This window comes from Ylistrum balloti, unplaced genomic scaffold, assembly GCF_031769215.1.
Source record: "Ylistrum balloti isolate Yb309-2 unplaced genomic scaffold, AGI_CSIRO_Ybal_v1 Utg369984, whole genome shotgun sequence".
Taxonomy (NCBI): Eukaryota; Metazoa; Mollusca; class Bivalvia; order Pectinida; family Pectinidae; genus Ylistrum; species Ylistrum balloti.
Window position 1 is genome coordinate 1,277 of NW_026782070.1, and position 144,179 is coordinate 145,455.

At 38.5% G+C, this 144,179-nt stretch overlaps 4 protein-coding genes across 5 annotated transcripts; 3 read left to right on the forward strand and 1 right to left on the reverse strand.

Annotated features, from left to right (window-relative positions):
- Nucleotides 1–3,574: 3,574 nt before the first annotated feature.
- LOC132547840 (protein TonB-like) lies at nt 3,575–4,111 on the reverse strand. The gene has a single exon (XM_060211646.1). The coding sequence runs from the start codon at nt 4,109–4,111 to the stop codon at nt 3,575–3,577; it is 537 nt and encodes a 178-aa protein (XP_060067629.1).
- Nucleotides 4,112–23,500: 19,389 nt separating this feature from the next.
- Nucleotides 23,501–88,467, forward strand: LOC132547839 (solute carrier family 23 member 1-like). Of its 2 annotated transcripts, none has more exons than XM_060211644.1 (15): nt 23,501–23,575; nt 47,211–47,245; nt 50,471–50,614; nt 71,812–71,969; nt 73,333–73,433; nt 76,645–76,721; nt 77,208–77,389; nt 77,648–77,768; nt 77,924–78,080; nt 78,642–78,791; nt 78,979–79,082; nt 79,182–79,311; nt 82,268–82,411; nt 84,222–84,317; nt 84,419–88,467. In XM_060211644.1, exons 2-15 carry the CDS (start codon nt 47,243–47,245, stop codon nt 84,706–84,708), a joined length of 1,857 nt encoding a protein of 618 aa, XP_060067627.1. In that variant the 5' UTR covers nt 23,501–23,575; nt 47,211–47,242; the 3' UTR covers nt 84,709–88,467. The 2 variants fall into 2 exon arrangements, with proteins under 2 accessions (XP_060067627.1, XP_060067626.1); XM_060211643.1 differs by lacking the exon at nt 23,501–23,575 and adding an exon at nt 46,897–46,960.
- Nucleotides 88,468–97,070: 8,603 nt separating this feature from the next.
- Nucleotides 97,071–114,420, forward strand: LOC132547850 (solute carrier family 23 member 1-like). Its single transcript, XM_060211655.1, has 14 exons — nt 97,071–97,107; nt 105,139–105,288; nt 106,245–106,402; nt 107,585–107,685; nt 108,291–108,367; nt 108,847–109,028; nt 109,427–109,547; nt 110,205–110,361; nt 111,514–111,663; nt 112,185–112,288; nt 112,462–112,591; nt 112,823–112,966; nt 113,419–113,514; nt 114,158–114,420. Exons 1-14 carry the CDS (start codon nt 97,078–97,080, stop codon nt 114,418–114,420), a joined length of 1,863 nt encoding a protein of 620 aa, XP_060067638.1. The 5' UTR covers nt 97,071–97,077.
- Nucleotides 114,421–139,960: 25,540 nt separating this feature from the next.
- LOC132547848 (inhibin beta A chain-like) lies at nt 139,961–143,502 on the forward strand. The gene is made up of 2 exons (XM_060211653.1): nt 139,961–140,432; nt 142,400–143,502. The coding sequence occupies exons 1-2, from the start codon at nt 140,108–140,110 to the stop codon at nt 143,260–143,262; spliced, it is 1,188 nt and encodes a 395-aa protein (XP_060067636.1). The 5' UTR covers nt 139,961–140,107; the 3' UTR covers nt 143,263–143,502.
- Nucleotides 143,503–144,179: the final 677 nt, after the last annotated feature.

Genomic DNA, 144,179 nt, shown 5'->3' on the forward strand with positions numbered 1-144,179 from the left:
AAGTTCTATCAAACCCTAAATGAGCACCACCAGCTTGGTAATCATGATAAGACCTAAGTACATCATTTCTAAGACACCTGGGGACTGCAAGCTGACGAAGGGGAACTTTCTGGGTATCTCTTTTTGAGGATGGTATATATAAGTGATAAAGAGTATCATCTAGCAAAACATACTGATTTGACAAAGACACTGTTTTGACTGCGTCAGATTTGATAGCAGGAAGATCACCTGTAGCTAAGTATTTGTATATAGCACTAAAGTCAGGACACTCAGACTGAAGTTTGTCTACTCTTTCAATGTCATTTGAATGTGTAACTTCTGTCACCTGAGCAGTTGGTGTTTCAGCATTACATGTGTATAAAAATGTGACCTGTTGAGGTGAGCATTCATTTTGTTGATCTACAGAAGTTATTGGATGTGTGTCCATGTCATTGTTTAATTGGTCAGTACAGGGTGGGTATGGTCTTCTGGAAAGAGCATCGGCTACCTCATTGTTTTTACCTGACTTGTAAACAACTTCATAATCATAGCCCTGTAGTAGCACAGCCCATCTAGCTAGCCTACCTGTAGACTCTGGTTTGATTTCTTTCATCCATTTGAGAGCACTATGGTCAGTGTATTTTAAATCCTGCCAGGTATACATGATAACTTTTTATGCCATCTACAATAGCAAGGCCTTCTCTCTCTGAAACATTATATTTTCTCTCATGCTTGTTAAGAGAGCGACCACCATATGCAATGACACGCTCACGGTTACAGGAGTTAAGCTGACCTAAGACATACCCTATGGCTTCACCTGAAGCATCTGTTGTCAAAATGAAAGGCTTTGTGTGATCTGGGTAAGCAAGCACTGGTGGGGAGGTAAGAGCTTGCTTTAATTGATCAAATGACTTTTGACAAGCCTGTGACCACTCAAACTTGTCATCTTTCTGTGTGAGCTTGTTCAGTGGTGCTGTTATTTTACTATAGTTTTGAACACATTTTCTATAGTAATTACAAAGTCCTAAAAATGACCTAACCTGTTTCTGGGTTTTTGGGACAGGATAAGAACTTACAGCATCTGTTTTGGAAGTGTCAACCTCAATACCGTCCTTAGAAATCACATGACCAAGATATTTGACCCTGTGCTGAGCAAATGAGCACTTGCTGGGTTTCAGAGTTAGATTTGCCTGCTCTAGTCTATCAAAGATCTCTTGTAAGTTCTTTAGATGTGTCTCGAATGTACGTGAGAACACTAATATATCATCAACATACACGAGACAGGATTTCCAATTCAATCCTTTTAGAACTTTGCACGTCAGAGATTGGAAACTTGCAGGAGCATTAAATAGTCCGAATGGCATTCGTTTCCACTGATAGACACCGACAGGGGTAACAAAAGCTGATTTATGGGCAGTTTCAGGGTCCATGGGAATTTGCCAGAACCCTGAGGCAAGGTCAAGTGTGGAAAAGTACTGAGCTCTAGATTCTCCAATAGAGTCAAATACATCTTCAAGACGAGGTAGAGGGAAAGTGTACTGTTTTGTGACGGCATTAAGTTTCCTGTAATCAACAGCAAAACGTAACTGGCCGTTTTTCTTTTTCACCATGACAACAGGACTTTGCCACATTGATGTAGATTCAGTAATGATGTCATTTTCAAGCATTTCTTGTATTTGTCTTTCTGTTTCAGATTTAACTGCAGGGGCTTGACGATAAAATCTCTGTCTGATCGGAAGCTGATCACCTGTGTCAATGGTGTGTGTATGTTGGTTTGTGTGGCCTAACTCTGATAGGTCATTGGCAAAGACTTTCCTGTTTTGATTGAGAAATGCTTGTAGTGTTTGTTTTTGTTCCTTTGAGAGGTCTGAATCTTTTAGATCAAAGGGAATTTCTGTAAGTGTTTCTGTTTGTTTGTGTTCCTGTTTTCTTATGTAATGGAGTGTCAAGGGACATCACAATGTCAAGATCTTTATCCATGACTGATACTGAACCTATAACCTTACTTGAAAAAAGTACAATCTTCTTTTCAGATGGGTTCATGATTTGAACAAAACATGTGTGATCTGGTTGTATCACTGATACACATTTAGCTCCAACAAGGCCTAAAGAAGGTAACTGTGGTAAAGGTTCAAATAGAATTTGTGAGTTTACTGGTAGTCCTGGTATCTTGACTTGTTGAGTGATAAAGGAGGGAGAACTGATCGAGACCTTGTCCTAGCTAAAGATACCTCGGTATTGATTGATAGCACTTGTTCTGAGGTTGTTTCCTTCAGATATAAAGTTTTGTTTTTAATGTTAAAGACTGCCTCATGTTTATCCAAAAAGTCTAAGCCTAAAATCAATGGAAGATGGAACTTTTCAAAAACATGAAAATCAACACTAAATACACTACCTCCAATGGTGACAGGGATGGTAATTGTACCAAGACTACGGTGTGACTCGCCTCCTGCAACTACAGCAGTTATAGCTGAACACTGTTTAATTTGTGTAGATTTGTTACCTTGGAAACGAGTTAAAAACGATAATGTAACACAGGAGATAGTAGCTCCTGTATCAACCAGAGCTTTAACTGGTGAGTTGTATATCTCTACACTAACAGAATTTCTTTCAACAGGAGTTACAAGATTAACTATTTCTTCAGGTACTGATTTGTTGGGTGGTTGAGTTGGGGCTGGTTGTGGGTTTGTTTGTTCTGAAGAAAACCTGTTAATCTGGACACCTGTGATGGAAAGGTCATAGTTAGTCTGGTTGTGCCTATCCTTGTTGCCAGGGATAGGCACGCATCCCTAATGGATATTTGTATTTTGTGCAGGAGTGAAGGTGGGTGGTTGATTAAATTTCCGGCGCCTACAAACATCTACAAAATGATGCCAAATTTTACAGTAGGAGCATTGTGTATTGTAAGCCGGACATGAAAAACGCCTTTGGCATGACTTACCGCATCCTTGGCATGGCCCTCTGTTGATAAATCTTGGCTGCTGCTGTGGCTGGAATGGCTGGTGTTGGAACTGCTGCTGCTGCTGCTGCTGTGGTTGGAAAGACTGGTATGGCTGTTGGAGGTGGAATGGTTGTTGTTGTGGCTGGTATTGCTGCTGGAGGTGAAAATGTTGCTGCTGAGGCTGGTATGGCTGCTGGAGGTGGAATTGTTGCTGCTGCTGTGGTTGGAAAGGTTGTGACTCGTGCTGCTTTTGAAAAGTTTTGAACTGGTGCTGACTCTTTCCAGGGTGTTTTGCAGCAATAGCGGACACCTCTTGCCGAACACCTTCTAACTTCTCTTTGAAGTCAGTTTGGAGTTTAGTGATGATTTCATCACACAGTTTTGACACTGACACCATGTTGATATTGTCTGAGTCAGAGCAGCACGCCAGCTCTTCTTTTGCTAAATCCACATAGTGTCGCAAATCCATAAACGTGGTGGGTTCTTTTCCAAGCACCTTGCTTTTGATCTTACTGTGCAGGCCATTCATTGCGACCTGCACTTTAGAGCACTCTGGCAAGTTGTGCCCAAGGGCCAGTTTCTCTATTCTCTCTAGATAACATTCTCATCTGGTTGCTGTTTGGCGCCAAAAAACTTGTTATCGGATGCTTTTTGTCAAAATCTGGTGATGAACAGTTCTTTAAACTTGATGAAGTCTGTCTTGTCCTCACCAGACAACCCTTGTAGCCACAATGCTGCGGCCCCTTCCATGTTGAAGGACATGGCAGCCATTGTTCTGGCATCGGACAGGTTATGGAAGTCCTGCCACGACTGTAAGGTTGACAACCATATCAATGGAGATTCAGACCCATTATACTTCTTAAGGTTAATCCCTCCTGAAGACATTTTACTTGAAATTAGCTCTGGTGGCGGTGGAGGTAAAAAGTCCTCCACGAGGTCCACAATTTGCTGTTCAGGTTGTTGTTCAGGGTGTGGTGCGGGATGTTGTTTAAGTTGTGGTTCAGCTTGTTGTACAAGTTGTGGTTCAGGTTGTTGTTCAAGTTGTGGTTCAGGCTGTGGTTCAGGTGGTTGTTCAGGTTGTGGTTCAGGGTGGGGTTCAGGTTGTTGTTCCCTTGAAGCCGGCTGTTCTTTTGACGCTCTGGTCCTACCACTGATGTAATCGACAGGTACTGATTTTCTGTATCCAGGCATCAAGATCTTAGGGATCTCCACCAATCTTTAACGTCGTTTTGTGTGTTGTTGGAAGGTTATTTTTGTTTTTGTTGGAATCTGAAAAGATTATGGGGACAGCCTGTTAAGTTCGTTATTCTTTATTGGCGTCATAGCTTCCAGTCACCAGTGTGACGCGATACTACCAAACTTACTCAGGAGTCTCCATCAATTAGATTGGTCAGATCTTGGGAACTTTCAAGTTGATTGGTCAAGACATAGGCTGGGTTCGGACAAAAAGTGAAAAAACATCTTTCTAGCAGGTTTGTTACATAAGCCTACCTGAGTCCTAATTGACTGTGACACGGCCGATAATTCTTTAACAAAGGACGAACGATTGAATAAAGCCTATACCTGAGTTCTTAATTGGTATGACAGCTGGGATTAACAAGATCACATAGACTGGCCGCAGTGAACAAGTGACTGGACTGTAAGACTGTAACAGAGCCCTACGAGTGTCACGCTTAGTTTTATCGTTTACTGTGTCTGAAGTTAATGGCAGACATCGATCACAGCTGTTTTTCATATGTTATAGTACAGTCAACAAAATAATCATAAAAATTAGACAAGTGAGGTGTAAGAAAAAAGAACGGAAAAATAGCGATGGACTCGAAACAAAGAAATATAATATTTCTCAATGATATCACTATGACGACCGCAAAACATCCCCATACTTTTCATCAACCTGCATGTTTTGAAACTTGTGTTACGAAGTTTGGGACGCAGGGATGTTGCTATCCAGAAATGGAAAATTCATAATAGGTAAATTGAAATCATCACGCTTATCAAACAGCTTGGTGGAAAGCTGTCCATACTGGTTTCGTGGTAGGAAAAGATCGAGGTAAGTGCTTGATGTAGAAGAGTCTGATGAATCTACGATGGACTTCAATTTTCTTGTCATTTAAAGACAATAATTCATCAATATACCTGTAAGTGAAATTGAATTATTTTTATTCTAAAGAAGATGACGTGCATATATTTATTGTACAAGTATTAAAAATATATAACTAAGACTTCAAGAGTAAAGCTACATGTAGCAGTCCTGAAAACTGTCAATCCGGACGATTTTAGCAGGGAACGGAGGTGTTTGGACTATCGACAGTCCATTGTGATAAAGTCTGGCGAATAACAAAAAATGTAAAACTGGTTATATTCACTTAGTCAGTCTGGTGTCAACATTTTCCCGTCTAATCACCTCTCAATAACAAAAAGACTAAAAGTTACCACACCTGGCTGGTAGCTTCCTGGCCTGAATACCAACAACGTTCATGACCCATAATTAAGGTCGGAGGAGCCGAATTTGTAAAAACGCTGAAACCGATAGACCGGAGCAAAGTTTTGGGAAAAGAAGTGTCATTGCCATATATGTATTCAAGGTAAAATGCGTTAAATTCCTTAAAGCAGAAACGATATTTTTCTCAACTAAAATACCTAGAATTAAGATTTTTGACTTGTAGGTTTCTTGGTGGGGTGAATTACAACAAGTTTGCAAAAGGAGATGACCTTGACCCAAATTCAAAGCCACAGATGTCAAATATCTCGAAACGCTAAAACGTCTTATTCTAATTAATTAGAATTACAGGATTTTTGGTTATATGATGCACCCCATCTTCGATACTCCAGAGGTTACGATTACTTTCGATCTCTATATCCCTGGAACATGTCGTGGCGAAATTGAAGGCTACATGTGTGACACTTAGTGGACAAAACGAAAAGACTAGGTTGGCCCTTTAATTTACATCAAACGAATCTCGAGGTCGCATAACGGTATATTGTAATGGCTTAGAAGCTGGGTGTCGCTCCTTTAAAGTATTCCTTAGGAGCGTATCAGCCTGTGATTGGTCAGTCTTTTTTCTCGCCTAGAACCAATCAAATTGGTTCTGGTCAAAACAATCTAAGAATGGAACTAGTGCTGCTTGTCTAACGTTACATACAAAAAAATCATAATACAATTGATTATTGATCTTTTAACGTGATCACATTTTTAAAAAAGTTCTTTCATTCTAGATTTAACTGATTGGAATAATTTAAATGATGATTTGATGACAGCTGCTGAGTACTGTTTTGTACTGTAGAGTGTATTCCGAAATCGTAATCAAAACGCATAAGGCCCACTCAAATTTTAGTACAAAATGTAAACATCCGGTCTTGTATTCCGGCGGGGAACTCGAAAGTCCGCTCTTGAATGTAACGTTATATTGGTTAGAAATGGATGAAATGCGAAAGAAGGTAACATTTATGATATATCTATGTAAAAGATACAGTATGTTTTTACACTTTTTTTTCGAGTGGAATTGTTGTCAGTCTTGGGAAGATAAGATATTAATCATCATAATACAGTCGTTTTCCCGGAAAGCTGACTGCGATTTCATTCGGTAACGTTAAGCCTTCAATACTGTATACACGTTGACTAACTACAAAGTCTAGTGTAACGATCGATAAAGTGTTTTCCTACTACTACGCGGCCTGTACTGATTCAGCTATACTAGAATAAGGGTAGGCCCTATAAATTACTGAATTATGAATCTGACTGGTACGGTTTTACCAGTTGTATTGTCTCCCCTCTACCGCAAATTACTCTGTAGGCATGAAAGGCCATATGCCATAGGCAAACTCTTTCAAAGATGATGAGATTAGTCAGTAGGTGCCGAGGTATGAGATAAGTCTTACCTCAGATTAGATAGATTACAAAACATGTTATTAGATTATTAAAATCTGGAGAATCAAACACAACAGACTGGTTCTGATGAAGTCAAAGTTTTAGGGCGAAATCGGTAGACAATACCAAATAAATAAATATTAATAACCTGTTGTGATTGATTCTCCAGATTTTAGCTATCACATCAATCATCTGCATACCCTCTTGTATCTAGGCGGGAGGTATAGGATCCATCTACCCTTCATTTAACAGTACACGACATTGGCTCTACTACCCACCCTTAGTTTGTTTATTGATCCATAACTATTTATTTCCCAGAGAAACAACTTCAACATGTACGTTTGTATCACCTACATATGTATTTTGTATTTTCAGCATCGCAGATTAAGATTATTGTCTTTGTAAAAGGTGAAAATGGCCATTCTTTGTTTCACTGACTCTGCTAGGATTAATAGGATTAAAACCCAGGACCTCTGACTTTTGTGTCTTAACACTCAACTTATCAATCAAAAGATAAGTTTTCTCTAGCCAATCAGTATATTGCAGCTATTCTTCTACCAGGGTTTTAAAATAGGTTTTTTTTTTTAAAGTTGAATCTCCTTTAAGATAACCAGTAATATCCTTTAATAATCTCTGTAAAATATGGTTGATACTGATTGTGAAAACAATAACATTATGTATATCAAAAAGTTCTATCACACATTTTGATAACATTTAGTTGGAACAATGATATATTTTACAGAAAATAGCACAAAAATTGAGCTTGGAATACCACATGAAGTCAAGATTTCTTTCGAATCTCAAGGAAGGAGTTTGTACTATCAAGAAGGAAATTTATAGAAGCTTAGGACAAGAATGGTAAGGTGTTTTTCTAAAGGTTTTGACTTGTCCATAGATTTGTGATTGTCCTGCTGCCAGCTACATGGTGTATATAATTACAAGATGTTTTTTAAGTGTAAAAGCCTTGGTCACTTGAGTAGTACATACATGAATGTATTACTGCCATCACTTTAACAATAAAGGAACATCACCCCTAATCTTCTATCTAAAATGATCTTCATTCATATTCATTTCAATGATTCTGCCTTTTTGGTCTCAGATTCTATACCTGTGCATTCTTTTTATGTGGAAACAATTCCCTGACCAGGCCAATGTATTTGACCGAAGGTCCAATCTATAGCCTAGCCAGTCTATCTGCACTTTGTAAACAAACATGGTTGATAAAGAAACTGGTTAACTGTTTGATATGGACAATGCATAATTATATATTATACAAATTTAATTATTTGTTTATACACACAAATATGAAAACTTACAAATGTAATGACATGTTTCACATCCCGAAAGGGATATATTTGTTTTCATTTTGTATAAGGCTTATAAAACAAATTAGTTCCAGTTATATGAGAGATAATAGTATATGATGTTTCCTACAGCAGCTGGTGTTTACTGTATATTAGGCCACTACATCGAAAAAATTGTAGATTTGTTTCATAAACATCACATCAATAAAAATTCCTGTAAGATCCTATATATATTGTAATACCTTGTCAAGTAGCTAATATGATTCAAAGAAAAAAATAATTGAATTGAACACATTTAATTTATTACACATTTTGATGGAAAATAGATTACACTTTGTATATTTATAAATGATGTATGAAGTTCAGCAGTCAGTGTTTTATGTATAGTCATGTGTTCCTTCCGATCGTTCAGTAGTCTGGTAGGCAGTGTGAACAGAGTTCCATCCCTTGTGGAAGCTGTTTGCTGGAGAGAGAAGCTGCACCAGGTGGCAGGACAACTTCAGAATGTATACTTGGATGACAGTCCAGAACACAGGTAGGACATATACATAAATTTCCAATCAGTCCTCAGTAACTAAGAGAATTATACCTCAATGCCTCAATGATAAGTATCTTTTAACTGACAAAAGACAATGTCTAGAACAACATCTTTTCTAACTGATTGTTAGTATAAATAAAAGTAGAAAGGATGAGGCACAACACCCATGGATCCGCTGTGCATTGATTGTTAGTATGTTTATTTTTCACCTTCTAGTCGGCTGAAGCAGTTACAGAGACATGTACAGTTGTCTTTGATCAATACTTCCACTCAGGATACAGAGGTGTATGAGTTGGTGACTGTTATTGCTGGTATGTAACTTAATATCACCTATGTATAAGTTCAGGATAGTGTTACCACATCAGAAACATATTTCTCATTTTATACATGTTGGACTATAGACTCTACTGCAAAAAAAGTTGTTGACATGTCAGCATGTGGCATTCTTAGGTCATCTGACCCATAGGGTCATAATGACCTATAGCCATTGTGTTTTGTCCATTGTCATCTGCTGTACAACATGCATAAACTTTTGACATTTCAAACTTCTTATCTGAAGTCCCACCCGTGGGAAAGAGCTCAAACTTGCGAGAAATGATCCTGAGATGATCCTCACCAAGTGTTGTTATTTTTCAAGTATGCTTGAAATTCAAGATGGCCACCATGCCAGCCATCTTGATTAGATATTTTATACTTCATCTCCAGTTCCGCTGGTGCTATTAAGCTAAAAAATTGTGGGAATGTTAAGGAAAGGTAGCTTACAAAGTGTGGTTATTTTTTAACCTTGTCAAAACTTTGAAACAGCAGTCAAGGAAGCCATTTTGTAACATGACTGCACAATCAGGGTTTTCCTGTGCAACACCTATTTCAAACTTCTTCTCAAGTCTCACCAGTTTGATTAAGCTCCAACTTGACTGTCAAAAAATAGGTAACACTTGTTCATGTACCTACTTCTCACCAAAACTACCATCTGCTTTATAAGACTTCATAATCAGATTTCATTCAAAGTAGAAAAATAAACTTTTTTGCTGCTGTAAGTTTTTGTAGTCAGATGACCGTTAAGACCCATAGGCCTCTTGTTCCATAAATAATTTAGACTTGCTTTCATATCAAGATTTTTTTATCAAGACAATTATATTTCAGATCTGAATCAAATACATGAAAGTCTGTGTGGACTTAAAGAGGAAATAGAGAATGAAATTAACACAGGTAACTACTAGACTTAGATAACAGATGGTTATTGGTTTATTACTCCATCAACAGCCAGGGTCGAGGTGGAGTCTCCTTGTTGTAGCTGGTGGCTACCACACAGAAACAACTTATAGAAGGCCCATTACATGCCACCCAGAGCAATAAGAGTAAAGTATCTTGCTTCATCCTCGATCCTCCAGGTGGTACAATTACTTTCACTGCACCCCGCAAACAGTTCATTGCAAAATCGAAGTCACAAATAAAGTAATTTGATTGGTCTAGAGCAGATTTCAAGAGAAAAAACTGATCAATCACAGACTGATACACTTCTGTGAAGATTATAAAGAAGTGAGACCCAATTGCGAAGCCATGACAAAATAGGGTTATGCGACCTCGGGATTTGTTTGATGTACATCACAATATCAAACTAGTCTTTTCTATTGTCCGCAATGTGTTGTACATGGAACCAGAGCGATATTGAGCATAACCCCTGGAGTATAGAGGATGGTCTTACTTGAGGAGACTCTGCAAAGACTGGTCTGTTTTTCAGCTTCCTGAGAAATACAAATCACTATGGGTAATGGGGGAGGAGGGGATTATCTCATTCTTAGTATGATAATCAAAATCAAATTACATACATGGTATATATTTGATTTTGTGTGTGAAAGCGAATATGTATGCTGCCTGGTCTTTATGAAATGTATTAAATGAAAAATTAAAAAAAATGCAAAAAATTAACATCAAATTATTGCAGAAATTCTAAAAGTGTTGAGTACTTCTTTCTAAATACTATAATGATTTATTAATCAAATGTTACTTCAAAAGCAAAGTATGTTATCTTTGTATGTAACAATGTTTATTTTTTTTAGCGTTACAAACTCTGGCTAAAGCCCAAATTCATTTAATGGAGTGTGATATAACCACAAATGGGGAGTCTTCAGACCATATGACTCATTTTGTAAAACAACATATCAACCAACGCAGAAGAAGATTGCCGTTCCAAGATCTGACAAACAGGGATATCTCCACAAATCCACATCACAGTAGAGCCAATGTACAACTATCTGCACCAGTCTGTGATGAGGAGATTGATAAGACCTATCTGGATATTCCCCAAAGTGATGTGAACGACAGTGTACCAACTGATAAAATCAGGAATTTTAATGCCTCAAGAAATATTGTCCACCAGCAAATGTATAAAGAGAATATGTCACTATCAGACACAAGCCATGATCAAGGTAGTCCGAATCTGAGGCTTTTAAATCTAAACAGCATAGAAAATGTAATCACTACAGGTGTGAGAAGAAGCAGCAGCCAGAATGTTTGTCTGGAATTATGTGCACAAAAAGGAGCTGCCTACAGCTTAGAGTTCAGTCCAGTAGATGCTGCGAGGAAAAGCAACAAACAGGGCATTGGTCTTGGATTAAGTGCAAAAACAGGAGCAGCCAAGAGCTTGGAGGATAGTTCTGTGGCCAGACTTAGTCATGCATTTGATTTTGGGATTGCAGTTAGTGCAGGCTTCAATATTGGGGTTGAATGCCAGCGTCACGGTAGCTGTAATGGTAAAATAAAACTGTCACATTTCAGCACCCCACATAAACCTGTGTGTAAAAGTGTGAGAAATCCTGCCATTTATGACCCACAGAAAAGTTCAACCTGTAACATCTCACAGAAGCCAGTATCAGACTTTGTCCCAGATAGACATGTATCAGACCATGTCCCAGATAGACCTGTATCAGACCATGTCCTAGATAGACCTGTCCCAGATAGACCTGTCCAAGATAGACATGTCCCAGATAGACAATCTCTGGAACCAGCTGCAATGATGCCACAGAAAGAGGAGGAAGCCATGGACATCCCCTTCATTGATGATGATCTCCTCTGACTTAGATTGTCCAATAAAGAGATTCTGGGTGGTGTTTTCTATACCTTATTAACATTATAGTGCTCTAGTCCAAGTTGTCAACAGCCATGATACTAGTTAACCAGAATGAAATAAAAGACATAAAATTTGGGAGAGAGTAAAATGTTTTGTAAATCTCCAACATAACCAAGTACCCTCCTCTGTTATACATTTATATAGCATTCAAGCAATTTCCCCTTGTTTTCTGGGTGATCCAGGTTCTTTTCATAAAACAAAATTTGAAGTAAGGTTGGGTAACATTAATTTCCAGCTAGTATATGTACCTATGTGTTTTCCACTACAAAGGGTCAGATGTAGTCTTAGTGTTATCAGGTAATTAGTGCTTTGGTAAAATATGTCATAAAGCATATTGAACATAATATCTCATTGATATTTATTTCAATTCAGTAAAGTTCAAAATACAAGAAATGATTTTGTGGAAATGAAAAACTCCAAAACAAAAAAGAAAGACAGCAACAAATCAGCCATTTTAACTTTGATCAATACTAAGTTGTTTGGTTGGTGTTAATGTTTAATGTTGTTTGGTTGGTGTTAATGTCTAATGTTGTTTGGTTGGTGTTAATGTTGTTTGGTTGGTGTTAATGTTTAATGTTGTTTGGTTGGTGTTAATGTTTAATGTTGTTTGGTAGGGGTTAATGTTGTTTGGTTGGTGTTAATGTTTAATGTTGTTTGGTTGGTGTTAATGTTGTTTGGTTGGTGTTAATGTTTAATGTTGTTTGGTTGGTGTTAATGTTTAATGTTGTTTGGTTGGTGTTAATGTTGTTTGGTTGGTGTTAATGTTTAATGTTGTTTGGTTGGTGTTAATGTTTAATGTTGTTTGGTTGGTATTAATGTTGTTTGGTTGGTGTTAATGTTTAATGTTGTTTGGTTGGTGTTAATGTTGTTTGGTTGGTGTTAATGTTTAATGTTGTTTGGTTGGTGTTAATGTTTAATGTTGTTTGGTTGGTGTTAATGTGTTTTTGTTGGTGTTAATGTTTAATGTTGTTTGGCTGGTGTTAATGTTGTTTGGTTGGTGTTAATGTTTAATGATGTTTGGTTGGTGTTAATGTTTAATGTTTGGTTGGTGTTAATGTTTAATGTTGTTTGGTTGGTGTTAATGTTTAATGTTGTTTGGTTGGTGTTAATGTTGTTTGGTTGGTGTTAATGTTGTTTGGTTGGTGTTAATGTTGTTTGGTTGGTGTTAATGTCTAATGTTGTTTGGTTGTTGTTAATGTCTAATGTTGTTTGGTTGGTGTTAATGTCTATTGTTGTTTGGTTGTTGTTAATGTCTAATGTTGTTTGGTTGGTGTTAATGTTGTTTGGTTGGTGTTAATGTCTAATGTTGTTTGGTTGGTGTTAATGTTGTTTGGTTGGTGTTAATGTGTTTTGGTTGGTGTTAATGTCTAATGTTTGGTTGGTGTTAATGTTGTTTGGTTGGTGTTAATGTTTAATGTTGTTTGGTTGGTGTTAATGTTGTTTGGTTGGTGTTAATGTCTAATGTTGTTTGGTTGGTGTTAATGTTGTTTGGTTGGTGTTAATGTGTTTTGGTTGGTGTTAATGTGTTTTGGTTGGTGTTAATGGCTAATGTTGTTTGGTTGGTGTTAATGTCTAATGTTGTTTGGTTGGTGTTAATGTTTAATGTTGTTTGGTTGGTGTTAATGTCTAATGTTGTTTGGTTGGTGTTAATTTTGTTTGGTTGGTGTTAATGTTTAATGTTGTTTGGTTGGTGTTAATGTTGTTTGGTTGGTGTTAATGTGTTTTGGTTGGTGTTAATGTTGTTTGGTTGGTGTTAATGTCTAATGTTGTTTGGTTGGTGTTAATGTTTAATGTTGTTTGGTAGGGGTTAATGTTGTTTGGTTGGTGTTAATGTTGTTTGGTTGGTGTTAATGTTTAATGTTGTTTGGTTGGTGTTAATGTTGTTTGGTTGGTGTTAATGTTTAATGTTGTTTGGTTGGTGTTAATGTTGTTTGGTTGGTGTTAATGTTTAATGTTGTTTGGTTGGTGTTAATGTTTAATGTTGTTTGGTTGGTGTTAATGTTGTTTGGTTGGTGTTAATGTTTAATGTTGTTTGGTTGGTGTTAATGTTTAATGTTGTTTGGTTGGTGTTAATGTTTAATGTTGTTTGGTTGGTGTTAATGTTGTTTGGTTGGTGTTAATGTTTAATGTTGTTTGGTTGGTGTTAATGTTGTTTGGTTGGTGTTAATGTTTAATGTTGTTTGGCTGGTGTTAATGTTTAATGTTGTTTGGTTGGTGTTAATGTTGTTTGGTTGGTGTTAATGTTTAATGTTGTTTGGTTGTTGTTAATGTCTAATGTTGTTTGGTTGGTGTTAATGTCTATTGTTGTTTGGTTGTTGTTAATGTCTAATGTTGTTTGGTTGGTGTTAATGTTGTTTGGTTGGTGTTAATGTGTTTTGGTTGGTGTTAATGTTGTTTGGTTGGTGTTAATGTCTAATGTTGTTTGGTTGGTGTTAATGTTGTTTGGTTGGTGTTAATGTTTAATGTTGTTTGGTTGGTGTTAATGTTGTTTGGTTGGTGTTAATGTTTAATGTTGTTTGGTTGGTGTTAATGTTGTTTGGTTGGTGTTAATGTTTAATGTTGTTTGGTTGGTGTTAATGTTTAATGTTGTTTGGTTGGTGTTAATGTGTTTTTGTTGGTGTTAATGTTTAATGTTGTTTGGCTGGTGTTAATGTTGTTTGGTTGGTGTTAATGTTTAATGATGTTTGGTTGGTGTTAATGTTTAATGTTTGGTTGGTGTTAATGTTTAATGTTGTTTGGTTGGTGTTAATGTTTAATGTTGTTTGGTTGGTGTTAATGTTGTTTGGTTGGTGTTAATGTTGTTTGGTTGGTGTTAATGTTGTTTGGTTGGTGTTAATGTCTAATGTTGTTTGGTTGTTGTTAATGTCTAATGTTGTTTGGTTGGTGTTAATGTCTGTTGTTGTTTGGTTGTTGTTAATGTCTAATGTTGTTTGGTTGGTGTTAATGTTGTTTGGTTGGTGTTAATGTCTAATGTTGTTTGGTTGGTGTTAATGTTGTTTGGTTGGTGTTAATGTGTTTTGGTTGGTGTTAATGTCTAATGTTTGGTTGGTGTTAATGTTGTTTGGTTGGTGTTAATGTTTAATGTTGTTTGGTTGGTGTTAATGTTGTTTGGTTGGTGTTAATGTCTAATGTTGTTTGGTTGGTGTTAATGTTGTTTGGTTGGTGTTAATGTGTTTTGGTTGGTGTTAATGTGTTTTGGTTGGTGTTAATGTCTAATGTTGTTTGGTTGGTGTTAATGTCTAATGTTGTTTGGTTGGTGTTAATGTTTAATGTTGTTTGGTTGGTGTTAATGTCTAATGTTGTTTGGTTGGTGTTAATTTTGTTTGGTTGGTGTTAATGTTTAATGTTGTTTGGTTGGTGTTAATGTTGTTTGGTTGGTGTTAATGTCTAATGTTGTTTGGTTGGTGTTAATGTCTAATGTTGTTTGGTTGGTGTTAATGTTTAATGTTGTTTGGTTGGTGTTAATGTTGTTTGGTTGGTGTTAATGTTTGATGTTTGGTTGGTGTTAATATCTAATGTTTGGTTGGTGTTAATGTTGTTTGGTTGGTGTTAATGTCTAATGTTGTTTGGTTGGTGTTAATGTTTGATGTTGTTTGGTTGGTGTTAATGTTGTTTGGTTGGTGTTAATGTTGTTTGGTTGGTGTTAATGTTGTTTGGTTGGTGTTTAAGTTCTTTGATTGATACTAGTGATCTTTGATTGATACTAGTGATCTTTAATTGATACTAGTGATCTTGAATTGGTTGTTATTGCTGTTTGTTTAGTGTTAATGGTCTTTGATTGATACTAGTGATCTTTGATACTAGTGATCTTTAATTGGTTGTTATCGCTGTTTGTTTAGTGTACATGATCTTTGATTGATACTAGTGATCGTTGATTGATACTAGTGATCTTTGATACTAGTGATCTTTAATTGGTTGTTATTGCTGTTTGTTTAGTGTAAACGATCTTTGATTGATACTAGTGATCGTTGATTGATACTAGTGATCTTTGATACTAGTGATCTTTGATTGATACTAGTGATCTTTAATTGGTTGTTATTGCTGTTTGTTTAGTGTACATGATCTTTGATTGATACTAGTGATCGTTGATTGATACTAGTGATCTTTGATACTAGTGATCTTTGATTGATACTAGTGATCTTTAATTGGTTGTTATTGCTGTTTGTTTAGTGTAAACGATCTTTGATTGATACTAGTGATCTTTGATTGATACTAGTGATCTTTGATTGATACTAGTGATCGTTGATTGATACTAATGATCTTTGATTGATACTAGTGATCGTTGAATGATACTAGTGATCTTTGATTGATACTAGTGATCTTTGATTGATACTAGTGATCTTTGATTGATACTAGTGATCTTTGATTGATACTAGTGATCGTTGATTGATACTAGTGATCTTTGATTGATACTAGTGATCGTTGATTGATACTAGTGATCGTTGATTGATACTAATGATCTTTGATTGATACTAGTGATCTTTAATTGATACTAGTGATCTTTGATTGATACTAGTGATCGTTGATTGATACTAGTGATCTTTGATTGATACTAGTGATCTTTGATTGATACTAGTGATCGTTGATTGATACTAGTGATCTTTGATTGATACTAGTGATCTTTGATTGGTTGTTATTGCTGTTTGTTTAGTGTAAACGATCTTTGATTGATACTAGTGATCTTTGATTGATACTAGTGATCTTTGATTGATACTAGTGATCGTTGATTGATACTAGTGATATTTGATTGATACTAGTGATCTTTGATTGATACTAGTGTTCTTTGATTGATACTAGTGATCGTTGATTGATACTAGTGATATTTGATTGATACTAGTGATCTTTGATTGATACTAGTGATCTTTAATTGATACTAGTGATCTTTGATTGATACTAGTGATATTTGATTGATACTAGTGATCTTTGATTGATACTAGTGTTCTTTGATTGATACTAGTGATCGTTGATTGATACTAGTGATATTTGATTGATACTAGTGATCTTTGATTGATACTAGTGATCTTTGATTGGTTGTTATTGCTGTTTGTTTAGTGTAAACGATCTTTGATTGATACTAGTGATCTTTGATTGATACTAGTGATCTTTGATTGATACTAGTGATCGTTGATTGATACTAGTGATATTTGATTGATACTAGTGATCTTTGATTGATACTAGTGTTCTTTGATTGATACTAGTGATCGTTGATTGATACTAGTGATATTTGATTGATACTAGTGATCTTTGATTGATACTAGTGATCTTTAATTGATACTAGTGATCTTTGATTGATACTAGTGATATTTGATTGATACTAGTGATCTTTGATTGATACTAGTGTTCTTTGATTGATACTAGTGATCGTTGATTGATACTAGTGATATTTGATTGATACTAGTGATCTTTGATTGATACTAGTGATCTTTAATTGATACTAGTGATATTTGATTGATACTAGTGATCTTTGATTGATACTAGTGATCTTTGATTGATACTAGTGATCGTTGATTGATACTAGTGATATTTGATTGATACTAGTGATCGTTGATTGATACTAGTGATCGTTGATTGATACTAGTGATCGTTGATTGATACTAGTGATCTTTGATTGATACTAGTGATCGTTGATTGATACTAGTGATCTTTGATTGATACTAGTGATCTTTGATTGATACTAGTGATCTTTGATACTAGTGATCTTTGATTGGTTGTTATTGCTGTTTGTTTAGTGTAAACGATCTTTGATTGATACTAGTGATCTTTGATTGATACTAGTGATCTTTGATTGTTGTAAATATTGTTTCCTTGACCAATTATGTTGATTTGTAATAAAGTACCACAGCTGTTATACACCATTAGCCCAATTACGATGATATTTAATAAATGTATAGTTGCAGCTTATATTCCTCCTGTGTTATTTATTTAAAAATTGAAGTAAATAACAACCATTGCTAAAGGGACTATATGGCAGATTTTCATGTCGGAATCATTGGTAAAAAGTGTGATAACATCTAAAAATATTTCATAGTTATGCACCTTTTCTTAATTCTAAATTTTCACGCCACCATCATCACCTGCGTCCGTTGTTTGTCCGAAACAATTTTGTTATCGCTATTTCTTGAGAAGTACTGATTGGATCTTTCTCAAATTGCATATGTAGGTTCTCCTTGGTCCCTAGTTGTGCCTGTTTGATTTTGGGACTGATCAAGTAAACAAAATGGCCGACAGGTGGTCATCTTGGATTTTAACTTTGCAAGTTTGTTATCGCTATCTCTTGAGAACTACAGCATAGATCTTTCTCAAATTTCATGTGTAAGTTTCTCCTGATCCCAAGTTGTGCCTGTCCGATTTTGGGTCTGATCAGAAAAACAAAATGGCCGGCAGACGACCATCTTGGATTTTGTAATTTGCAAGTTTGTTATCTCTGTTTCTTGAGAACTACTGCATAGATTTTTCTCAAATCTCATGAGTATATTTCTTTGATACTTAATTGTGCCTGTTTGGTTTTGGTACTGATCAGAAAAAAATAAAATGACCCACAAACGGCCATCTTGGATTTGACTTCAAAAGTTTGTTAACACTATTTCTTAAAAAGGACTGTATAGATCTTTCTCAAATTTCATGTTTATGTTCCTCTTGGTCCCTAGTTGTGCCTGCTTGGGACTGATCAGAAGAAATGGTTTCCATGCAGCTATTTTGGGTTCAGTTGGTAAAGATTATCGTCGTAATTTCATGTTCAGATGCCTTATCATTAGAAAAGAGAAAATCATTGAAAAGATCCAACTTTCAAGAGCAAATAAAGATCAAACAATGATGGCGGAAAGATCCCTCTGGGATGTTATGTTGAGGGTTTTCACAGCCATTTTCTTTAATAAGATAATTAGAAATTACTTAAAAGATAAGCGTGGAATAGGATTTATTTATTTTCTGAATATATAGGAGTACAGCGAATCATATAGGTTGTGCACATGAAGATCCCTTTTTTGTATCAGCAATAAATCCTACAAAATATCGTACCTTTAGAAAAGAACTTATTTTCGTTGCCTTATGTATTACTCGCATTTTCCCGTCCATTTGTAAACAAAAATATATACCCGGTTAAATTAGAAGTGTCGTGTTTGTTACACGGCATACCTTAGCGGATCTGTCAGTATGTACCCGTTTAAAGATAACATTTGTTGTCCGAGGCACACCACTCGTCGATCTCTGAGATGTGAAACTATATGACAGGAAGATTAATCAATGCGAGTTCCAGTGTAATTTCGAAAGCTATCGAATTAGAAATTACTTTTATAATCACCGATTAAAATTTGACTTAGATTCTTTTTCTATTTCATTACAACTACACGAGTTTTTCATTTAATTTTGAATCCGTAATATTAGTTAGCCATTTTACAAACCCGCGCAAAATTGTATCGCATAGTTGTGCGCCAGCATAGTGAGTGTGAGCGCGCGAAGGTTTTGGCGCGTTGTGCGCTACTGTAACTACATGATATAGGGGAAAGACACTATATCATCAGTGGACGTATTTTTATACACCAAATGCGTGATCTTGTTAACACTACTGCCTAAAACACAGAAGGGAGAAATGTTGAGCTGTAAATCATAAGTGAAGCTAACACAGATAAAATTAGGTTATAGTTGAAGATCTGTTTTGGAGAAATTAATAGATGGACCTATATTTCACTTATCATGTTGACACATCTATCCACTTCTTATAACTAGCTAGAGTTATTTCAATGCTTTGTAAGTTAAAACCTTTAGCTTTACGTACGATATCCTGACAAAGCATGATAGTTTAAAGGATTTGTAACCGCTCTCACGAAAGCTAGAAGTAGAGCACATCCGCAGGTCAACTGGTAATATTTCAGAGGTTTGACGCACTGTTACAGAAACTGTTCTGTACGGGCAGTGACATGTGAATGATTTTACGTAAGGTGCTTGTTATTTGAATACAGAAAGAGAAGATTGTGTTAACTCAAAACTTGTTAGTTCGCTCCAGATAAAAACCTTGTACCACTGGGACATTAAATATTTTGCACATTTCAAAATAAAGCACAATTTTAGTATACAAACTTCTGCATTGATTAAAAACACCTTTTATCATTAAAAATGATTTTTTTTTCGTTTCAAATAGTACATTTAACACAAAAACAAAATACACCTTCACACTTTCCTGCTTTCGTCATCATCATCATCATCATCATCATCATCATCATCATCATCATCATCATAATCATCACCACCACCATTACCACCACCACCACCACCACCACCAACATCATCACCATCATCATCATCACCACCACCACAACCACCACCACCATCATCACCACCACCATCATCACCATCACCATCACCATCATCACCACCACCACAACCACCATCATCATCACCACCATCACCATCACCATCATCACCACCACCACTACCATCATCATCATCATCACCATCTTCACGATCATCACCACCATCATCACCATCACCATCATCACCACCACCACCACCACCATCATCATCACCACCACCACTACCACCACCATCATCACCATCACCATCATCACCACCACCACTACCATCATCATCATCATCACCATCTTCACGATCATCACCACCATCATCACCATCACCATCATCACCACCACCACTACCACCACCACCACCACCATCATCACCACCACCACTACCATGATCATCACCATCATCACGATCACCACCACCATCATCACCACCACCACTACCACCACCATCATCACCACCACCATCACCATCATCACCACCACCACTACCATCATCACCACCACCACTACCACCACCATCATCACCATCACCATCATCACCACCACCACTACCACCATACCATCACCACCATCACATCACCACCACCATCATCACCACCACCACTACCCTCATCACCATCACCATCATCACCACCACCATCACCATCATCACCACCACCACTACCATCATCACCACCACCACTACCACCACCATCATCACCATCACCATCATCACCACCACCACTACCACCACTACCACCACCACCATCACCATCACCATCACCATCATCACCACCACCACTACCCTCATCACCATCACCATCATCACCACCACCACTACCATCATCACCATCACCATCATACGGCTATATACGTGATAGGTCCGGATCCGTACCGGCCAGGTCTCCCGTGTTACAAACACAACAATTTCATTTTATATTTTTAGCCCACCATCTATATACCGCTATTTCTGGAAAAGTACTGGATGGATCTTTCTCAAATTTCATATGCAGTTTCCCCTTGGTCCCTAGTTGTGCATTGTACCTTTTTTGGACTGATTCAAATTCAAGATGGCCGACAGGTGGCCATCTTGGATTTTGGAAGTAAAAGTTTGTTACTGCTATTTCTTGGAAAGTATTGGATGGATCTTTCTCAAATTCCATATGCAGTTTCCCCTTGGTCCCTAGTTGTGCATTGTACCTCTTTTGGACTGATTCAAATTCAAGATGGCCGACAGGTGGCCATCTTGGATTTTGGAAGTAAAAGTTTGTTACCGCTATTTCTGAGAAGGTACTGGATGGATCTTCCTCAAATTTCATATGCAGTTTCCCCTTGGTCCCTAGTTGTGCATTGTACCTTTTTTGGACTGATTCGAATTCAAGATGGCCGACAGGTGGCCATCTTGGATTTTGGAAGTAAAAGTTTGTTACCGCTATTTCTGAGAAGGTACTGGATGGATCTTCCTCAAATTTCATATGCAGTTTCCCCTTGGTCCCTAGTTGTGCATTGTACCTTTTTTGGACTGATTCGAATTCAAGATAGCCGACAGGTGGCCATCTTGGATTTTGGAAGTAAAAGTTTGTTACTGCTATTTCTTGGAAAGTATTGGATGGATCTTTCTCAAATTCCATATGCAGTTTCCCCTTGGTCCCTAGTTGTGCATTGTACCTTTTTTGGACTGATTCAAATTCAAGATGGCCGACAGGTGGCCATCTTGGATTTTGGAAGTAAAAGTTTGTTACCGCTATTTCTGAGAAGGTACTGGATGGATCTTCCTCAAATTTCATATGCAGTTTCCCCTTGGTCCCTAGTTGTGCATTGTACCTTTTTTGGACTGATTCGAATTAAAGATGGCAGACAGGTGGCCATCTTAGATTTTGAATGTAAAAGTTTGTTACTGCTATTTCTTGGAAAGTACTGGATGGATCTTTCTCAAATTTCATATGCAGGTTCCCTTTGGTTCCAAGTTGTGCATTGTACCTTTTTGGGCTGATCTGAAATCAAGATGGCTTGGATTTTGAGAGTAAAATCTTGTTACTGCTATATCTGAGGAAGTACTGGATGGATCCTTCTGATATTTCATAGATATTGGTTTCCTTTGGTCCCTAGTTGTGCATTGTACCTTTTTTGGACTGATTTGAAAGCAAGGTGGCCCACAGGCAGCCATCTTGGATGTCGACAGTAAAACAGCACAAGCATATTGTCCATTATCCAACTGTAACTGACTGCTATCTAATAATACATTGGGATCTTTTTCAAATGATATTTGCTAATAGGTGCTTAATAAAAATATCTTGTGCCATCATTGAGCACATTCAATGAAGACCAGTTCATGAACATTTACAACACCTGTAACACACAAAAAAATTAAACAAATCATCAAGAACTGAAAACAGATCCTCAAATGGTGGGCACCAAGATCCCTCTGGGATCTCTTGTTTGTTTACAAAATGATAGAAAAATCAGAGCGAATCAGAAGCCATGAAAATCTGTTTTTTTCTGACGGTATGAGATTTCAAATGATTCATGTTTGCGTGTTTACAATTATATGCAGTGAGTGTCTGGACTCTAAGTCTGGTTACATCTGACATTTTGTAAACTATGTGTCTAAATATTCAGTCTAATTGATTGATCTACATGTGCCTAATCTATATAGATCTATATAGATATAGATTTAATTATCAAAAGCTGTACTCTCATATACTTAGCACTTATCTATAACTCATTTCTAAATCCGACTCGCACATCTATGCGTTATAACTTGCACAAGTATGAGTTGTGCATGGTGAACTGTACTAGGACAGTGTACTACTGCTCAGACAAAGACGATTTAGCACTCCACACAATTCTATATCGTGAAAAGTTTCAAATTGTTACTATAATGTTACTTACACTAAGATATACACTTATTTTGAAATATTTTGATTACTATTTTTAAAAGACATAATGTGTGTTGTCTATTCTGGTAAAGTTTTGACATGCATTTTTGACTACACGTTTATTTTCCTTATGATAACAGTTAACATTTAGTGTACATAGATATTTAAACGCCATTTTATCTTAAAAAAAGACATAATAGCTGGCTAGTCACAGTGACGTCACTGTACAATATCTTGTGTAGAAATACTTATTATTTGTGTAAAATATCTGTTTTGAAACATACATTTTCCTTTCTTTGTTGTTAATGTTGTTAATTTATGAAGAATTTCCGTGTAGTAGTTAGTTACAATAACGTGATACGTTTAATTCCTTATTCGGCTACTAAGATTTTACATATTTCTAGTGATACATTAACTAAAGTTGTTGCCGTATTTTCCAACTAGGTCGATGGGAGGTAGCGCGTGGTGTAGGCATGCGTGCACCTGGGTCATGAGGAATGGGTTGTGTGTGTAAATCTTTTTTCTCGACCATTATGTGAAGGGGTAACGTAACATGTTTTCCTATTGTCAATGCTGACGGAGTAAAGCCTAGGGACTATTTTCCTATCAGTGTACATGTGGACATTGTCAGGAAGGTTCACCGCTCATTGATTACAGGTAAGGTGCCTAGAGTGTATTTATTAAGGTACCTATGCCAAAGGCTTTCGTGTCCTACTGTCATTGCCTTGGTCCGTCGTCTGGCGTGGTCAGTAGACTTTCCACATTTCTGTCGCTTCTTCTCAAGGGACATTGCTAAAACTGTGGTTGTTTTTTTTCTCTGCTTTTACATATAGATAAAATATGAATGATATGGTTGTAATTTCAATTTTTGTGCGGAGCCAAAATACTGAAACAGCAATAAAATGCCAATTCATTCGAAAACTGACGTTCTTTGTAAGGCATATACATGTGAATGTTTACAAAGTTTAAGGTCAATAGATCAAATGTCATCAACACTGACTATTTCACCCAGAATACCGGTAGATGTGGGATTTTGAACTCTTTGATCCTTGAAGGCAAAATGGATTGCTTATTTTCGTTAAGTGCTTACACGTGCATTTCGTATACGTTCACGTCGGAGGTGTATATAAGGCAATGCTGGGATAGTTCAGTCGGAGGTATATATAGTACAATGTGGGGATAGTTCAGTCAGAGGTGTATATAAGTCAATGCTGGGATAGTTCAGTCGGAGGTATATATAAGACAGCTGGGATAGTTCAGTCGGAGGTGTATATAAGTCAATGCTGGGATAGTTCAGTCGAAGGTGTATATAAGGCACTGCTGGGATAGTTCAGTCGAAGGTGTATATAAGGCAATGTTGGGATAGTTCAGTCGGATGTACATGTATATATAAGGCAATGTGGGGATAGTTCACTGGGAGGTGTATATAAGGCACAGCTGGGATAGTACACTCGGAGGTGTATATAAGGCAATGTTGGGATAGTTCACTCGGAGGTGTATATAAGGCACAGCTGGGAAAGTTCACTCGGAGGTGTATATAAGTCAATGTTGGGATAGTTCACTCGGAGGTGTATATAAGGCACAGCTGGGATAGTTCACTCGGAGGTGTATATAAGGCACAGCTGGGATTGTTCACTCGGAGGTGTATATAAGTCAATGTTGAAATAGTTCAGTCGGAGGTGTATATAAGGCTATGTTGGGATAGTTCAGTCGGAGTGTATATAAGACAATGTTGAAATAGTTCAGTCGGTGGTATATATAGGACAATGTTGAAATAGTTCAGTCGGGAGTGTATATAAGACAGCTGGGATAGTACACTCGGAGGTGTATATAAGGCACAGTTGGGATAGTTCAGTCGGAGGTGTATATAAGGCACAGTTGGGATAGTTCAGTCGGAGGTGTATATAATTCAATGCTGGGATAGTTCAGTCGGAGGTGTATATAAGGCACAGCTGGGATAGTTCAGTCGGAGGTGTATATAAGGCACAGTTGGGATAGTTCAGTCGGAGGTGTATATAAGGCACAGTTGGGATAGTTCAGTCGGAGTGTATATAAGACAGCTGGGATAGTTCAGTCGGAGGTGTATATAAGTCAATGCTAGGATAGTTCAGTCGGAGTGTATATAAGGCACAGCTGGGATAGTTCAGTCGGAGGTGTATATAATGCACAGTTGGGATAGTTCAGTCGGAGGTGTATATAAGGCACGGTTGGGATAGTTCAGTCGGAGGTGTATATAAGTCAATGCTAGGATAGTTCAGTCGGAGTGTATATAAGGCACAGCTGGGATAGTTCAGTCGGAGGTGTATATAATGCACAATTGGGATAGTTCAGTCGGAGGTGTATATAAGGCAAAGTTGGGATAGTTCAGTCGGAGTGTATATAAGACAATGTTGAAATAGTTCAGTCGGTGGTATATTTAGGACAATGTTGAAATAGTTCAGTCGGGGGTGTATATAAGACAGCTGGGATAGTACACTCGGAGGTGTATATAAGGCACAGTTGGGATAGTTCAGTCGGAGGTGTATATAAGACAGCTGGGATAGTTCAGTCGGAGGTGTATTTAAGACAATGTTGAAATAGTTCAGTCGGAGGTGTATATAAGACAGCTGGGATAGTTCAGTCGGAGGTGTATATAAGTCAATGTTGGGATAGTTCACTCGGAGGTGTATATAAGGCACAGCTGGGATAGTTCACTCGGAGGTGTATATAAGACAGCTGGGGTAGTTCAGTCGGAGGTGTATATATAGTTCAAGGTGCTGGGATAGTATCAGTCGGAGGTGTATATAAGCACAGTTGGGATAGTTCAGTCGGAGGTGTATATAATGCACAGTTGGAATAGTTCAGTCGGAGGTGTATATAAGGCACAGTTGGGATAGTTCAGTCGGAGGTGTATATAAGACAGCTGGGATAGTTCAGTCGGAGGTGTATATAATGCACAATTGGGATAGTTCAGTCGGAGGTGTATATAAGGCAAAGTTGGGATAGTTCAGTCGGAGTGTATATAAGACAATGTTGAAATAGTTCAGTCGGTGGTATATATAGGACAATGTTGAAATAGTTCAGTCGGGGGTGTATATAAGACAGTTGGGATAGTACACTCGGAGGTGTATATAAGGCACAGTTGGGATAGTTCAGTCGGAGGTGTATATAAGACAGCTGGGATAGTTCAGTCGGAGGTGTATTTAAGACAATGTTGAAATAGTTCAGTCGGAGGTGTATATAAGACAGCTGGGATAGTTCAGTCGGAGGTGTATATAAGGCACAGTTGGGATAGTTCAGTCGGAGGTGTATATAAGACAATGCTGGGATAGTTCAGTCGGAGGTGTATATAAGACAGCTGGGGTAGTTCAGTCGGAGGTGTATATAAGTCAATGCTGGGATAGTTCAGTCGGAGGTGTATATAAGACAGCTGGGATAGTTCAGTCGGAGGTGTATATAAGACAGCTGGGATAGTTTAACAGGACATTATAAGAATATTTCTTAGGTCATTCATGTGGATTGACCGATAGAAATATAACATTTTTCATAAAGGATATCTGTACAAGACATCAGGAGTTAAAATAACATTTTGTATGATGAATCGAGAGTAATCAAAATATTTAGACTAACATCTCGCTCATTTGAACGCAGAAGAAAAATGATACCGGCTACAAAATTTACATTCAGTATAAGATTTCCTGTGAAAACACTTCATCGGCATTATAGAGCCTATTAAACAACAGTACCTCCACCAAGCACAATGTGTAAATGTGAAAGATAAATAACCTGTTGTACATTTGACAGGTCTTTTTATCAGCATGCATGGTTACATTCAACTGTCCGTTGAGAAAACTCGGGTTTAAATAGTGTAAGCAAACTGTTGGTACCGCAGCTGGTAAAATGCAGACAACAGCGCTTGTTTAAAGAAGTCTTCTTGTTGGTCTGGTCGTGTGTATCCTGGGCTTTCTGCTCCTGAGTTAAAATAATATTTTGCCGCCTTTGTCTACCAGCTTGTCTCCCCTTACTGTCAAAATTAAAACTTGGGAATCTGAGTTACCTAAAACATCACTATAAGACCGATTCTTCGGCCAATTATATATGTATCCATCCTTCGATTTGATTGGTTTAACTCGTTTGGAATGTAAACATTAACCAATCGAAAGTCCCAGTTTTCCTGTAAACCATCTGCCATCACTAGACATGTGTTTGACCTACTGAATACACTTGTTGTGATGCAGTCGAATCGCTGTACATACTTCCAAAACGCTGAACGGAAACAAAATCTGCACACAATACGTCAGCGTCACGTGCCTGGTTTTATAAACACAATTTGACATTTTAGTAGTGTGAGGCAGATCATATCACGTCTTACCTGAACATAGATATAAAATACCGTAACCATAATGAAATAACAGCTTTCAGCGTTGAATAGTGAATTTTGTTCATGGTCATAGTGATATCGTTGATGTCATGACTTATTTGGTGTGGAGTAAACAGTTTTAAAATTAGATTGACTTCATATCCCGTTTCATGCCAAGTCAAGCGTGACTTGATGGATAAGTTTATGGAATCCTTTTTGTTGCATTTATCGCCCCGTGAATGGCCAGGGTCATTTTAAAACATGATATCTATGTCGAAGCTGGTGGCTGCCTAATTGAACAGCATACAACAGGCCCGTCGCATGTCTCTAAAGCAATAAGAGTAAAGTGTCTTGCCAAAGAACACATCTCTATCAGCAAAGACCGATCCTTTTCTCACCTTACCAGGCAACACAAACCGTCACACAAAGGGGGCGAACCAGGCACATCGATTCTTAAGGTTAATGAGTTAGTGCAATTGCATTTACCTCATGTTTTGTTTTTTGTCAAATTCAGCATGGCGCGATACATTTGTGTAATTACAATGACTTCATGTTTCGTTCCATGTCTAGATAAGCATGGAGTGATATGTTTGTGTAATTACACTGACCTCTTGTCTCGTTCCATGTCTAAATAAGCACGGAGTGATATGTTTGTGTAATTAACCTTATGTCTCGTTCCATGTCTAAATAAGCATGGAGTGATATGTTTGTGTAATTACACTGACCTCTTGTCTCGTTCCATGTCTAAATAAGCACGGAGTGATACGTTTGTGTAATTAACCTTATGTCTCGTTCCATGTCTAGATAAGCACGGAGTGATATGTTTGTGTAATTACACTGACCTCTTGTCTCGTTCCATGTCTAAATAAGCACGGAGTGATATGTTTGTGTAATTACACTGACCTCTTGTCTCGTTCCATGTCTAGATAAGCACGGAGTGATATGTTTGTGTAATTACACTGACCTCTTGTCTCGTTCCATGTCTAGATAAGCACGGAGTGATATGCTTGTGTAATTACACTGACCTCTTGTCTCGTTCCATGTCTAGTCATGCACGGAGTGATATGTTTGTGTAATTAACCTCATGTCTCGTTCCATGTCTAGATAAGCACGGAGTGATATGTTTGTATAATTACACTGACCTCTTGTCTCATTTCATGTCTAGCCAAGCATGGAGTGATGTGTTTGTGTAGTATACTGACCTCACGTCTCGTTTCATGTCTAGCCAAACATGGAGTGAAAAAGATGTGTAATTACACTGAAGTCATGTCTCGTTTCATGTCTAGATAAGCAGTAACATCGTCGGCCTTTCTACATCGAAACCCCAGATAACGATCGATCCAAGGTGTGTAATCGACAACCCTTGTCTTTACCAATGACGATTTGTGTTTCTCAGGAAGCTGTGAAACGGAACGGTCTAAACCACCAGGGTCGTGTCCTTAGGGAACACACATTCCTCGTATGGCCTTTGATGACATGCAGTCGTCCCCCATGTTGTTCAACTAGGCACTAACTACTGCAGAGACACCCCGTCAGGGTTTTTGCAGGGCGATCATCCTAGCAACTAATGGCAACCGTCGCTATCTGTAAATCGATTTACTCAGACTGATGTCACTAAGCCAAAAAGTTACTGGTCTGTTATTTATTTACAAACTATACAATATGGCCGGCAAAGTGGATTACGAAAGTCCGCAAAATTATGTAAGAGTGAAAGAAAACTGGACATATAACTGTAGAGCTAATTTCACAAGGGCTATCGAAGAACACAAATATATTGGTACTGTCTCTCAGATAAAGGTGATCACAATCCGACTCAGAAAAATAGGATAGAAATTGAACTCAGGTAGAAAGGAACTATAACCGGCAGGAAGAAATATCTTGCATTCCTCCTGGACAAGAAAGAAGAAACTAGTAACTCTATCCTGCGTGACGAGCAATGAAGACAGGACATAAGAGACCACAGAAAAACTCCAAATGCAGTTAGTACAGGGATGTGATGTGTAAAAAATGGCTATTGTGCAGTTATATTGTAATACGTTGGTTGCCATGCGTGTCAATCTTAAAGTAATCTTGGCCCTGTGTTTGTTAAAGACCATTGATGGGGTCAACATCGCGATATATCAACCAGGTAGAAAAACTCGATATAACACAATATTGACCGAATCAAATGTCCTCAACTTTTAGTTTTACATATGTATCAGCAATTTGATTATTGCCATTAATGTATTTATGAAATACATAGAGAGAAGGATGAATGAGTGCTAAGGAAGGCGACTGGAAATATGGATAGGGTAATCCGTGCAATAATTGATAAAGCCTTTAGTGGTCACCTGAAACTATTACAGAATGTTTCAGCTTGATCTTGTAGTAGAGAGAATTCTCGACATACCTCAACAGTGTTCATTATAGTATAAATGCTGTTTTTTCGTGACTACTAAACTCCGCGTTTTTTTTCATCACAAGTTCGCGGCTATTGATTTAATGAAACAGACTATATTTTGCAACACTCTGATCATTATTTTTAAAAATGATTGAATTTGAGAATATACATAAATTTATCGAAGTAGACTGTTATTTACTGGTCTAATTCACAAGCGCTTATTTAGCCATTATTTTATCTCTGTGCTAAGCTAAACAAACATGCTAAGCTAAACAAACATGCTAAGCTAAACAAGCATGCTAAGCTAAACAAACATGCTAAGCTAAACAAACATGCTAAGCTAAACAAACATGCTAAGCTAAACAAACATGCGAAGCTATACAGACTTATTAAGCTATACAGACATATTAAGCTATACAGACATGCTAAGCTAAACAAACATGCTAAGCTAAACAAACATACGAAGCTATACAGACATATTAAGCTATACAGACATGCTAAGCTAAACAAACATGCTAAGCTATACAGACATGCTAAGCTAAACAAACATGCTAAGCTATACAGACACGCTAAGCTAAACAAACATGCTAAGCTATACAGACATGCTAAGCTATACAAACATGCTGTATAGATGTAAAATACTTCATACTTCAGTGTTGTAGCTTGAACACCGAATTCGCCGTAGTATCACGCAAAACCGAATACTTTTAGTGTATAATTCAGAGAATGTTACGAACACTTTGTAATTTTTCAAGTTACAATATTTTGTTTCCTTCCTGTCAATAAACGAGCATGCAGGCTTCAAAACCTGCAGTGTAGAGACGTTTGACCGCACTGGATACCAAATGTATTTCAACCTCATGTGAAGGTGCGAGAGGTATATGAGCCGTCATACACTTTACTCCGATAAAAGCATGCTGTGAGCCTAGCGCATGTTGTTCAGTGAGGTAACCACAACCTACTCCAAAGAGACGCCATCTCAAAATGACCCTGACTAGTAATTAAAAACACACACCTGTGGAAACGGGTATGGATAGTAGACGGAATTACAATATCACAAGGTGACCGTTTAACTTAATTAACTCTATTCCTTGACTTTTTCTCCTCTGTTATAAAATGTTTTGGAGAAACATTTTGCATATCGCCGAGAACCAACATTATTGCGATAAGGTTTCCCAATCTCGAGACTGCGTTCCGCTCCACTAAACCTGGTCGGACTTTTTGGCAGGAAATAGTCGATTTTATCACCGGACACTGGTGTAACAAATGCAATCGTGAACGTGTATGACAAGATAGAGCCGGAAACACGTACATATACGTGGGTCGGAAACTGGATCGAGCAATGTCAACGGATCAAAACTTCCGGTGTTCTGTAAACAGTAACTTTATAACCGTATTTACGTGACGTTCCTCTCCTTGTGCGGTAAGTTACGAGATTTTGACGATATCTAAAATTGTCTTTTTATTGATAAATGTTGCATGGGCATGATTTACCATATTTAATTTCAATTCATTTTTCAAAATATTTTTTCTCTAAGAGAAATCAAACTTCTCAATCATTTCTACCAAAAAAATGATGTGGAGAATTGTAGCGAGATAGAATATAGAGACGGAGAATTGGTTTAGACCCATCCCAGTATGTCCTATACGAAATAAACTCCAAATTTATATGTATGGTGTGTCCTCATATCGGGATCATAAAGTAAATAGAGTTTGTAAGTTTCACGGTTCACTTGTATACTCTTTCACATATAGGGGAGACCGGGGCACAGTGAATCGGAAAAGTTGTTTTTGAATATTACTCCTTATCAAAAGGCAGAATTGATTGTCTTTTAAGTGCAAACGATAATGACCCATGGTCAGTGTTTAAACATGGCAAATATTACATGCCAACTTTGACAATTTTAAATATACAAGTGTTTGAATTTTTTAAAAAAGCTGATTCACTGTGCCCTGGCACCGGGGAACAGTGGACCATCACCTGGGGCACTGTGAATCAGACAGTGAAATCAGTGGATTTTTTTTCTCTAAAAAGGATCAAAAATTACAAACATAAATGTTTTGCAAACAGAATTATTTATTCAATAATTAAGAAAAACCAAATTCAGTCTAAATGCAGTAATTTAGACCACAAAATTATCTAACCAATGACAACAACATGTGTGACTAGGTGTCTTCTAAAGTCACATGAGTAAAATTGCCATTAAAAAAACATCGTAAGTAAAGGAACTGTCTATTCATGAACAGCAACATGTGTGACTAAGTGTCTTTCAAAGTCGCATAAACAAATTGAAATTGGGAAACAAAAAGTAAGTCATCAAAACTGTCTATCCTTTTGTCCGGTGACAAGATGTTTGACTGGTTGTCTGATTTTTAAATTCATTTACCGAAGAAATGTTGAATAGGCATAAAAATCCACTGGGAATATTAAATGACGGGCAACACGAGCAGTGCCACCATGCTGAAGAGGCTGTGGCAGCTTTCCAATGATATCAGTAAATGCAATATCAGATATGTCATCAACTGTTGGAAAGACAAATTTGTATGATGAGGAATTACGTCTCATAAACTTAATGTTAAAGGTTTTTTCACCAATATCATCAATGTCTCCATTGCAGCCTATTATTTGTCCTATATAAATAACTTTCGTCTTTTTGGTAAGAAATTGTACTATGACAAAATCCTCAGGGACGAGAGAATCAGCATCAGGCGGTACTATTTCCTCTTCCTCAGCAGATTCATCATATTCAAAGGAATCATCGTCATCGTCACAAATGTTTTTTTCGTTAACTTCCTCTTCTGAACTTGAATCACCTTGACTATCTTTCTGTTGAAATTCAAACCGTAATCCCTTTTTACCTTTTTTTGCTTTGTTTTGTCTCTCTTTGGTTTGCTTTCTTTTCTTTTCCTCGGCATCCTTTTTGATCTGATCTTTTACTGGTGTGTCCGTAAGAATTAGAGTTTTTCCTTTCTTTTGACCTCCTCTACCTTTCCTTGGTGGCGCCTTTGGAAAGGGACTTATTTCTTCTGGTAAAACAACTGCCTGTATTTTTTCTCTAGATATCCTATTTTCAGACGACATTGAACCAGAATCAGAACTGATTAAATTTGCTGCTAGAGTGTTGGCATGGGGAGAAGTCACAGGATCAACGTTGGCGGAAGCTGACGGAGCAAAATCAACGCTTGTCGAAATTGATGCAACAAGATCAGTGTTGGTAGATGTTGATGCAACAGGTTCAACATTTGTGGAAGTTGACACATTAGGGTTAACTGATGAGGAAGCTGAAACAACATGATCAACGATGGTTCCTTCAATGTCTTTCACGTTTTCAGTTATTGGCCTATCTGTTACGTATGAGCACATGAAATCTTCATCACTGAAGATGTTGGCGTCAAAAGGATGGATACCAGATACTTTGAATCCGGAATTGATATTCCTTGGAGTAAATGCCAGTGGGTAAGCTTTGCCGATAATCTGACTTACATTATGAATTGTGATTGGCTGGCCAGGGTGACTTATCATAAAATCATTTGCTGCCTTGGTGTAGAGGCTCTTGAAAGGACCATACACAGAACGGTCTAGGGGCTGCATTTTGTGACTACAGTGAGGCGGAAGTGTTAACATAGTAACACCATTATCCTTGGCAAGGACAATTGTTTCAATTGATATATGAGATTCATGATTATCTAATATCAACAGAACAGGACGCTCTTTCGAGCATTTGGTTGCCTTAATAAAGTGTTGCATATATACAGTAAAGTTCTCTGAGGTCATCCATCCTGATGGATTTGCTACACCAACAGTTCCAGGCGGAGCTCCATATAGCATGGATTGTTTGAAATGCACACGAGGAAATACCAAGAATGGCGGTACTGAATTCCCCGCAGCATTTATTGTGCCAAGCATTGTTACTAATGTTCCTCTTTCTCCCGAAGTGATTTTGCCAACTTGTTTTTCACTTGTACAAGCAACTACTTTAGTGTTTCCAACTTTCTGAACGGTTGTGCACCCAGTTTCATCTGAATTGTATATGTCAGTTGGACTGAAATTATGTTCCTTCATTACTTTCTCCAGGTTATCAAAGAAGTCTTTTACATTTTTCTTGTTGAAACTTGTGGCACGCGATAAGCTGGTTGCTTCTGGACGACGTAAGGACAGGTTAGGATACCTTTTCATATACCCAGCAAACCAATCTTCACCAGCACGTCTGTTCTGCCTCCAAGACTCCGGAAATACTTTATCATTGCGATTTGCATATTCAAATGCTAATTCACGCACTTGCTGTCGTGTCAACCCATAGTGCATTTTAGAGGCTTTGATAAGATATTCCTGTAGAAGTATTTCTTCTTCTTCAGTAAAAACCTGACGGCAGCTGTAATTTGGTGAATATGACATAGATTCTCTGTTTCCATGTTCCCGTGCTCTCTGTACATAACGACGCAAGGTTGAAAAATGAATATCATATGACTTGCAGACATTTCTAATACTCCTTTGTTCTCCTATAACTTTCTGAACGGCCTCTTTCATTTTAGTACTGGTAGTCTTTCCAATTTTCCTATCCTCTTTATTTCTATTACGCACCATATTTTATGATGCTGAAAAAGAATATAATATGCAATTATACTAATTAACTTTTATCTGCATAGTAAGTGAAAAGTCAAAGTAATCAATGCCAAGAGTTGAGATAAAGAAAAAAAACATTACTCGGGGCACACTGAATCACTATTCAAAGTGAGCCACTGTGCCCCGATTCACTGTGCCCCACATGGTCATATTTTAATCATGTGACCACCATCCTGACAAGGCTTAGTATCACATGGATAACACAACTTCGTCAACATCTCCAAACATCCATGTAACTAATGAAATATGATTGAGTGTCTATCAACTGACTATCAAGTGAGTATCTGAAAGGGATTGAGAGCACAAAAATTTACTTTTGGGGGTGTAAAACATACTTTACCTTGCAATTTTTTTTTTTGGCTCCAGATAACTGATACTGCAAGACATTTTGGCAGGAACTCTTCAATACACATATACTGATGATGTCATCAGTCTATTAACACAAACCAAATTCTATAAATGATCAATGATTCACTGTGCCCCATGATTCACTGTGCCCCATGATTCACTGTGCCCCATGATTCACTGTGCCCCATGATTCACTGTGCCCCATGATTCACTGTGCCCCGGTCTCCACTACTTCCATGTTATTAGTCATTTTTATAGATGGTTCGACCGACCATACAGTTATCGACACCAACGGCACTCTACAACTTTCTACTCCCCCATTTGCCCATATTCCATCACCATTTCTTGCTGTGTATATAATACTGACCCCGTCATCCTCCTCCTGTCTTTCCCTTACTTTCTCATCACTGTCTGTCCTACTTTTTATCCCACAGCTACAACACCACACGCTATCACATTGTGAGTCCTTAACCTGACTGTTATAATAATATGTGTCTGTGGATATAGAGAAGATAATGCAGACTGCCCACTACTTCCCTAGCTTCCTGATGTGTTCATCTCTCTATGAAGTATCCTAATTCTCCTCCCATACTTGTAAATTTTACTCGTATTGTGTTGCCACCCTATACTTTCTAATTGCTCGTATATTTTAAAAACAGGTCAACGCCCCGTGTAGGTCTAGGATTAGAGCTAATGATATATCTGATGTAACCGTCAAAGTAGTGTGGAGGTGTAAAAGTATGTCAAGGTTTGAGCCATAGTTTCCCCCTCACTTTGTGTATATCTCTCGCATTCATCGGGTGATACACTAAGATTTTTTTTATCTAAACCAGGACATGAAGGGCATATCGAATTCTTAAATCCGCCTGGATATAGTATCTGTCTGTCAAGGTATCCGATAGACTAATTACCAGCCTTTTTTTTTAGAATTGATCTTTTAAATTTTACGCTTGTTTGGAACCTTAGTAATCTTAAATATCCAAGAGACCGGAAATATAAAGCTCAGTTTTATTTATAGTTTTACTATTCTAGAGATAGAGGTCAGTCTTGCAATCCGGAGTAAATACGTGTATGTGGGCGTGTGAAAGGGCAGACGCTTGTCGAATACAATTTATCCTGTACGGAGAGCATTTGAGAACAGGAAACTTTGATAACAAAAATTACATTAACATGTAGAGTCATACCAGTTCATACCGTAAATGTTCTTAAGTTATGATCATCTTAATTCTGATACACCTATTTATTTATTTATTACACGTCCACTATCACGGCCTATCGAGAAAAGATAGGGAAATGAGTAGAGAGAGAGAGAAGAGTATAACGTGATGGGAGAGAGTGGGATACAGAGGTTTGAAAACGACCCCTTGACCTAATTATATCAACAACCAATTATGCACGTGGCAGCAAGAGGACCGATATATGACAGCCAAGATGAGGAAGGGGATCCTACACTAGAGAAATTTGATATGTTGATAGTGTTTTGGAAGCCCGTCAAAAGTAACTGAATAAATCATCCCTTTTGCTAGTCTAACCTCTGGGCTGGCGTTATGGCGCCTGCTCTTTTTCGAAAAATAACAGAGGGATCTTTATGGAGCGACATTCTCCCAATGGTCATCATTTTAAGTCCCATCCAACAGACTGTGGGTTAGCGGTTAATCGTTAGTAAGCTGCAAGTGCTGATGTGTTTTAGATGTCCGCACGTAAATTTTCTTTCCATTTCTGTCCGCGGCTCTGGGAAGTGTTCGCTTTTAATGTCAATACTTTCTGTACATATGTCCACCTTCTATTTATATGTTTGTACTGGTACACCTGTCAGTTCAGTCGTTATAACCCGTACGTGTTTCAGCCAATGAAAACTACGAGATACTTAATGTATCGTGTAACAAAATGGGTAGTAGAAATACAATTTAGAGAATATAATTTAAAACAGAAATTTAAAGTACAACAGGTTCTCTGGAAACAATAACAACAGGTGTCAAAAGTCAGGCACTGGACCAGGGTTAACGTCCTGTGATGGACAGGCAGTATGGTAGCCCTTAGATATCAAGGGTGTGCCTCACGCACCTAGCCACTGTAGCGAGATAGCTGGGGAGGGATCGTCGATCAGAGTAGATAGCATACTGGACGGTTAAGTACATCGGGATCTCTGAGATAAGGTTACAGGAGCTTGCACGTGCCTTGATAATTATATGCCTCGCGGGGTGGGGTATTGTCATCCAATCGGGGCTTAGTTAGAATTGAAGTGTTTTGGTATTATTAATACTAAGACAATAGACAGTAGAAAGAGAGTAGCGGGAGAAGAGCAGGAGAGTGGTTGGAGACTAGAGCTCGGGAGCTAGACAAGGCAGTGCGGGCCTGTAGAGGGGAGTAGGAACTTAAGCGGGAGATGGGGGTGGACTTGAGGGCAAGAAATAAAATTTAACTCAAATACCACGTGTCGGAGTAATTATTGTGTAACACACGTGGATATTTTTGTTGCCGTAACCAGAATTTCGAACCTGGGAGAACACAGGAAAAAGAGGTCATAGGAAACAAAATAATGTGTGTCCATGGATTTATGAACTTTACCAACATCTTGAAAGGGATATATAACAGGACAGATTTTCTATAAAGGTGAGTGATTAATTGGGATATACCTATTCTAACAAATTTAGTAAATTAATTATGGCAGAAAATAGAAAACTTGACAGCCCAATTCACTGGACTCACGTCGGCCATCAATACCCAGGGGATTGCAGGCGCAGTAGACAGCTATGAGGGGGACCCGAAGAAATTTAAAGAGTGGGATAGGATCGATAGAAAAATATGCTACGTTAACCGGGATAGAATAAAATTAGTAGCGTATCAAGCTAGTAAGGGCCCAGTGGGAGATTTTGTGAAACGTTACGTTGAAGAAAACCCCCAGGGAACTTGGGCAGAGCTTAAGGCGGAGCTTGCCTCCCGATTTTCGGAGATAACCGATCCACAGCATGCTTTTGTTCTGCTGCGGAAAGCCAAGCAGAAATCGGACGACAGCGTCCAGATTTTTGCTGAAAAACTGTTGGCTTTGGCCGATGAGGCCTATGCTAACATGCAAAGGGGCAATCCAGCCGTAGAGCAGCAACTGGTCGGATTCTTTGTAGATGGGCAACTTAATGATAGCTTAAAGATGAAGGTAATGCGAGAAAATCCGCCAACATTACGGGAAGCGGTGAACGTAGCTATGGCCGAACAAAATTTGCGACGGCGATTCCAGCTGCGTACTAATACCGTAACCAAAGGTAGGCATGTGGAACCCATTGACACTAGCCCTGCGGCAGTGCCAATAGATGTAGGACATAGCAGAGCTACCCGTAAATGCCACAACTGCGGCAGGACGGGGCACATTGCTAAGGAATGTAGGTCGAAAACACGTCGAACTGGGGCTGGTCCGGGCCAATATCAGCAGCTCTGTTGGGCTTGTGGGAATCGGGGCCATTTTCAACGAGAGTGCCCTTAATATAGACAAAGAAAAAACTAGGTAGCTCTCCCATGAATGAAACCGCTGGGGAGAGTAAAGTTTGCAAGATACATTTGGAAGGGAGTCCGAGTTCATGTGTAATAAAAATTGGGAAACAGCGATATAGGTCTTTAGTTGACTCGGGGGCAGAGGTCTCGCTAGTACATAAGCGCGTTTTGGGGCATTTACAGCCATCCCCTGTTATTAGGAAGCCAAAAATTCAGCTACAATCGGTAAATGGGAACACATTGCCGGCAGACGGTTGTGTTAATATAAAATTTAAATTAGGAGATACTACGGTAACCCAGTTATTCATGTGGTCACAGACATGAATCGAAATTTTATCTTAGGCAGAGACTGGTTGACAGACAATGGCGTGAGGTTGTATTTTGATCTAGGTTCCTTACGATTCCGGAATCAATACATCCCACTAGAGGAAGATATCCATATTGCATCACTTGTGCGCCTAAGGCAAAATGTTGGTCTGAAACCACAAACAGCTACCTTATGTCTTGGTAGGGTAGGACCAGCAAACCGTAGAACTGCAGAGCTACTGCAGGTAAAACCTGTGGATTCAGGTTACATCAGCACCGAACCTGGCCTCATGGTCGGTAATGCCGTGACAAAAGTGTCGAGCCGTGGACACTTGGCCATTATGATTGTTAATAATACCAACAAATATTATAAACTAAAACGCGGTTGTGTAATTGGCAGGACTTAATCCCTAGGTCAAGCTAATCTCGTTGAGACTCATACTCGGTCGACAAAATCTGCAAAGTAGCTATAGCGGAATCCTTGTTAAATGTGTTGAGCAAACTTATAAAAGGTTTCGTGTCAATAAGGTTAATAAGTCATTTAATTGACCATTGTAAATAGATTGTAAATATATATTAATCGTTTTGTAATTGCAGATATTGAATTGGGATCTGTGACCTGCATTGATCGTAAAATTTTCTGTGATCTCCACCCGTTAACAATTAAGCACCATGAAGCTGATACATACACTGACAATTGCCGTAGGTTTGGTAGTTTGTTGGGTTCCACACGTGAGATCATCCCTACTTGTACGCGAAAATGTTATCTTTAATAAGATCAATGAGCTATCATTTACACGCTCCCGATGGCTTGTAACGGCCGTGATTGACTTTCGAACTTTCGAGAACTTCCAAATAAAGCTAAATCTTGATCTAGCCGAAGCGTCGCGCATAAATGCGCGGGTTCAACAACAATTCGCATTACATACAAAGGGCGAGTATCAAGAGACTATAACCGCAGTCAAAAGAGAGTTAGAATATTTAAATGTCAGTTACAGTTCTGTTAAAGATGGATTTCTGAAATATAAGACCATGAATAATCGGTATAAACGCAGTTTACTTTCAATAGAAGGGAAGGCATTGAGCTTCCTATTTGGTACTGTATCAGAAGATGACCTTGACTCTATTCACCAGGGAATTAACACCTTGGCAAGGAATCAAGAACATATCGCACATGTTGTCGAAGACAGCATGTCGATAATAAACATTACAAGAGTTCAGGTATCTGAAAAAAGACAAGCAATCAACAAACTGATCCTGAATGTCCTTGAGCTGGACCATAAAATAGCGAATGCCACAAAAGTGTTGGAAGGGCAGTTTCGGAAATTCGAACACTTTGTACAGATACATGCTCAGCTTAAATCGGTCCTTGCCGAGCTCAAATATTTATGCGATGCAGGAATGTTTTATCTTGAAAATTTGAAGTTACAGCTGAACATGCTCTCACTAGGTCATTTATCACCAAGTGTCATCTCTCCAACGAAACTGAGTTCGTTATTGCTCCAAATTGACGCTCAATTGCCATCACACTTCAAATTACCTTATGATCCTAGGCGAGAATTATGGAATTTCTATAAGTCGCTGACGTGTACAACCGTACTCGATGAAAACAAGATCGTCATAATAATTAGTGTTCCGCTACTAGACTCTGATAGTTTATATGATATGTATGAAGTTCACAATATTCCTTCCCCAATGGTGGGTATAAAGTATCATGAACCTGCGAGGAAAGGGGACATGGTTGCTCATTATGATCTAGAGGCGACCACGTTAGCAGTTAACGCTGACCGTACTCGCTTCTTGTTGTTGAATACGGAAGAGCAAACCAGATGCGGTAACTCTCGCTTTAGCTATTGTGAAGTTAAGAGCCCGATCTACCCCACAAATATGAACCGGCTATGTGTTGTTGCCCTATTTCTGGACCACAAAAGTAGCATAAAAGAACGCTGTTAGACTGTGGTAATATCAGAATCAATATTACCGAAGGCTAGGTATATTGTAGATGGAAGATGGGTGGTGGTGACAAACAGAGAACTGCGGTTTGCTGTAGTTTGTCCAAATACCAAAACGGGTAATCACAAGGTAATAGTTAAGCCCCCGATGGGCGTCATCAAATTACAGATGACATGCTCCGCATCAAGTGACTATTTAATATTACCCCCATACTACTTCCGGGAGAGCAAATATAACATTACCGAGACACAGATACTGGCTTACAATGATACCTTTATTAATCTTCGGTTATGGGAACCATTTAAACGGGCCGTACCACAGTTTAAGGCCATTGAAATACCAACAAGGCTTAGAGAAATCGATCGGATTCCAATGAATCATCTTATCACTGAGATAAGGGGGATGCGCAAAATACCTACGGGAAGTAAATGGTCTGCATGGGTCTTTGTATGTATTGGGCTGTCCTTCATTGTGTTAGCTGGCGGGTTCGCCATACTGTTTTGGAGAATTAAATTGAAAAGCAAAATTCTATTCCTATTACGTAAGAGGTCAGATCCCAAGGTCACAAATTCACCAGACATGGAGATGATGCCGGTTAACCCGAGAAGCGTAGACAACGCTACAGGACACGCGGAAGCCACGTCCTCATCATCAGAAAGGGACAAGCCAGGTCCCTCAGTGAAAGAAACCAGCGCGCTGTGGACATCGATGCAGCGAACTAGGCTGTGATAAGCCAGTGCTAATGGGACATTACGTAATCAAGCCGTTACAACGTCGCAACCTGTATCGTATTAACAATTGTGTTGTACTGTAAATAAGTATTTAAGTCCAAGTATACTCCCCAGGATAATGTGAATTATTATCTGACTCAATGGACATAAAATATACTTCCGTGTGTTTTTATATGGTACTGCAATGAACAGCTGATATTCGTTGCACTGCATATACTGCCTTCAGGAACCATTAAGTACACTCCTGTTATACTACAACTCATGTACCACACATAACGGACATAACATGCAACGTCCATGAATTATAACTTAATTATTAGTCCTTCACATAAATGAGGACTGTGCGAAAAGGATGCTATAAGGACAAATGCAGAGGACACGTCTGCGTATAAGGACGGTGGAATTCACGGACAATAATCATAGCCATTCCGAAAACCTTTATATTCAGTACGTATATGATGCACGGAGTATGTTACTCGTGGGAACAAATGGACACAGGACGAATTACAGCTGTTGAGTGATAGTCAGCTATGATCCTGTGTGATTAACCTGATGGATTCCTAAACAGTGATCATGGACCGTGATTACAAACCATGGATTTTTAAACCGGATGGATTATTAATAGGAACAAGCAGGATTGACAGTGTCTTAGTAAAGGAATTCTATGTGTACTCCTTGATTATTGCCATTAACATGAGTGACATGTACTGTTGGCACTTCGGTGTTGTGGATGATTATGTGGAAATATTAACTTTGGAATTATTACTGACTGGTGAAAGATTTTGCATGCTTGTTATTCGTTAGAATAGGACACTGAGAAGAAAGACGAACTGGGCTAAACTAATTATCACTTAACCTTCCAGGATAAAGTGTGGATCGGGAGTTAACTGGTTTTCACATTTTGTTTAATTAATTTTAGGAATATTGGTTAATATTCTTTGTGGGGAAGGTATGTAACAAAATGGGTAGTAGAAATACAATTTAGAGAATATAATTTAAAACAGAAATTTAAAGTACAACAGGTTCTCTGGAAACAATAACAACAGGTGTCAAAAGTCAGGCACTGGACCAGGGTTAACGTCCTGTGATGGACAGGCAGTTTGGTAGCCCTTAGATATCAAGGGTGTGCCTCACGCACGTAGCCACTGTAGCGAGATAGCTGGGGAGGGATCGTCGATCAGAGTAGATAGCATACTGGACGGTAAAGTACATCGGGATCCCTGAGATAAGGTTGCATGAGCTTGCACGTGCCTTGATAATTATATGCCTCGCGGGGTGGGGCATTGTCATTCAATCGGGGCTTAGTTAGAATTGAAGTGTTTTGGTATTATTAATACTATGACAATATACAGTAGAAAGAGAGTAGCGGGAGAAGAGTAGGAGAGTGGTTGGAGACTAGAGCTCGGAAGCTAGACAAGGCAGTGCGGGCTTTTAGAGGGTAGTAGGAACTTAAGCGGGAGATGGAGGTGGACTTGAACAGGATCTTGTGTAACCACGGCAAGAAATAAAATTTAACTGAAATACCACGTGTCGGAGTAATTATTGTGTAACAATCGACGTGTGGCTACCCCTATCTATGAATTTTCATTCTGCATTAAAGCCCCAATATACGTAAAAATCACTATAAAAAAACCAAACTTTAATCTTATTTTCCCCGTAATATATGTAACAAAACAAATACTTTCCTTTAATTAAAGAAAATAAAACTGACTGTTTTCAATTTAAATAAAAATTGAAAAAATCGGAAAATAAACAATTTGGGACGCACTAATTCATACATTACCGCTCGTAGCGATGACATTGCGCATGCGCATATTCCGCGTGTGTAAACATGGCAGACACAGTACCGACGTCCACCATTCGCTTCCTTTTTTTCCAATCATACATCAGGCAAGTTCTCAATTCTTACGTTATAATTGTGCGTCATATCGTTTCTAAACTAATTATTCCTTCTAATAATTTCCCAAAAACTGAATGTTCATCACAGGAATACATCAAGTCTACGACAAGACTTCGCAAACAATGTTTGTAAACAAAAACTTACCGTAGACATATCTGCATGTGATTCCTCTATAAGTAGAAACCTCAACTCTCGCGAGATCAGGTCATGAACTTTCCGACGTGGTTCGGCAACAACCGTAATTTCGATGGCGCGTGTTTAAAATGGAGGTGTGTTTACAAACAGCGAGTTTCAACTGCTCATATATCAATACTTTATGCACAAAGTCATGGTAACTATTGTTTGAATAACTTAATTTTAACTACATCTTAGAGAATATCTCAATAATTATGTGTGATTCTACACTAATTTTTTGGTGAATGTTACGTATATTGGGGCTTTAATCGTGACATATTTTGTCGCAACATATGGCTCTCGCTGTTTTGCACAGAGTGATAGTGACCGTAACTCCTGGAGTATCGAGGATAACTATTTTTGACCGGGATAAAGATGCGAGCAGGGAAGTGTTGGCTCATTACTTTAATTGACACTCCTACTCCTTTACTCCTCAATTTCCCGCCTCATTTACAAGGGCAAGGTTCGGGGAAACAACATCCTTGATACTCCAGGGGTTACGATCACTTGATCGTAACCTCTGGAGTGTCGAGTGTCTATCTGTGGTAGAGACCAGATATGACCTGTTTTATTATTGACTCGAAGTTTTGTGATTTAGAATTCCTGATATAGTTTTCATGTGGTTTTTTTCTTCTTCTTCTTTTTAAGATTTTGTTTCTGTAATATAAAATGGACAGCTGTTTAAGATTTTGTTGTTGTTTATTCCTCGTCCAAGCTCTGAGTGAGTATACAATTTACATGTCATAAAATATAAACACTATAAATTGATATGTACAATACAACATTACAATTCCACAGTAAAACACATTATAATTGATACTGATATAGGGATATAATTGATATCCTATCAATAAAGAGTTACAATCATATAAAATTGAACTACACAATAATGATTTACTATAATGAACATGTACTGTATTGCAAGACTTAAGATTTGATGGTGTTTGGGGAATATGGGGAATATTAGCTAATGATAAAGTCTTATTCTGCTTGGCTTGTGAAAAGTAAACAATGCCTAGAAATATAACTGAACCTACAGGGTACCTATAGTTTATAAATGATACACATGAATAAAATCTGAGAAGTAAACAATGAACACATTAATTCACATAAAAAATGAAGGCAGTAAAAGACTGTATTTAGCTGGGCACAATACTAAGGTAAAATAATCTGTTATTTACATTCGAAACTCCTACTTTCACTTTACTATTGCTATTTCCGGTTTGTGATGGTCACTTCCGGTCAGGCTAACTATTCTGGACATGACATCAAATGTAAACAATGACTTTAACCCTATCATGTTCTAACCATGCAGTCTTATCACTCAAGCGAGACTGATACGAAAACATTTAATACTAATTCTAGATATTTACAAGAAATCACAATGATTTTCATATAAATGCAAATCAAGTACACAAGGAAACAAAGCTTTGTCTGCTTACAATAACAGTGTGAAGAATATGACCTAGGTACATATCACTTTTACAACAATAAAATGATAAATCAGTAACATACAACATTACCTGAAGTTGGTGGAATGATGGATCTCAAATCCAACCAATACAACATAACTTATGAAATGATATGTATGCATTTTAAACTGTCTGCAGTCGCTCCATGTTTTCTAACTTTTGAGTGGTAATCTCACATGGGAGATAACTCTAGCCAAATTTGATTCAATAAGGTTACGCAACACTAAGCTGTGTGCGCTCTAGACAATAATAGTGAAATCCAAGGTAAATTTTACCTTGATGGGAAATAATCACTCTTGCCTCTATAAATACAAATGTTGGATTAACTGCCATACAACTATGTATAAATAGAGAAAGTTGTAATTACGAAGACGAAGAGAAACTTTGCCTATTTTAGAATCAACAATTTCTTTCGTATGGAGGACTGTGACATAAATACATACACAATAAAATATATACAACATTTAACAAATCATACACAAACTTACAATTAAAGTCAAAGAAACAACTTTGAAATAAAAAGCATTAAACAATATTTGTAAATAAATTCAAACTTGAATTGACAATGGATACAAAGCAAATATGAAAAGTAAAATACAAAGTTGCTTACCTGTAATAAAAAATGGACAGCTGTTTAAGATTTTGTTGTTGTTTATTCCTCGTCCAAGCTCTGAGTGAAGAGTTGGGCAGTAATACCAAAATCTAAACAGGCTGACCGAATGATCTTTGCCTTCTGATTGGTCAGTTCGATGTTCATCTATGAGCTGATTGGATAGATCATAATTATTGCTCAAACAATAAAACTAACTAGTTTACGTTGACATGCCGCGCACGCATCTACCCGTACTGTCGCTAATTGACACTTAATACCTGACACGCCTGTCAAACAATTAACTGACCAGGTAACATCACAGGTATGTTGTAAATGCCATTAAATGACTTTACAGGAACAAAGGCGGGTAAACCTGGACAAACGGTTGTTTTCTTCAAGTGACCATAGAGTAAATAAAATTACATAAACTATGTATATGTTCTTTGTTCGTTAGCTAAACAAAGCTTATATCTTACAGCGTGTGTAAGATCTTATTACACGTATCAAAGAAAATCATGTAAGGCTTAAGTGCCGATAAGTACTTATTGTAAACCTGACATTCTTGATAAACTTGTACTACATACTTTGTGTGTCTGAATATTTCAAACTCCTAAAACCTTATATTTCTCTTCTTCTTCTCTAATTCTAGTAAAATATGGTTTACTAGAGAAAAAATCTATAATGAACTTTTTTTATGAAAAACAACAGATTTCCACTATGAAATATACATGCACAAGGGCACTGAATACCACTCAACTGTTACCTAGTCATGTGTTGTTAGATGTAGACACAGATATAGTATAGCTGAGCCATCTCCCATGTTACACCTACCATTCTATAGCGATTTACCGATTATATGTACAAAGAAGGCAACCACTCGCTACACTGTGTAAAGAAATACTTTTTGAATTGAACATGAAAATGATTTATCATACATTTCATATAGTTTCATACTGCAAATCACACACGTAAGCGCTTAGTTGAGAAAGCATTACGATAAATAATTTCTTTCCGGTAATCTGCCATTCACGTCAATAGAAAACTTACACATGGCAATAGCGACACATTGACAGGTCAGTCAGTGATAACACAGTTTATGGGGATCAGGTGTGGGTTGTAGAATATGCTCGGTAACTTCACAACAGCTCACAACTAGAGTGCTGTGTCATATATAGAGAAAAAGATTACGTCATATTAGACCCCTCGTTTTACCCATAAGTATAAATGAAGACCATTGCTTTCACCGAAAAACGGGCAAAAGAAAAAAATGTAATAAGATTAAAAGAATAGTAAAAGATAATGAAAAAAAATAAAATCAAACAAAAAACAAAATGAAAAAATGCCCTTTTTAAAACTTTCAGTAAAGAAAATGTGATGTTATTTTCCGCACGGCGATGTATTTCTCGTCAGTAATACAGCTATCTGGATGGCGTGATAAGTATCGTATATGTGTACACGCCCTTTTTTTTTTAAAGATTTTCTTCCGATACGTGGACATTAATTTAGAAATAGCTTATTTCTCACTCTACAGCGCCAATTGACCAATGGACTCGGATGTACACAGATACACTGGCCCCTGTGTATACAAATAATGAACATGCTCGCTAACTCATGCGTCGTTATTATATCGGATCCCCAAGGGTTCTGTACAGTACATTTACTAACCTAGCCACTGTCCTTCCACTGCAGGCCGCAGGTTAACATCTACAAGCACATAGTGGGGTTATCGAAAGTTTGGTAAGTGTTTACACACGACCTATACACATCTATAGGTTTCAAAAGTGCAGGCCTCCTATGATAGACATCTTTATACCGTTTGTATACGGAGAATAATATATAGGATATCTCAAAGACGTTACCAAGCTACCGAAACGGGAAATAACTCTTGTATAAATATTATGTATACGTGGATAATTTAGTTGGTATACCAGACCAAGTTCAGTGATAGATATCCGTTACACTACACATGTGTTTTTACATGTTACAGGTGAGGAGGGCAATATACCAGGAAATTAAGCCATGGTGAGTACGTGTATGTTCAGGCATAAATCAACAAAACGTTCAATATATATACATGTATTAACGAGAGTACGTGTCGACCATGAGTACACACTCGCTTGGTTGAGGAACAGTGTAGGCCAGTATACAGCTGTGACAGCCAGGGGTGCTATCCTGGGGATTAGCTCTATATAAGCTGCACCAATCTCACGTATTAAGGTTCTGCAACTGAAGACAAAAACAAGAATTCTTAAGTTAGCTTAATCCCTAGGTTAGCACCCCTGTCACAGTTTGGGGAAAAGGTAATGAACACTGGAGGTCTCGCTGTTAATAGGTCAGAGATTTCTACTTCCGTCTGATACATTTATAATGTCTGTCGAACGACTTTTGGTTCGAATTTGTAGAAACTGACGCCGATAACATATGATACAAATATAGGCATCAGCTTGTCTGCTGAAATTATCAGATTTACGAATGATTTTCATGTCTACAGCGAAAATGAAAAAGATGAGTTGAAAGTTTAGGTAACCAAGTAATGCTGTATGTAAATATACCGAGTTTAAGTTAGTTAACCACAGTGAAGTGTCGGCAGTCCATATAAATAGGTAAATGTCTACCACCAACAGTGAGCTTAGTGCACAACGTATATCCGTCCGTCAATTTTGTATTTTTAAACTACTCCGTCACAAGAACCATAAAGCCAAGGGTCTAGTAATTGGGCCAGCTTGGTATGCTGGAATGACGGACTTTATATTTGATAAAACTAATGACGTCCCATTTTGAAGGTCATATCAGATCAAATGTATGAAAATTATTAAATCAGTTCTTCTGAATGCCCTTACATTGTTTCATAATCTGCTACACGTGTCTTGTCTGTCCTTATATTGTTTCATAATCTGCTATACGTGTCTTGTCTGTCCTTACATTGTTTCATAATCTGCTACACGTGTCTTGTCTGTGTTGACTTTGTTTCATAATCTGCTACACGTGTCTTGTCTGTCCTTACATTGTTTCATAATCTGCTACACGTGTCTTGTCTGCCCTTATATTGTTTCATAATCTGCTACACGTGTCTTGTCTCTCCTTACATTGTTTCATAATCTGCTACACGTGTCTTGTCTGTCCTTACATTGTTTCACAAACTGCTATACGTGTCTTGTCTGTCCTTACATTGTTTCATAATCTGCTACACGTGTCTTGTCTGTCCTGACATTGTTTCATAATCTGCTACACGTGTCTTGTCTGCCCTTATATTGTTTCATAATCTGCTACACGTGTCTTGTCTCTCCTTACATTGTTTCATAATCTGCTACACGTGTCTTGTCTGTCCTTACATTGTTTCACAATCTGCTACACGTGTCTTGTCTGTCCTTATATTGTTTCATAATCTGCTACACGTGTCTTGTCTGTGCTGACATTGTTTCATAATCTGCTACACGTGTCTTGTCTGTCCTTATATTGTTTCATAATCTGCTACACGTGTCTTGTCTGTCCTTACATTGTTTCATAATCTGCTACACGTGTCTTGTCTGTCCTTATATTGTTTCATAATCTGCTACACGTGTCTTGTCTGTCCTTATATTGTTTCATAATCTGCTACACGTGTCTTGTTTGTCCTTACATTGTTTCATAATCTGCTACACGTGTCTTGTCTGTCCTTACATTGTTTCATAATCTGCTACACGTGTCTTGTCTGCCCTTATATTGTTTCATAATCTGCTACACGTGTCTTGTCTCTCCTTACATTGTTTCATAATCTGCTACACGTGTCTTGTCTGTCCTTACATTGTTTCACAATCTGCTACACGTGTCTTGTCTGTCCTTATATTGTTTCATAATCTGCTACACGTGTCTTGTCTGTCCTGACATTGTTTAATAATCTGCTACACGTGTCTTGTCTGTGCTGACATTGTTTTAAAATCTGCTACACGTGTCTTGTCTGTCCTTACATTGTTTCACAATCTGCTACACGTGTCTTGTCTGCCCTTACATTGTTTTACAATCTGCTATATGTGTTTTGTCTGTCCTTACTTTGTTTTACAATCTGCTACACGTGTCTTGTCTGTGCTGACATTGTTTTAAAATCTGCTACACGTGTCTTGTCTGTCCTTACATTGTTTCACAATCTGCTACACGTGTCTTGTCTGTCCTTACATTGTTTTACAATCTGCTACACGTGTCTTGTCTGTCCTGACATTGCTTAATAATCTGCTACACGTGCCTTGTCTGTCCTGAAATTGTTTTAAAATCTGCTACACGTGTCTTGTCTGTCCTGACATTGTTTTACAATCTGCTACACGTGTCTTGTCTGTCCTGACATTGTTTTACAATCTGCTACACGTGTCTTGTCTGTCCTTACATTGTTTTACAATCTGCTACACGTGTCTTGTCTGTCCTTACATTGTTTCATAATCTGCTACACGTGTCTTGTCTGTCCTTACATTGTTTCATAATCTGCTACACGTGTCTTGTCTGTCCTTACATTGTTTCACAATCTGCTAGACGTGTCTTGTCTGTCCTGACATTGTTTTACAATCTGCTACACGTGTCTTGTCTGTCCTGACATTGTTTTACAATCTGCTACACGTGTCTTGTCTGTCCTTACATTGTTTTACAATCTGCTACACGTGTCTTGTCTGTCCTTACATTGTTTCATAATCTGCTATATGTGTCTTGTCTGTCCTTACATTGTTTCATAATCTGCTACACGTGTCTTGTCTGTCCTGACATTGTTTCACAATCTGCTAGACGTGTCTTGTCTGTCCTTACATTGTTTTACAATCTGCTAGACGTGTCTTGTCTGTCCTTACATTGTTTCATAATCTGCTATATGTGTCTTGTCTGTCCTTACATTGTTTCATAATCTGCTACACGTGTCTTGTCTGTCCTTACACTGTTTTACAATCTGCTAGACGTGTCTTGTCTGTCCTTACATTGTTTTACAATCTGCTAGACGTGTCTTGTCTGTCCTTACATTGTTTTACAATCTGCTAGACGTGTCTTGTCTGTCCTTACATTGTTTTACAATCTGCTAGACGTGTCTTGTCTGTCCTTACACTGTTTTACAATCTGCATCGTTTCGTTCTGTGTCGTTCACTTTAAATATATTTTTGTAAAAGATTGAGGGTATGAAGTTTTACTACTTTGATCACTGGTTCTGTTTCACGAGTTTTGTATCATCATATGTAGTCGTTCAGGTATAAGTAATCACCGATTTATTTCTGTTTATTTCATGCTTTATCACTGTAGCGTGACATACAGGATATGGACCACGTCGAGAATGGAGGAGTGACGGACAAAGTTACAGAACAATCCGGTGAAGAACCACGTGACCTTTTATACGCGGTGAATGAAGTGCCGCCGTGGTACCTGTGTATCATCCTCGGATTCCAGGTATGTCTGTCAATCTAAAGCCTGTCCACCCACACTATTCAGGGCAGGCGACTAGGCCTTGGTGGGGTAGGATTATTTCTGAGATATCGGTGTTTCGCGTGGATACTGTCAGACTCGTGGAGAACTTCCAATCAAGCAAACTCAAGTTTCTATAGCTATCGTGTTTCGTCTGTCGTCGTGCACCGTACACCGTGCGCCGTGCGTAAACTTTCCGTTCAAATGATCTCTTTTCAATAGCCAAAAGACCCTGAGTGTTGATATTGGAAATGTAGTATGATCGGATGAAGGGCTTCCAAAGTTTGTTCATATTATTGACCTTGACCTACTTTTCAAGGAATCAGGGGTCAAGTATGTTAAAGTCTTTAAACAAGTTCTTCTCAATAACCGAAAGGCACAGAGTGCTGATATTGAACCGGTAGCATGCTGCGATGAAAGGTTGTTTATTTTGTTCATGTGGTTGGCTTCTTCTCTTGTTGAAGGTCACAGGAGTCAAATGTGTTGAAATCTCCAAACGACTTCTTCTCAATAACAAAAGGTCTAGGCCGTTTATATTGGTTCTTTAACATAAGTGGTTAAGAGCTACCGATTCATTCAACTAATTGACCTTGATCAAGGTCTTTAAGGTCAAATGAGTTGAGTTCTTAACATTTCTTTTTCAACAAGCAATAATTCCGGAGTAGTAGGATGTATAAAGAGTATGATTTCAAGTTTGCAAAAAATGTTTGTACGAGCGATTTATCTTGGGTCAATTTGGCCTTTTTCATGTAGAAATCTTTACAGTCAGAAGACCGTTAAGAACCATGGGCCTTTTGTTTTTAAATTCACGGAACTTTGCGTTAAGTAGTCTTTTTATCGTATAAATCAGTTTTACATAACAGAGAGTGGCGAATAGTGTACCTCGGAAAACAAATGTTACATGTAGACAAATTCAAATTCTTTATTCCTTTGGCCTTTCGACCTATTAAATTTGTTTACAATATATCCTATAGCACTCAATCATATAACATTGTGGAGAGTGATACACCCTTAAGTATCTAACTGTACAAACGATACAAACTCCAAACAATCATACTTATATGTGTATACTGTATATATTTATTAATAATTGAATTAACATCCCGTCGTTTATTAGCCAGAAGTAGAGATTTCCCCAAACTGTTTCATTCTGTAGTAATTTGTATACACTTGGCGGTCTTCTGTAATTGGTTTAATTAATTTTTGTCGGATATCTAATAATGGGACAGGAAATTATAAAATGGTGTTCATCTTCGGTCTCGTCGACATTACACTTACTACATTTTCTTTAATTTCGCACAGTCTTTCTGAGTCGACCACTTTCTATATCAAGGTGATGTAGTTTTACATAGACTCATCAAGTTCATGCCAAAATTATTAACGTGCTTGTCCATATTACTACGTAGTTGGGTGTAGAGGTGGGGGTAGAGGTTGGTAAATGTCGGGTAGGCAGTGAATAACATTGGGGTGTAGGGGTGGCGGTAGAGGTTGGTAAATGTCGGGTAGGCAGTCAATAACATTGGGATGTAGAGGTGGGGGTAGAGGTTGGTAAATGTCGGGTAGGCAGTCAATAACATTGGGTTGTAGGGGTGGGGATCGGGGTGGAGGTTGGTAAATGTCGGGTAGGCAGTCAATAACATTGGGGTGTAGAGGTGGGGGTGGAGGTTGGTAAATGTCGGGTAGGCAGTCAATAACATTGGGGTGTAGAGGTGGGGGTAGAGGTTGGTAAATGTCGGGTAGGCAGTCAATAACATTGGAGTGTAGGAGTGGGGATCGAGGTGGAGGTTGGTAAATGTCGGGTAGACAGTCAATAACATTGGATTGTAGGGGTGGGGATCGGGGTGGAGGTTGGTAAATGTCGGGAAGGCAGTCAATAACATTGGACAATAACTGAATCCTCATGCAGTTCATCATTTTGAATAAAATCATCAGAAGTACTACTTAGTTTCTTCCAAAACGTTAAATAGGTCACTGTCATTGTTATCCTAGTAAGTACTATTAATATGAGGTGAGTAATTCGCTATCAGGTATCTAGTATCTTCTTCGGTTCGATTTACACTTAGTTTCAGTACTATATCGGTCACGATTCTTATGGATATATGACAATTTCTCATTCACTCCCTCCCTCGGGACCCTTCAATACCTCATTCCCTCCCTCGGGACCCTTCAATACCTCATTCCCTCCCTCGGGGGCCTCAATACCTCATTCCCTCCCTCGGGACCCTTTAATACCTCATTCCCTCCCTCGGGGGCCTCAATACCTCATTCCCTCTCTCGGGGCCCTTCAATACCTCATTCCCTCTCTCGGGGCCCTTCAATACCTCATTTCCTCCCTCGGGACCCTTTAATACCTCATTCCCTCCCTCGGGGCCCTTCAATACCTCATTCCCTCCCTCGGGACCCTTCAATACCTCATTCCCTCCCTCGGGGCCCTCATTACCTCATTCCCTCCCTCGGGGCCCTTCAATACCACATTCCCTCCCTCGGGGCCCGAAGGGACAAGTGAGCTTATGCTTTGGTGCGGTATCCTTCGTCTGTCGTTAGGCGTCAACTTTTTAAAAAAATAAACCACTTAATAACTATCAGACAAAATATTTTGATATTACAGGTATGTTGCTAGGATGAATTCCAACAAAGTTTACGAAAGGAAATGACCTTGACCGATATTCAAGGTCACAGGGGCCAGATTTCTTCTAATCTTTAAAAGATTTCTTCTCGTAAATTAAAATACCTCGGGGCACGATATTTGAGTGGTATGTTCATAGGATGAAGCCAGAAAAAGTTTGTGGAAAGATGTGACCTTGACTTATATTCAAGGACACAGGGATAAAATTAGTTAAAACCTTTATTCGACTTTTGCGGATTAACTAAAAGGCTTTGAGGCAATATTTGGCTGGTATATTCCTTTGATGAACCCCGTCAGAGTTTGCGAAAAGAAATTACCTTGACCAATATTCAAGGTCATGGGAGTCAATTTGATGAAATCTCTAAAAGTTCTAGAGGCTTGATATTGTGCTCGTAGATATATACTAAACAAAAAAAGAAAGGTAACACTTCTTTATTTTGTGATTAATTAATTAGCCCCTTCATAAATCCTTACCAATCATGTACGAATAAAGTAATTGATCAATTCTGATAAAACTGCAGTCATGGTTCATTATAAAACATTGCGTTCAGTTGATTTTATTCGACTGTAAAGGACGTTGGGGTCAATTTCAAAGGTAACACCATTAGTAACGGGTATGGCCATCGTTTGCGAAGTAAAAAGTATTGCAGCGTCGTCGCATGGAACTCGTTAACCGGCAGATAATTCGAGGAGAGATGTTGTTTCATTCAGCGATTAAGGCTTGGGCCAGCTCCTGCAAGTTTGACGGCTGATTTTGACGTTCTCTCACGCGTCGCCCAAGAACGTCCCAGACATGCTCAATCGGTGACAAATCAGGTGATTTAGATGGCCAATCCAACACCTGTACGTTATTCTGCTGCAAGAAAGTTCTGCTGACGCGACTGGTGTGCGCTGGTGCGTTATCCTGTTGAAAAATGGCGCCAACGCCATAGCGTCTCAAGAATGGCAGAACCACTGGTCTTAAAATTTCGTCCCGATATCGAATGCCGGTTAAATTGCCATTTAACACAACAAGCCTGGTACGAGTCCCCCCACAAAGACCACCCCAAACCATTACACTTCCGCCGCCAAAGCGGTCCCATTCTGCGACGCAGCAGTTCGCAAAACGCTCCCCTCGTCGCCTCCACACTCTGCGCCTTCCGCCACCGTGTTGCAGACAAAACCTGGACTCATCTGAAACCAGAACATTGTTCCATTGTCGTAAGGCCCAACGACGGTGAACACGGGTCCAGTTACGCCGATTATTACGGTGACGTCGCAACAAATTGGGTCCAGTGTAGGGACGCCGCGCTTTCAATTGGTAGGCCCTCAACCTGTTGCGGACTGTTTGGGGAGACACACGACGCCCAAACAATGTCCTTGTAGTCTCTACTGCGGTTACGAATCGATTGCGCAAGTGTATCAATCGTATACGACGGTCATCCCTGGCGGTCGTTTTACGGGGTCGGCTGCTTCGGGGACGATCGGATGTTGACCCAGTTTGGTTTAAACGACTTACCAACTGACAAATTGCCTTAACACTGCAACCAAAATGCCGTGCAACTCGACGGCGAGACTCCCCAGCCTGGATCATGCCCACAGCCCTTTCTCTCTGTACTTGTGACAGCCGGGGCATAATGATAAAATTGATAGATAGCAAGATTCGGTGATTTCTAAGTCCTTAGGATCTAAGGAACAGTTGTCAGTTTGAATGTTTATGAAATTCAAGCGAAGATACAAGTTAGTCGCAGAAAACCTCGTGCAGCTCTTTCGCTAATACATACTTTCACGCTTGAATGATTTTGGTAACCCCCTTGGATTTTGTAATGTAAAACATTACCATTTTCTAATATTGCACAAACGTCATTTTGTTTTCACTCATTTGCAGGTATTCGCTAAGGAAACATGTTAACCTTTCTTTTTTTTTGTTGACTATATATACACCAGTTGAGCGCTGCAGGCCCATCGTGCCTCTTGTATAAAAATAAAGCTTATTAAATTTCTGGTTGTCTGCTTTTCTATGTACTGTTTCTAGTCACTATGTTTTTAACGCTCTTGAAAGCAGCCCGTTATCATCTGAAAGTGCGATACTAGTGCATCTTACTTTTCACACTCGCTCACTTTGAGACAGACTTTTTCACTTAAGAATATCAGCTAACAGTTATTTCCCTTGGACTGCTCGATTCGAAATAACCATGGCGTCGGTATCATGACAAGACAGCGACATGCAGATAATGTCACGTGATATAACTGTCACTGAATCGTGACATAACGTGGATACAACTGTCACTGAAGCGTGACAAAAAGTAAAAATAGGAATATGACTCAATGTTACACTCCAAACTATCTCCTTTATTGTAAAACATACAGAGGAATATTTCACTTCCGGTACACAACGGTAGTAAAGAGCAGGAGTCACATACTTCCTGTGACAGCTCAGCTTCCGAGTCATACATTACAAAGTTATAAAATAAAAGTATCACATTGAGCAGTGTTCCTTGTCTTTACTTTCCCGTCACTTGTATCTCGCGGATAGTAGCGTTTGCTACGTTTGAATACTCCATAATATTTTGGAAACTTGCCACACTATATGTTGTATAAAATATTCCCTTAAGCTTGACAAATCAGTTGCACAACAGGAAATGCAGTTCGGATATGCTGATATCACTTTCCAGAGTACACATTCCAACCATACTCCAACTCCCTTCGTCAGAACCAGAAAATTGTCGGTGAAATTGGATTCCGTCTTCTTCTGTCCCGAGACCTTCGTGCGCATGCGCCTAAATGTTTCTTGTACAACTAGAATCTCAGTGTTAGTAACTAAGTGTTTGATAATTACCATGGCTGAAGGAGTTCAGGGGGTCCAGGACTGTCCTGAAAACGAGACATTTCTTTAGCTCCTTCATATAATTAAGTTATTATTGATATAAAACCTCCAGTAGTAATGATTGAGTCTAGAATGCCCAAGCTTCTATAAGCAAACTTTAGCCAATTGGTAGCAGAACAAGGTTTTTGACATTAAACATGTTACAGATTTGAGGAGTGTTTGATACTTACATAAGTTTACACAGATGCTCGGACGTCCGGTTTTAATCTACAACAAAATAGAGTAATGCTTTGCTGGGATATTTCCAGGTTCGTTAAATAAATATGTTATAATACTGATGAAACGTGATCAAATCAGTTTGAACTTGAGGTATTTGAAATCGTATTCTACCATACTTTAAAGAACATTACTGCGCAATGTCACTTATATTCACTATGAATAAACCGTTTAAGTTCCTTATCAGCTGGTATTGTATATTCGGTAAATAAGGTATAAAATTGACATTTATATAAACCATACTCTGAGTGACAGATAAACTAGATCACTGACTGTGTATATATACTGACTGACAGATACACTAGATCACTGACATGTGTATATATACTGACTGACAGATACACTAGATCACTGACCTGTGTATATATACTGACGGATACACTAGATCACTGACATGTGTATATATACTGACTGACAGATACACTAGATCACTGACTGTGTATATATACTGACTGACGGATACACTAGATCACTGATATGTGTATATATACTGACTGACAGATACACTAGATCACTGACCTGTGTATATATACTGACGGATACACTAGATCACTGACATGTGTATATATACTGACTGACGGATACACTAGATCACTGACTGTGTATATATACTGACTGACAGATACACTAGATCACTGACCTGTGTATATATACTGACTGACAGATACACTAGATCACTGACCTGTGTATATATACTGACTGACGGATACACTAGATCACTGACTGTGTATATATACTGACTGACAGATACACTAGATCACTGACTTGTGTATATATACTGACTGACGGATACACTAGATCACTGACATGTGTATATATACTGACTGACGGATACACTAGATCACTGACCTGTGTATATATACTGACTGACAGATACACTAGATCACTGACCTGTGTATCACTGACATGTGTATATATACTGACTGACAGATACACTAGATCACTGTGTATATATACTGACTGACGGATACACTAGATCACTGACTGTGTATATATACTGACTGACGGATACACTAGATCACTGACCTGTGTATATATACTGACTGACAGATACACTAGATCACTGACCTGTGTATATATACTGACTGACAGATACACTAGATCACTGACCTGTGTATATATACTGACTGACAAGTACACTAGATCACACTGACCTGTGTATATATACTGACTGACAAGTACACTAGATCACTGACCTGTGTATATATACTGACTGACGGATACACTAGATCACTGACTGTGTATATATACTGACTGACGGATACACTAGATCACTGACCTGTGTATATATACTGACTGACGGATACACTAGATCACTGACATGTGTATATATACTGACTGACGGATACACTAGATCACTGACCTGTGTATATATACTGACTGACAGATACACTAGATCACTGACCTGTGTATCACTGACATGTGTATATATACTGACTGACGGATACACTAGATCACTGACTGTGTATATATACTGACTGACGGATACACTAGATCACTGACTGTATATATATACTGACTGACGGATACACTAGATCACTGACATGTGTATATATTGTTACCGACAGATACACTAGATCATTGACATGTGTATATATACTGACTGACGGATACACTAGATCACTGACTGTGTATATATACTGACTGACGGATACACTAGATCACTGACATGTGTATATATTGTTACCGACAGATACACTAGATCATTGACATGTGTATATATACTGACTGACAAGTACACTAGATCACTGACCTGTGTATATATACTGACTGACAGATACACTAGATCACTGACCTGTGTATATATACTGACTGACGGATACACTAGATCACTGACTGTATATATACTGACTGACAAGTACACTAGGTCACTGACATGTGTATATATACTGACTGACGGATACACTAGATCACTGACCTGTGTATATATACTGACTGACGGATACACTAGATCACTGACCTGTGTATATATACTGACTGACGGATACACTAGATCACTGACATGTGTATATATACTGACTGACGGATACACTAGATCACTGACCTGTGTATATATACTGACTGACAGATACACTAGATCACTGACCTGTGTATATATACTGACTGACAGATACACTAGATCACTGACATGTGTATATATACTGACTGACGGATACACTAGATCACTGACCTGTGTATATATACTGACTGACGGATACACTAGATCACTGACCTGTGTATATATACTGACTGACGGATACACTAGATCACTGACATGTGTATATATACTGACTGACGGATACACTAGATCACTGACCTGTGTATATATACTGACTGACAGATACACTAGATCACTGACCTGTGTATCACTGACATGTGTATATATACTGACTGACAGATACACTAGATCACTGACTGTGTATATATACTGACTGACGGATACACTAGATCACTGACATGTGTATATATACTGACTGACAGATACACTAGATCACTGACCTGTGTATATATACTGACTGACGGATACACTAGATCACTGACTGTGTATATATACTGACTGACAAGTACACTAGATCACTGACCTGTGTATATATACTGACTGACGGATACACTAGATCACTGACTGTGTATATATACTGACTGACAAGTACACTAGATCACTGACCTGTGTATATATACTGAATGACAGATACACTAGATCACTGACCTGTGTATATATACTGACTGACAGATACACTAGATCACTGACAAGTGTATATATGTCAGCCTTTGTAAATTATTGAATGGGCAGTTAGCTTCTGGCTCTGATGACACTCCGTCTTACCAATCACTTGTAGAGTCCCGGACATCTTCTGACCCAGTGGTGCCTTGGATACATCGAGACTGAAACATAATATAACGATATTAGAATGACCTCCTGTACCTGCAGATAATAGTCGTATGTGTAAGTCCTTCAAGTAGTCCAAGTTATCTTTCTAAAGTTACACGATGCTGTCATACAGCAGAAAAAATGACAGTCTTTGTAGAATTCAAGTGACCCTCATGGGCAAGGAGATTTTTTCCGTTACCGCTTTAAAACCGTTGTCAGTAAAACTTAATACACAGATCAGACTAGTCCTCTAGTCGTGCCTTTGCTGTTGGCGATATTTCATTTTCGCTACTTCTCTGTTACCATGGAAATAGATACAAAAATCCGGACTGCATCCTGAAAACTGCCCAACTGATTCCGACGTCTACGTATATCTTGCTAGCTTCAAGTTGTAACTCTCACTGTTGGCGAGATTTCTGATAATTTCCTGCTTCCATGTAAACTATTCAAGATGTAACTACAAAGTTCTTATTTAAGAAACAGGGCATATATATCAAGATATTATTCCTATTATAAACTAGATATATATGTCAGGTTTGGATTTCAATACCAACAGTTGGGCGCGAGGAATAATGCCTCGCTTTTCGTCTCCTTGTGTTTAACTATTGCATCACGGACTTCCGAACATTTCTAGTTAATGAAGGTAGCATATTCTGTCTTACCCTTCCATTTCACGTTCGATGCCCTCGGTCTGTGCGGCGTAGACAGAGGCAATGTTATCAGCTGAATACAGCCCCATCGGGCTGTTGTACTGAGCATGGGTCACATTTGGAATGGCCTTCTTGACACCGCCAGGGGAGAAGGGCTTAGGTCCTCGTGTTGACATTTCTTTGAAAGCAGGGGACGCTAGCTGAGGAAGAAATGAATGTTAGTTACACTTTCAGGGACTGTCTGATAGACATCAATTATTTCCATGATACACATTAATAAAGGTTATACTTACCACTTCTTTGGGACTGAGAACTTCTGTGTCCGGCGGGAGGTTGTCCTTGCTCGTATCAACAGTAAGTGGAGCCACAAGGGCTGCATCCTCAGTCTTGATTTCACTTGGAGCAGGAGCGACTTCTTGTGCTGGCGCTTGCTCTGGTTCCGGAGCAGGTGTTTCTGTAGCAGATGCTGCAGAGGCGTCTGTTTCTGTTGATGGAGCAGGTGCTCCTGGTTCGGGGGCAGGGGCAGGAGCGGTTGCAGCACTTGACTGTGGCGAAGGTTCAGATGTAGGTGCCAAGACAGGACCATATCCTTGCAAGTAGCCATTGCTTTTGGTTTTTGGTACTCCCGTTGGGGGTTGTGCGGGTTTTGACGTGTTGACTGGGGTAGTACCAGGTGGATCTCTTCAAAATAGGAAAAAATATATAAATACAAGTGATTACCGGTTAAGCGTCTTCTACTTGATGGAGATTGTATGTTACGGTTTTACTCTACACTGTATTCCTATATTTAATTTTATCTCGTCACTACAGTAATATAAATACCTGTACACGACCAGGTCCATCTCTAATCTCGTCACTACAGTAATATAAATACCTGTACACGACCAGGTCCATCTCTAATCTCGTCACTACAGTAATATAAATACCTGTACACGACCAGGTCCATCTCTAATCTCGCCACTACAGTAATATAAATACCTGTACACGACCAGGTCCATCTCTAATCTCGCCACTACAGTAATATCTCTAATCTCGCCACTACAGTAATATAAATACCTGTACACGACCAGGTCCATCTCTAATCTCGCCACTACAGTAATATAAATACCTGTACACGACCAGGTCCATCTCTAATCTCGCCACTACAGTAATATCTCTAATCTCGCCACTACAGTAATATAAATACCTGTACACGACCAGGTCCATCTCTAATCTCGCCACTACAATAATATAAATACCTGTACACGACCAGGTCCATCTCTAATCTCGCCACTACAATAATATAAATACCTGTACACGACCAGGTCCATCTCTAATCTCGTCACTACAGTAATATAAATACCTGTACACGACCAGGTCCATCTCTAATCTCGTCACTACAGTAATATAAATACCTGTACACGACCAGGTCCATCTCTAATCTCGCCACTACAGTAATATCTCTAATCTCGTCACTACAGTAATATAAATACCTGTACACGACCAGGTCCATCTCTAATCTCGCCACTACAGTAATATAAATACCTGTACACGACCAGGTCCATCTCTAATCTCGCCACTACAGTAATATCTCTAATCTCGCCACTACAGTAATATAAATACCTGTACACGACCAGGTCCATCTCTAATCTCGCCACTACAGTAATATCTCTAATCTCGCCACTACAGTAATATAAATACCTGTACACGACCAGGTCCATCTCTAATCTCGTCACTACAGTAATATAAATACCTGTACACGACCAGGTCCATCTCTAATCTCGTCACTACAGTAATATAAATACCTGTACACGACCAGGTCCATCTCTAATCTCGCCACAACAGTAATATAAATACCTGTACACGACCAGGTCCATCTCTAATCTCGTCACTACAGTAATATCTCTAATCTCGCCACTACTAAAGTAATATAAATACCTGTACACGACCAGGTCCATCTCTAATCTCGTCACTACAGTAATATCTCTAATCTCGCCACTACAGTAATATAAATACCTGTACACGACCAGGTCCATCTCTAATCTCGTCACTACAGTAATATCTCTAATCTCGCCACTACAGTAATATAAATACCTGTACACGACCAGGTCCATCTCTAATCTCGCCACTACAGTAATATAAATACCTGTACACGACCAGGTCCATCTCTAATCTCGTCACTACAGTAATATCTCTAATCTCGCCACTACAGTAATATAAATACCTGTACACGACCAGGTCCATCTCTAATCTCGCCACTACAGTAATATAAATACCTGTACACGACCAGGTCCATCTCTAATCTCGCCACTACAGTAATATAAATACCTGTACACGACCAGGTCCATCTCTAATCTCGCCACTACAGTAATATAAATACCTGTACACGACCAGGTCCATCTCTAATCTCGTCACTACAGTAATATCTCTAATCTCGCCACTACAGTAATATAAATACCTGTACACGACCAGGTCCATCTCTAATCTCGTCACTACAGTAATATCTCTAATCTCGCCACTACAGTAATATAAATACCTGTACACGACCAGGTCCATCTCTAATCTCGTCACTACAGTAATATCTCTAATCTCGCCACTACAGTAATATAAATACCTGTACACGACCAGGTCCATCTCTAATCTCGCCACTACAGTAATATAAATACCTGTACACGACCAGGTCCATCTCTAATCCCGATCGGATGATCTCCATCTTTGTCATCTCGTGTGTCGCTCCGTCCACATTCATGCTATTTATAGTAACAACCCTATCACGGGGTTTGAGCCCACAGCGGTCACATATACTGTTCCTCACAATCTGAAAATTTAAAAGAACAACAGTTTGCTGTTTTCGTTAATTGATCAAATCATCAGAGGTTTGTTGGTATTATTGTTTTATCATTTTACCATTTCATATTTGTTACGGAATAGTAATGTCACCAGGTGATGTAATCAGTTGCGGAAGGCCTTAGCAATGATGGCATCAAAGAGGTGAAAAGGATGTTTGTGAAATATCTGTTGTCTGTTTGAACTCCTCCTAGGTTTTGAGAACATTATTACGAAAGGTTTGAGAAAGAATAATGAACGTTGTTCAATTAATTTTGATCTATTATTCCAGTTAAAATTTGTCTCGATGCTTCACCTCTCGGGGTAAAGAATTTAGCAAATGACTTTTAAAAGAATATCAAATCCAAGAAAAAATACCTAGGGCAGATCAAAAAAATAACTGGACTATATCGCTGTAAGTTCTTCTAACACCTGTCAGTTACATTAGGATATTATAAAGCCTTACAACGGGGGAAGCGACTGAGAAAAATAAAAACGTATCGAAATAAACGTCACAGAACAGATGGCACCAGTCTCAGGATTCAGTAACTTTCTGAATTTTGTATATGATATGACTTTAAAAATATGTCAAGTCCACGTGTTTATTCTTTAGAACTCATTATATGTATTTATTTCCGAACCGGATGTCATCGAAGAAGCTGACCCAATCCGCTCGCATCATGCCCTGGTCATTTTTCCTTTGTACGATTTCAGTAGTCTCTGTGGTAATGTTTCTTTGTTCATAATCTGCCATGGTTTCATCGAATTTGCGTTTTAATTAAGATGTCGTTAACATGTTGGTATTTTTTGTGTGGTTATGATAAGGTTGTATGACATCTTCACCTGGTCTCATCATAATGACAATTAGTATTAATACTGAACGCAATATATGGAAAACATCTGTTCGGGAGAGTTGTATTGCGTTAGTTAAATGACAAAAGGATGTATTTCTCGCTTACTACGAGAGCAATACATTAAAATTACATACGCGTCAAACACTTTAGAGTGTCTTACTTACAAAACAAGTGATTGTGCAAGGCCACTGGTCAAACGATCTGGTACATGAAGTTCATGTTTGTTGTGATTATCGTATCCTTTGATTGAGACGATGAATATAGTATCAGTGGTATCAAAGATACCTTCACGCCATTCCTGCCCGCGGGATGCACGCGCTAATGGCTTCCATAATCTGATATTAGTTAGAGCTACTCCTCGTCAATAGTACAAACACGAAATTCTACATGGTAAGAAATGCTTTGCTTCTCTGTGCGTTAAACGATGTGAGGGAGGTAGAAAATTGAAAAGTACTAAACGATGTCAGAGAGGATAAAATCAAGGCGGTTTACAGGTAATTACAATGTATTATCTTTAATTCAACCACCACATTGGAGCCTATAAACAATTACTTAGAAAACACAGTGTAAACGATTTTAGTATGATGTAAACGTATACCATTGACTCTGGCGGCGTTCTTATTGATGTTAAGAAAATTGAATAGAGTGGACAGTTACATGTAAACAAGTAACTGGACGGTGAATGGTAAAAGTGTTCAGAGAGTGTAAACATAAGCGTTACTTATTAACCTGTAATATTGGTTTCATGTGTACGTATAACACTTACTCTCGTGCTTATGTTGTTTGTATCATGTACGTGCACAAGGTGTGTAATCAATTATTCCAACTAACGTCGCATTTCTCTCCTCGTACCTTTCGTCTACCCCTCGAGACCCCCTCCCTGCGCCGAAATACAGATACACGTGCCCGGATCGTTCTCTCCCAGATTGAATTGTTGTTGGCACACAAAACATCACAGCATGTAGTGGCATGCATAACAACTCGGTTGTTCTTGTCTGGTATACTTTCTATATGCCAATGCCTTACTGCTGCTGGTCTAGTTGCCTAGTGACTAAGCGGTAATGCTATATATTCTTTCGGATCCTTAGTGGTACATAACAAAATGACTTAAGTCTCGTCCATCTTGAATTTTGGCATTCAACCTTTGGTATTGAAAGTCTGTTATCACAGTCCTTGCAAAATTCGCAATACACTTTTACACAAGTTACACAAGTTTGAGACTGGACAGGAAAACATGTGAGGCTCTATTTATTTCTGTACAAAAGAAAATTACATGAAAAGTCATGCTGGACATAATGTTTCTAAATTCAACAATAAATTGGCCATTTTTCAAGTAGACTCCATTACACCAAATCTTTTTCGGTTTAGACAAATGAGAAAATTCTGATAATTTTGCGCCTTCCTGTGTGTTTTTTGAGACCATGATCTTTTTCTCCTTCAGCCGTGATGTGCGGATGCATCACACCACAAATCTTTAAATGTCAAGGCTTTATTTTTTATATATATTAAAAGCGATGGGTGTTGTCATGGATACTTGTGTGTTTGTGTACTTGTGAAATTGGTTTTTGTTTGAACAATTGTATACCATGTTTTAGTGACATGAGTTTCGGATCTGTGATGATAATTGAAGGGGGTATCTCGGATTAAGACTGATTAATCAATTACTGACGTCACGACATCATATCAGGCTGATCATACAAATCACACGGTAGATATATTAAACAAAGCTACCCCAATAAGTATCACACGGTAGATATATTAAACAAAGCTACCCCAATAAGTACCACACGGTAGATATCTCAACAGATCAACTAAAGTTAGTCCATTCATTTTCATGTCTCAATGAAAACTAGGTCATATTTTTTTTATCTCCATACGTTAGATGTATCAAGTCTTAATTAAAACGATTTATTACAGTAAATCTGTCAACCAAATCTTAATTAATCAGCTAATTTCTGACGCTCCACTGATGTCTATCAAACGCTTATAAGATGTCTCTTACTAGGTTGATGTATCATAGCTAGGTCACCTGTTGATACACGCCTTACGTCACGATCAAAAGTCACTCATTTACAACATACAATGTACCCAACCGAAACGATAAATGAAGTAAAGAGAGTATTAGTAAGTTGCTAATCACTTATAGGCCTGTACAATCTTTGTAGAGAAGGCGGTGATGTCTTTACACGGGTTTATTTTCACCAACCCACCCTGCACCTCTTCCCAGAAATACATTTATATACACTAAACCCAACCATCACTCACCTTTAGATCACACGTACCAGTAAAATATAAACTAATAAATCCTCCTATAAGAATACACACTCAAATTTAAACTTTCCTTGGAAATCTAACATTTATTTAAAATACCTATGTGACGGCGATTCTCTTCATCGCCACATAAATCCTAGCCAATGTCACCTACCGTTAAGATTGTCAGCGGCAGTCCGTATTCCATTCCTCCATGGAGACGAAATCCCCAGGACATTCCGGAGTCTGCCCTGTTCATTCGTATGGTCAGTCGTTGCGCCATGGTCAGTTGGAATCTGTCTCTGTTTCTGTCACTCCAGTCTAGTACATCCTCCTCGCTCACCGCTCGACGTCACATGTGGTAGGTATATACCCCGACAATTAGCACAAGGCCATGGCAATGATGGTTCCAAGGCAACCACGCCTGCTGGCCCATGGTACCGATACTCTCGGAACACCTCTAATTAGACGTTTGCTGAACCATTTATATGTAATGGGGACGCCACTAATTGGCAGCTATTTTCAAGATGTACCCGTATATTTGCTCAAACTTTGTGTTTTTGTGGTAGTTGTCAGCTAATAAATAATACGGCAGAGCCGTATGTATTTCATATGAAGTAAGTCTGTAAGCGATCCAAAAAAAAAAAAACATTCCAATAGGTACCTGAGAAATCAACCCTTGATAATTCATTACTAGTGACTGGTTTGCTCTTTGTAAGCAATGGATTTGCAAGATCAGACGGTGCTACTTATTGTATTTGTTTTACACCAGGGGTCGCCACTCATTGTAAATTGTTGGGATTTTTTCTAAAAGGTGACATAAATTGCTAATAACAGAGGTTTAAACTAGATATCGCCTCCTGCTGGCAGTGTTTTGTATACCAGAGAGTGACAATCATTGCAAGTGACGAAATTTAACACCGAAGGATACAGCTCATTGCGTATGGTTGATAGTTTACACCAGGTGGCGCTACTCATTGCTTGAAGCTGATTATTTTTACAGAAGTGGTGCCATGAACTCATTGCTATCAGAGATCGTTATTCAACGTTATTGGAGAGTATATAACTGTACTGTGTTCTCTGCGTTACTTCTGTGTTTATCATGTACGTTTTACCCAATGCTGTAAAACAACATAGAAATCAATTTGCTTGGCCTTAGAGCGGCTGATGCACATCACCATCTGCAGGCAGACGATAGTTCCATTGACAATCAACCCGACGCCATTTTGTACTGTGGAACTGTTTGATCCGCACTCACCGACTATTACCGAACGGCGGGAGTTATGTTGGACGATGTAACAGCTAGCTTGTCGCACCAGCGGGGTGATACAAGGTTTATACAACAGCTAACTTGTCGCACCAGCGGGGTGATGCACGGTATATACAATAGCTGACTTGTCGCACCAGCGGGGGCGGTAGAGTTAGTCCTTAGCCTTGTGTACAGTGTTGCCGAGGAGTTCGGTTTCGAGTTACAAAGTGTTGCAGCATGACTACGTAGTCTAGGTGCAATATGTAAAGTTGGACGATCTAGACAACATTAGTTTTCAGTAGTCAAGGCCGCTCTCTATTGTGAAAGTTAATTAATTACTAAAGTCCTTGACCTGAATGTGAACTTAAACAGAACTTACAATAGTAAGACAAGGCTCAGAACGTACCCTTCCCAAACCTGTTATTTGACATATACGACCTGAACAATAGTAAAACCAAAGTAAATGTCTGCGGCATATATCTCTAGATGTCAATGTTTGAAAAAATCAAAGTACATTGAAAATAACAATAATCTCAAATCTTTTTTTAAAAATATAAGAAAAAACTACCATCGACTTATATCAGTGTGCCAGGACAGCTGTCGTAAAATAATGTCCAAGCTGGCCTCGGTTATATCTCACAGAATTATATTAAGATGAAAGACGAAAACATCAAAACCCGCTAGTGTGCCAAAGCGAAAATAAGACTATAAATAATATAAATAAAAGACCACAAACCGAAATGAAAAGTCTACAAAAAGGGTTGTCTGTTTCTTCGCTTTCACATCTTATCGTCATGGCACATTTACTTTTTTTGTTTTTGTTTTGTGCTTTGCTCTGAGAGCTTAGAGTTACAATATTGTTTTATTTCATAAAAATATGAAAAAGTAACTTCCAGTGATTTTGCTAATTTCTTATTTTGTTACGGTACTTCCTGATGTGTTACCTGTTATATTACAGCATTACCTGATGTGTTACTTGTTATATTACAACATTACCTGATGTGTTACCTGTTATATTACCTGATGTGTTACCTGTTATATTACCTGATGTGTTACCTGTTATATTACCTGATGTGATACAACATTACCTGTTACCTGTTATTATTACAACATTACCTGATGTGTTACCTGTTATATTACAACATTACCTGATGTGTTACCTGTTATATTACAACATTACTTAATGTGTTACCTGTTATATTACCTGATGTGTTACCTGTTATATTACCTGATGTGTTACCTGTTATATTACAGCATTACCTGATGTGTTACCTGTTATATTACCTTATGTGTTACCTGTTATATTACAGCATTACCTGATGTGTTACCTGTTATATTACAACATTACCTGATGTGTTACCTGTTATATTACCTGATGTGTTACCTGTTATATTACAGCATTACCTGATGTGTTACCTGTTATATTACAACATTACCTGATGTGTTACCTGTTATATTACCTGATGTTATGTGTTACCTGTTATATTACATGTGTTACCATTACCTGATGTGTTACCTGTTATATTACCTGATGTGTTACCTGTTATATTACCTGATGTGTTACCTGTTATATTACAACATTACCTGATGTGTTACCTGTTATATTACAACATTACCTGATGTGTTACCTGTTATATTACCTGATGTGTTACCTGTTATATTACCTGATGTGTTACCTGTTATATTACCTGATGTGATACCTGTTATATTACAACATTACCTGATGTGTTACCTGTTATATTACAACATTACCTGATGTGTTACCTGTTATATTACAACATTACCTGATGTGTTACCTGTTATATTACAACATTACCTGATGTGTTACCTGTTATATTACAACATTACCTGATGTGTTACCTGTTATATTACAGCATTACCTGATGTGTTACCTGTTATATTACCTTATATGTTACCTGTTATATTACAACATTACCTGATGTGTTACCTGTTATATTATCTGATGTGTTACCTGTTATATTACCTGATGTGTTACCTGTTATATTACAACATTACCTGTTATATTGATGTGTTACCTGTTATATTACAACATTACCTGATGTGATGTGTTACCTGTTATATTACAACATTACCTGATGTGTTACCTGTTATATTACAACATTACCTGATGTGTTACCTGTTATATTACCTGATGTGTTACCTGTTATATTACAGCATTACCTGATGTGTTACCTGTTATATTACAGCATTACCTGATGTGTTACCTGTTATATTACAACATTACCTGATGTGTTACCTGTTATATTATTACCTGATGTGTTACCATTACCTGATGTGTTACCTGTTATATTACAGCATTACCGATGTGTTACCTGTTATATTACAGCATTACCTGATGTGTTACCTGTTATATTACAAAATTACCTGATGTGTTACCTGTTATGTTACAGCATTACCTAATGTGTTACATGTTATATTACCTGATGTGTTACCTGATATATTACCTGTTATATTACCTGATGTGTTACCTGTTATATTACAACATTACCTGATGTGTTACCTGTATATATTACATGTGTTACCATTACCTGATGTGTTACCTGTTATATTACAACATTACCTTATGTGTTACCTGTTATATTACAACATTACCTGATGTGTTACCTGTTATATTATCTGATGTGCTACCTGTTATATTACAGCATTACCTGATGTGTTACCTGTTATATTACAACATTACCTGATGTGTTACCTGTTATATTACCTGATGTGTTACCTGTTATATATTACTGATGTGTTACCTGTTATATTATTGCCTGATGTGTTACCATTACCTGATGTGTTACCTGTTATATTACAACATTACCTGATGTGTTACCTGTTATATTACAACATTACCTGATGTGTTACATGTTATATTACCTGATGTGTTACCTGTTATATTACAGCATTACCTGATGTGTTACCTGTTATATTACCTTATGTGTTACCTGTTATATTACAGCATTACCTGATGTGTTACCTGTTATATTACAACATTACCATTACCTGATGTGTTACCTGTTATATTACAGCATTACCTGATGTGTTACCTGTTATATTACAACATTACCTGATGTGTTACCTGTTATATTACAACATTACCTGATGTGATACCTGTTATATTACAACATTGCCTGATGTGTTACCTGTTATATTACAGCATTACCTGATGTGTTACCTGTTGTATTACAACATTACCTGATGTGTTACATGTTATATTACAACATTACCTTATGTGTTACCTGTTATATTACAGCATTACCTGATGTGTTACCTGTTGTATTATAACATTACCTGATGTGTTACCTGTTATATTACAACATTACCTGATGTGTTACCTGTTATATTACAACATTACCTGATGTGTTACCTGTTATATTACATCATTACCTGATGTGTTACCTGTTATATTACCTGATGTGTTACCTGTTATATTACAGCATTACCTGATGTGTTACCTGTTATATTACAACATTACCTTATGTGTTACCTGTTATATTACCTGATGTGTTACCTGTTATATTACAACATTACCTGATGTGTTACCTGTTATATTACAACATTACCTGATGTGTTACCTGTTATATTACAGCATTACCTGATGTGTTACCTGTTATATTACAACATTACCTGATGTGTTACCTGTTATATTACAACATTACCTTATGTGTTACCTGTTATATTACAGCATTACCTGATGTGTTACCTGTTATATTACCTGATGTGTTACCTGTTATATTACCTGATGTGTTACCTGTTATATTACCTGATGTGTTACCTGTTATATTACCTGATGTGTTACCTGTTATATTACCTGATGTGTTACCTGTTATATTACAACATTGCCTGATGTGTTACCTGTTATATTACAACATTACCTGATGTGTTACCTGTTATATTACAGCATTACCTGATGTGTTACCTGTTATATTACAACATTACCTGATGTGTTACCTGTTATATTACAACATTACCTGATGTGTTACCTGTTATATTACAGCATTACCTGATGTGTTACCTGTTATATTACAACATTACCTGATGTGTTACCTGTTATATTACAACATTACCTGATGTGTTACCTGTTATATTACAACATTACCTGATGTGTTACCTGTTATATTACCTGATGTGTTACCTGTTATATTACAACATTACCTGATGTGTTACCTGTTATATTACAACATTACCTGATGTGTTACCTGTTATATTATCTGATGTGTTACCTGTTATATTACCTGATGTGTTACCTGTTATATTATCTGATGTGTTACCTGTTATATTACCTGATGTGTTACCTGTTATATTACAGCATTACCTGATGTGTTACCTGTTATATTACAGCATTACCTGATGTGTTACCTGTTATATTACAACATTACCTGATGTGTTACCTGTTATATTACAACATTACCTTATGTGTTACCTGTTATATTACAACATTACCTTATGTGTTACCTGTTATATTACAGCATTACCTGATGTGTTACCTGTTATATTACAGCATTACCTGATGTGTTACCTGTTATATTACAGCATTACCTGATGTGTTACCTGTTATATTACAGCATTACCTGATGTGTTACCTGTTATATTACAACATTACCTGATGTGTTACCTGTTATATTACCTGATGTGTTACCTGTTATATTACAGCATTACCTTATGTGTTACCTGTTATATTACAGCATTACCTGATGTGTTACCTGTTATATTACAGCATTACCAATGTGTTACCTGTTATATTACAGCATTACCTGATGTGTTACCTGTTATATTACAAAATTACCTGATGTGTTACCTGTTATATTACAGCATTATCTAACAGCCTTTGGTTCCACTATATCGGTGCCGCTGATTCTGTATAAAACATTTTGTGTGGCGGAGGACAAAGTCGGACTTGGGGAGCTCATCAATACAATTTTTTTCGTGTCCGGACTCTGTACTCTCCTACAGACCACATTCGGAGTCAGGTAAAGCTTTAAGTATAACGTCAGTACTTTTTAATCTCATGCAATATATAGCATGATGGAAAACTTCACTTAAGATATTATTGACACTTGAAAAGTAAAAAATGCCGGTAAATGTGTTCATCGTCATCCCAGTGGAAATACTGGCCATAAGAGTGACTTTCGGTTTAATGACCTTTCAACCAAGGAAGACAATAATACATTTTCGATTGCCTTTAAACGATTTTTTAAAAGTCGTCGTACATATTAGGAAATTGTCGACCTTGAACTTTAAATAATTATAAGAGTCTATAGGAGCCATATTTCTTTGCATGTCAAACGTTCGTAAAAACGTCCACTTTAGCTTTGAAGTCATCAAAATGCGTATCTTGATCAAATAAGTTTCATAATGGTTCATTTTTCATAAAATCTGTAACCATTTCACTTCCATAGTCACCAATATAATTCAAATAAAAGTTACTGTGTTGTTCCTGCCACGAACTTATGACAACTGTTTCAGAGTAATGTCATGGTTTTACTGACAAAGGAAATTAGGCAACTGGCATAGCCTATGAAAGCCCACTATCATAAACAAATATACAGATAAGTTAAATATTGAATGGATACAGTGATAAATACTTACAGTTTTAGTCCGAAAGTCAATTTGAATAGAATAGAATGATAGAATAGAATGTGTGTTGAACACATTGAGACATTCCCAATTTGAATAGAATAGAATGATAGAATAGAATGAATGTTGAACACATTGAGACATTTCCAATTTGAATAGAATAGAATGATAGAATAGAATGAATGTTGAACACATTGAGACATTTCCAATTTGAATAGAATAAAATGATAGAATAGAATGAATGTTGAACACATTGAGACATTTCCAATTTGAATAGAATAGAATGATAGAATAGAATGAGTGTTGAACACATTGAGACATTCCCAATTTGAATAGAATAGAATGATAGAATAGAATGAATGTTGAACACATTGAGACATTTCCAATTTGAATAGAATAGAATGATAGAATAGAATGAGTGTTGAACACATTGAGACATTCCTAATTTGAATCGAATAGAATGATAGAAAAAAATGAGTGTTGAACACATTGAGACATTCCTAATTTGAATAGAATAGAATGATAGAATAGAATGAGTGTTGAACACATTGAGACATTCCCAATTTGCAAAACATGTATAAATCATGAAAACTGTTAATAAACAAACCGCCATCTTCGGTACTTGTTGTCTCCCTTTCTGCAATGCTGACCTCAGTGCTCGTCCATTTATAGTGTAATAACATCAAACATATTAAAACACGTGATGATTAAAATTTTCCTATTTCGTGGAAGTTAAGTTGATTGGTTGTGTTTTAGACTGCCGATCATACAGGGCGCAACCTTCGCTTTTCTGGTCCCCACCCAGTCCATCCTGGCACTACCGCAGTGGTCCTGTCCCTACACAGAGGCAGAGAAAGGTAAGTCAGTGGTCCTGTCTCTACTCAGAGGTAGAGAAAGGTAGGTCAGTGGCCCTGTCTCTACTCAGAGGTAGAGAAAGGTAGGTCAGTGGTCCTGTCTATACTCAGAGGTAGAGAAAGGTAGGTCAGTGGTCCTGTCTCTACTCAGAGGTAGAGAAAGGTAGGTCAGTGGTCCTGTCTCTACTCAGAGGTAGAGAAATGTAAGTCAGTGGTCCTGTCTCTACTCAGAGGTAGAGAAAGGTAGGTCAGTGGTCCTGTCCCTACACAGAGGTAGAGAAAGGTAGGTCAGTGGTCCTGTCCTTACACAGAGGTAGAGAAAGGTAGGTCAGTGGTCCTGTCCCTACACAGAGGTAGAGAAAGGTAGGTCAATGGTCCTGTCTCTACCCAAAGAGGTCCCTACACAGAGGTAGAGAAAGGTAGGTCAATGGTCCTGTTTCTACACAGAGGTAGAGAAATGTAGGTCAGTGGTCCTGTCTTTACCCAAAGACAGAGAAAAGTAGGTCAGTGGTCCTGTCCCTACACAGAGGTAGAGAAAGGTAGGTCAGTGGTCCTGTCCCTACACAGAGGTAGAGAAAGGATTAAAGTGGTCCTGTCTCTACACAGAGGTAGAGAAAAGTAGGTCAGTGGTCCTGTCTCTACCCAAAGACAGAGAAAGGTAGGTCAGTGGTCCTGTCCCTACACAGAGGTAGAGAAAGGTAGGTCAGTGGTCCTGTCTCTACCCAAAGACAGAGAAAGGTAGGTCAGTGGTCCTGTCCCTACACAGAGGTAGAGAAAGGTAGGTCAGTGGTCCTGTCCCTACACCGAGGTAGAGAAAGGAATGTCAGTGGTCCTGTCTCTACACAGAGGTAGAGAAAAGTAGGTCAGTGGTCCTGTCCCTACACAGAGGTAGAGAAAGGTAGGTCAGTAGTCCTGTCCCTACACAGAGGTAGAGAAAGGTAGGTCAGTGGTCCTGTCCCTACACAGAGGTAGAGAAAGGTAGGTCAGTGGTCCTGTCTCTACCCAAAGACAGAGAAAGGTAGGTCAGTGGTCCTGTCCCTACACAGAGGTAGAGAAAGGTAGGTCAGTGGTCCTGTCTTTACACAGAGGTAGAGAAATGTAGGTCAGTGGTCCTGTCCCTACACAGAGGTAGAGAAAGGTAGGTCAGTGGTCCTGTCCCTACACAGAGGTAGAGAAAGGTAGGTCAGTGGTCCTGTCTCTACACAGAGGTAGAGAAAGGTAGGTCAGTGGTCCTGTCCCTACACAGAGGTAGAGAAAGGTAGGTCAGTGGTCCTGTCCCTACACAGAGGTAGAGAAAGGTAGGTCAGTGGTCCTGTCCCTACACAGAGGTAGAGAAAGGTAGGTCAGTGGTACACAGAGGTAGAGAAAGGTAGGTCTGGTCCTGTTTCTACACAGAGGTAGAGAAAGGTAGGTCAGTGGTCCTGTCCCTACACAGAGGTAGAGTAGAGGTAGGTCAGTGGTCCTGTCCCTACACAGAGGTAGAGAAAGGTAGGTCAGTGGTCCTGTCCCTACACAGAGGTAGAGAAAGGTAGGTCAGTGGTCCTGTCCCTACACAGAGGTAGAGAAAGGTAGGTCAGTGGTCCTGTCCCTACACAGAGGTAGAGAAAGGTAGGTCAGTAGTCCTGTCCCTACACAGAGGTAGAGAAAAGTAGGTCAGTGGTCCTGTCCCTACACAGAGGTAGAGAAAGGTAGGTCAGTGGTCCTGTCCCTACACAGAGGTAGAGAAAGGTAGGTCAGTGGTCCTGTCCCTACACAGAGGTAGAGGAAGGTAGGTCAGTGGTCCTGTCCCTACACAGAGGTAGAGAAAGGTAGGTCAATGGTCCTGTTTCTACACAGAGGTAGAGAAAGGTAGGTCAGTGGTCCTGTCCCTACACAGAGGTAGAGAAAGGTAGGTCAGTGGTCCTGTCCCTACACAGAGGTAGAGAAAGGTAGGTCAATGGTCCTGTCCTTACACAGAGGTAGAGAAAGGTAGGTCAGTGGTCCTGTCCCTACACAGAGGTAGAGAAAGGTAGGTCAGTGGTCCTGTCCCTACACAGAGGTAGAGAAAGGTAGGTCAATGGTCCTGTTTCTACACAGAGGTAGAGAAAGGTAGGTCAATGGTCCTGTTTCTACACAGAGGTAGAGAAATGTAGGTCAGTGGTCCTGTCCCTACACAGAGGTAGAGAAAGGTAGGTCAGTGGTCCTGTCTTTACACAGAGGTAGAGAAATGTAGGTCAGTGGTCCTGTCCCTACACAGATATAGAGAAAGGAAGGTCAGTGGTCCTGTCCCTACACAGAGGTAGAGAAAGGTAAGTCAGTGGTCCTGTCTCTACACAGAGACAGAGAAAGGTAGATCCGTGGTCCTTTCCCTATACCGAGACACATTTCTGGTGAGTTCCTGACACGAATCGTCCCTGTTTGAGCCCAAGGATTTACGTCTTTTCCAACTTAGCCAAAGATGTTAACTCCGTCACCTGGGAGTCCGTATCTAATACTATGTACAAATCACACCGATCCGCTCCTTTCACGCTTGCAATTAGATTTTCCTTACATACAGTACCAGAATCCGTATTATGTTTTTAATCACCTGAGGCGATGTTTCAAGTGACCTATTGCGATCGCCTTTAGTCCGGCGGTGTCCGTCGTGTGTTGTAAACATTTGATATTTTCGATTTCTTCTTAATAATCAAAAGGCCAGAGTGCTGATATTGGTCCTGTAGCATGCTTGGAAAAGGACTTCCAAGTTTGTCAAAATGAACGACCTTGACCCACTTTCAATGCAACAGGAATCAAATATGTTGAAATCTTTAAACAACTTTTTCTTAATAATCAAAAGGCCCAGAATGCTGATATTGGACATGTAGTATTTAGGGATGAAGGGTAACAAAGTTTGGTAAAATGAATGACCGTGACCGGCTTTTAAGGTCAAAGAGGTTAAATATGTTAAAATTACTTCCCAATAAAGAAAAGGCATGGGATGCTGATCTGCTATCAAACAATAAAAAAATATTAGTATCTGTATATCGGTTCTGTTCTGTCTGCTCTAATGCTCGGACTGACCGTCGGACAGGTTCTAAAACCAAAAAATATTAGTATCTATATATCGGTTCTGTTCTGTCTGCTCCAATGCTCGGACTGACCGTCGGACAGGTTCTAAAGCTGTCAAAGACCTGAACACCTCATGTGACCATTAAGGCCCGTTTGCCTCTTTTTTGTTATTATTATTTTTTTTTAGGTCTGAGAAATTTGACTGATCTCCCAGATTATGGCAGTCCCGGACACAGAGAGATATGGCACTCTCGTCTAAGGGAGGTAACTACCCATACTTGGACAATATATACGATTTGTTTAACAGTGTGAAGCCCTCTGACAGCGTTTATACATGTTACGCATGCACATGTTTCACGATTAGTGAGTATTTTGCTGCTTATAATTTTTTTTAAATTTTAATTTGATCAATTTTCAAATTTCAAAGCCGAAGAGAATCACTTCCCAAGTTGATCATTGATTGTCCCAATGTACCTCCTTTTGATATTGTATATTTGTCATTTGTTCAAATTTTCCGACATCCTCAATGGATTTGTTATCCCAATTATTTCGGCTACCATCCATAGGGATTATACACACTTTTCCGGTTGGAGATTTTCGTTTCTTACCTGAGGATGCTCGCTTTCTTATGTTCTAACGCTTTTGGACACTTCATCGAATGACATTTTGCCATGACGTCATTGAATTGCTGCTATGACGTCATATTTTTATCATTAATGTAAAGAACTCTTCCATTTTTGTTTGTTTCAGATCCAGGGAGCCATTATGATTGCCTCGTTGTTCCAGGTAATTATCGGCTTCAGTGGCGCTGTAGGTGTCGTGCTACGCGTGATTGGTCCCCTAGCGGTCACTCCAACAGTCACGTTGATAGGTCTCGCGCTATTCCCGGATGCTGCAAATCTAGCTTCACAGCAGTGGTACATCGCCATAATGTAAGCGGTAACTCATGCCAACTCCACAGTTGAGGAATATCTTTTGAGAATTTCTCAAGCACACGAATAGAAAGTAGATGAATATGCATTAACAGTAACTTGATTACAACTGACATGGATTGATCTTGTTTTCATATGTAATCGGCATCAGAATATACAATGTATATTTGATTAAAAGGAAATAGTCTATTAATAAATTGGTATGTCATCAAAATGTTTTCTATCAAACTATAGTGCCAACAATATCTCCTCTTTCAGGACTATGTTTTTGATAGCATTGTTTTCTCAGTATCTGCGTAACATCACCATACCTGTTTGTCAATACCGGAAGGGGAAAGGATGTGGTGTTTACAAACTACCGATCTTCAAACTTATCCCGGTATGTAAACAAATTCACATGGATCATATTTCCATCGACCGCTGATAGGTTCAACATTTCAGAATAGCTCTTAGAGCAATCAGTTCATGTTTATTCGGTGTCATACGGTGTCGTTCTTATCGTCGATGTTGACATTTATTCTCATCATTTTGTAGGTATTACTGGCGATGGTGGTAGCTTGGGGAATCTGTGCAATTCTGACGGCGGCCGAAGTCTTCCCGTCTGAGAGTTCTGGCTGGGGCTACAAAAGTCGTACTGATACCAAGATGAGTGTTATCGCAGATGCTAAGTGGTTCCGATTCCCTTACCCAGGTAAGACTCGACTCTAAAACTGCAGTAATAGGAAGAAGTACAAATGATTAAAAACACGCTGCCCTCGCCGGGGTTCGGACTAGACACCTATCGGTCTCTAGTCGAACACGCTTGGCTAAAGGAAAATTTTCACTATCCGATACTAGTAAGGCGACCTGTAATCTCATCATTTCTTCCTCCTTCACAAAAACATTGACCTCGAAGACAACAACCCAGGTTCGATATCTCCATGGAAACATCCTAATACCATGTAGCTTCTACCCTTGGAGTGGTCAACGGCACCAAATCTATAGGAAGGAGTAAGGGAAACGCCCTGCCCTAGCGGGGTCCGGACAGGGCGACCGGTCCCCAGCCGGTACCTTACCGCTCGACTAATGGGAATTTCCCACCAGACGAGGTTCATTATTGTCACAAACGAAGGTGAAACATTTTTGGTGTTCGTTAAGATTTTGTTCAATCAACACAGCCACATTAATATATCTAGGTACAGCTGTAACAGGCACTCGGGGATGAAAGCAGAACAAAGATTTATCATGAAACTTATTCCCTTCGAATCCTCAGGTCAGTGGGGAATCCCTACCGTAAGTTTTGCCGGAGTGTTCGGGATGTTAGCAGGTGTCCTGGCGTCCATGATGGAGTCTGTTGGTGATTACTACGCATGTGCACGATTAGCCGGAGCACCGCCCCCACCAGTGCACGCTGTTAATAGGGGTATGTAGTTTAACACGACAGTATATTGTCTCTGAATTGAAGATTCTGCTTCTTCATAGGACTTGTATTTTGCTTCTACGTTATAAGATATACTTACTGAAGATTTCAACTCATGGTTACTTGCTTCCATGTACTTGGTAAACTCGTATGCGACTGCAGTCACGTAAATAACTCCATGGTGTTTCAGGTATCGGTGTGGAAGGAATTGGTTGTATTCTGGCAGGTGCGTGGGGATCTGGGAATGGGACGACGTCATACAGTGAGAATGTCGGGGCGATCGGTATCACTAAGGTAAAAGGATTTGTCTCCAATGTGATCATGCTTAAACAGTCTTGACTTTAACAAAGATTGAATGCTTTAATTCGTTAATATTATTACCTCCCTTTACAGGTGGGCAGTCTACGTGTAGTGCAGGCAGGGGGGATTATCATGATTTTTCTCAGCTGCTTCGGAAAGTTTGGCGCCTTGTTCGTCACCATACCAGACCCAGTTATAGGTGGTGTGTTCATGATCGTATTTGGTAAGTTCACAAGCGTTACACTGAATTATACACTATCCAATGGGTGACGTGGTTCACACCGTGTTATAGATCATTCAAGTGATCTCTCCGGTGGCGCTAATTTTATGAATAATTAGGTCACACTAAGTCACATTGAGTTATGTTTTGAAATTGATAAGGTCACACTGGGTTGCCATAGCTACACTGAGATATATTTGCATTTATAATAAATAGGTCATATCACAAGGTCACAAAGGGTCACAATGGCATTCTAATACAGGACTATACAATTTAATTAAAACATGTTAGGTAGTTTTTGTGGGTACAGGTATGATTCTGTATATTGTTACAGGTATGATTCCGTGTATTGTTACAGGTATGATTCTGTATATTGTTACAGGTATGATTCCGTGTATTGTTACAGGTATGATTCTGTATATTGTTACAGGTATGATTCTGTATATTGTTACAGGTATGATTCTGTATATTGTTACAGGTATGATTCTGTATATTGTTACAGGTAGGATTACAGGTATGATTCTGTATATTGTTACAGGTATGATTCTGTATATTGTTACAGGTATGATTACAGGTATGATTCTGTATATTGTTACAGGTATGATTCTGTATATTGTTACAGGTAGGATTACAGGTATGATTCTGTATATTGTTACAGGTATGATTCTGTATATTGTTACAGGTATGATTCTGTATATTGTTACAGGTATGATTCTGTATATTGTTACAGGTTTGATTCTGTATATTGTTACAGCCATGATTACAGGTATGATTCTGTATATTGTTACAGGTATGATTCTGTATATTGTTACAGGTATGATTACAGGTATGATTCTGTATATTGTTACAGGTATTATTCTGTGTATTGTTACAGGTATGATTACAGGTGTGATTCTGTATATTGTTACAGGTATGATTACAGGTATGATTCTGTATATTGTTACAGGTATGATTACAGGTATGATTCTGTATATTGTTACAGGTATGATTCTGTATATTGTTACAGGTATGATTACAGGTATGATTCTGTATATTGTTACAGGTATGATTACAGGTATGATTCTGTATATTGTTACAGGTATGATTACAGGTATGATTCTGTATATTGTTACAGGTATGATTCTGTATATTGTTACAGGTATGATTCTGTATATTGTTACAGGTAGGATTACAGGTATGATTCTGTATATTGTTACAGGTATGATTCTGTATATTGTTACAGGTATGATTCTGTGTATTGTTAGGTATGATTCTGTATATTGTTACAGGTATGATTACATGTATGATTCTGTATATTGTTACAGGTATGATTCTGTATATTGTTACAGGTATGATTCTGTATATTGTTACAGGTATGATTCTGTATATTGTTACAGGTATGATTCTGTATATTGTTACAGGTATGATTACAGGTATGATTCTGTATATTGTTACAGGTATGATTCTGTATATTGTTACAGGTATGATTCTGTATATTGTTACAGGTATGATTCTGTATATTGTTACAGGTATGATTCTGTATATTGTTACAGGTATGATTCTGTATATTGTTACAGGTAGGATTACATGTATGATTCTGTATATTGTTACAGGTATGATTCTGTATATTGTTACAGGTATGATTCTGTGTATTGTTACAGGTATGATTCTGTATATTGTTACAGGTATGATTACAGGTATGATTCTGTATATTGTTACAGGTATGATTCTGTATATTGTTACAGCCATGATTACAGGTATAATTCTGTATATTGTTACAGGTATGATTACAGGTATGATTCTGTATATTGTTACAGGTCTGTATATTGTTACATTCTGTATATTGTTACAGGTATGATTACAGGTATGATTCTGTATATTGTTACAGGTATGATTCTGTATATTGTTACGGGTATGATTCTGTATATTGTTACAGGTATGATTCTGTATATTGTTACAGGTATGATTCTGTATATTGTTACAGGTATGATTCTGTATATTGTTACAGGTATGATTACAGGTATGATTCTGTATATTGTTACAGGTATGATTCTGTATATTGTTACAGGTAGGATTACAGGTATGATTCTGTATATTGTTACAGGTATGATTCTGTATATTGTTACAGGTATGATTACAGGTATGATTCTGTATATTGTTACAGGTATGATTCTGTATATTGTTACAGGTATGATTCTGTATATTGTTACAGGTATGATTACAGGTATGATTCTGTATATTGTTACAGGTATGATTCTGTATATTGTTACAGGTATGATTCTGTATATTGTTACAGGTATGATTCTGTATATTGTTACAGGTATGATTCTGTATATTGTTACAGGTATGATTCTGTATATTGTTACAGGTATGATTACAGGTATGATTCTGTATATTGTTACAGGTATGATTCTGTATATTGTTACAGGTAGGATTACAGGTATGATTCTGTATATTGTTACAGGTATGATTCTGTATATTGTTACAGGTATGATTACAGGTATGATTCTGTATATTGTTACAGGTATGATTACAGGTATGATTCTGTATATTGTTACAGGTATGATTCTGTATATTGTTACAGGTAGGATTACAGGTATGATTCTGTATATTGTTACAGGTATGATTACAGGTATGATTCTGTATATTGTTACAGGTATGATTCTGTATATTGTTACAGGTAGGATTACAGGTAGGATTACAGGTATGATTCTGTATATTGTTACAGGTATGATTCTGTATATTGTTACAGGTAGGATTACAGGTATGATTCTGTATATTGTTACAGGTATGATTCTGTATATTGTTACAGGTATGATTCTGTATATTGTTACAGGTATGATTCTGTATATTGTTACAGGTATGATTACAGGTATGATTCTGTATATTGTTACAGGTATGATTCTGTATATTGTTACAGGTAGGATTACAGGTATGATTCTGTATATTGTTACAGGTATGATTCTGTATATTGTTACAGGTATGATAACAGCCGTAGGACTTTCCAACCTCCAGTATGTAGACATGAGTTCCTCACGAAACATTTTCATATTGGGCGTGTCCCTGTTTTTCGGACTGGCCTTCCCGCTGTGGATGAAAGCTAATGGCACGGTCATTAACACAGGTACCTGTACACGTCATTCATCTATGGTTAACATCCTTCAGACAGATACACCTATATCCATAATTAAGGTGAAATTTAAGGACATTAGTCAAGCGCCTGTGGGTTTTGACCACGGCTAGTGTTTGATACTATCACAGCTTGGTTTCATGCCTGACCAAGGATACAACCACAGGGAACTGGTGTTCCTACGTGGCCGCGTGACTACATTATGTACTGGAAATTATCTATATACTAGCGGAAAAAAGAAACGCAAGTTGAGTTTTTGTAATATAATTTTTAGACACGTAGACGAAATTTAATTGATTTTGACACTGACCTACCTCCGTGCACTGTGAAAATGTTCTTCAGTCAAAATTCAGCAGACCGTGAGCCCGCTCGACGCTGCATGATTTCAGCAGATTTTCCAACAAAGCTTGCGTCCGGGGTTCTCTGTACCATATTTGCCAGTAAATCATTTCAAATCGGACGTTGGAACAGTACAGATCAGCTACACAACATTTCTTTTCGAAGTGATTATAGAGCGAAATGCCGCGATTGAGTGAAGTCGATAGGGGTAGGGGCATCGCTCTGATAATGCAGGGCATTCACAACGTCATGTAGCTCGCCAATATGGTATAAACGAGACAACAAATATTCCGTTAAATTTGGCGTCTCGGAGCCACAGAGAGATTTGATGATCGTCCCAGGAGCGGAAGCCCGCCCGTTACGTCGCGACGTCAAGATAGTGACGTATGTCTCTCGCACCTACGTAAACGATATCAGAAGATGACGTAGACGTTACGCCAAGTTGCCGGCACTCATGATCGTCCCTATGTTGGTCCGCACAAGCGACACCAACGTCGAATGCTGTGGCTGCTTGCACATGCAATGAATTCGTTTCGTTTGACCCATTGGAGACGCGTGTTGTTAAGTGACCAGTCACACTTCACGCTATACAGCGAATGATAACGTATCTATCGACATTGTGGTGAGCGATATTCTGACGCTTGCGTAACGGAAAGCGACCGATTCAGGGGAGAGTCTAATATGGTATGGACAGAGATCTATGGTATTCTATGATAACAGTCACATATCGGGATCAGGTCTTGAGACCACACGCCCTTCCTCTTATTCAGCAACGTAATCTTTACGTTATAGTAGGACAGAGCAAGGCCCTATGTAGTCAGGGTTTGTCATGACTTTCCGGCTCAAAACAAACTCCTAGTGCTTGATTGGCCACCATACAGTCCAGATTTGTCCTCGATCGATCGTTTAAGAGACGAGCTGGACAGGAAAGTTAGCAAGCGCGTCAACATCCCATATAACGTCACCCAGCTAACGCAAGCACTTATTCAGGAGTGTAATAATATCCATCAAAGGACAATAAACACCTTGATGGGGTCAATGTTAAGGAAAGCTAGAGAAGCGACTGAAGTCAGGGATGGGCACACACGCTACTGATTGGGACCAGGAAACGACGTAGGGTACCCATGTTTTAACGCTGTTCACACAAAAACCGTCTGTGATAGGACTACAAAAATCACCAGAATGTAGAGAAACCAAAACAATAAACTAATCATTAATGAATCATGTGAAATAATAACTATCGAAAATAAACTTCATTTTTAAGCAAGGATACTTTCCATTGGCCTCTCATAGTCAGTTGGTGACCGTCTCCAAATCCATTACGTCCTCATCTATTTACAGCAGTGTACGCGTTGTTTCCTTTGTGTTCAAGCCGTCCAGAACTAAATTTGCAGCTCTTTGAATGATAAAAAAGGTTTTACAATTATGTCTGATTTATTAGCTATTTATATTTTTACGTCCACAGGAAGTGATATTGTGGATCAGATCATCACAGTCCTTCTCAGCACCAGCATGCTTGTGGGCGGAGTGGTCGGCTTTATTTTAGATAACACCATACCTGGTAAATATAATTCATATACAACATCTGATATCGTATCCAATATCCAGTGTTTGTCCATAAAACATTTATATAATGAGGAATCGTATATTCTAAACTCACAGGTACACCGGAAGAGCGAGGCCTGACCAAGTGGCGAAGTGTGGACTCGTCCACTTCCGGTACCACCACTGATATATCAGTTTACGATATACCGTTGATTCAGCCCTTCCTGGATAAAATGTTTTGGCCGAAATACGTCCCGTTCTGTCCCAGGTTTGAATCGTCAGTTTGTTCCTGTCGTCGCCACAAGAACAATCAAGATCAAACACAGAACCATACTCATCAAACAGAGGACAGCGGACTCAAAATGGAAAGCAACGTCGCTTTTGAAAGCGATGACACTCGGCTGTGATAGTTGTTTACGAAGGACGACGTTAGTTACAAACCTCCCGGAGATGATCTACTCATTTTGAAGAACAGCTGTTAACAAACATGGCGTTACAAGCGTCCACCTGAAACAGTTTGCTGATCACACCGTAGTAATAGTTGTTTTCAAAAGGTGTTGTTACAAAAATGTCCGTCTTAATGTTTGTGTGGTCAAAATATGCCACAGCTGTGACAAGCGTCCAGCTAAACGTTTAAGCGATCACAAAGGTATACCAAGTTGTAAACATCTGTAAATAGGACAGTCATAATTGTGTGTGTTATATCTAATTTTTACAGGCTGCGCTAATTACGATATTATCAAAAGGGCGTACCCGATTAATGACTTTCTGATGTGATATTTTAGGCGTTATTTTAAAGTTTGATAGAGTGAATAAGAGCAGCTTTATTTAAAAACAAAACCAAATAACAAAACAGCACTAGAGCTCCGCGTCATCCACAGCCACATCAGTTGAGTGTGTTTATACCTATGTGTGGTAATGTATATATGGTTTCGGTACGACAGTGCTTACCTTTGATTAATACTCATCTTTCTTCAGAACGTGTGTTATTTTATATGTACTTTGTATAACACTGATGTAAAGGATGCTTGATCTGGTGCAAGATTTGTTTATAACCTGTCAGGTAAATAGCTAAAACATGTAAATAGCTAAAACGTGTAAGGTAAATAGCTAAAACTTGTAAATAGTTAAAACCTGTCAGGTAAATAGCTAAAAAATGTCAGGTAAATAGCTAAAACCTGTAAATAGCTAAAACATGTCAGGTAAATAGCTAAAACATGTCAGGTAAATAGCTAAAACATGTAAATAGCTAAAACCTGTCAGGTAAATAGCTAAAACCCGTCAGGTAAATAGCTAAAACCTGTCAGGAAAATAGCTAAAACATGTCAGGTAAATAGCGAAAACCTGTCAGGTAAATAGCTAAAACATGTAAATAGCTAAAACATGTCAGGTAAATAGCTAAAACCTGTCAGGTAAACAGTTAAAACATGTAAATAGCTAAAACATGTCAGATAAATAGCTAAAACATGTCAGATAAATAGCTAAAACATGTCAGCTAAATAGCTAAAACATGTCAGGTAAACAGCGAAAACCTGTCAGGTAAACAGTTAAAACATGTAAATAGCTAAAACATGTCAGATAAATAGCTAATACCTGTCAGGTAAATAGCTAAAACCTGTCAGGTAAACAGTTAAAACATGTAAATAGCTAAAACATGTCAGGAAAATAGCTAAAACCTGTCAGATAAATAGCTAAAACATGTCAGCTAAATAGCTAAAACATGTCAGGTAAACAGCGAAAACCTGTCAGGTAAATAGCAAATACTGTCAGGTAAATAGCTAAAACCTGTCAGGAAAATAGTTAAAACCTGTCAGGTAAATAGTTAAAACCTGTCAGGTAAATAGCTAAAACATGTAAATAGCTAAAACCTGTCAGGTAAATAGCTAAAACATGTAAATAGCTAAAACATGTCAGGTAAATAGCGATAACCTGTCAGGAAAATAGTTAAAACCTGTCAGGTAAATAGTTAAAACATGTAAATAGCTAAAACATGTCAGGTAAATAGCGATAACCTGTCAGGTAAATAGCTAAAACATGTCAGGTAAATAGTTAAAACATGTCAGGTAAACAGCGAAAACCTGTCAGGTAAATAGCTAAACCTGTAAATAGCGAAAACATGTCAGGTAAATAGCAAATACTGTCAGGTAAATAGCTAAAACCTGTCAGGTAAATAGTTAAAACATGTAAATAGCTAAAACCTGTCAGGAAAATAGCTAAAACCTGTCAGATAAATAGCTAAAACATGTCAGCTAAATAGCGATAACCTGTCAGGTAAATAGCTAAAACATGTCAGGTAAATAGCTAAAACATGTAAATAGCTAAAACATGTCAGGTAAATAGCGATAACCTGTCAGTTAAATAGCTAAAACATGTCAGGTAAATAGCTATAACCTGTCAGGTAAATAGCTAAAACCTGTCAGGTAAATAGCTAAAACATGTAAATAGCTAAAACATGTCAGGTAAATAGCGATAACCTGTCAGTTAAATAGCTAAAACATGTCAGGTAAATAGCTAAAACATGTCAGGAAAATAGTTAAAACCTATCAGGTAAATAGCTAAAACATGTAAATAGCTAAAACCTGTCAGGTAAATAGCGAAAACCTGTCAGGAAAATAGTTAAAACATGTAAATAGCTAAAACCTGTCAGGAAAATAGCTAAAACATGTCAGGTAAATAGCTAAAACCTGTCAGGTAAACAGCGAAAACCTTTCAGGTAAATAGCTAATACCTGTCAGGTAAATAGCTAAAACATGTAAATAGCTAAAACATGTAAATAGCTAAAACATGTCAGGTAAATAGCTAATACCTGTCAGGTAAATAGCTAAAACATGTCAGGTAAATAGCTAAAACCTGTCAGGTAAACAGGTTCTATATGAGTGGGAAAAGTTTTACGACTAAGATTTTACATCTGTGTAGTAACAAATTTCGCTTGGTTTACGTTAAGTTTGACCAGTCATTGAAATAGCGACATTGTAGTCCGACTCATAATAACCTATTGTCTTTATTTAGTTAACTAAAAAGTCTTATATCTTTTTCACAAGACGTTTGCATTTTTAAATTCTTAAAAAATTATTATTATTATCATTTTGTGATTAACACGTAAAAGAGGGGAAAGTGGTATTATTACAAATTTAACTAACATTCGGTGTTCAAGTCAACTACGTATGAATTTATAATATTTCCTAGAATTGACCTCTGACGTGACCTCTTAGGCAGTGTCGTTAAATGTTCAAAAGTAGCTAATATGAACATCAAATTTTAATTACATTGCCTTATTACTAAAGACATGCTATTAGCAATTACCATATAATATATACAGAAGAATGGGTGTTATATGGATCTTCCGGTTTTATCTAAATATCCTTCCTGAGATCTTAAAAGATTCATCCAAATTATGCATATAGCGTGATATTTTTTCTTGAATAAAGTGACGAAAAGAACATTAGTGAATATCTGAAAACTGTGTATTGAAATTGTCGTACTTGTATATCATTACAAAAGACGAGATTCTTCAAGTGATCTTATTTTTTTTTTCCAAGCTATCATTATGAGAAAGATAATGACAGTAGATTATGGTGTAATATTACATTGTAGATATGAAACCTGTCCTTAGGACACCGGCAAAGTGTATTTCTTCAATAAATAGATTACATTTTGATAAGGTGATAAAAAGATATTAAATTCTCCCTCAACAATAACATTGAGACTCGTGTTCAGGGTTTTAGTACTTTTGTGGCTTAAATCTTATAGCCCTTATCATTCTATCAACGGTTTATTGTCAGTATGACGTCACGGTTTGTTTGAACATTGGCTCAATAAAACCTGTGTGAAATAAGCGACCCGGGACTGAATTGACATGCAACTTGACGGATTCAGTTCGTGCGACTTCGATCCAAAGCATCTCTTGGTGAAGTGAACTCTGATTTGTATAAACAGCGGGTCTAGTATCTCTATGGACATAGGACTTGACCCAGTAAGCAATCTCGGAATAATTTGGGTTTAGATGTAATATTTTACTGATTATGTACAAAACTCTCTTACGTCACTTACTTCCATGACAAACAAACTGTCCGTCAGCTATGACGCCTTAATGGTTACCTCGGACAGACGTCGTGGTAAATCTTCACTCAAATACAACGGGAATCTATTAAAAAGGTTTACTTCAACTCATCGCTTTTTATTCTATATAAATTGAAATATAAATAATGCTATTTTGCTGTTATCTTTAAAAACAATTTCTCGAATATACAAGTGATTTACTCATATTGTAAAATATGATGACGTAATCTCGCTGCCTGGTGGCTCCATATTCATTGCCGGGCCATGTGTTAACGACGCTTGGGAGATTCAGATATAAGTACATTAAATACGCATCGTTTAAGAGTGAACGCAATGACATCAATAGTATAAGATACAATGACATCAATAGTATAAGATACAATGACATCAATAGTATAAGATACAATGACATCAATAGTATAAGATACAATGACATCAATAGTATAAGATACAATGACATCAATAGTATAAGATACAATGACATCAATAGTATAAGATACAATGACATCAATAGTGTAAGATACAATGACATCAATAGTATAAGATACAATGACATCAATAGTATAAGATACAATGACATCAATGACATCAATAGTATAAGATAATAGTATAAGATACAATGACATCAATAGTATAAGATACAATGACATCAATAGTATAAGATACAATGACATCAATAGTATAAGATACAATGACATCAATAGTATAAGATACAATGACATCAATAGTATAAGATACAAAGAGATATGACGTGTAACCGCCTCCTTCCATCTCAATATGACCAACAACATAATGCAAAAAATATCCATTTCGATGATTTCGGAAATGCTAATTATCAGAAAAAATGGATATTTGTCATGTGTTATTTTTATAGATCGACAGAGTTGTACCCATAGGCAATATACAGTGGCGTAGCAAATGTTTTGTAGCAGTTTATGCTTTCAAGAGAGGGCCCAGCGGCGAACTCACAGTTAAAAAAGTCAGAAAAAATATCTTAATGGGATTCAAGTGTATGCTTAAGCATACAAACATTCAATATTGCTCCGCCACTGATATACAATAAAACATGAGTGTTTTCCCGGCTTTAAAGGTAATTTTGACACACAGCGAACATATGTACCAACTTTTAGGCAACTGAACCTAATCTAGGGTCAGATGTAACTTGAATCCTGTCAACGAACATTGGAACCGAAAATCTTAAAAATCAAATTGGATATAAAATGTTTATATCAAATATACAATTAAAAGTGTCTAGCGCAGACGGTAAAAACGTTACTCCCTCGTTAGTCGAGTTTTCATAGTGTCGCACGTTCGATCACAGCTAATGACATGATCCTATTATCATTATGTCCCAGGATCGAAAGATTTGTTTGTCTATCTGTTGTCAACTTTAACCTTGCACATCAATAGTGCACCATAAGAGGTAGGGCTTTCACACAATGTGCGCACGATGTCTGCACGATGTGCGCACGATAGGAAAATTGGAGGAAATAAGCTATCGCATATTTGTGCCACGTTGTGCGGTTCTATCGTGGTTGATATAAATTTAGAAATGACTTGTAAATAAGTGTGGGAAAGGGTTTATTGATTTTCTAAATAGATAAAAATACAATTATGTATATTTCCTAATTAAGCCGTTAATATATAGGCGGACACTTGAAGGTTTGTCACACATACACTGATTAGTGAGATACACTCGTAATTTTAAGTGTTTTGTTTACAAAGAGCCACACAAGACCAGCCACATTATCTATACAATATGTATGTAAACATTAAATAAACGTCTCTCCATGTCATAGCAATGAATCATTTGTTACTCTGGCAACCCAGTCGGAACGGATCCGGATCTGCCACGTACATACCTGTATACAGGTAAACTGCCCGAGTCATCACTACTCTACACTGTCTGAGGTGTGAAACTATTTAAAAATGACTTTTATGATCACCGACCAGTTTTGATGTTTATGTGAGCGATATTTAGTAATAACTTCACAATTTTTCCTCTAATTTTTAATCCGTAATATTACCCAACAATTTTGCCAAACCGCACAACATGTGCGATCCTATCGAACAGTTGTACGCACGATACTATCATTTGGTGCGTTTTGGCGTTACCTTAAGTGTACTTGAACTGTTTGTTCCTTTTCGGTTATACAAAAATTTGTGACTTTGTAAAAAATTATCACCCCACTTTAAACATAAGTGTTACACAAAGTGTACATGTAATTATCGCCATCTGACGTGCGCAAACTTGCCATTCAAATGATTTCTACTTAATAACCAAAAGGTCCGGGTCGCAGATATTGGGTCTGTAGAATGATGGGATAAAGGACTGCCTTGTTTGTTAAAATGAACGAACTTAGCATATTTTTAAGGTCACAGGAGTCAAATATGTTAAAATCTTAAAACAGCTTCTTCCCAATAACCAAAAAGCTCAGGGTGCTGATAATGGTTGTAATGTTGGGATGGAGAGCTACCAATTGTACTTAGATAAATGACCTTGACCTCCTTTCAATGTCACAGGTGTTAAATATTTCAAAATCTTTGAACGACTTCTTCTCAATAACCAAAAAGACCCTGAGTGCTTCTACGTCTTTAGCTGTTTTCTCTGGGTTATCAAAAATCAATTCTATTTATTTATATTTTTCTCAAACGAAATTCATGTCCATATTATACCAATAGATAAGTATTTGTCGATTTGTCCCCACAGTGAATGCAGCTCATACTCGGCTTGATATACGCTGTATAGACTCGATTCTAGCCTTAACTGTTCTCCGCTAGGGTGCGCTTTTGATGTTGGAATATTTATAGGTCAGACTACTTTCAAACTAATCGACAGATTTTAAAGTGACATTCCGTTCAGCTGAAATTTCCAGCGACTCATTTATTCATGGCTGGTTAGCTCTGCAGGCAGTTGTGATCTGTTTACATTTCACACATAATGCAATATAAAGTGCTGACTATAGCATGTGTTAAATAACTTTGTCAACTCAGGATCGTACTCAGTAAGCCAATATTACCAAGGAGAAGGGCAAGTGTATGAACCAAGAACACTGGTATGACATAGTAATCATGTCAAATCAACGGACGACACGCACACCTGAAAAGAATGACACAGATTAATAACAACCTCCGGATTCTACACCTGTATGACGTCATTCTCAAAGGCTTCATCTATACATGATTACATTCATTGGGATGCTAGGGTTTCTTTGTGCACCGTGCACTTTGTCCATCTTTTATTTCTGTAGAACTAGGTCACCTTCAACATAACCGTAAATCTGACACGTATGGAATCTGACAAGTATCATACAACAAGCAACACACGTATGGAATATGACAAGTATCATACAACAAGCAACACATGTATGGAATATGACAAATATTATACAACAAGCAACACACGTATGGAATCTGACAAGTATCATACAACAAGCAACACACGTATGGAATATGACAAGTATCATACAACAAGCAACACATGTATGGAATATGACAAATATTATACAACAAGCAACACACGTATGGAATCTGACAAGTATCATACAACAAGCAACACACGTATGGAATATGACAAGTATCATACAACAAGCAACACATGTATGGAATATGACAAATATTATACAACAAGCAACACACGTATGGAATCTGACAAGTATCATACAACAAGCAACACACGTATGGAATCTGACAAGTATCATACAACAAGCAACATATGTACGGAATCTGACAAGTATCATACAACAAGCAACACATGTATGGAATATGACAAATATTATACAACAAGCAACACACGTATGGAATCTGACAAGTATCATACAACAAGCAACACACGTATGGAATCTGACAAATATCATACAACAAGCAACACACGTATGGAATCTGACAAATATTATACAACAAGCAACACATGTATGGAATCTGACAAGTATCATACAACAAGCAACACACGTATGGAATCTGACAAGTATCATACAACAAGCAACACACGTATGGAATATGACAAGTATCATACAACAAGCAACACATGTATGGAATCTGACAAGTATCATACAACAAGCAACACACGTATGGAATCTGACAAGTATCATACAACAAGCAACACACGTATGGAATCTGACAAATATCATATAACAAGCAACACATGTATGGAATCTGACAAGTATCATACAACAAGCAACACACGTATGGAATCTGACAAGTATCATACAACAAGCAACACACGTATGGAATCTGACAAGTATCATACAACAAGCAACACACGTATGTAATCTGACAAGTATCATACAACAAGCAACACACGTATGGAATCTGACAAGTATCATACAACTAGCAACACACGTATGGAATCTGACAAGTATCACACAACAAGCAACACACGTATGGAATATGACAAGTATCATACAACAAGCAACACACGTATGGAATCTGACAAATATTATACAACAAGCAACATATGTATGGAATCTGACAAGAATCATACAACAAGCAACACACGTATGGAATCTGACAAATATTATACAACTAGCAACATATGTATGGAATCTGACAAGTATCATACAACAAGCAACACACGTATGGAATCTGACAAATATTATACAACAAGCAACATATGTACGGAATCTGACAAGTATCATACAACAAGCAAAACACGTATGGGATATGACAAGTATCATACAACAAGCAACACACGTATGGAATCTCACAAGTGTCATACAACTAGCAACACACGTATGGAATCTGACAAGTATCATACAACAAGCAACACACGTATGTAATCTGACAAGTATCATACAACAAGCAACACACGTATGGAATCTGACAAGTATCATACAACAAGCAACACACGTATGGAATATGACAAGTATCATACAACAAGCAACACATGTATGGAATATGACAAATATTATACAACAAGCAACACACGTATGGAATCTGACAAGTATCATACAACAAGCAACACACGTATGGAATCTGACAAGTATCATACAACAAGCAACACACGTATGTAATCTGACAAGTATCATACAACAAACAACACACGTATGGAATCTGACAAGTATCATACAACAAACAACACACGTATGGAATCTGACAAGTATCATACAACAAGCAACACACGTATGGAATCTGACAAATATTATACAACAAGCAACACATGTATGGAATCTGACAAGTATCATACAACAAGCAACACACGTATGGAATCTGACAAGTATCAAACAACAAGCAAAACACGTATGGAATCTGACAAGTATCATACAACAAGCAAAACACGTATGGAATCTGACAAGTATCATACAACAAGCAACACACGTATGGAATCTGACAAGTATCATACAACTAGCAACACACGTATGGAATATGACAAGTATCATACAACAAACAACACACGTATGGAATCTGACAAGTATCATACAACAAGCAACACACGTATGAAATCTGACAAGTATCATACAACAAGCAACACACGTATGGAATCTGACAAGTATCATACAACAAGCAACACACGTATGGAATCTGACAAGTATCATACAACAAACAACACACGTATGGAATATGACAAATATTATACAACAAGCAACACACGTATGAAATCTGACAAGTATCATACAACAAGCAACACACGTATGGAATCTGACAAGTATCATACAACAAGCAACACACGTATGGAATCTGACAAGTATCATACAACAAGCAACACACGTATGGAATCTGACAAGCATCATACAACAACAACACACGTATGGAATCTGACAAATATTATACAACAAGCAACATATGTATGGAATCTGACAAGTATCATACAACTAGCAACACACGTATGGAATCTGACAAATATTATACAACAAGCAACATATGTATGGAATCTGACAAGTATCATACAACAAGCAACACATGTATGGAATCTGACAAGCATCATACAACAAGCAACATATGTATGGAATCTGACAAGTATCATACAACAAGCAACACACGTATGGAATCTGACAAGTATCATACAACAAGCAACACACGTATGGAATCTGACAAATATTATACAACTAGCAACATATGTATGGAATCTGACAAGTATCATACAACAAGCAACACACGTATGGAATCTGACAAATATTATACAACAAGCAACATATGTACGGAATCTGACAAGTATCATACAACAAGCAAAACACGTATGGAATATGACAAGTATCATACAACAAGCAACACACGTATGGAATCTCACAAGTGTCATACAACTAGCAACACACGTATGGAATCTGACAAGTATCATACAACAAGCAACATATGTATGGAATCTGACAAGTATCATACAACAAGCAACACACGTATGGAATCTGACAAGTATCATACAACAAGCAACACACGTATGGAATCTGACAAGCATCATACAACAAGCAACACACGTATGGAATCTGACAAATATTATACAACAAGCAACATATGTATGGAATCTGACAAGTATCATACAACAAGCAACACACGTATGGAATCTGACAAGTATCATACAACAAGCAACACACGTATGGAATCTGACAAGCATCATACAACAAGCAACACACGTATGGAATCTGACAAATATTATACAACAAGCAACATATGTATGGAATCTGACAAGTATCATACAACAAGCAACACACGTATGGAATCTGACAAGTATCATACAACAAGCAACACACGTATGGAATCTGACAAGTATCATACAACAAGCAACACACGTATGGAATCTGAAAAGTATCATACAACAAGCAACATACGTATGGAATCTGACAAGTATCATACAACTAGCAACACACGTATGGAATCTGACAAGTATCATACAACTAGCAACACACGTATGGAATCTGAAAAGTATCATACAACAAGCAACACACGTATGGAATCTGACAAGTATCATACAACTAGCAACACACGTATGGAATCTGACAAGTATCATACAACTAGCAACACACGTATGGAATCTGACAAGTATCATACAACTAGCAACACACGTATGGAATCTGACAAGTATCAAACAACTAGCAACACACGTTGGCTGGTTAATTATTCCTATTTTTTTATAAGTAAAAATGCTTCTATCTTATGCGATATTGCACACTCTAAATCCGAAACTCTGACTGATCGCTATTGTCATTTAAAATGTGCAGCATTATTCATACACAACATTTTCCTAAGTAACGTTTTTGTTCACAAGGCATATATACAAGGTTTTAGTGTTGACAGTTTTAGTTACGGATTTAGAAAGTCAACTCCGTCTATTCGGTAATTTTCAACAACATGTGTTTGTTTGATACTCTAGAACGACACAAGAACACAAATAACACTAGGGCGATTCACCACTGTATCTGACAGTCTGTATGTGTTTATAATATACTGACTTAATTCAAAGTTGTTATAAGTAACTGTTAAATATATAGACTTGTATTTATTTCCGAATTCAATGTGTACATGTAGCATATCACTCTAATAACCGGTCGTGGGGATATAATTAGCTTAAATATATCAGGCTTAGGGGTTACTCAGGGATCATTCCGCAATAACACTATACTTCACACTTTCAGTAACTCCATGATACTAAATTAGGATATTTTCAGTCTATTCAGACTTCAAAACCATTACATGTACCTGTAAGGTAGAGAATATACTTGTGACATATATGTTAACATTTCAATGCTCGTTATTCCATAAAAACATCTCATTAAACCTTTCAATAAACAAATGTTGAAGATTCAACTTAAATCAAATAAAATAGAATCATAAACAGATATCGAGGTCTGTATGGAGAAACGAAAAGGGGAATATTTCTTTTATTACGCAGGTAGACTTGACAACCTTTTGTAGGAAAAATGTAACCAGGTATTTCTGGGAACTTCCTCTTAGTTTTTATGTCGATAGCTTGACAAAACAGCTATAAAAGTAAACAGTTTTAGAACATTACGTTTCTGGATACAAGCTATAATATTAAAGCTTTATGTCATAGCTGACTTTCCATATCCCAAAACAATTCTTACTGGCTATCGTTCTCAGTTACATCTATACATCAACGTATACATGTAGATGTCTTTGTCGTTTTGTGAATTTACCAAAGGTCATGATAGTGTACTTATTAGGTCACAACTATTTCTAGTTCGTCAGAGTTATATCTGGATAACAATATTCACTACTGACCAGTAGAAGCTTCGATAATTAATTGTTTCGGTTTTAAATGTGACCACTTTATAACAGGAACAGATGCCCCTTGTACGTTAAATTGTCTTAGAATCAATCACAGTAAGTCTAGAAATAACAGTTTTATTTGAGTGTTTCTTCATCAGCTTTTATCATGTAGGGATTATGCATCGTGGTTTCAGTAACCTTTATTTAACTTCCATTTGACTAAAACTAGAGCGGAAAGCCCGGGGTACACATGTGGATGTCAGACAGAACTGACGATCATTTGCCAACTTCATTCTCGAAGACGGCACCCCTACAAACTTAAAGCTCCACCTTCCTAGTGTAACGACCTTCGTTGCTTAAATTAAAGAGTTGTGTTCAGTGATGCGTAACTAGCTGACAGGTAACTCGTGTGTAATGATCGACTGTACACTGTATGTGTGTGAATGGGAGAAAGACTTTCAAAGATCTGGACACGACTCGAATGATAGTTCTTTGTGCTCAGATTGACCGTTAAGTGATTTTTCTGAATTATAACTCCGATCAGACAAAAAGACTGGACGATGGCAGACATCCAGAGGAAACACGACGACGTAAGTATCTCGTACAGACACCGTGTTGTATTAACGTTTTTTATACGTTAAGTTAACGTACATGTACATCTATTTATATATCTAGCGTAGCGGTCCTGGAAATAGACGTGTAAAACACAAGTTGTTATCTGATAATATATCAGGCACATTCAATAAATCATACTTGTACTTCTTTCAAAACACAAATGAAAAAGTAAATAGTGAGATATATACTGGGTAGGGAGGGGTATACAGGGTAGGGAAGTGTATACTAGGTAGAAAGGGGTATACAGGTTATGGAGGGGTATACTGGGTAGGGATATACTGGGTAGGGAGGGGTATACTGCGTAGGGAAGGGTATACTAGGTAGGATGGGGTATACAGGTTAGGGAGGGGTATACTGGGTAGGGAAGTGTATACTAGGTAGGATGGGGTATACAGGGTAGGGAGGGGTATACTGGGTAGGGAGGGGTATACTGGGTGGGGAGGGGTATACTGGGTAGGAAGGGGTATACAGGTTAGGGAGGGGTATACTGGGTAGGGAGGGGTATACTGGGTAGGGAAGGGTATACTAGGTAGGGAGGGGTATACTGGGTAGGGAGGGGTATACTGGGTAGGGAAGGGTATACTAGGTAGGGAGGGGTATACTGGGTAGGGAGGGGTATACTGGGTAGGGAAGTGTATACTAGGTAGGATGGGGTATACAGGTTAGGGAGGGGTATACTGGGTAGGGAGGGGTATACTGGGTGGGGAGGGGTATACTGGGTAGGAAGGGGTATACAGGTTAGGGAGGGGTATACTGGGTAGGGAGGGGTATACTGGGTAGGGAAGGGTATACTAGGTAGGATGGGGTATACAGCTTAGGGAGGGGTATACTGGGTAGGGAGGGGTATACTGGGTAGGAAGGGGTATACAGGTTAGGGAGGGGTATACTGGGTAGGGAGGGGTATACTGGGTAGGGAAGGGTATACTGGGTAGGGAGGGGTATACTGGGTAGGGAAGGATATACAGGTTAGTGAGGGGTATACTGGGTAGGGAAGGGTATACTGGGTAGGAAGGGGTATACTGGGTAGGGAAGGGTATACTGGGTAGGGAGGGGTATACTGGGTAGGGAGGGGTATACTGGGTAGGGAGGGGTATAGTGGGTAGGGAGGGGTATACTGGGTAGGGAGGGGTATAGTGGGTAGGAAGGGGTAAACTGGGTAGGGAGGGGTATACAGGTTAGTGAGGGGTATACTGGGTAGGGAAGGGTATACTGGGTAGGGAGGGGTAAACTGGGTAGGGAGGGGTATAGTGGGTAGGGAGGGGTAAACTGGGTAGGAAAGAGTATACTGGGTAGGGAGGGGTATAATGGGTAGGGGTACACTGGGTAGGGAGGGGTAAACTGGGTAGGGAAGAGTATACTGGGTAGGGAGGGGTATACTGCGTAGCGAGAGGTATACTGGTTAGGGAGGGGTATACTGAGTAGGGAGGGATATACTGGTTAGAGGTAAACTTGATAGGAGGGGTTTACTGGGTGGAGAGGGGTAAACTATTTAGGGAGGAGTATACTGGGTAGGGTGGGGCATACTTGGTAGGGTGGGGTATACTGGGTAGGGAGGGGTATACAGAGTAGGGAGGGATATACTGGGTAGGGAGGGGTATACAGAGTAGGGAGGGATATACTGGGTAGGGAGGGGTATACAGAGTAGGGAGGGATATACAGAGTAGGGAGGGATATACTGTTTAGGGAGGGGAATACTGAGTAGGGAGGGATATACTGGGTAGGGAGGGGTATACTGGGTAGGGAGGGGTATACTGGGTTAGGGAGGGGTAAACTATGTAGGGAGGTGTATACTGGGTAGGATGGGGTATACTGGGTAGGGAGAGGTATACTGGGTTGGGAGGGATATACTGGGATGGGAGGGATATACTGGGTAGGAAGGGGTATACTGGGTAGGGAGGGGTTTACAGGGTAGGAAGGGGTATACAGGGTAGGGAGGGATATACTGGGTAGGAAGGGGTATACTGGGTAGGGAGGGGTATACAGGGTAGGAAGGGGTATACAGGATAGGGAGGGGTAGTATGGGTAGGGAGAAATATACTGTGTAGGGAGGGGTATACTGGGTAGAGAGGGGTATACTGGGTAGGGAGGGGTATACTTGGTAGGGAGGGGTATACAGGGTAGGGAGGGATATACTGGGTAGGGAGGAGTATACTTGGTAGGGAGGGGTATACAGGGTAGGGAGGGATATACAGGGTAGGAAGGGGTATACTGGGTAGGGAGGGGTAAACTGGGTAGGGAGGGGTATACTGGGTAGGGATATACTGTGTAGGGAGGGGTATACTGGGTAAGGAGGGGTATACTAGGTAGATAGAAGTATGCTAGGTAGGGAGGAGTTTACTGGGTTTTGATAAGTATACTGATTAGGGAGTGGTATAATAGGCATGGATGAGTATAGAAAGTCTGGATGAATTGACTTTTTAAAAGATTTACCAGTCATTACCTGCTGTCACGTGCCTGACAAGTACTCACCAACCGTACCCAAGGTGAAGGACGAGTTCACTGATGTACTGACGTATAAACTGTATTTTGTGGACTGTAATAATTATATGTAGATATGGAATTCGGGGAGAGTAAGAGAAGGAGAAAAAGCAGTAGCGGGTCATGTAGCAAGGGTACTCCTAGTGAGTCTACCGTAAGTGTTCTCTGATCTGTTGGCTGTCCGCCCCCACCCGGTCATGTAGCAAGGGTACTCCTAGTGAGTCTACCGTAAGTGTTCTCCTCTGATCTGTTGGCTGTCCGCCCCCACCCGGTCATGTAGCAAGGGTACTCATAGTGAGTCTACCGTAAGTGTTCTCCTCTGATCTGTTGGCTGTCCGCCACCACCCGGTCATGTAGCAAGGGTACTCATAGTGAGTCTACCGTAAGTGTTCTCCTCTGATCTGTTGGCTGTCCGCCCCCACCCGGTCATGTAGCAAGGGTACTCATAGTGAGTCTACCGTAAGTGTTCTCCTCTGATCTGTTGGCTGTCCGCCCCCACCCGGTCATGAAACAATGGTACTCATAGTGAGTCTACCATAAGTGTACCCTCTGATCTGCTGGCTGTCCGCCCCCACCCGGTCATGAAACAATGGTACTCATAGTGAGTCTACCATAAGTGTACCCTCTGATCTGCTGGCTGTCCGCCCCCACCTTGTCACCTAATAAGGGTACTCATAGTGAGTCTACGGTAAGTGTTCTCTGATCTGTCCGCCCGGTACGATTTCCTGCTCTAATACCATGTAACGAATATTTTACCCGTTGTCTGTATAATGTGACAGGTTTTGTGTCCGTTAAGAGGCCCATGTAACGACTATTTTGCAAGTTGTTAGTATAATGTGCCCGTTGTGGTGTCCGGCTGTAGCCCTATGTAACGACCAGTTTGCCTGTTGTCAGTATAATGTGACCGGATTAGTGTCCTTTTAGAGGCCCATGTAACGACTATTTTGCAAGTTGTTAGTATAATGTGCTCGGTGTGGTGTCCGGCTGGAGGCCCATGTAACGACTAGTTTGCCCGTTGTCAGTATAATGTGTCCGGTTTTGTGTCCATTAAGAGGCCCATGTAACGACTAGTTTGCCCGTTGTCAGTATAATGTGCCCGTTGTGGTGTCCGGCTGTAGCCCTATGTAACGACCAGTTTGCCTGTTGTCAGTATAATGTGCTCGGTGTGGTGTCCGGCTGTAGCCCTATGTAACGACTAGTTTGCTTGTTGTCAGTATAATGTGCCCGGTGTGGTGTCCGGCTGTAGCCCTATGTAACGACTAGTTTGCCTGTTGTCAGTATAATGTGCCCGGTGTGGTTTCCAGCTGTAACCCTATGTAACGACTAGTTTGCTTGTTGTCAGTATAATGTGACCGGTGTCCGGCTGTAGCCTTATGTAACGACTAGTTTGCCTGTTGTCAGTATAATGTGCCCGGTGAATGTAACGACTAGTTTGCCTGTTGTCAGTATAATGTGCCCGGTGTGGTTTGCAGCTGTAACCCTATGTAACGACTAGTTTGCCTGTTGTCAGTATAATGTGCCCGGTGTGGTGTCCGGCTGTAGCTCTATGTAACGACTAGTTTGCCTGTTGTCAGTATAATGTGCACGGTGTATGTAACGACCAGTTTGCCTGTTGTCAGTATAATGTGCCCGGTGTGGTGTCCGGCTGTAGCCCTATGTAACGACTAGTTTGCCTGTTGTCAGTATCATGTTCCCGGTGTGGTTTCCGGCTGTAGCCCTATGTAACGACTAGTTTGCCTGTTGTCAGTATAATGTGCCCGGTGAATGTAACGACTAGTTTGCCTGTTGTCAGTATAATATGCCCGGTGTGGTGCCCGGCTGTAGCCCTATGTAACGACTAGTTTGCCTGTTGTCAGTATAATGTGCTCGGTGTGGTGTCCGGCTGTAGCCCTATGTAACGATTAGTTTGCCTGTTGTCAGTATAATGTGCCCGGTGAATGTAACGACTAGTTTGCCTGTTGTCAGTATAATGTGCCCGGTGTGGTGTCCGGCTGTAGCCCTATGTAACGACTAGTTTGCTTGTTGTCAGTATAATGTGCCCGGTGTGGTTTCCTGCTGTAGCCCTTTGTAATGACCAGTTTGCTTGTCAGTATAATGTACCCGGTGTGGTTTCCTGCTGTAGACCTATGTAACGACTAGTTTGCTTGTTGTCAGTATAATGTGCCCGGTATGGTGCCCGGCTGTAGTCTATATAACGACTAGTTTGCTTGTTGTCAGTATAATGTGCCCGGTATATGTAACGACTAGTTTGCCTGTTGTCAGTATAATGTGCCCGGTGTGGTGTCCGGCTGTAGCCCTATGTAACGACTAGTTTGTTTTTTGTCAGTATAATGTGCCCGGTGTGGTGTCCGGCTGTAGCCCTATGTAACGACTGGTTTGCCTGTTGTCAGTATAATGTGCCCGGTGTGGTGTCCGGCTGTAGCCCTATGTAACGACTAGTTTGCCTGTTGTCAGTATAATGTGCCCGGTATATGTAACGACTAGTTTCCCTGTTTTCAGTATAATGTGCCCGGTGTCGTGTCCGGCTGTAGCCCTATGTAACGACTAGCTTGCTTTTTGTCAGTATAATGTGCCCGGTGTGGTGTCCGGCTGTAGCCCTATGTAACGACTGGTTTGCCTGTTGTCAGTATAATGTGCCCGGTGTGGTGTCCGGCTGTAGCCCTATGTAACGACTGGTTTGCCTGTTGTCAGTATAATGTGCCCGGTGTGGTGTCCGGCTGTAGCCCTATGTAACGACTAGTTTGCCTGTTGTCAGTATAATGTGCCCGGTATATGTAAGGACTAGTTTGCTTTTTGTCAGTATAATGTGCCCGGTGTGGTGTCCGGCTGTAGCCCTATGTAACGACTGGTTTGCCTGTTGTCAGTATAATGTGCCCGGTGAATGTAACGACTAGTTTGCCTGTTGTCAGTATAATGTGGCCGGTGTGGTGTCCGGCTGTAGCCCTATGTAACGACTAGTTTGCCTGTTGTCAGTATAATGTGCCCGGTGAATGTAACGACTAGTTTGCCTGTTGTCAGTATAATGTGGCCGGTGTGGTGTCCGGCTGTAGCCCTATGTAACGACTAGTTTGCTTATTGTCAGTATAATGTGCCCGGTGTGGTGTCCGGCTGTAGCCCTATGTAACAACTAGTTTGCCTGTTGTCAGTATAATGTGCTCTGTGTGGTGTCCGGCTGTAGCCCTATGTAACGACTAGTTTGCCTGTTGTCAGTATAATGTGCTCGGTGTGGTGTCCGGCTGTAGCCCTATGTAATGACTAGTTTGCCTGTTGTCAGTATAATGTGCTCGTTGTGGTGTCCGGCTGTAGCCCTATGTAACCACTAGTTTGCCTGTCGTCAGTATAATGTGCCCGGTGTGGTGACCAGCTGTAGCTCTATGTAACGACTAGTGTGCCTGTTGTCAGTATAATGTGCCCGGAGTATGTAACGACTAGTTTGCCTGTTGTCAGTATAATGTGCCCGATGTGGTGTCCGGCTGTAGCCCTATGTAACGACTGGTTTGCCTGTTGTCAGTATAATGTGCCCGATGTGGTGTCCGGTTGTAGCTCTATGTAACGACTAGTTTGCCTGTTGTCAGTATAATGTGCCCGGAGTATGTAACGACTAGTTTGCCTGTTGTCAGTATAATGTGCCCGATGTGGTGTCCGGCTGTAGCCCTATGTAACGACTAGTTTGCCTGTTGTCAGTATAATGTGCCCGGTGTGGTGTCCGGCTGTAACCCTATGTAACCACTAGTTTGCCTGTTGTCAATATAATGTGCCCGGTGTGGTGTCCGGCTGTAGTCCTATGTAACGACTAGTTTGCCTGTTGTCAGTATAATGTGCGCGGTGTGGTGTCCAGCTGTAGCCCTATGTAACCACTAGTTTGCCCGTTGTCAGTATAATGTGCCCGATGTATGTAACGAGTAGTTTGCTTGTTGTCAGTATAATGTGCCAGATGTGGTGTCCGGCTGTAGCCCTATGTAACGACTAGTTTGCCTGTTGTCAGTATAATGTGCCCGGTGTGGTGTCCGGCTGTAACCCTATGTAACCACTAGTTTGCCTGTTGTCAATATAATGTGCCCGGTGTGGTGTCCGGCTGTAGCCCTATGTAATGACTAGTTTGCCTGTTGTCAGTATAATGTGCTCGTTGTGGTGTCCGGCTGTAGCCCTATGTAACCACTAGTTTGCCTGTCGTCAGTATAATGTGCCCGGTGTGGTGACCAGCTGTAGCTCTATGTAACGACTAGTGTGCCTGTTGTCAGTATAATGTGCCCGGAGTATGTAACGACTAGTTTGCCTGTTGTCAGTATAATGTGCCAGATGTGGTGTCCGGCTGTAGCCTATGTAACGACTGGTTTGCCTGTTGTCAGTATAATGTGCCCGATGTGGTGTCCGGTTGTAGCTCTATGTAACGACTAGTTTGCCTGTTGTCAGTATAATGTGCCCGGAGTATGTAACGACTAGTTTGCCTGTTGTCAGTATAATGTGCCCGATGTGGTGTCCGGCTGTAGCCCTATGTAACGACTAGTTTGCCTGTTGTCAGTATAATGTGCCCGGTGTGGTGTCCGGCTGTAACCCTATGTAACCACTAGTTTGCCTGTTGTCAGTATAATGTGCGCGGTGTGGTGTCCAGCTGTAGCCCTATGTAACCACTAGTTTGCCCGTTGTCAGTATAATGTGCCCGATGTATGTAACGAGTAGTTTGCTTGTTGTCAGTATAATGTGGCCGGTGTGGTGTCCGGCTGTAGTCCTATGTAACGACTAGTTTGCCCGTTGTCAGTATAATGTGCCCGGTGTGGTGTCCTGCTGTAGCCCTATATAACGACTAGTTTGCCCGTTGTCAGTATAATGTGCCCGGTGTGGTTTTCTGCTGGAGGTTATTCGCATTATACGTCGGTGAAGTAGCACCATAAAGTCGGTTTCAATGCCGCACTGTCATTTATATCATATCGCTGCGTCGTACAAAGTCACTCAACACATGCACTGAACTCGGTCCATAGTGGTTGATAGGACGTTAACTAATGATATAGAAACTAAACCTATCTATCTCGTTTTTGCGCTGGATTATGATAATGTGGGTATTGATGGGTATTGATGATACCGAGTTCAGTTAAACATTGAATTGCTTTTCATTGGCATTCATGGACACATGTATGCCAACCAGCTAAATACAAATGCAGTTAATCGGAAGGCGTTATTATTTATGTTATATTGATACGAATGTAAGATACCATTTATCACATTCTGTTATATTTACATTTCTGATATAATTATGTAGTCAGTGTTAACGTTTATAGTAACATGACTACGTATATGATTGCCGAAATTTGACTTATTTATGACGTCATATTCATGATAAAACACACACGTGGCTTATACAATATTGGTCCGTTAACGTGTACATGGCCTGACGGGAAAGTCATGTGATCAAAGTTATACGAAAGTGAATAGGACTTTAATCAAGCAGAGAATTGTAAGAGGTATTCCACAAAAAGTCCTTCATGCATATTCATCGCTGATCTGGTTAAAACTGTTATCTTATACTGCAGGTGACAGTGACAGTGGACTCAAGCCCTGGTCACAAAGGTGTAGACGGAAAGGACGAGAAACCTGAGGGTACTTCCGGCAAACTATCGGGTCTGTTGTACAGTGTAGAAGAGGTACCCCCATGGGGTCTCTGTATTTTGTTAGGATTTCAGGTAAGGAACGCCGGAAGGGTGTTTCCCTATTTCATGTAGGACGTTTAACTACTGTAATTGCCGTGAAAATCTACGAGAATCACAACGGGAAGACAAGTTGTAATCGCCTCGTCTAAACATGAGACAGTCTGTATACACAAGTTGGAATCGCCTCGTCTAAACACGAGACAGTCTGTATACACAGGTTGTAATCACCTCGTCTAAACATGAGACAGTCTGTATACACAAGTTGTAATCACCTCGTCTAAACATGAGACAGTCTATATACACAAGTTGGAATCGCCTCGTCTAAACATGAGACAGTCTGTATACACAAGTTGGAATCGCCTCGTCTAAACACGAGACAGTCTGTATACACAAGTTGTAATCACCTCGTCTAAACATGAGACAGTCTGTATACACAAGTTGTAATCACCTCGTCTAAACATGAGACAGTCTATATACACAAGTTGGAATCGCCTCGTCTAAACATGAGACAGTCTATATACACAAGTTGTAAGCACCTCGTCTAAACATGAGACAGTCTATATACACAAGTTGTAAGCACCTCGTCTAAACATGAGACAGTCTATATACACAAGTTGTAATCACCTCGTCTAAACACGAGACAGTCTATATACACAAGTTGTAGTCGCCTCGTCTAAACACGAGACAGTCTATATACACAAGTAATATTAAGATCAAAGACGAGCTTGGTAATGCATTATACCTAACTTAATTCTAATTCGATCGGGTTTTCGTGATTTTTTGAGAATAGAGACTTTAGCATAATGTAGATTTCCATTTCAGAACACTTGATAAAGTAGATATTTAGTGTTACTGATGTACTACAATGTTATCTGGTAGTTTAATAGTAATTCGTTAACAGTTAGCATTCATGTAAACTATAAGTAGGATCTAGATATACGCTATGTACCGGGAGTATAAATGTAGTTAAAACTGTAGTATTGTTCCAGCATTACTTAACAGCATTTGGAGGGATCCTGACGGTTCCGTTGATCCTGTATCGAGCGTTTTGTATAGCAGAGGACAGGGTCGGTCTAAGTGAACTAATCAGCACCATTTTTTTCTGTTCCGGCATGGCCACGCTACTACAGACTACACTAGGCGTCAGGTCGGTAAATGTTTCTCTGCTTCAGTCACACATGTCAGGATTGGCATTGCATTGGTCATAACTTTACAGCTGATATCACGCCGTATCACACGGTAGGCAAACTACGTCACAAGATGGCGGATGTATCTCTCGCTTCCCGGTAAGTCTGTCTTACTTTTTACTCTTATCCCACGACTTCCCATTTATCGATATGGTCGCAAGTACATTTGATGCATTCAAGATTATTTGACTGGCAACGAATTACTCGCAGAATATGTCGTTGTTTCAAACATTCATAGACCATCGTCATATACTCTTAACTTTCGTCAGGACAAGTTGTTGTTTCATCAGATAAATGACTTGTGTGTGGATTATTGCTAAAATTTTATGTGTTTGTCCTGACGAAAACACCGTCAAAGTTAAGAGTATATGACGATGGTCTTTGAATGTTTGAAACAGCGACATATCCTGCGAGTAATTCGTTGCCAGTCAAATAATCTTGGATGCATCAAATGTACTTTCGACCATATCGATAAATGGGAAGTCGTGGGATAAGAGTAAAAAGTAAGACAGACTTTCCGCGAAGCGAGAGATACATCTGCCATCTTGTGACGTAGTTTCCTTGCCGTGTATCAGTTCTCAACTATTTATCAGTCTTCCTGAAAGTCTCTGACTGGAACTACCTACCTGTTCAGGATTCTTTCTGTCTGGGAGCGGCCTTGTGATTGGCTGAAGATCTAAGTTGTGATGTGATAACTTCCAGACATTGTAATGTCAAGTTGGTTTTACAGCACTCTTATATAATGCTATGATCACGAATATTTGCAAAAGTATCTAACAGAAGTGATAAACAGAAATTTACCTGTTGAGTTTCCATTACATGAGATTAATGAAACTTGTGATTTTTTTTTCCATTTTCCATTGACAAACGCTAGGAAAATTGAAAAAAAGTTAACCTCGTTTTACGACGTTTGAAACGAAAATAAATATAAATTAGAAACTCTTGTAAGATCCGCTACTTCCGGTCAGGGCATTGTGTGACTGAACGGTCGCTACAAAAACGGCGTTATTCATTGTGTTGTTATTATGACACCGATTCTGGTCCATAAGTTAGTTAAATATCCCCAATCAGAAATGAGAATTAATAGAGACGAGATCAGTTCTAGACATGTGCATTAAAGTAAATACCATATAATATTTCAGGCTTCCGATCATCCAAGGAGGATCCTTCACTTTTCTCACGCCAACATTCGCACTTCTATCTCTCCCGAAATGGTCGTGTGAGTACACGGAAGCCGAGAACGGTAAGTCTTTTATCGACTTAAGCAATCTTGCTATTTTGTTTTCCCCCTTCCGGAGACAGGTCCTTTTATCTGACCCAACCTTTCCCATGCCGTTCCGGAGACAGGTCCTTTTAATCTGACCCAACCTTTCCCATGCCGTTCCGGAGACAGGTCCTTTTAATCTGACCCAACCTTTCCCATGCCGTTCCGGAGACAGGTCCTTTTAATCTGACCCAACCTTTACGATGCCGTTCCGGAGACAGGTCCTTTAAATCTGACCCAACCTTTCCCATGCCGTTCTGGAGACAGGTCCTTTGAATCTGACCCAACCTTTCCCATGCCGTTCCGGAGACAGGTCCTTTTAATCTGACCCAACCTTTCCCATGCCGTTCCGGAGACAGGTCCTTTTAATCTGACCCAACCTTTCCCATGCCGTTCCGGAGACAGCTCCTTTTAATCTGACCCAACCTTTACGATGCCGTTCCGGAGACAGGTCCTTTTAATCTGACCCAACCTTTCCCATGCCGTTCCGGAGACAGGTCCTTTTAATCTGACCCAACCTTTCCGATGCCGTTCCGGAGACAGGTCCTTTTAATCCTTTTAATTTTCTTATAACGTCGGTGTAGGACTCCGGAACCTCACAGATCTACCTCCCTACGGCAGTCCCGGCCACCAGGAGATATGGCATATGCGCCTGCGCGAGGTAAACCCCAAATTATGCAAAATTATTAAACAATATACAATCAATGCAGTGGTTGAAAATTTACATAAATTTCTTCTCAATAATTATACGTAAAGAAAGTTACATTGGTTTTAACATCTTTCTAGTGACATCGGTCTTGTTCTGGTTGTAATCTTTGTCAGTGTGATGAGAAAATATAAAGACAAAAACATTTATTTCCGTTTTTAACACGTTCGTCTACAAATAAGAAATTGTTTGATATCAGTTTCCTATGTCATATCATGTATCACATTCTAACCGGTTGAAAGACAACGGTTAAAGCAACGGTTCGAACACAGAGAGAAATACTTTGACGTATGTACTGTCTATCTGTATGCTACAACCAATACGGGATTGTCTCCATTTTTGAATGTTTAAATCCTTATTTTAATGCTACTGGAGAATCATTGAAAGTTTTCTACTTTTGGTATATCTGGCCCAACTTGTATCCTTATTTTCAGATACAGGGCGCCATTATGGTCGCGTCGCTTTTCCAGGTCGTGATTGGTTTAACAGGTATCATGGGCGTGGTCCTAAGATTTATTGGCCCTCTAGCGGTCACCCCTACCGTGTCACTGATCGGTTTAGGTCTGTTCCCGGAAGCGGCGGACCTTGCATCCAAGCAGTGGTATATAGCCGTCATGTAAGTCACTAGCATGAAATATCCATCAGGTCTGTCAAGTATTTGTGTTTTGATATTGTTTCCAGAAAATTAAACAAAGAATATACATGTATTGTGATTTGTTGTAGGACAACATTAGTACTTTTATCTTACAATTGCGCTGTCATTGTGGGAATGCACCCGCCTGCTGTATTCGGTAGTGACGGAAAACAGCTGTATTTCAAGATATGAATAACTGTTTAAATAAGCGATTTTATTGACTTCTTTAGTGGCGTGCCACTTTTGACTTTCTTCGCCCTCGCCAAAATGTAGCTTATATTTCAAGACACTGAGCATGTGTATTTTCTGTGGAAAGTGCTTAATAACAGTATATTTCCGACTGAAATGATTTATGATATATTTTCTTATGGTTTTGACAGGACTATGGTGCTGATTGCACTGTTTTCACAGTACCTTCGGAACATCTCTATACCCTTCTGTAGATACTCAAGGCAAGACGGATGTGGAACGTATAAGCTTCCTATATTTAAACTGTTTCCGGTAAGTACAACAGGATACTAGTCAGTAATCCTCTAAGGGAAAGGTGGTCACGTGACGCCTAGCCGCATGCCTCAGTGTGTTACACCTAGGTATAGGGGTATATTATTATCTATCTCGATCGCATCTACTGAGAAATAGGACCGTGGAAGAATTGTACAGTTTAACTTGTTTTCGTTTATCCCTATCCCCAAATAATTTATCTTAAACTCTTAAAGTCTTTATCCTATATTTTCATTGGACCCTTTTACTGAAACAACACCGCTTTCACACTTCTACATTCAAAATCGTTCGATTCTATGGTCGCTGATGGTTTGTTCATCACTTGGACATCAATTTTATAGAAACTGCTGTTCTAATATTAAAACATTACCTGCAGCATTGTTTGCTTAATCATAGGAAGTTTGAAGATTTTTATTTCCTGTATATTCATGTGTTGATGTATTTACAAAATTATCAGTTTTATCAACTTATACAATACTCTAGTTGTCCAGGGTGGACAAAAGCGTCTTGGTGTAACTCTTGTGGCGGTTCATGTATCGAACGCGCCGTATAGCTAACATTTCTTTATATTCATATATTGTGTATTGTAATAAGTATACTGTTGGTCACTTCTGTAAATTTCTTGTACATAAACTTAGGATTACATTATTCTCCTAGGTGTTGTTGGCGATGTTGTCGGCTTGGGGAATTTGTGGGATTTTGACAGCAGCTGGAGCTTTTCCAACCGAACACACGGGATGGGGATATGATGCTCGGACGGACATAAAGTTAAGCGTACTGAGTGATTCCAAATGGTTCCGCTTTCCATACCCAGGTGAAGTTCTGGTCCTTGGCTCAGAAAGCAGTCTTATATAGAAGTCTTTAATTCACATCACACATGTACATATGGGAAACAAATTACTGACTGACAAAACTATACGAATTTCTTTTCATCTGGTAATTTTGTTAAGATTCATCTAACTTAGATATTAACTAAATACTGCTTTTGTTATGTAATGTCATCGTATTATTATTCTGAGGAAACAGTGAAGCACCCCGGGTACAATGAACAATATATAATGAACTGTCAAGCACACGTAACAAAATCCCTGGCAAAATGTGTTTGTATGTCGTGGCATATAGTGTGGCCCACGACCGTCCCGTCTGTCCGTCCATCCGTCCGGATTTTGTTTCAGTGCCATAACTATAGAATGCCTCAGTAGAATTGAATAATATTTTGCTCGTATATTAAAATATTTAAATTCTATGCCAAATTTGATTTTGCTAATTTCCTGTAATCTATACCAGAGATGTGGCCCTTTCTTGATTCAGAAATCGTGAAAAAATCATATAAAAATATAGCTGTGTCAGATATTTTGATTGAAATTTTGGTATATACATGTATAATGGCAAAATATTAGTTGAGTTGGGTTAGAGGATATTTTTAAGAGTTTTGCCCCTTGGAAAATTTCAAACAGTTCACATGTTCAGTTTTGTCTCTTTGGGTGTATTTATGTCGTACCGACATATCTTGTAATTTTTAATATAGTTTAAATAATGTGGATCTTTTTCTCGGTTTATAACCTTAGGTTTCATGAACATTTCATCAAACTTACAGTTGATGTTCACCTAAGATGTAAAACTCTTTTTTTTTGTCAAATAAAGTACTGAAATTTTCATCGAATTCTGGGACCGATAAAATCGTTCTAGAGACTGAATTTCTTGTGACGGCAGAATCAAGAAACTACTCTTATTGATGACATTTCACCTAGAGTGTTATCTTTTATCCAAGTAAATATTTATTCCAGTTTCAATTATTCTTTTTAATGAAATTAAGGAATAATTTTCATTAAAAACAAGTTTTTTTAAGTAAACGCAAAAAACATCGACTATACAGAAGCTGCCTTTACCATGAGGAGCATTCATGTCAAATGTTGTTTAAAAAAAACTGACAACTTAGAATGATATACTTTTGCTGACCTTGAAGGTCAATGGGGAGTACCCACTGTCAGTACTGCGGGAGTGTTCGGCATGCTGGCGGGCGTCATCTCGTCTATGATCGAATCTGTTGGAGACTACATCGCATGCGCACGACTGTCTGGAGCGCCACCTCCACCGGATCATGCTGTTAACAGGGGTAGGTTACAATGATTGCCATCACTCTGTTGTATTTGTGGTTTTCGCGACACCAGATGGATTGATCGTGGACGCCATTCACTCACGAGAGCCGTGACATACCAATTTTTCACCACAAAATCTAGATATACTAAACTTAGTATACTTAATGTTTGGATATGCTGGAAATGGCGGAAACAATATTTGTCAGTTTACGTCCTCGCAACTTTAAGGTCATAAGAAAACTGAACATTTGATGCTCGGGTCACGTAACGATGTCGTGTAATAGTATGTGTTATTTATAGACTTACTGATTTAAATTGTGTTGTTTTGACATTTAACTACACTATTTCTCAGTTGACATGAGTTATACAATAACAGACTATTGTGTAAGTAGACTTAAGTTTATAAATCAGTTTTTTTTCGTTTTATATATCGTAAATTATAGAACCGATACTTTGTTTCTGACATAATATAATATAACTATCGTGACACTTTACATATTTTTCACGTTCTTTCGCATCTCAAAATGTTTTATGACAGGTATCGGGATGGAGGGAATTGCCTGTGTCTTAGCTGGCGCGTGGGGATCCGGAAGCGGAACGACGTCATACAGTGAAAACATTGGTGCCATTGGCATCACCAAGGTAACGACGCGGGGAATGATAATTCCGTGTTTAATACCATACAGAGTAAAGAAATGCTATTTTTTTCTGTGGCGCTATATTATTTGTCATTGATTGGCGTAACATAGTAATTGAGTTCATGTGCGTGTCCTTCGTATGATTTGGCATTATTTGATGACATGCTTACTGTCCAGGTGGGCAGTCGGCGCGTGGTACAGATTGGAGGCTGTATGATGCTCATACTAGGCTGTCTGGGTAAATTCGGGGCAATGTTTGTCACAATTCCCGATCCCGTTATTGGCGGCATGTTCCTCATCATGTTTGGTATGTATGACGTCACTCCTACCCATAGCTTGTTCTCGTGTGTTTTTATTGAGATACGGTATCCCTAAGTAATCAAATGTGTATAACCTTTTAAATACAATGTATCTGTTTGAAAACATTTTCTACTTTTTAGCTCTTAGACATTTCTAGAATTCACAAACGCTCACGTGTAGAAGGTGACAAATAGGGCACGTGATACATTCAACATATAATGATCACGTGATTTTACAGGAATGGTGGTGTCTGTAGGATTGTCCAACCTACAGTACGTAGACTTGTCGTCCTCCCGCAATTTATTCGTACTGGGTACATCCTTGTTCTTCGGTCTCGCATTTCCGGTCTGGATAAAGGGCCACCCGAACAGGATAGACACTGGTAAGACTTAATATTACACTGTCAATGTGTTTTACAAGGAAAACGTGTTATTTTTCCTATCTCTTTACTATGATTATGATGGTGGTACGTAAGCCAGATCCTGTATGTTAGGAGAACTCCATCTTGGTGATCCACATCATGTATCACTGTCATAAAATCGTCTCTGACTGACAAGTAATTTAATAACAGCGTAAATTGAATGAATACATGGGTCAATCAGTACACTGACATTTGGTGGTGAGAAAACCCTCGAGATAGGACACAAAGAGACGGAAAACCTGTAACCAACCATGGTCGAGTCCTTCACTCAACTTTTAGGTTTTCAGCTCACCAGTAAAACCAACCAGCCAACCATGACCTCTGAATAGTGAAATTTCTTTTAATTTCGATAATTTGAGTGTCCAAAAGCACCATTTAAATGCCGACACAGACCGTTACTTTCAATGTTACAGGTAATGATGTGGTTGACCAGATACTCTCCGTGTTACTGGGAACAAACATGTTTGTAGGCGGTCTTGTCGGACTTGTACTGGACAACACTATTCCAGGTAGGTAGATACCACACAACTATTTATCCCTCCTTTTCATGTGATATTCGCCCTCGACCTACGCTTGGATAAATATGACTTAATTTACGTGGATGAACCTTTGAAGTAAAATCTATATTCGTCTGATGTGACAACCACAAGATAATGCCGGCAGCTTGGGTGTTCGGTAGCATCGAATGATTGAATCTGTAGTATATAGGAACAACTAACGGTTGTACACCATCATTCTGATTAAAACTCATCTCATTCTACATTGAAATTGAATATGGTTTCTGTGCAGTTACTGTTATCACAGACTTGGGTATATATATATTTTACTAATTGCGTGAAATCTCGCTCGACGAGACTGAAATTGTTGACACAGAAGAAATAACCAATGCATAACAAAACTGTAGTTCTATTCATTTATATTTTCAAATTGATAGCTACATGTATATTGATCTCGCATGAAGGTAGCCGCCAATTTTAGCGTGCTGGCGACAGGTTAATAACGCGATAACCACCATTTTCGGAGTTAGCAAACTACTTCTGTGCATTACACACATATGTAAATAGTAGATTTGTGACGTCATGTATGTCTGTCGGTAAATAATCACTTACCTTTAGTTGGTATATATCCAACAAACTTATATATCTGTTACAGGGACAGACGAGGAGCGCGGGATAAAGAAATGGCGGGAAATGACCAGTGTGACGGGAGGAGAGACTAAGCGCAGCACGGTGTATGATATACCCCTTATACAACCACTTCTCGACAAACTCTCGTGCTGGCATTACTTCCCGATGTGTCCGGCATTTAACGGGTGTCAGCGACGACGTCAGGATGATCACGTAGTTGACAACCCCAAATCATATGTCAATAAGGGATTTACTGACGGACAGGACAAAGATTCAACTAATCTGTAACCATGCCAACACAAAATTAAAGCATGGCAACACCATGTAAACAAATAGGTAACCCAGGAATATGTAACCACGACAACACAACGTAAACTCAGTTGAAAGATTGCTATAAAACGCCAGAAGTTAAACACGGAAACAACAGGTCAGTTAAGCTGCTGCTACATTGAAGGTAAAGCATATTTTGGCCTCAGATGGCAAAAAGATATGTTAAAAATTGAAAGGATTTAGAATTGTATCCAGAATCTAAGTCATGATCTGTAGTTCTTTAGTCTAGGAAAATCTGGTTATGTTCTCAGGACGTGCTTGATAGGAGAAGTTTCATTTCCTGTGATAAAAGCTAGGAAGGTATAGAAACAAAATCATAATTAATGATATGGATGTTTTTAACTGGTGTTGATGTGTTTTTGTTAAAAGAACATGAATTCGATTTCATGGCAATAGTTCCATTATTACATACACTGTGTTTTTATAATGTTAAACAGATATTGATTATGTTCACAGATTTTACATACATACCATATTTTTGATGACACTTCTACATATATATCTATAGTGTTTAAATTGTTTATTTTGCCAATATACTTCTAATACATTTCCATGTTTCACCGTGTACATACATTGCTTTCGAGGAAATAAAGAACATTTTTGTATCAAGCTCCTGTGTTGTTATAGTGACTGATAAATCTAAAACATTGGAATACCGTGTATACTGGAATCACTTCGTGCGGACGTCTGTCTGTCCGTAGACAACATTTGCATTCTCTCAGTTTTCAAAGGATGTCTTTCAAATTTCATATGAGGTACCAATACCATATGGTGTTGTGCCCCCTGAAGTCATTTCGTATTTTGACCCCTTTTTAAAAAGAGCTCTTCCCCGTTTTTAGAAAAACCCACGTTTTTCTGTATTTGTTCATTTTCCATTTTTGTTTTGTTTTGTTTCATTCTATGATAAGTTCGAGTGGATTATAGAGCTGTGCCCTCTAAAGGGATTTTATACATTCCTACATATTTAAAGAGATATTTTCACTTTATGCGGAAAATAAGACATTTGTATCGCTTTGCACTCACTCAGTTTTGAATGGATTATCATAAACAAATTCCAAGTCAATGATAGTGCCCCTGAAGTATATTTTGTAACTTAACCCCTCGTAAGGAGTTATGCCCCTAAAATAATTTTGAAATGTAACTATGCTTTAGCGAGAGTGATGTCCTTTTATGTAAATTTTGTGTGCAGTGTCTTTATCATATGAAGGTGTATCTCTTAAATGACAATGCATTAAAATTTTCTTTGAAAGCATTACATCTCTATGTCACTGTACATCCACAACCAATGTCGCCTTTTAAAAATCTTTTTTGGCAGGATTTTGTCTCTTTACGTAAACAAGTTCGTGTTATGTTTGCTCATTTTCAAATGTGATCCTTCAAAATGTCAATGGTAACGCACTCGCCTTATGAGGCAAGAGGGGCGGGTCCCAATAGGTGAAACAGAGAAAATTATCTAAAATCATATCTTTCTTGTAGGAATGAATGACTGGTAGCCAGATTTGGTCTGAAGAATTCTTGGGTGAAGGGGTCTCGGCCCCCTGAGACCCAGTGGCCAAATATTAGAAATATTGCAATTCTGAAAAAAATCCTACATCCTCCGTAGGAATGCTCAGTTGCTCTCCAAATTCGATATGAAGCATGCTTGGTTGAAAGAAAATCAATTTTGTATACATTAAGGGTCTCGGTCCCCATGGGGCAGAGGGTTAGAGGCCATGATATCGGAAAAAGAGGGAATTCTTTAAAATGCTCTTTCTTCTATATAAATGACAGGATTCGGTCCCAATTTGGTCTTAAGCATGAATGTTTTGGATGACAAATTAGGGATAGAGGGTATTGCCAAACTGGGAAATAGTTATGGCCTGTGTTGTATGCTAGAATATTTAGAATTATTTTTCGTTTAACTTGGATAAAGCAATTTCATCAAAAGAAAATCAGTAAGCGATAAAAGGCCTTGTGGACCTCCTGTTGAATCCGGGACAACGACTCGCTTATCACGTCACAGTGAAGGTATTCCAAAACTCAGCATCAGCAGCACAGATCTTCACTGACTACGCTCAGAATCACTGACCATTAAGACAAGTCAGAAATGACTCGGGACCATGATGATGAGGTTTGGATATCATTCATCATCTATAAAATACATAATCAACAGACGGTTACAATGTATTTGTTTTATTTTTTCAATGAGAGAAAACACATTGGAGATTTTGGAGTGACTAATGGCTGGTATATGAAAACAAGGATCTCTCCGACGTTTGATGTTGCTTGCTTGTGACGAGCTAACAGAATAAAACCATAATATCTATTCTATGTATACTCTTGCCTCCTCAGATTTATAAAATATATATGTCTTTATTTCAAACTTGTTTGTGTCAAAATCGAATTTCCATTTCACTCCTCTCAGGATTTTCTGTTATTCCAACTTTCCTACCCGTGTCAATGCCATATATGTTCGTTCATTGGATGTTACCTAGGACGTGTACTCTTATTTGGTGTTAAACAGATTTTTTATCTGAAAATATTATTAAATATCAAGTAGTATGTAATATCTACATTTTGTAGCGATAAATTGATATTCAGTTGTGTTCACAAGTATGAAAGAAAAGTGATTTCTCTATCTTTCTGGTGCGGAATCGAGAGAAAAGATGGACTTTAAAAATAATTGCGTGGTGATACAGCTGTAAAGGTTCAAACGACCTGAACTTTCTATTTGTATGAAGAATTGCTGAGTGTGTATATTTGAGATAGACATGTAACAGGAATCTACATTTTTGTCGGCTAGGTATGACTTGAGTGAGAAAAAGAATGTGCACCCTTGACATAATTCTTTTAGTGAAAGACTTGGTATAAAAGTAGAGACGGTCGGTGTCCTAGTTAGGTGTACATGGTGTTGAGGTAAGACTGTACATATATGCTACTACAGGTATTACAGGAGACGCAGTGCATTGCAAACTCATCATAAAATGCGTGATACTGTAGTGACTATGTACAATATTTGTAGCGTGTAATTTTCAGATCATGGGGACGATTGTAACTACAATGACCTGAATACCCAATTTGACAAAAATCCAGTGACTTTAAGGACGATGTATATATTTAAATATATTTATGTATAATAGTATCAAGGCAGTAACTCCCCACAAGGTAAATACAAAAGATATGTACATATATACGATAACTGGTACTTATTTCATAAGTATCTAAATGTTACTGTATTGAACTCAGAAGACATGGTGGCATTGTAACCTACACATCCAGCATTTGTATAGTATCTCTCTCTCGCTCTCTGTGTGTCTCTTTCTCCCCCGTCCCCCCTCTCTCTCGCTCTCTCTCTTTCCCCCCCCTATCTCTCTCGCTCTCTCTCTTTCTACCTCGCCCCGTCTCTCTCTCTGAGAGAGAAAGAGATGCGGAGAGAACATACAAAAATGCGAACTAGAAACCAGGAATATAATGAGATAAAAATAGGAAGGAAAGGGGAGAAACCGTAACTAACTTTTGACTCCTGATGATTAGATGAAATAGGAGGGAAGAAGGGAGAAACGGAAACTAACTTCTGACTCCTGATGATAAGACAAAATAGGAGGGAAGGGGGAGAAACGGTAATTAACTTCTGACTCCTGGTTTTTAGATAAAATAGGAGGGAAGTTGGAGAAACGGGAATTAACTTCTGAATCCCGGTATTTAGATAAAAATAGGAGGGAAGGGGAGAAACGGGAATGAACATCTGACTCCTGATAATTGGATTAAATAGGAGGAAAGGGGGAGAAAAGGGAATGAACTTGTGACTCCCGGTATTTAGATAAATAGGAGGGAAGGGGGAGAAACGGGAATTAACTTCTGACTCCTGATCATTAGATCAAATAGGAGGGAAGGGGGAGAAACGGGAATTAACTTCTGACTCCCTGTATTTAGATAAATAGGAGGAAAGGGGGAGAAACGGGAATGAACTTCTGACTCCTGATGATTAGATAAAATAGGAGGGAATGGGGAGAAATGGGAACTATCTTCTGACTCCTGATAATTAGATAAAATAGGAGGGAAGTGGGGAAAAACAGGAATTAATTTCTGACTCTGATGATTAGATAAAATAGGAGGGAATGGGGAGAAACGGGAATTAACTTCTGACTCCCGGTATTTAGATAATTAGGAGAGAAGGGGGAGAAACGGAAATTAACTTCTGACTCCTGATGATTATATAAAATAGGAGAGAAGGGGGAGAAACGGGAATTAACTTTTGACTCCTGATGATTAGATAAAATAGGAGGGAAGGGGGAGAAACGGGAATTAACTTCTGACTCCCGGTATTTAGATAAATAGCAGGGAAGGGAGAGAAACGGGAATGAACTTCTGACTCCTGATGATTAGATAAAAAAGGAGGGAAGGGGGAGAAACGGGAATTAACTTCTGACTCCCGGTATTTAGATAAAATAGGAGGGAAGGGGGAAAAACGGGAATTAACTTCTGACTCCTGGTATTTAGATAAAATAGGAGGGAAGGGGGAGAAACGGGAATTAAATTTTGACTCCTGATGATTAGATAAAATAGGAGGGAATGGGGAGAAACGGGAATTAACTTCTGACTCCTGATGATTAGATAAAATAGGAGGGAAGGGGGAGAAACGGGAATTAACTTCTGACTCCTGATGATTAGATAAAATAGGAGGGAAGGGGGAGAAACGGGAATTAACTTCTGACTCCCGGTATTTAGATAAAATAGGGAGGAAGGGGGAGAAACGGAAATTAACTTCTGACTCTTGATGATTAGATAAAATAAGAACGAAAGGGGAGAAACGGGAATTAACTTCTGACTCCCGGTATTTAGATAAAATAGGAGGGAAGGGGGAGAAACGGGAACTAATTTCTGACTCCTGATGATTAGATAAAAAAGGAGGGAAGGGGGAGAAACGGGAATTAACTTCTGACTCCCGGTATTTAGATAAAATAGGAGGGAAGGGGGAAAAACGGGAATTAACTTCTGACTCCTGGTATTTAGATAAAATAGGAGGGAAGGGGGAGAAACGGGAATTAACTTCTGACTCCTGATGATTAGATAGGAGGGAAAGAAACGGGGAGATATTTAGATAAAATAGGAGGGAAGGGGGAAAAACGGGAATTAACTTCTGACTCCTGGTATTTAGATAAAATAGGAGGGAAGTTGGAGTAACAGGAATTAACTTCTGACTCCCGGTATTTAGATAAATAGGAGGGAAGGGGGAGAAACGGAAATTAACATCTGACTCCTGATGATTAGATAAAATAGGAGGGAAGGGGGAGAAACGGGAATTAACTTCTGACTCCTGATGATTAAATAAAAAAGGAGGGAAGGGGGAGAAACGGGAACTAACTTCTGACTCCTGATGATTAGATAAAATGGGAGGGAAGGGGGAGAAACGGGAATTAACTTCTGACTCCTGATGATTAGATAAAATAGGAGGGAAGGGGGAGAAACGGGAATTAACTTCTGACTCCTGATGATTAGATAAAATAGGAGGGAAGGGGGAGAAACGGGAATTAACTTCTGACTCCTGATGATTAGATAAAATAGGAGGGAAGGGGGAGAAACGGGAATTAACTTCTGACTCCTGATGATTAGATAAAATAGGAGGGAAGGGGGAGAAACGGGAATTAACTTCTGACTCCTGATGATTAGATAAAATAGGAGGGAAGGGGGAGAAACGGGAATTAACTTCTGACTCCTGATGATTAGATAAAATAGGAGGGAAAGGGGGAGAAATAGGAGGGAAGGGGGAGAAAAACGGGAATTAACTTCTGACTCCTGATGATTAGATAAAATAGGAGGGAAGGGGGAGAAACGGGAATTAACTTCTGACTCCTGATGATTAGATAAAATAGGAGGGAAGGGGGAGAAACGGGAATTAACTTCTGACTCCTGATGATTAGATAAAATAGGAGGGAAGGGGGAGAAACGGGAATTAACTTCTGACTCCTGATGATTAGATAAAATAGGAGGGAAGGGGGAGAAACGGGAATTAACTTCTGACTCCCGCTTATTAGATAAAATAGGAGGGAAGGGGGAGAAACGGGAATTAACTTCTGACTCCTGATATTTAGAGGAGGAAGGGAATTAACTTCTGGGGAGAAACGGGAATTAACTTCTGACTCCCGGTATTTAGATAAAATAGGAGGGAAGGGGGAGAAACGGGAATTAACTTCTTATAAAATAGGAGGGAAGGGGGAGAAACTGGGAATTATAGGAGGGAAGGGGAGAAACTTCTGACTCCCGGTATTTAGATAAAATAGGAGGAGGGAAGGGGGGAAGGGGGAGAAACGGGAATTTACTTCTGACTCCTGATGATTAGATAAAATAGGAGGGAAGGGGGAGAAACGGGAATTAAATTCTGACTCCTGATGATTAGATAAAATAGGAGGGAAGGGGGAGAAATGGGAATTAACTTCTAACTCCCTGTATTTAAATAAATAGGAGGGAAGGGGGAGAAACGGGAATTAACTTCTGACTCCCGGTATTAGATAAAATAGGGGGAAAAGGGGGAGAAACAGGAATTAACTTCTGACTCCGGATGATTAGATAAAATAGGAGGGAAGGGGGAGAAACGGGAATTAACTTCTGACTCCTGATGATTAGATAAAATAGGAGGGAAGGGGGAGAAACGGGAATTAACTTCTGACTCCCGGTATTTAGATAAAATAGGAGGGAAGGGGGAGAAACGGGAATTAACTTCTGACTCCCGGTATTTAGATAAAATAGGGGGAGGTGGCGAGAAACAGGAATTAACTTCTGACTCTGATGATTAGATAAAATAGGAGGGAAGGGGGAGAAACGGGAATTAACTTCTGACTCCTGATGATTAGATAAAATAGGAGGAAAGGGGGAGAAACGGGAATTAACTTCTGACTCCTGATGATTAGATAAAATAGGAGGGAAGGGGGAGAAACGGGAATTAACTTCTGACTCCTGATGATTAAATAAAATAGGAGGGTAGGGGGAGAAACGGGAATTAACTTCTGACTCCTGATGATTAGATAATATAGGAGGGAAGGGGGAGAAATGGGAACTAACTTCTGACTCCTGATAATTAGATAAAATAGGAGGGAAGGGGGAGAAATGGGAATTAACTTCTGACTCCTGATGATTAGATAAAATAGGAGGAAAGGGGGAGAAACGGGAATTAACTTCTGACTCCTGATGATTAGATAAAATAGGATAAAATTAAGGATTAGATAAAATAGGGGGGAAGGGGGAGAAACGGGAATTAACTTCTGACTCCTGATGATTAGATAAAATAGGAGGGAAGGGGGAGAAACGGGAATTAACTTCTGACTCCTGATGATTAGATAAAATAGGAGGGAAGGGGGAGAAACGGGAATTAACTTCTGACTCCTGATGATTAGATAAAATAGGAGGGAAGGGGGAGAAACGGGAATTAACTTCTGACTCCCGGTATTTAGATAAAATAGGAGGGAAGGGGGAGAAACGGGAATTAACTTCTGACTCCCGGTATTTAGATAATATAGGAGGGAAGGGGGAGAAATGGGAACTAACTTCTGACTCCTGATATTTAGATAAAAATAGGAGGGAAGGGGAGAAACGGGAATGAACTTCTGACTCCTGATGATTCGATAAAATAGGGGTGAAGTGGGGAGAAACAGGAATTAACTTCTGACTCTGATGATTAGATAAAATAGGAGGGAAGGGGGAGAAACGGGAATTAACTTCTGACTCCCGGTATTTAGATAATATAGGAGGGAAGGGGGAGAAATGGGAACTAACTTCTGACTCCTGATGATTAGATAAAATAGGAGGGAAGGGGGAGAAACGGGAACTAACTTCTGACTCCCGGTATTTAGATCAATAGGAGGGAAGGGGGAGAAACGGGAATTAACTTCTGACTCCCCGTATTTAGATAAATAAAAGGGAAGCTAGAGAGACAGGAATTAACTTCTGACTCCCGGTATTTAGATAAATAGAAGGGAAGGGGGAGAAACGGGAACTAACTTCTGACTCCCTGTATTTAGATAAATAGGAGGGAAGGGGGAGAAACGGGAATTAACTTCTGACTCCTGATCATTAGATCAAATGTTTGAGGTTCCAGCACTATCTTACAGTAAATGTTTGACGTTTCTGCACTATCTTACAGTAAATGTTCGACGTTCCTGCACTATCTTACAGTAAATGTTTAGCGTTCCAGCAGTATCTTACTGTAAATGTTTTCCGTTCATGCACTATCTTACAGTAAGTGTTTGAGGTTCCAGTACTATCTTACAGTAAATGTTTAGCGTTCCAGCACTATCTTACAGTAGATATTTGACGTTCCAGCACTATCTTACAGTAAATGTTTAGCGTTCCAGCACTATCTTACTGTAAATGTTTTCCGTTCTTGCACTATCTTACAGTAAATGTTTGACGTTCCAGCATTATCTTACAGTAAATGTTTAGCGTTCCAGCACTATCTTACAGTAAATGTTTGACGTTCCTGCACTATCTTACATTAAATGTTTGACGTTCCAGCATTATCTTACAGTAAATGTTTGACGTTCCTGCACTATCTTACAGTGAATGTTTGACGTTCCAGCATTATCTTACACGAAATGTTTGACGTTCCAGCATTATCTTACACGAAATGTTTGACGTTCCAGCATTATCTTATACTAAATGTTTGACGTTCCAGCATTATCTTACAGTAAATGTTTGACGTTCCAGCACTATCTTACACGAAATGTTTGACGTTCCAGCATTATCTTACAGTAAATGTTTGACGTTCCAGCATTATCTTACAGTAAATGTTTGACGTTCCTGCACTATCTTACACTAAATGTTTGACGTTCCAGCACTATCTTGCAGTGAATGTTTGACGTTCCAGCATTATCTTACACGAAATGTTTGACGTTCCAGCATTATCTTACACTAAATGTTTGACGTTCCAGCACTATCTTACAGTAAATGTTTGACGTTCCAGCACTATCTTACACTAAATGTTTGACGTTCCAGCACTATCTTACAGTAAATGTTTGACGTTCCAGCATTATCTTACACTAAATGTTTGACGTTCCAGCACTATCTTACAGTAAATGTTTGACGTTCCAGCACTATCTTACACTAAATGTTTGACGTTCCAGCACTATCTTACAGTAAATGTTTGACGTTCCAGCACTATCTTACACTAAATGTTTGACGTTCCAGCACTATCTTACACTAAATGTTTGACGTTCCAGCATTATCTTACACTAAATGTTTGACGTTCCAGCATTATCTTACATTAAATGTTTGACGTTCCAGCACTATCTTACAGTAAATGCTTGACGTTCCAGCATTATCTTACACTAAATGTTTGACGTTCCAGCATTATCTTACATTAAATGTTTGACGTTCCAGCATTATCTTACAGTAAATGTTTGACGTTCCAGCATTATCTTACACTAAATGTTTGACGTTCCAGCACTATCTTACAGTAAATGCTTGACGTTCCAGCATTATCTTACACTAAATGTTTGACGTTCCAGCATTATCTTACAGTAAATGTTTGACGTTCCAGCATTATCTTACATTAAATGTTTAGCGTTCCAGCATTATCTTACATTAAATGTTTGACGTTTCAGCACTACCTTACGCTAAGAAATTGTCTATATTTGTAGTGCAATAGTTAACACAACGTAACGATTTTTTTTACGATGTTTTTCCTCTCCACACGAGCATGTTATCATGTTTTTGTATTAATTTTCATTTTATAAATAACGTGAACTTTTACCAGATGGGTAGCCTGCGTGCGATACAAGTTGGAGGAGTTTTGATGATGATTCTTGGCTGTCTGGGTAAATTCGGGGCCTTGTTTGTCACTACTCCCGATCCCGTTATTGGCGGGTTGTTCTTCATTATGTTTGGTATGTATTACTTCACCTGCGGGTTTTTCGGAATTATGTTCTTATGATAAACTATTTTCAGAAATCGATAAATTAAAATTAAAAAAGAAAATCGCCGAAACATCGAAATGAAGAATTTTGTTTGACACACAGTTCACACATTGATAATCTGATATTAAACTTTTAAACTATGTATCTGTACCTAATGTAAACTCATTAAAATTAGGTAAAACCGAATGTGAAAAAAATATATTAAACGGTTGATTTGCAGGTGATGAAGGCAAGAGTGTTGCGAGTTGTCTCCCTTATATTAAGAAACTCGATATCAAATGTTCCAGGTACCTCCGAGATTTCGTGATACTGTTATTACCTCATATCGAATGGGAAAAGGTGACACAGTATCGTGTCCGTTCTACATCAATCTGGAAACCTTAGCTTCCTATATTGAACATCTGGAGGGCAGAATATGTTCTAAAAAATGTCTTCAGCATTATCAAAATTTCAACATAAAAGTTTGGAATGGGTTTGTCTCGCAATCTGCTATTGTCCTCCTTAAATTAGTTCTTAACCTAAAACATTAGATCCATTCATGAACACCAACTGTGCCCATTGTACTCATTCCACGAATTTTATGTTTTCTGAACGGTGGAGAGATGAAAACCATATTCCATAACGTCTTCCGAGTCCCTCGCATAATTAAATTCTCGGGGTTCAAGAGAAACGGGTCCAAGCATGTCGTCTTGTGTTCATAATGGTTTAACAAGAATGCTGGTGTCTTTTGAATTGTCTAACCTACAGTACGTAGACTTGTCGTCCTCCCGCAATATATTCGTACTAGGTACACCCTTCTCTTTCGGTCTCTCATTACCGTTTTGGATCAACAATAATCAGGGTCGAATAGACACAGGTAAGGTAGATATCACAATGTAATGTTTAAAAGAAAAAAATCGTTATCTACATTTGAAATTACAATAACAAACGGATGTCTTCACAAACATACATTATTACATCCAGCATTCAGTACAAAATTAGGCTGAATGCGTTTTCCTTGATTCCGCTGTCTGTATAATAAACAAACAGGTGTGAAGCATCATATTTATATTATCTGATAAGTATGTGATACAATGATAGTTAAATCTACCTCCAATACTGACAAAGGGGTAAATCATCGAGTGTGTTATGTAACGAAACTCTCTGTAACAGCACTATCCCGAGTTGTCACATCACAAATTCTATAGTGATGGGATTGCCGAGTTGTCACACCACAGATTCTATAGTGATGGGATTGCCGAGTTGTCACATCACAGATTATATAGTGATGGGATTGCCGAGTTGTCACATCACAGATTATATAGTGATGGGATTGCCGAGTTGTCACACGACAGATTCCATAGTGATGGGATTGCAGAGTTGTCACATCACAGATTCTATAGTGATGGGATTGCAGAGTTGTCACACGGCAGATTCCATAGTGATGGGATTGCCGAGTTGTCACATCACAGATTCTATAGTGATGGGATTGCAGAGTTGTCACACGACAGATTCTATAGTGATGGGATTGCCGAGTTGTCACACGACAGATTCCATAGTGATGGGATTGCCGAGTTGTCACATCACAGATTCTATAGTGATGGGATTGCCGAGTTGTCACGCGACAGATTCCATAGTGATGGGATTGCCGAGTTGTCACATCACAGATTATATAGTGATGGGATTGCCGAGTTGTCACACCACAGATTCTATAGTGATGGGATTGCCGAATTGTCACACGACAGATTCCATAGTGATGGGATTGCCGAGTTGTCACATCACAGATTCTATAGTGATGGGATTGCAGAGTTGTCACACGACAGATTCTATAGTGATGGGATTGCCGAGTTGTCACACGACCGATTCCATAGTGATGGGATTGCCGAGTTGTCACATCACAGATTCTATAGTGATGGGATTGCAGAGTTGTCACACGACAGATTCTATAGTGATGGGATTGCCGAGTTGTCACACGACAGATTCCATAGTGATGGGATTGCCGAGTTGTCATATCACAGATTATATAGTGATGGGATTGCAGAGTTGTCACACGACAGATTCTATAGTGATGGGATTGCCGAGTTGTAACACGACCGATTCTATAGTGATGGGATTGCCGAGTTGTCACATCACAGATTCTATAGTGATGGGATTGCCGAGTTGTCACATCACAGATTCTATAGTGATGGGATTGCCGAGTTGTCACACCACAGATTCTATAGTGATGGGATTGCCGAATTGTCACACGACAGATTCTATAGTGATGGGATTGCCGAGTTGTCAAATCACAGATTCTATAGTGATGGGATTGCAGAGTTGTCACACCACAGATTATATAGTGATGGGATTGCAGAGTTGTCACACGACAGATTCTATAGTGATGGGATTGCCGAGTTGTCACATCACAGATTCTATAGTGATGGGATTGCCGAATTGTCACACGACAGATTCTATAGTGATGGGATTGCCGAGTTGTCACATCACAGATTCTATAGTGATGGGATTGCAGAGTTGTCACATCACAGATTCTATAGTGATGGGATTGCCGAGTTGTCACACGACAGATTCTATAGTGATGGGATTGCCGAGTTGTCACATCACAGATTCTATAGTGATGGGATTGCAGAGTTGTCACATCACAGATTCTATAGTGATGGGATTGCCGAGTTGTCACATCACAGATTCTATAGTGATGGGATTGCCGAGTTGTCACACACAGATTCTATAGTGATGGGATTGGATTGTCACATCACAGATTCTATAGTGATGAGTTGTCACATCACAGATTCTATAGTGATGGGATTGCCGAGTTGTCACATCACAGATTCTATAGTGATGGGATTGCAGAGTTGTCACATCACAGATTCTATAGTGATGGGATTGCCGAGTTGTCACATCACAGATTCTATAGTGATGGGATTGCCGAGTTGTCACATCACAGATTCTATAGTGACCCTTTGATAATTTAATTATAGAATACTCTTTTCTTTTTTGAGACAGTTTTAGTTACTGATTTACTTCTGACTTCTGTTGTGTGATAACCATATATCTCATTGACATTTTCAGGGACAGACGAGGAGCGCGGGATAAAGAAATGGCGGGAAATGACCAGTGTGACGGGAGGAGAGACTAAACGCAGCACGGTGTATGATATACCCCTTATACAACCACTTCTCGACAAACTCTCTTGCTGGCGTTACTTCCCGATGTGTCCGGCATTTAACGGGTGTCAGCGACGACGTCAGGATGATCACGTGATTGACAAGGCCAACTCATATTCTAACGAAGGATTTACCGTAGAAGAGGATCGAGAGTCAACATATCTTTAAAAATGTAACAATATGATCTGTTGCTATGGAAACAGTATGTCAGCTACACTACTTTTTTGCATCAATGATATTAAAATGCTAAAAATCGGGCGAAGTGCATTATTTAGTCTACCCGTGTTTAGATGAAATAGAAAGTTAATCCTTGTCATCATAAAAAAAGAACTTTGATGAACTTGATTTAGTGGAGTGGATTTAAACGCTCGTTTTGTCCTGAGTGTGACAAGGTAAAGTGACTCGGGAGTCAGCTGATGTGTTATATCAGTAAATCACAATAAATAACATCGCTTGTCATCGTGTCCCTGTTTCCGTTCACTGTTAAAGTTATGTTTTGAAGACATTAGTGCAATTAGTAATTAGCATTCACAAAAATTGTTACACTTTGGAGGACACACAGAAACAGTAATATGCGTAATGATAGTTTGGCTCAAAATCTTTTCGCGCTGAAATAAAAACACTTAAGAATTAAGCATGTTTGTCTTTTTACTTGTGTAAAGCTCAACACAGTAGGATACTATCATCCGATATGTGTATTTATTTATTTTATTTATCAATAAATTAATGGGTAATTTCATGTGAAAAACCGTTTACTATAAACTGTGTTTTGTAAAATTTTAAATATCGGAGAATTAATCAACTTTTTCCGATTGATACAAATAATAACATCCTGATTGTTGTAAGATGACTGAATGTCTCCTTGAAAAGCCCCTCTGACCATTAATTGCCTTTAATTCTATGTCTCCTTGAAAATCCTGCACATGGCAGTTAAGTGACCGTCAGACGAAATAGTTAAACAAAGTAGTCTCCCTTCATTTGTTCATATCACGGCTTTAATTATATACATTTGTGTTGAAAGGTACTAATCCCTTGTGTGTCTTTTGTTCAATCTTTGATCACGTGACAGTTTTATAAGAAAATGTGATAGAAAGGATAACAACAGAAATATCCGTAAAGAAAAAAACAGGGAGACGAAGACACTAATGTCTTATTTCTTACAAATCCTTCAGATTTCTGTATATAAAACACATGTAAACGTATTGAATTAACCAGTGTCCATGTGTTTATGTTCATAATATATATGTAAATTCTAAAAACCACAAAATATGCCCAAAATATATGAAATAAAAAACTGACTGCGCCAAGTGTTATTCCAGAAGTCGCCATCCTACAATACCTTGTCCAGCATACATGTATCTGACCCAGATCCTGTGTAATTTTAATGGAGACGGGTTTCAAAGACTGTAATTATACTGAATAAAAAATATGATAAAATTAACACCACAGACTAGACATTATGGCTAGATGAAGGAGTTTTCGTCATTTAAATGATAGATACCAGAATTGCATAGTTTAATAATTTGTGTAGAAAATCATTACAAGGAATATTAATTGTGGAGGGGAGTCTATTTGTCGATCTATACACTGGTATAGTAACACAGCTCTTGACATCTGGTCCTACCGGATTACAATATGTTTATATATATTCAGTGTCTACAGCCTTCGTGGAGACAATACAATAACACATCTGTTGTTTCAATGCTTTAACCTTCATCTCTAGGAAGGGCAGAATCATTGTCTTTTAGATTTACAGGACACATGAAAACGGGTCATTAAGTACGAAGTCATACTTCCTAAACTTCTTGTCTTTTATGTGTACTTTTTGTTTAAAAATACCAACGGGTTAACATAATGTTAATCCAAACTTAAAATCCATGAAACGAGGAGAAAACATGAAAAACAATACAAGGAGACCAGATGTTCCATACAATACGCAAAACATCTAAGTTTACAACGAAGGTAATGTTTGTGTTGACGGGGATGCAATAACAACGTTTGATAAATTATTGCTGCTACATACCTTACTACGCCATGATGTGTCATTAAAACATTTATAAACAAACCGGATTCCATTTAAAAACCCAAACATTTCAATGTTAAAGAAATTGGTTTCTGAAATTCATTACCTGTAACTTACAAGAAGGTGATAAGATGAAGACAACGTGGTCGTATATATGGTTTCAAACGCTACAATTTGATATTACTTGTGGAAAAATGATAGGATGGTAATGTCGTACAACAGAGAATACCAGAAATACCATCCACACAGTTTATGTACAGAGATAAGGTCAAAACTAACACGTGTCTATAGACACGTCAACAGTATCTAATTCTTACAAATCTGCCATGCAGATCTTACAAACCCAAGAAAGTAATGTCACATTCCCAAATGAGAACAAAGTAAATAGGAACGGAACCACCAGGCACACTGATGAGCATTAAACACTTCCAACTTCATAGAACATACGTAGAATATTTCATAAAGGGTTATTAAACTTTTTCCTGGCCTAATATATTTACATTTCTCAGCCAGCTGTCGGTCAGCTGTCGATCAGCTGTCGATCGTGAGAGTGGGAACAAACCCTTCAATACGGACAGGTAAACACTGTATAGTTTTGGAAAGTGGGATGTGATTATCTAGTATGGGAAACTCACTGGTGAAATTGAAGTCATGCTCATTATACAGCTTGTGGGAAACCTGTTCTTGTTGATTTCATTGTAGGAAAAATTGAGGAGAGTGGATTAAGTAGAATCTTTCGGTGTGCCCTTCATTTCCAATTCTTGTAGATATATCTTGTATATCGATATACGATAGATATATATGTATAAAGATTAAACAAGGCCATTGCTACCCGTTTCGATACGTTCTAACCAATACAATGCTGACTATAATCAACGTACCCCTGTTTTCGTTGAATGCTTTGCAGTTTTTTCTAAGGATTTTAATCCTACATGCATATACATTTTCTTTGAGATATATTTAAATTTCACATTTTTGAGAATAATCAATTTTGAACATCTAGAAACTGAACTTGAAACATAACAAAACTGTTATAGGTGAGCGTATGTTTCATTTTATACAAGCTTGTAAATATTAAATGCCTTACCCACTGTGTTTTTGTGGTTTTTATCGTGCCGCGAAGTCGATTTTGATTACAAAGTTACATGGTTGGGGAAGCTGGAGTCGACGGGGGTAAAAATCTAGGCCATGTGTATCCGGTCTGCATCTGTTTGCACATTTGCAGCAGGTTTTCTCGTCTTACAAACATAGTACAAACATCATTCATCTTTACAATTATTTAAGTTTCCAGCATTAAAACAAGAAGTATACTTCCTTCACATATTAAAGGGATTTGCAAGTTGCATGTTTTCTCATTTAAACATACACATGTTTTACTAGACTATGACTTGTCAACTGAATTTCTGTTTAACATCGGGAGGTCGCGCAGTGACCCGCTTGGATAGTTAAAGTAGAAGCCTTGTTCTCCAGTAGGAAGCATTTGTTAGAAGAAAATACTACAGATATCTAAAATTAATTTTGAACTCCTAACGAGATGAGTTTTTGATACTTATTCAACACAAACGGTCACAAACGATATAGCTAACCAGAGACTTCTTAATAAGAATTGCCCCTTTCTGATCGATGCACATGATAAGTGTATTATATAAAAAATACAGCTTTTTGCAGTAACGTCACGTCTTTTACCCATCTATACAACAGAAATGTTAAATAAGAGGGGAGGTCCGGTGACGGAGTGATAACCCACTGGTATTTTTAATTAGAGGCCCGGGGGTCGATTACTCGTATAGATGTGAAAAGATATGGGGTCACCTGCCGGACACAATAGGTTTTCCTCGGGTACTCCAGTTTCCCACCACAGTACGACCTGGGCCAACAAGAGTAATTTATATAAGTTATAATTATTTGTTTCAACATTGTTGTAAGACAGGTAAAGTTTATTTATCATAACAATAGTTACCTTCCTTGTAAAAAGTATGAGATACAATGACGACTTATGATGTAAACAAATCATTAAGCAGACATGTCATAGAACCAGATTTAATCTGCAACTGCAGATGTGAGGACGGATTTCATTCCAGAGAGAGTACAGAGGTGCTGCATAGAGAGTGAAAAACGGCTCACATATTTTTCCCACCTAAATCAGTAAACTGCATCAACGCAAAACATTTTAACAAGAGTTAGACACCTAATGGACCATTATTCTGACTGCAGTGTCGCCTACATCGATACTAGGGGGAAATACAGAACCCTGTGGGCCTTTTACCTGACATTTGTGGTCATCTCGTTATATTGCCTTCTTAGATGTGAAAATACCTTCGATGGTCTTAAGTTTACCGATTAGTTTCTTTATTATTAACCCCGTTCTCGATTGTGAAAGTGACATTGAATTGACCTATATTTAGATATCAGGTGTCGCCGATGAAGTAGAAGATGCTTGTCCATTCGAAACACTTGGTCTTTTTCTCTTCGTACGTTTTCAATGTTCATCTTTTCTTTTTATTTTGCCTTCGTATGATCGACTTTGATAAAACAAAATACGATATTTAAAGTTATTTTTCTATGGGTGTTTCAATGTCAGTAGGTATTATCGGTCGGCCTAAATAAATAACCGTTGAAAACAGTATAAACATATTGATACATATCGTCATAGTTTTTTTTATGAAAACCAGATATCGGTATGAAATGAATTATGTCATTTTATGGACGACAGTAAAAGACAGCATATATATGCTACTCTATGCTATCAATGCTGCGACCATTTTATCGTTTTAGAACCAATATTAGTGACAATTGTTTTAACTAGCAATTTTGATATAAGAACGTCCAGAAGCAACAGTGAAGCCCTTTCTCACAACCGTTTTACTTACAATCCATTCATGAAGAGTATTTGATTCTAAAATATTTGGGTATTGAGAAGAATTTTGAAATTTCCCTCAATATCAGCCCCTGGGGGTGAGCCAGGGTCAATATGTGCATCTCATCAAACTGTCATCCTATACCAACAGTTCTAACCAAGTTTGATATATTTTCAATGAAAAATATACAAATTATGCTCAAAATGTAGTTTTCCCATATAAACTTTAGTAAGTTTTACACTTTTCCTTGGAGGAAATGGGGGTGGGACATATGATTTACCAGTTTTGGTTACCCTTTGCCTAGGATGCATTGAAATCAGTTCAGGGGATTTCCAGAGGAAGTCAAAAATATAGAAGTGTATGGACACTCGACGGATGACGGACGACGCCGGACAAAACGGTATCGCAATAGGTCACTGTAAAATGTTCCGATTCAACATTGAAGCCCTTAATCATGGCCGTTCCATACTCCTGTTTTGCCGAGATTTAGATACAACAGTAGTTCACACAAGAATCATTGATAGGAAAAGTCCACTGTCAGCTATGTAGTCCTCTTTGCAATAATGACACACTTTGGAAATCTTTATCTAAACCACGGGCAGGACTATTGATGACACGGGAGTCCAACAGGGTACAGCCACCTGTACAACTGTTAATTTAGTAGGGAATATACCAATTGGTTAATGTTACTTTTACCATGATACTTAAAATAGAAGTTTTACAAGTAATTAAAATTCTGTACCGGGTGAGTTCTCTCATGGATAACAGCTGTCCGTGTTGAAGTCTGGTTGATCCGTTGTAATGTATAAATATCAGAGTGTTATGTAACCTACCAGTCGGCATAGGCTCACCAAAATGTCTATTGTGTCAAATATAGATAGTTTTTGTAACGCATATTGACATAGGATTAAAAATTGGGTCATATATTAAGAGGGGCGATGGGAAGGAGGGCTTTATAAAAATCTTCTTATAGTACGGCGATTTAAATGTCTTATAACAAGGCTAGTCTATGTGAAATATTTCAATTTGTTCCGCGTTTCAAACCTGTGATAATACTTACTGCTTCCAGCTGGATAGAGTCCAAAACATTCCATTCTCTCTAGGTGCGGCTAGCTCATGTGATATTCTAAAGTTAGATGTTTAAATACATCTATAATCCCAAGATTTTCAGTACCACATCTATACATTCTAAGTATATCAATAGATGTGCTTTAACCATTAACAAATAAAAAGTTGTTTTTCTTCGACAAAGATCTAAAAACACATTTAATATAGATAAACTATATTTGAGACCGACTGGATGAGACAAGTAACATTTTAGCATTATCATTCTGTAGCGAGGTCATATTGTTTATTCAAAATTATGTTCATGGAATCGATAGTTTGTTCCGAACTATCTGTCGTATGTATGCAATAGATGTGACTTTTTAGGTATTAAAGAGGTGAAAATCCACTGAAATCTATATAGCTAGGTCGCTGGAACTGAGGGTCTGAGAGTTCGTTGATAACGAAAAGTAGGTTGACCTACAAAATATCCTTTCAAACTTTCCTGTGAAAATAAAACATACTATGTGTTAATTCTCATAAAATGAACAAACATTAATGATTTGAAATTCGTATAACCGAAGTAGTAAGCAGATATAAGATAGGATCACCTCTCATTTCCTAGTCACCTTATTTCCGGTTTCGGTTAAAGACTCGAGAACCTTCGTTACTTTCCATAATTATCGGCTCTTACACTGAAGGTGCTGAAGGCTTGCTATTTGTAAAACATCAATACATAATAACGAAATATGTGGAATGTCATGAAACAGTTTGAAATGAAATATTTGTAAATATGAATCTTGTTATTCAAATTGATCACTCGCTTTAAGGCTCTTAGTATTGGTCACTGATAGGTTTAACATTGGTCAGGCTTGACTTACTTTGACGAAATTGTTTGGTGACGGACTTGGAAGAAGTTTGGCTGGAAGTGTTATTTGATTGGCTGGAAGTGTTATTTGATTGGCTGGAAGTGTTATTTGAATATCAATTGTTTTCTTCGTGTTCAATTTTTTTCAAGGCGAGCGACCAAAGACTATCTGTTAATGCTGCCTAGCCATTAAGCCTGGCGGGTTTCATGGAAATTTTCAAAAGATCATTTGCAATTATATCAACTATCATTCAGGAAAAACTGGTTAATGAGCATTTGGGTTCTTCTGGTTGTTTTTGTTGTTTACGCGTGTGCTTATAAAAGTATATAAAAAATAAGTTATGTAAGTAGAGTTTCGAGATGAAAAACCATATGTTAGCAAAGGTTACACTGTCTCTTGATTCACTTAACTCATATCCAACCATAAATTTGTCTTTTGACATAATAATGTAAACTTGTACAACATATATCCTGACAGAGACATAATGAAGAACAACAGGAAGACATTCCAAGGCGTTAAGACAGGACTGGCACATTTGACTGATGGTATTCTGAACTGAGAGCGGATCTGGGCGTAAAACAACATTATACACTAGTGCCGATAACAATATACAACAGTGTGACAGCTAGCTTCACGATAGCAGAGTATAACGTGTCAGTTAGTCAGTCCGAATTATATTTTGGCAGGACGGAGCGTAAAGATACCAAGAGGAGAATGATAGAAAAAAAAACAATCGTTGTTGTCGATGAGATATATTTGCGTGTGTTGGGGAGGAGGGAAATATAAAGTTGAACAGTGTGGAAAATGCATATTGCACATGCTACAAATATAGATGACTTGTGGATTAGAAGCGATGCTTGTAGTGATGTCGTGACAAAAGACAAGTTGTACAATAATTGTAAACGTTTAAGATATAGTACAAGTGTATGATAATTTCTATCAAACGTCCTTGTTTTTCCCTACCAAGTACATTTTAGCTCTTCTTCCTGGTTACAGATTTTACCACTACCATTTACCACTGTGTCTATTTTAAAGGATATAGAATAAGTGGTAAGGATGTAGAATAAGTGGTGAGCATTTAGAATAAGTGGTGAGGATGTAGAATAAGTGGTAAGGATACAGAATAAGTGGTAATGATATAGAATAAGTGGTAATAATAAAGAATAAGTGGTAAAGATGTAGAATAAGTGGTAATAATATAGAATAAGTGGTGAGGATGTAGAATAAGTGATGAGAATATAAAATAAGTGGTAAGGATACAGAATAAGTGGTAATGATATGGTTAGGATGTAGAATAAGTGGTAAGGATGTAGAATAAGTGATGAGAATATAGAATAAGTGGTAATGATGTAGAATAAGTGGTGAGAATATAAAATAAGTGGTAAGGATACAGAATAAGTGGTTAGGATGTAGAATAAGTGGTGAGAATATAGAATAAGTGGTGAGGATGTAGAATAAGTGGTGAGAATATAAAATAAGTGGTAAGGATACAGAATAAGTGGTTAGGATGTAGAATAAGTGGCGAGAATATAGAATAAGTGGTAATGATATAGAATAAGTGGTAAGGATGTAGAATAAGTGGTGAGAATATAGAATAAGTGGTTATGATATAAAATAAGTTGTAAGGACACAACATATGAAGTACACATTTTTTAATTCTTTGGCATTTTAGATTTTCGTTACTCTCTATGGAATTTTATAGACTCATGAACTGATCTGATTGGTTCACCTTGCCATTTTGTCCCAACAGCTGCAGTCTATGTTAGATATAATATGTTAGAAAGACGTGTTTTATTGTGATTAAATGTAGAGGAAAGCGAAGAAAAGATGTTAAACTTGCGGCATGAAGATAATCCCCACCTGATGCTGTTTTTAAAAGTTCTCGACATTATAAAAAAACAAAACTTCGTGTAATACATTTCTGATTTATATCCTAATTTGTTACAAACTACTTTAGTTTTGCTATACAAGCAGTCTTTCAGTTTTTGTGTCTACTAATGAGAAAGTTGTAATCTTACTAAAGAAAACAATAGAACTTATCACTTTGCATAAACAAAAAGACATCTTGATCGCTAACCAACATTATATAGGAACATTACAAAATACAAAAGTAAAAAAAAAAAAAAAAAAACAAAAAAAAAAAAAAAAAAAAAAAGCAGAACAAGGAAGAAGAATTCTTACAATGATATCCTTTACATGAAGCCGTAACGTTCTTACAATGATATCCTTTACATGAAGCCGTAACGTTCTTACAATGATATCCTTTACATGAAGTCGTAACGTTCTTACAATTATATCCTTTACATGAAGCCGTAACGTTCTTACAATGATATCCTTTACATGAAGCCGTAACGTTCTTACAATTATATCCTTTACATGAAGCCGTAACGTTCTTACAATGATATCCTTTACATGAAGCCGTAACGTTCTTACAATGATATCCTTTACATGAAGCCGTAACGTTCTTACAATGATATCCTTTACATGAAGCCGTAACGTTCTTACAATGATATCCTTTACATGAAGTCGTAACGTTCTTACAATTATATCCTTTACATGAAGCCGTAACGTTCTTACAATGATATCCTTTACATGAAGCCGTAACGTTCTTACAATTATATCCTTTACATGAAGCCGTAACGTTCTTACAATGATATCCTTTACATGAAGCCGTAACGTTCTTACAATGATATCCTTTACATGAAGCCGTAACGTTCTTACAATGATATCCTTTACATGAAGCCGTAACGTTCTTACAATGATATCCTTTACATGAAGTCGTAACGTTCTTACAATGATATCCTTTACATGAAGCCGTAACGTTCTTACAATGATATCCTTTACATGAAGCCGTAACGTTTCAGCATCCCGTGTTTGCTGTTCACTATACATTATGTGATGTAATGCTGAGTCTGCGGGGGTCATAATCTAGGTCATGTATATCTGCCCTGCATCCGTCTGCACACTTACAAAATGTAGAACTTTTCTGAACCCTGTCTCACACGATAGATAAGGTTCCATAGTCTCCAGAGCGTTTTAGATTTCAACACTTACGTTTAAAATGTCATGATGTTCAGTCTTTTCCAATTGTTCTGGTACGAGTGATTGTTTGGTACTGTGAAGTTCCGACATAAGCTTATTTTGTTGATGGTGACTTAAGCTAACTAATCACTTCCTCATCAACTTAATCCCCTTTTCTAAACACAACCACAACACGTCTTATAATTCCCTGCTGAACGTTGCAAGCTCTGGCAGTGTAATAACTTGTTTTTTAATGATCAACTGGTTTAATTTGCAGGCGTTAAAACACTTGTTTGTGTAATGCAATATTTCTCGTAATGATACCAAGTAGGTCACTAAATTCAGTATTTATCTGCACATTCGTTTTACTCATGGAAACCACATGTTGTGACTATTTAATTCATTCTTCATTAAAAAAACATGGCAACTTGAAGGGAAATAAAATTCTTTTAAGAAAAGACATAAATAATGATATCACCAGACAAAACAGAAGCTAGACAATCTCTAGCTAGTACTGCAGCCAATACTTAGACGCGAGAATCAGGATATTGAAGAAACGGTGCCTAATATAATGTATGTAATTGTGTTGCTAGTTGTTTTACTGTTAATTTAAGTTGACACTTCGTTGTTAAAACTTTGTATTGAAATCTGCACATTCTTTTCAAAAAAAGTAAATATCCACATGTTTGAAATGTCTTTACTCAAATTCGCAATCACTGAAACAAAGGTAATTCATTAGCAAAAGAAGGAAGACACAGGCACAAGTGGGACAATATTGGCTATATTTATCGTTTCGTCGTCAATACCATTATTTAAGATATAATGTCACCTTTTTCATAGGAAAACTAGCTTTCGAACTGAACTTCATATTGCATAAAAATTGCTCTCGAGAGTGTGAAGGAAACCAAAGCTTTTCTTCATGGCTTTCGTCGACCTGCATCTCTCGATCACTGTGTTTATCTGTCGACACCTAACACAGGAATTGGGATTGAGACTACGACATGGGTTTGGGGAAGCAGGATTGTTATTACCTAAGAATGGCAAATTCTTAAAACGGAATTTTAAATCACCACGCTTGACATACAGATTAGTGGAAAAGGTCTCATAGCATATTGTGTTGTAAGTAAGGAAGGCAATGAAGACATGTTTATCTCAACAATAACATCTTATTATGTGTATCTTAACGTAAAATCGGATGACTTAGCAAAATCTTTTGATTTGTTTTAAAATGTTTTTCAGCTTTTGATTTTTAACTCTTTGAACAACTTGGTTGTTATGAACTATTATGACCTTTTGACTAATCTTCAATATCCTTTTCTAAAAAGCATTTCTGCTATAAGAACATTAACGTTTACCGCTCTGTACACCACAATACTCCAATCTTGACTGAAAAAACCGTCTTCGTTCTCTTGGTATGAGAGCTTCCTGTTTCCAAGGAAAGTGAACGACATCACAGATATAAGGTTGTGAACTATGCTCTAGTAAACTTCATGAAAATAAAATCAAAGTAGATCTATATGGAGGAAGGAAACTTGATAGTGATCGATTTCTGGTTGACAATGGATATATTCGGAGAGTCCGGTGGTAATATATTCCAATAGACATTTGGCTTACCAATAAGACCTAACTTTTCCCGTTAACTAACTTTAAGACGATTTCCCTGCACCCCAACTTGTAGCTTCAAATGTCAGAACTGATTCCATATTCAAAGGCTTTTTCCTAATATCGCGATTTTCTTGTATGTTGTCAACAATTGACAGATAAACACACACCACAAAGGTTGGAGAGATACTCTTATTTAGGAACATGTACTTCAGTTGACAATGGCTTGTGTCGTTGATGAAGCAGAAGACGCGTGCTCTTCCGGAACACTTTTATTATCTTATTGAATCATGGGTGTAAACTTCTTTGTTATCAATAGATATTAAAGTTTGAACTCCGGGGGAAAACCTCTTTGTTATCAAAATATATCAAAAGTTTGAGCCCTTGGTATAAAATTCTTTGTTATCAATAGATATTAAAAGTGGGAACCCTTGGTATGAACTTCATTATTATCAATACATATCAAAGTTTGAACCCTTCGATATAAACTTTAATGTTTCAATAGACATTGAAACTTGAACCGTCTGTATAAAACATCAGTAATTGCAATTATTTATCGGAGCTTAGAGAGATTGAACGCTATATTGTTTTTTGGCGATATTTGAGATAGGACCCTTAACATCAACTTAATTGTACTTTTCCGCAGAGAAAATGTTTCCAAACGTAACAAAGATTTTAATCACTGTTACGCAGGCCAATTACGTCTCCTTAACTCCAATTTCTCCCATACGAAATTTTTACGTTGGTATGCAATTGTAATGTGCATGCTGACCTTTGATCTAAGATTGATCTCCCCTACCCTATCGCGGGCACGTGAGAAGTAACAGGTGGTAACGACTACTTGAACCAAATGTACGCGCAATAGGTATTTTGGCAAAGAGAGCAAGTTCAACTATTAGACACTTATGAAATCGTGCAGTTAACACTCTTGGCCGCACGAGCTGCGCGGGAGGCCGTGTGTGGAGTGCAGCGCCGAGTCAGCGCCAGTGATAGATATTTATGATAAATTAGCGACAATTATGCCCGACGCTAGCGAATCGGAGGTATTTCTATACTCGCTGCCAAGACTTGTGTTTACAGAAGAATCGGTGAACAGTCGGCCTACCGCTCCATCACAAACCCCTCGGCCTCCCCACGCTCTACCGCCAACAAACACGTTAACATTCTCTGTCCAATCACGTGACCAAATGCGTCTCTAGCTATGTGTGGTCACGTGACCTCCGTTATGTGTATGATGACCAGTATACTGGTCGCAGCATCGTGTGTCCGTGACTGCTCCTCGCCTCCGACTGACATGGAGAGTTACTCCTCTCGGCTAGAGAAGTTTAAAGCAACGCAGGTTATCAAGACCCGAATTCTTGGCGGACTCGGTTACAACGACCGGCCGTTCCCTGCCACTTCATTAAAGAAGTCGTCTGCTTGTCAACTTTTGAATATTGTCAATGATGAATCAACGAAGACCGACTCGCCAAAGGGAGATTACTACGCCGAATTGCAGGAAGTGATCAGCTTTTCCGAACCGGCAGGTATGCACATTTTCTATTCAATACTATACAAATTCTGCAAATTCTCGTTTTGTGTTATCTTTATCATGAACACAGACAAGACCATATCATATCGTTAATAAATAGAAAGTATACATAACATATAATTGATTTTCATTGTATCGAGTTCATAACAATAAACTAATAGTTTATAAAATAGTGGTGTGTACTCTTCAGTAGTACTAATAAAATCGATCACGATTTAATCCCACCGGGTATCGGTACCCTGCTGTCAGAACTGGCATGTGCATGTCTAAGGAATGAAATTTCGGGAGAGGGTGTGATATATACAGTCAGGTGGTATATAAATATCATATAATAAAAATATTCGTAGACAACAAGCTGGTAAATTACGAAAGTCGTGAAATTAAGCGTAGGAGGGTTTTTCTCCAAAATCTACACTTTCGCCCTCAAACTCGCGCTAAAGAATTCAGCTGAGTAGGACATTTCGCCCCAGGGGTGGTGGGAATATAGGCCGTTAAAATAAGAACTCGGAGATTTAAAATAGAATGAAAACTTCATGAATCTTGCAATATAAATTGCTTGAGTTTTTTTGTTATAGATTGTGGATTTAGATAATGTACCCATGATGAACCATCTAGTGATATATAAACATATTTCATACCGAGTCTTACATATTGGAATAGAGAATAGCTTATGTACCCATGATGAATCATCTAGTGATATATAAACACATTTCATACCGAGTCTTACATGTTGGAATAGAGAATCAGTCTTAAAATTATTACAAAAGAAAATTCATACTCAAAATTCGATAAAGGCAAAATATGAACGAGACAAACAATTATCCCTGATGAAGCACGCGGAAGCTATCACTAGCTATCCTGGAAGGGAAAGCGTCTTGCGCTTCATTGACGAATCCGGCCATTTGGCCAATTCAAGTAAGTAATGTTAAATGCCCAACGAGAAGAAGGTGAGCAACGACGGAGTGTTATGAGTTCATCTCTAGGTCACAATAACCGTGATAGTAGTATTCAACTACTATGGGTAACATCTTGGACTGGGAAAGCAGCGGTGTTGTTATATAGAAATGGCAAATTTACAATAGGGAAATTGAAATCATGACGATTATCAGATATTGGTCGCCCTCGTTATATTCTGTTGTAAAGTTATAAGACTTTGTAGCCTGTTTGTGTCACCTCTATGTAACCAGCTAAGAAAGGGGTAAAATTTGTCTCCATAGGTATCTTAACAGTCTGTTGGAATGTCTTACTATCGAACTCGAAGAAGATCTTGTCAACTTATCAATTTTAATGTATGACGAGGCATCAAATAGGGCAAATAGTAATGATACTATTGTCTTTTCCACAGCTCTTCATTCTTTTATGAATCTAACCTTTGTTCATTGTCCAATGTTCATTTATTTAGTTGGCCTTTTGTACGGGAAGATGTGAACCCATTCCTTATCATTGTTGACAAAGTGGACAAGAATAAGGAGCATTGCGTCCTGTTGATGTCATGGTTACCTTATAAGGTGATGGTGGCATTTTCACCTTATATGTAGTATAATTAAATATTTCAAATATCCCTATGATCACAAGGTTTGCTGATTCCCAGACTCACTGAAGCCTAACAACAAATAGCAACCTCTTCTAACAAGCAAAATATGTCAACTCTCTCCCTTGTAGGTTTTGTGATATCAAAGACATAAATGCATTCGCCTGACTCCGACGTTAAGAGGCTCAACTTACTTTGTGAAATACAAGTAAATGGTCTCTATTTTTTGTTAATAGTGACTATCATCTTAACTTAAATATGATAAAATGAACATTTTCGTCCAATTTCCTTGTGTGTACTTACTTCTTTTGTTAACAGTAAAGTGGTGATACGAACTATGATACATAGAAAAAGTAAAGTTGTATTAGTAACACAAGTAAACAACAGCACCATATTAACGGAGTAAACTTGCATCACATTTTCTTTTCCAGATAGTTTCCATGACGATAACATAATACAGTTCAAGGTGGTCAGAGACAGTCAAGGGAGAAAACTCGAGGTAAAAAGTGCCAATGTACTTGTGAAACTCAAATACAGAGGATCTAAGAAACGAAGTCGATCATCTTGTAAAACAAAGAGCAGACGTTCTTATGTCAAAAAAAAGCATCGTCGGTCAGGGTGTCAAATAACTATTGTATTGTCCACTGTGGGAGAGGACGGAACACCCGGAAAGGCAGTGACGTCATTACGAGCTGATGTCAAGAAAACACACTGGTTTAAATTAGGAATTCCAAAACAACTTGTAGAAAGTGCAATGCTTTCAAAAAATCAAATTTTAAAACTGCATATTCTGTGTCGTGGGTGTAGACGACGTGTTCAACTTGTTCTTGTTCACGGAAGTAAACGACGGCGAAAGTCAAAGGGAGACAAACGGAAGGGATCAATGCGAGTGATGCGCCCTCGCAAACGACCCAGAAGACGACTCAGCCGGACACGCCCTTTCCTGATTTTGCATACAAAGGTGGAAACATATATTCGGTCTCGCCGTGAGACTTCCGGTAATGAAAACACATGTACGGGACAGGATATGTGTTGTAAGTCTGACCTTGTGTTTAATTTTCATGAGATAGGCTGGAATGACTGGATTTTGTATCCGGCCTCGTTCACGACCGGTATATGTTCAGGGGGATGCCCATTCGTCCCGCTAGGGCATCGGGACCAGACAACATTAGAACATGCACACTGTAATGCTACTCAACTTGCACCACTGCGGATGATGTATTATGATACAAGTGGAAGTATACTGACGAGTTCCATACCTAATATGATAGTGGAGAGGTGTGGGTGTCGATAAACATAGAATCCTGTCCACTTATGTCTACCACAACCGAAAATTTCTGTCTCTGAAATTCTACTTTCATAACCATAACGAATAAGACATAAAAACTGAATATATAATTATTTATCATGAAAGTAAGCTTGAAATTCTTATATCACAGCCAGGAATTTTCGTCTAGTAGTAGGCATACAGTATGTTTTAGCCAAAATGTTGTTTGAAGTGGAGCTATTATGAGAGATAAAGATCGAAACGTTAGTGTGTTATTCTGTATTTGTGAAAAACGACACCTGTTAAACGGGCTACATCTTATCAGTAGCTGTAGTTTACTGTGACAATACTTGTGGTAGAGCTTCTTGGTATGGCAAAAAGTATCCACAAGTTCGTACCACTTAATAACATGTCAACGTTTCTACATAAGAAAAATACCTATTACATCGTGCCATTCCACTGCGTTAGCTTCAATATATTGTCTAACATTCGTCCTTTCTTCAGCAGCATCCATCTCGTTCTCGATCTGTACTAAGTCAAAGTAAACATCAGCCTCTTAAATCTTACTGTAGATCTCCCATTTCGGACAATTCCTGGTTAGGATTTGTCTTCTATCACATCCTATCACAATATCTCTTCCTATCATAACTTCTGTAATCACATCCTATCACAATTTCTCTTCCTATCATAACTTCTGTAATCACATCCTATCACAATTTCTATCTCTATCATAACTTCTGTAATCACATCCTATCACAATTTCTCTTCCTATCATAACTTCTGTAATCACATCCTATCACAATTTCTATCTCTATCATAACTTCTGTAATCACATCCTATCACAATATCTCTTCCTATCATAACTTCTGTAATCACATCCTATCACAATTTCTATCTCTATCATAACTTCTGTAATCACATCCTATCACAATTTCTATCTCTAT

Bases quoted from the DNA above. Each gene is read 5' to 3' on its own strand.
- LOC132547840 (XM_060211646.1), bottom strand. From the start codon at position 4,111: ATGCCTGGATACAGAAAATCAGTACCTGTCGATTACATCAGTGGTAGG.
- LOC132547848 (XM_060211653.1), top strand. From the start codon at position 140,108: ATGTGTGGTCACGTGACCTCCGTTATGTGTATGATGACCAGTATACTG. The intron at 140,433-142,399 runs GTATGCACATTT...TTTCTTTTCCAG, and splicing joins CAGCTTTTCCGAACCGGCAG to ATAGTTTCCATGACGATAAC.
- LOC132547850 (XM_060211655.1), top strand. From the start codon at position 97,078: ATGGCAGACATCCAGAGGAAACACGACGAC. The intron at 112,967-113,418 runs GTAAGACTTAAT...TCAATGTTACAG, and splicing joins CCCGAACAGGATAGACACTG to GTAATGATGTGGTTGACCAG. The intron at 113,515-114,157 runs GTAGGTAGATAC...TATCTGTTACAG, and splicing joins ACTGGACAACACTATTCCAG to GGACAGACGAGGAGCGCGGG.
- LOC132547839 (XM_060211644.1), top strand. The intron at 73,434-76,644 runs GTAAGTCAGTGG...ATTTTTTTTTAG, and splicing joins CTACACAGAGGCAGAGAAAG to GTCTGAGAAATTTGACTGAT. The intron at 79,312-82,267 runs GTAAGTTCACAA...ATATTGTTACAG, and splicing joins TGTGTTCATGATCGTATTTG to GTATGATAACAGCCGTAGGA.